The sequence below is a fragment of the Mustelus asterias genome, chromosome 18 (genome assembly GCF_964213995.1).
Source record: "Mustelus asterias chromosome 18, sMusAst1.hap1.1, whole genome shotgun sequence".
NCBI lineage: Eukaryota > Metazoa > Chordata > Chondrichthyes > Carcharhiniformes > Triakidae > Mustelus > Mustelus asterias.
In genome coordinates this window covers 55,290,832-55,435,010 of record NC_135818.1, presented here as the reverse complement: position 1 = coordinate 55,435,010, position 144,179 = coordinate 55,290,832, and the positions used below count along the sequence as shown (strand labels likewise).

At 46.4% G+C, this 144,179-nt stretch overlaps 2 protein-coding genes across 2 annotated transcripts; both read right to left on the bottom strand.

Moving 5' to 3' along the window:
- Positions 1-12,607: 12,607 nt before the first annotated feature.
- On the bottom strand, positions 12,608-28,899 carry LOC144506836 (transmembrane protein 179-like). The gene is made up of 4 exons (XM_078233192.1): positions 28,538-28,899; positions 26,831-26,968; positions 25,868-25,946; positions 12,608-13,692 (listed from the first exon to the last, which is right to left on the bottom strand). Exons 1-4 carry the CDS (start codon positions 28,837-28,839, stop codon positions 13,513-13,515), a joined length of 699 nt encoding a protein of 232 aa, XP_078089318.1. The 5' UTR covers positions 28,840-28,899; the 3' UTR covers positions 12,608-13,512.
- Positions 28,900-41,988: 13,089 nt separating this feature from the next.
- Positions 41,989-122,149, bottom strand: LOC144506761 (kinesin-like protein KIF28). Its single transcript, XM_078233118.1, has 22 exons — positions 122,096-122,149; positions 118,057-118,248; positions 117,359-117,565; positions 117,232-117,267; positions 115,204-115,425; positions 106,807-106,961; positions 106,484-106,595; positions 101,635-101,702; positions 98,372-98,514; positions 93,943-94,064; positions 93,079-93,169; positions 92,563-92,698; positions 90,894-91,017; positions 85,858-86,026; positions 83,006-83,118; positions 78,571-78,678; positions 76,225-76,370; positions 74,441-74,569; positions 68,688-68,822; positions 67,418-67,584; positions 62,028-62,185; positions 41,989-42,156 (listed from the first exon to the last, which is right to left on the bottom strand). The coding sequence occupies exons 1-22, from the start codon at positions 122,147-122,149 to the stop codon at positions 41,989-41,991; spliced, it is 2,955 nt and encodes a 984-aa protein (XP_078089244.1).
- Between the last annotated feature and the right edge of the window lie 22,030 nt (positions 122,150-144,179).

Here is a 144,179-nt window from a genome sequence, read left to right as displayed (position 1 = left end):
GTGCCTTGATGGTCGCATGAATCCACTAGCTCACAGGATGCCCAGGAAGCCACCAATCGCTGCAAAGCCTCCGGCTCTCAAGGTCTTGCTAATGTCATTTGGCTGGTAATTAATAAAGGTCATAACACATCTAAGAGAGTATCAGTGATGAGCTTGACACAATTCTCGGCAGCTAATTGGGACACACCACAGAAATTCCCCACTGACCCAAGGAAAGAACAGGAGGCATAGAGGTTGAAGGCACTGTGACCTTCAGAGAGCCTGACATAGTGTGGCCACCCATGCAGCTGGAGGCGATCTCTGGTCCTATCATCTGGAATACAGTGGTGACAGTGTCCCTAGAGAGGCAGAGCCTCCTTCGGCACTGCACCTTGGACATGTTGAGGTGGTTGGAGAGCTACCTGCATACTTTGGCTGCAGGGTAGTGGCATCTTCTGCGGGCCCTTCTGCCTTGAACCCCCAATAACCATAAGACCATAAAAAATAGGAGCAAAAGTAGGCCATTGGGCCCATCGAGTCTGCTCTGCAATGAGATCATGACTGATCTGATCTGATAATCCTCAACTCCACTTTCCAGCCTTATCCTCATAACTCTTGATTCCCTTACTGATTAAAGCTCCATCTGCCCTCCATCAGGTTGCACCCTGGGACACTGTCTTCGATAAACTGGCCTCCTCTCACTCTTGCCCATGTCTTCTTTGGAATTGGAGGTCCCATCAGCTGAGTATACAATTGCCATGGGTCGAAACACACTAGACATTGCCTCCTGCACCTTTGGATCATATTGGACCAGTTCAGCACCATTCAAGCCATGGACGCATACTTAAATGATTAAATGAATTACAGACAAGTAGCGAATGTCCAACAGCCCTGCTACTCATGTGTTATGAAGCAGGGAAAATGAGCCAAGCATCTTTATTTTCCAAAATGTAGCAATAAACTCAGAGCAAAGAATTTCAGGTCTGCTAAAATTCTCCAAAAATGTTGAAAAGACAATTAGTCCTAAAAAAAAAGACCAGCCATAGCATAGAATGAAACAAAAATCAAAAGGAAACCGCCCATAAATTTAACAAAGCCAAGTTCGCACCGACACTGATAGTGATTGTGCTCCAGGGGCCTTTAATCCCACACTTGGATGAGAAATGAATGAAAACGTGTTGGCTGTCCGGCCGTATTACCTACCGACAATGTAACATCACTGTCAATATGGCTTTTAAGGGCCTTAATTGGCCATTGTGTTGTTAGCAGCTGTGGTTTCGACTCAAGTGCGCCTGCCGATCTTAATATCACTCTCCTGCCATGATGACGTCAGGAGGTGCACTCAACGTCCTCTTGTACGATTTCGCATGAATTCAGGTCAGGCGTGCACCCACTTCCATCGTGTAAAATTCTGTCCCATGGTCCACTGCTGAACTTAAATCCTGAATGAATGGCTGCTGACAAATACCCTCTGGGCCACCTGCAATTGTCCTAGTCTCATTAACTAGGCTTGAATTGTATCCCTTTTTCTAATCGTTGTAAAATGAAGTTAAAATGGAATTAACATTTTTTTAAAATGTGGATTTTTCGCACCGTTCCACAGCTGAATAGAATCCCACCCAACATCGATCCTATTTGAATGGACTGGGGGGAGAGGAGGTTCACAGGAGGGATAGGTTAATTTTTTTTGCACCATCACTCCATGTTAGTTTATTTGCATTTGTGTTGGTAAAACTGTCCCATTGAATCAGAAAACTCAGTTTCCAAATTCTTTGCTCTGAATTTATAGCCACATTTTGGAAGATAAAGATGCTTGGCTCGTTTCCCCTGCTTTATAACACATGAGTTCCAGGGTTGTTGGACTTTTGCTACTTGTCTCTAATTCATTTAATCATTTAGGTGTGTGTCCATGCCTTAAATAGTGCTGAACTGGTCCAATATGATGTACCACTTCTAATACTGTTTTTTAATAAACCAAATGTACATTCCAACTATATACATTCCTACTATTGGACAAAATTGTGTGCCACGACCATGTGTTAATCTTGCTGGTTGTGAGGAAAAAATAGGGCATTTTAATCTAGAGCTATTTCACAGGATTGTTACAATGCAGAAGGAGGCCATTCGGCCCATTGTCTCTGCACCAGCTTGCTGAATAAGCTATTCACTGAGTGCCTTTCTCCCATCTTCTTTTCATAACCCTTCACATTGTTCCTCTCCAAATAGCATAGGTCTAATGGTGACCATGAAACCATTGTTGATTGTTGTGAAAATCCATCTCGGTTCACTAATGTCCTTGAGGGAAGGAAATCTGCCGTCCTTACGTGGTCTGGCCGACATGTGACTCCAGATTCACAGCAATGTGGTTGACTCTTAACTGCCTCCTCAAGGGCAATTGTGGATGGGCAATAAATGCTAGCCCAACCAGCACCATCCACTCATGAATGAATAGAAAAAAATATAACTTTTGGGAGAGATGTATTGTCAAAGCTTGTTCCTCCACAAGATCTCATTTTTGTAATTCATTCAAAGGTTGTGGGCTTCAGTGGCTGGGCCGGCATTCATTCCCCCATCCCTAATTGCCCTAGAGAAAGTGAGCTGCCTTCTTCCATCGATGCAGTCCCTGTTGTGCAGGTGCACCCACAATGTTGTTAGGGAGAGAGTTCCACAATTTTGACCCAGTGACAGTGAAGGAATGGCAATAATCTTCCAAGACAGGATGCTGAATGGCTTGGAGGAGAAGCTCCAGGTGGTGGTGTTCCCAGGTACCTGCTCCCTTTTCCTTCTGGATGGTAGTGGTTATGGGTTTGGAAGGTGTTGTCTGGGGAGCATTGGTGAGTTCCTGCAGTGCCGCTAGTAGATGGTACACACTGCTGCCATTGTGATGGAGGGATTGAATGTTTGTGCATGGGATGCCAATCAAGCAGGCTGCTTTGTCTTGGATGGTGTCAAGCTTCTTGAATGTTGTTGGAGCTGCACTTACCGGGCAAGTGGAGAGTATTCCATTACACTCCTGACTTGTGCTTTGTAGATTGTAGATCTATATATTCAATGCCCCCAAATGACCTGTTTACAAAAACATAGAATCCATACAGTGCAGAAGAAGGCCATTCAGCCCATCGAGTCTGCACCAATCACAATCCCACCCAGACCCTATCCCCAGAGCCCCACCCATTTATCCTAGCTAGTCCCCCTGACACTAAGAGGCAATTTAGGATGGCCAATCCACCTAACCTGCACATCTTTGGACTGTGGGAGGAAACCAGAGCACCCGGAGGAAACCCATGCAAACACAGGGAGAATGTGCAGACTTCACACGGACAGTGACCTAAGCCAGGAATCGAACCTGAGTCCCTAGTGCTGTGAGGCAGCAGTGCTAACCGCTGTGCCACCGTGCCACCCCCAAAACCATGTGTATATTTGTGCTTTAAAGAAGGGATCAAGTTTTACTCAGCTCATTAAGCTGTGTATTGTATATTCCCAATGTGTATTGTTCAATACACCATTGGGAATCATACTTACAATTTATCTCGATCTATGGTATCTTGTAGTACGGCTATATTTTCCACAATTAAACTCACTGGTTGCTTATAGATTTCCCAGTTCTCGCTGTGCTTACCCTATCAAAATGCTGACTGATTAGCATAGTGTCTATGGCTTTAGGCAATCTATTAGTACTTATTTCCATTGGTCATAGCAATGTTCCATCACCAGTCAGAGGGCTTCAGAAATTAAAAATTAACGTTCTTACTGAAAATATATTTTTCTGATATATATGCTGAAAGAAACCTTGTTAAAGAATCAATATGGAAAATTATTAATTTACTTGTAAATCCTCAGTCTGACCTTTCAGAACACGTATATTCCGCCCGGCAGCTGACAAAGAACATAACCTTTAGTGAAAAATAAATCCCGCGTTCTGTTGCTTTATTTACAAGACTTCACAGCAAACTAGCTGATCAGATCCATTCTTAAGGCATGTTGTGTACAAAGTCTCTTCAGTCGACCTCTGTATAATTGTTTTTAACAGGAAATTGAAGCACGAACGTCCCTTCATTAATGATGCCTGCTTAGACCTTTACACATATCAGACAAAATTAGGCAAATTTAATTTTACCTCCTGCACCTCTGTAACAGTAATCTAAAGTTGAAACTTTTTATTTAAAATTAAATATAATGCAAAAATTATACTAACAGTGTAAGCCGAACACTGAAACTAGATTCTGTGAGTTAAAAAGAAAGAAATTATTGGCAACTCAAATTTCCAAACCCATAGGTCATGCTATTATTTATCCTGACACCTCTCTCTGGTCGATTTTGAACTAGCCACTGATCCTTGTCTCATATCCCCACACCCTGTGGTGCAGTTTTCTGGAAAGATTATAAATTGTTACCTTTGGTCCACTGAAAATGATGGTAGGAAACCTATTTGTCTCTTCTTAATTGTCTAACTTTTGACCCGTTTATGAAAGATGGACTTGCCCCATGTGCCTTAAGTGACAGTAGTGACTTTCTGACTGTGGGCACTCTTCATCATTAAAGTTATACGCAACACATATTTTATTCTAAAATGGTCTCCATCATTACAAAAAAACAATTGACTATTTAGTCCAAACGTCTTTGTTGTTGTTGCAATTACACACAGCCTTGGTGAGGCCACACCTAGTGCAGTTTTGGTCTCCTTTTCTGAGGAAGGATGTTCTTGCTCTCGAGGGAGTGCAACAAAGGTTTACCAGGCTGATTCTGGGGATGGCGGGACTGATGTATGAGGAGAGATTGACTAGGTTAGGATTGTTTTCTCTGGAGTTCAGATGAATGAGGGGGGATCTCATAGAGACTTATAAAATTCTAACAGGACTAGACAGGGTAGATGCAGGGAGGATGTTCCCGATGGTGGGGGAGTCCAGAACTAGGGGCCACAGACTGAGGATTCAGGATAGACCATTTAGGACGAAAGTGAGGAGACATTTCTTCACCCAAAGAGTGGTGAGCTTGTGGAATTCATTAACACAGGAAGTAGTTGATGCCAAAACATTGAATGTATTGGATGCTGGATATAGCATTTGGGGCGAATGGGATCAAAGGTTATGGGGAGAAAGCGGATAAGACTATTGAGTTGGACAATCAGTCATGATCGTGATGGATGGCGGAGCAGGCTCGAAGGGCCAAATGGCCTTCCCCTGCTCCTATCTTCTATGTTTCTATGTTTTATAAGACTTTTCCCATGGAAAACGTGGATTTCAAGATGTGATGTATAGCCACTGTAAAGATTTCTCTGTATATGTTCATGTATCCAATGGACAGCATAGTTCAGTATTCTCAATTGCTGGGTTCATAAATGTGCACTACATTTAGAAAACGTTTATTAAGAGAATACAATAAATAATTTTATGCAGTTATATGCAACAATTGCCTTCGGTTATTTGCTCATGGCAACTTTTTCTAATATAAAGCCATTAGAAAACTCTAAGGAGGACACTTATAGCCAACCCCGGCATGTCTTTGGTGTAGGTGGCACACCAAATATGTTGGGTGGGTCGCCATTGAATTCCTGCCCACCCCGACCCTGTCTCCATTATCCAGGGGGGAGTGTGGGTGTACGCTGTCCACCCTTAAGCCTATTGAGGCACTTAACTGTCCAACTGAGTGGCAATTCAGGGCCTCAATCTGCCTGCTCTGCCATAACATGGGGGGCAACAGAAGGCAGATGAGCGAGGGGGGCCGTTTCTTCATTAAAGCTGGTGAAAGAGCAGAGAAGTAAGAGGCATTATTCCTTCGGGTGATGTCCCCTACAAAGTAGGGGGAACGCCCTCCTGGACATCATCCCTCTTTGTGTCTCCCCGCCTGGCCTCCTAAACCCGCAACCCCATGTATATTTTTGCATGTATATATTTTTTTATTTGTTAATGGGATGTGGGCATCACTGACGGGCCAGCATTTATATTGCCCATCCCTAACTGCCCTCCATTTCAACTAGATTCCGATCCTGCTTCAGTGAAGGGGGAGCAATTGGGGCCCACAGGGTGCCAGGGGCGGGGAATGAGGCCCCCTGTGCTTGGGCACTGCCCAAGGGGCAAAGTGCCAATACTCAGGGGGAACTTTGGCACTGCCCAATGGGCAGAGCCAAGGGGATGGGGCCTATTTGGGGGTGGGGCCTAGAGGGGGGGCCTGATGGGGCAGGGCCTAGGGGACGATCACTGTGTGTGCCACTCTGCCCAGGGATCGGTCGGGGAGGGAGCGAAGCCAGTGATCAGGCCGGGTTGGGAGAGGGGGAGGGGGTGTGGGGTGGGGGTGGTGGGCAGCAGAGGATGGGGGGAGGTCAGCCTGCTGGGGGTCGGAACTGCGGGGGTGGGTTAACTGTTGGTGGGGAAATCGGGGGTGGGGGCATGGGCTGGAGAGATCGGGGTGGGAGGTGGTGGTCCTGTGGGGGAGCATGTCGAGGCCGGCAATCGGGAGGCCAGCAATGGCCTCCTGAGCACTCTGCTGCTGACCTCTCCAGTGGTTTAGGCCCCCTCACCCCCCCCCCCCACTCCCCCCCCCCCCCCCCCCCCCCCACTCCCCCCCCCCCACCAACTGGCGTGAATCGCCTGTATTGCACAGAGTGCCATAAATTCATAAAAATCAGCCTGTGTTTTCCCGCTTGTTGAACACTTTGATTTTTTGGGGGGAAAATCACCCCCCTGGATCGACAGGCACAGCCTTACTTTCTGATAAAGCTATTAAAACAAAGGGTAATAGGGTTGTGGGTTTTATAAATAGGAGAATAAAGTACTTCGGGAGTTAAAAAATGATGTATTGGTGAGCTGCTGCAAAGCAATAGGACACAATAAGAAAACCATCAGCAGTTTTATGTGTCCCTAAAGAAAGAACAATAAAGAAATAAGATGCACAACTAAGATGATGCCATGGCTAGGGAATTCATTGGGAAGATATATCTTGCGATACTGTGACTATCTCCACTGGAGCACAGGAGATCATAAAGAGATTTACTCGAGACTCTTACAATTATAAAGAGTTTGGATAGCGTGAATAAGGAAAGGCCATTTTTATCAATCTGAAATTATTACCAGAACAGTTAACAAAGGATTTCTGTACAGAGGGTTGTTGGGAGCATGGGATGCTTTGCCACAGAATATAATTTAGGCAGAGGCTACTGCGTCTTGTAGGCACGATTGAATAATCGTTTGAAGCAGAGGAAAATACAAGCCCATGAATAAATAAAAGGGCAGAGTCTTTCAAGATGTGTACATTTTATGTTCCTTAGAAAACAAGCTCTAACACACATAATTTTGTACTGATAATATACCATTTTAGGCTCACTAACCCACCCTGTTGCTAAAATGGAGAGTACCACTTAGAACATAGAACATTACAGCGCAGTACAGGCCCTTCGGCCCTCGATGTTGCGCCGACCAGTGAAACCAATCTAAAGCCCATGCAATCAATTGTGCCTCCCATGTGAAAAAGGGTGCGTATGAATTGGTATTCTGTAACTTGATTTTGTGTCTCTGTGTGCCTTGTTTGAGAGCAGATGTCCACTCCATCTGACGAAGGATCAGGGCTCCGAAAGCTAATGGCATTTGCTACCAAATAAACCTGTTGGACTTTAACCTGGTGTTGTTAAAACTCATACTATGAATTAGAAGCAGGAGTAGGCCACTAGCCCTTAGAGCCTGCTGTGCCATTCAATAGGATTGTGGCTGATCTGATTTTAGCCTCAAATCCACATTCCCATGTATGCCCAATAACCTCCCCCCTCCCCCCCCCCCCTCCCCACCCACCTTGTTAAGCAAAAATCTATCTACTTCTGCCTTAAAGATATGCAAAGATTCTGGCCGGAACTTTCTAACTGTTCACGCCAGCGGGATCTTCTGGTCCCGACGACAACATCCCACCCCAAGCTTCACAGCAGTGAAAGGTGCATTCAACTGGAAAACCCGTTGACAATGGCAGGACCAGAAGATCCCACCGCCGTCCAATGGCAGGCCGTTTCCCGTCGCCGCAAAACATGCCGCGGTTTGCGTGGTAAATCCCACACTCTGTTTCCATCGCCTTTCCAAAAACTCATCGCCCTCTGTGAGAAAATATTTTTTCTCATTGCTGTTTTAAATGGACAACTCCTTATCAGTGGTCCCTCGTTCTAGATTCTCGGACAAGAGGAAACATCCTATCCACATCTACCCTGTTAAAACCCCTCAGTATCTTATATGTTTCAATCAAGTCACCTCTTACTCTTCTAAATTCCAATGGATACAAGCCTAGCCTGTCCAGCGTTTCCTCAAAAGACAACCTTCGCATTCCAGGTATTAATCCAGTAAACATTCTCTGAACTTCTTCGAACGCACTGACACCCTTCCATTAATAAGGAGACCAATACCTCACAGGATACTCCAGATGTGATCTCACCAATGCCCTGTATAACTGAAGCATAACCTCCCTACGTTACCCTTGTAATAAGAGATAAACTTCTATCTGTGCTTCCAATTACTTGCTGTATCTATATCGTAGTCTTTTATGATTCATGCACTAGAGCACCCAGATCTTACATCTCTGCAATCTCACATCATTTAGATAATATGCTTCTTTTACATTCTTTCTGCCATTATGGACAATTTCACATTTTCCCACATTATACTTCATTTGCCAGATCCTTGGCCACCCACCGAACCTACCTATATCCTTTTGTACACTCTTTATGTCCACTTCACAACATATATTCCTGTCTATCTTTATGTCATCAACAAATTTAGCGACCATACCTTCAGTCCGTATCATTTATATAAATTGTAGAGTTGAGGCTACAGCACTGATCCCTGTGGCACACCATTCGTTATATCTTTCCAAGCAAGAAATGACCCATTTTTGCCTACTCTCTATTTGCTGTTAACTAGCCAATCTTTTATCTATGCCAATATGTTACCTCCTACACCATGAGCTTTTACTTTCCACAATAACCTTTCATTTGGCACCTTATCAAACGCTTTCTGGAAATCTTAGTACAGTGCATCCACCAGTTCCCCTTTACCCACAGCATATGTTACCTCTTCAAAGAACTCCAATAAACTGATCAAACATGATTTCCCTTTCACAGAACCATGTTGGGATTACCTTGACTTTATCTATCTAAGTGCCATGTTATAATGTCTTATTAGCTTCTAACATTTTTCCTATGCCAGATGGTCTATAATTGCCTGCTTTCTGCCTCCATCCCTTTTTGAATAAAGGTGTTGCATTCACTATCTTCCAATCTAATGGAGCCTTCCCCAAATCTCGTGAATTTTGGGGGAAAAAAACACATCAACTATCTCGCTAGCCACTTCTTTTAAGACTCCAGGATAAAATTACAACAATTTGCTCAACACCACTTCCTCAATGATTGCAATTTTCTTGAGTTCCTCCCTCCCTTCTATTTCCTAACTTACAAATATTTCTGAGATGTTACTTGTATCCTCTATAGTGAATACCAATGCAAAATCCCAGTTCAATTCATCTGTCATCACCTTATTTTCCATTATAAATTCCCCATACTCACTTTCTAATGCTCTCTTGGTTAACTCCTTTCATTTTTAAATATCTGTAAAAACTTTTATGATGGGCGGAACTTTCTGGCCATTCACATCAGCAGGATCTTCTGCTCCCATGACGACGCACCCCAACCATGGGTTCCCCCGCGGTGAGGGGTGCATTCGACAGGAAAGCCGTTGACAATAACAGGACCAGAATATTCCGCCACTGGCCAATGGTGGGCTGTCTCCACCGCTGTGACACACGTGGCAGATTGCACAGAAAATCCCACTGTATCTTTTTATTTCTAACTAGCTTTCACTTGTACTCTAATTTTTCTCTGCTTATTAATCTTTTAGTCATTCTCTGGTTGTTTATATTTTGGCCAATTTTTTGACCTGCCACCAACTTTTGTGCAATTGTATATTATTTTTTAAGTCTGAAACTATTTTCAACTTTTTAGTTCAGCACAGATGGGGGAGGAGGGGATCCTCCCCTTAGAATTTCTCTCTCTCATTGGAATCCATCAATTCTGTGTATTCTGGAATATCCCTTTAAATGTCCCCCACTGCATCTCTATGGACCCATCCGTTTACCTAAGCTGCCAATTCACTTTAATTTTGCCTTTATGCCCTCATAATTGCCCTTATATAAGTTTAAAATATTAGTCTTAGACCCACTATTACACATGATAAAATTAAATATCTTTCCATTGGTGTTGCAGGCCTTTGAATACAAAAATAAAATGAAACTATATATTGCTTCTTAGTGTAGGGTGGCAGCTCACTGATGTGCAGGGAACAGTACACTAACTGATCCAAATAAGGTCTTGTGTTGAGAAGGAGGTGGTGAGCTTCACGTCCATTAGACTGCCATCTGGATGTTGCTCCACAGTTGGAGGACCAGTCCTAGAGCTGACACAGGTCTGAGATGGTATCTCCATGATGGCACTACCTGCATACCACGTTCCTTACTGAGGGCCAGACAACTACTACATCAGCAATACTTTAGCTGCACCAGATCCAATAGTCTTGAACATATCATGTCTTGGTTAATCCTAATATCCCAGAGTATGTAGCATTAACATCAATACTACACAGAAATACTCATCTGTGGTATTGTGCGCGAGACAGTTACTCCCGCAAGTAAATTTATGAATGAGGGTAACTGCTGCTAACATTCCAATTTTCCAAATATAAACCAGATGAATGGTGCAAAGAATGGCTTAGTTGCAATGAGCAAGTTACATTTCAGATTGTTTTTCATTAAGGGGAATATGGTGGCATTTGATTGACTTTATCGCATTGATTTTGCTTGAAAGTTCCCCTCCAAGCCAGTCACCATCCTGACTTGGAAATATTATCACCGTTCCTTCACTATCACTGAGCCAAAATGCTGGAACTCAATCCCTAACAGCACTGGGGTCACAGTCTGAGGATTTGGGGTAGACCATTTAGGACGGAGATGAGGAAACATTTCTTCGCCCAAAGAGTGGCGAGCCTGTGGAATTCATTACCACAGGAAGTAGTTGATGCCAAAACATTGAATGTATTCAAGAGGCGGCTGGATATAAACACCAGGGGCGAATGGGATTAAAGGTTGTGGAGAGAAAGCAGGATTAGGCTATTGAGTTGGACAATCAGCCATGATCGTGATAATTGGCGGAGCAGGCTCGAAGGGCCAAATGGCCTCCTCCTGCTCCTATCTTCTATGTTACTACTTGTGTGCATAAATCACATGGACTGCAGCGGTTCAAGAAAGCGGCTCACCATCACCTTCTCAAGGCTAACTAGGGATGGACAACAAATGCTCACCTAACCAGTGACACCCACAACCTATGGATGAGTAAAAACAAATTATTCCGCCCAGGCTCAGGGTATTTTGTAAAGTTGATTGCCAACCCTGCTGAATGATCATCATGGACATTTTGTTGGCTGATTTCCCACGTTGTACCTTCTATAAGCTTGAGGTTGTTAAAATCTATATCTTTGTCCTTTATCGCAGCAAGTCCCATTCGCCAATCACCTGTGCTTGCTGACCTACATCAACTCCTATAGATAAGCAACACCTCAATTTCATGATTCTCATCTTTTTTTCAAATTTCTCCATGGACTCATGCCTCCCTATTTCTGTAATCTCCTCCAGCCCCCGGACCACCAAGATGTCTACGCTCCGCTGCTTCTGGCCTGCTGAATGTAATGACCTCAATGATGCCCATGAGGTGGGCCTCTTGGAGTATGAACACCCTGAGGTAATGTCTGCCCAGTCAGGGAATCTCACCAGTATATATATTGAGGAGTGTCAGACCTACTGACACTTCAGACTCTGACTTTGTACCTGAAGCACTCTCAGGAGTGGAATTGAGTTTGTAACGAAAGGGAATCTGGTGAAAGGACGCCAGCCTCTGAGGAGTCATTTCACTGACAATCCCTGGTTTTAAGTGCTCCAACACTGGTGCCTATGGCCGGAATTTTACCGGCACGCCCGCCCCGCTCGCAGCACGGCATTCTCCGTTGGCCTCGGTGGGATTTTACCAGCCTCGGGTGGGTGAGCAGTAAAATTCCGCTATGTAGTCCTCAGCTGCCAAGATCCTAATCTCTGGAACTCCTGCTGCCTCTCCCCCCCACTCTTCCTGCCTATAAGACTCTGCTTGAAACCTACCTCGTTGATCAAGTTTTTGGTCCTCTAGCTTAATTTCTCATTGCATGCCTTGGTTTTGAATCCTGTGAAGTGCCATGGGACATTCTGTTTTGTTAAAGGTGTGATGTAAATACAAGCTGTATGGAAAAATAAAACCTCAGCTTTTCAGATGTTTGTGATGTAGATCTAGGATGAGCTGACAGCAAAGAGGAAGTGCTGATAAAATGGTATGGTGGTATAACATTCTGACATACCAAGCAACTCTGCCAGTAATCATAGCTCACAAGTTTACCCTTGTGATTCCCATATGGCAAATGTGTCATTTCTCCTACCTTTTGTAGACACAGGGGAAACATAAAGGGAGTGTGGCCAACTATATCCTGACTGTGGCAGTTAAAAAGAATAGTTTTTATTAAATAGCAGCAGAAATAAAAGTGTGCATTTGTTCCCACAAGGGGGGAAAATAAAACAACAGCACAGATGTAAACAAGCGTATGAATGAATTTAATTTTACACAGTTTTGAGCAAAGGACACCGTAATCAAGGTTAAAGAATTGACATTAATAACAAAGATCCTTTTTATGAGCAACATATGGCACAATAAAATCTGTCACTTTATACCACTAAGCTTCCAATAGCTGTTGTTCATTTTATTAGCACAAGAGAAGCTATTGATTTAAGGTAGAGCATTCAGTGCCGCAAGATAGCAGCTGCTCCTCGGAAACAATCATTATCATTTTCTAAACATTGCAGATGAGGTTTTCAAGTGCGAAGGCAATGCGTTCTGACACTAGAAAGAATATTCAGGTATCGCCGAGAGTTTAGCTCCAAACATCTTTGACATGTTGAACACGAAATTCACCAACCATTTGCGATGACAGTGGGTAATTTTGTTCATTTGCTTTCAGCACAATATCTTGCAGCAGTGGGAGTAAGCTGAACTTTGTGTGAATATAACTGGCTGGAACTTTTTATCCCTTCCATCGTTTAATACATTACTAAGTTTATTTTTTGGCACATGAAATCCAGTGTAGGCTATTTACTGTAAATCAGGATACATTTTTCTTCTGATCAACAACTTGAAGGTACAAACAGCTTATACTTTGACTTGGCAATGGAGCAGCCATTATCATTTGTGCTGTAACATTTTAGAAAATCGGTCCATTTTACAGGCTAACATTTATTAGGCACTGGAAGAACAATAGCATCCATCAAAAGACACAGTTATTATGATGCTACCTACCATTAAGATGGACAGTAAGGCTACAGAGTGGGTATCCTGTTTTACAGTAACTCTTCAGTGCCTTTACCTTGACAATATACATGTGGCATTGCTTTACTGATGGCAGTCGGAATCATCTCTTTCCACACTATATATTGCAACTGGCTTTAAATCAGCGCATTCTTCTCAACTTGCTCGAATGCTCTCTTGGATGATCTTGCGAGAAGCAATTCCTTCTCGTGGACCAGGCTGTCGAGAAGCTCCTTCTGCCTGTAGTTGTCATATACTTTCAGGAAGGCAAGAACGGTGATTGCCATCCAAGCAACCCATCCGGCCCATAGGCCAAACTGCGGATGAAATTCCCAGATGTTAAACAAGGTTTGCTAATTAGTAATGTCAGTGCCTGCATGCCATCATTTTCACTTTTGAGTATCATCGACAAAATGTCTTGTTAGCACACTGCAACACAAGGTCTACAAATCGTTAAGGACTGAGTTAACTGTGGCGGAAAAGGAGAATTTCATTGATACTATCCTGACTTAATTCAAACATTCGTTTTGAGTATTCTCACAATAGATTTATGCTAATTATCAAAAGATTTTATTCCTATAAAATCACATAGAATCCCTACAGTGCAGAGGAGGCCATTTGGCCCATCGAGTCTACATCGATCACAATCCCACCCAGGTCCTATTCCCGTAACCCCACATATTTGCCCTGCTAAGCCCCTTGACACTAGGGTCAATTTATCATGGCCAATCAACCTAACCTACACATCTTTGGACTGTGAGAGGAAACTGGAGCACCCGGAGGAAACCCACACCGACACGGGAAGAATGTGCAAACTCCACACAGACAGTGACTCGAGGCTGCCGGTCTCTGGCGCTGTGAGGCAGCAGTGCTAACCACTGTGCCACCATGCTGCCCAAACTGTGCCACCGTGCCACTCATCTTTTAGATCTAAACATATCTGCTAGAGACACACATTTCCATCACCATTGTAAGTATTCTGTTTGGTTGTGAACCAGTAATATCTGACTGCAGACTTTTAAGAAATGTAATTTTTGTAGGAAAAGATTGTTCACAAATATCAACAAATCTAATCTTGGTGGTGATGTAAGACAGGCAGATAGCTGAAAATTGGATGTAGTGTATAACAAGTGACTGATCTGATCTTGTCTGACACTATCACAAAGTCAACATTACCCCCAGGCTGTATAAATTCAACTTTAATTATTTGCTCCAATGGGGAATTCCTTGAAGCGGGTCTACTCCTGCGGCGTGACCTCACTGCAAGTGCAGTGGAAGCTCAGGTTACGTGTGTAACCTGGCCTTCTGCTGTCCTTTTTGACAGAGTACTCTGAAGAACCTCTTGTCCATCGGACCCTTTCAATGTACTTGTAGCTTCTCCCAAATTATTCTGCAATCGGGCAAGATTTCTAAAAGCTCCTGAAAACATTTCAGTTTTTTCGGTAAATGGCTCAGTTCTCAAGGCATCCTCGGGCTGAATTTTACTGACCTCTGGGAGGTGGGAATGGAGATTTGGGGGGGGGGGGGGCAGTGGAACATTAGCAAGGAAAACTGGGTGAGCTCCTTCATGCAGTCCAGCCTCTGGGGACGTTTCCCACATAGGCAGGCAACCATATAAAAATCCTAATAAAGGCCATTCGCAAGAGCTGTGGGTAGAGGGTGGTCAGCAGAATCAGAGGCTGCCTGGCCTAAGGAGAGAGAGGCAGGGGGAGGAAAGGCAGTTCCCTGCAGCCCTCAGAGGGATTCTTCCTCCGATCCGTACAACCTGGTGCTTCTGACCCCCCAACTTTTAATTTTTACATGCCAATCCGAGGGTGCCTCCATTTTGATGGGGACCATCAGGAGTGTGCCCACTATCCTTTATTGACAACAGGCTCACAAGCAGCCAATTGGGAGTTTGCCTGCAATAAAATCACTGAGCAGGCCCTGTTGCCAACAAGTGTGGGCTCAAGACCCATCTTTGACCCAATGTCAGGGTCCCAAAGGCTGGGGTCAGGGTTGGTGGGAAAATTTGCCAGAAGAGTTCATAATTCATATAACGTATGTTTTAATCTCACCTCTTCTGTTATTTATTTCCCATCATTGGTAAGATAGAAAGCAGCGATTCTATTTTATGTATGTAAAGCGCTGCTCAAACTTTACAGGAGCATCTGAGATTTACAAAGTCGTAACGCAACATATGACCTTGACTCAGATCATCTGTAATGTCTTTCCTTACGAAAGAAAAGTTGAACCTAAGCATCTGTTGGATTTTACTGCTGTACCCACTTTGGACATAAAATCTAAATGACGGTACTTTCATAGTAATAGCTTATATTGTTATCAGCCACCTGGCTATTCCGTTAAAGAGTGACTCACTTTACATTAGCCATTGATTAAGAAACAGCCAGTGGCTGCTACACTACGTTCCAGCCCCGGGTCCTTCTGTCCATCCAGCTGTCTGACGCGTCACCGATTTTATAATCTTCAGCCTGCTTTTAAATTTTAGTATTCATCAACAAAATAGAAAAGTGACATTAAAAGAAACGGGTTTTTTTTGTCTTAATTAAAAAGTGAGCGACGATCTGTAAGAATTATTATAAAGAATAAAGAACAAAAAAAATTACAGCATCGGAACAGGCCCTTCGGCCCTCCAAGCCTGCACTGACCATGCTGCCATCTGAGCTAAAACCCCCTACCCTTCCGGGGACTGTATCCTTCTATTCCCATAAAGATGCAATGTCAGGGTCATGAATTGTTCCACTGAAAAGCAAGCCAATTGTTGACTGGCAAACTTTGCTCACATCTGCCATCCAATTTCCAGGTGGCCTCCTTCACAGATAAAGTTCAATATATCACAGGTCACAATGAGAGCAAAACACTCACATATTACATGATCATTGAATACAAACACTAAAAAATATATTTGATACTTTTGATAAAGAAATGGTACTCCGCCCAATAAAGCACTAATTTTTAAAATTCATTCGAGGGACATAGGCGTCACTGGCTAGGCTAGCATTTATTGTCCATCCCTAGTTCCCTTAAGAAGGTGGTGGTGAGCTGCCTTCTTGAAATGTTAATACAACTGAGTGGCTTGCGAGGCCATTTCAGAGAGCAGTTGAGAGTCAACCATATTGCTGTGGCTCCAGACTAGGTACATCTTTCCCGAATGGATTTAAGTGAACCAGATGGGTTTTTCCTATAATCGACAATGGTTTCACAGTCAGCAGTAGATTCTTCATTCCAGATATTTTTTACTGAAATCAAATTCCACCATGTGCCATGGCAGGATTCGAACCCGGTTCCCCAGAACGTTAGCGGAGTCTTTGGATTGATAATAGTCTAGTGATAATACCATTAGGCCATTGCCTTCCCTAATCATGCTTTTTAAAGTAGTAATTTTAATTAATACAACACCTTCAGTGTAGAAACGTGTCCCAATGTACTTCACCAAAACATAGTTTAAAATCGATGTTCAACCAAAGAAAAAGGCAAATGATCGAAAGTTCAAAGACGTGGGTTTTAAGGACGTTCTTAAGGCAGAAGAAAGAGAGGCAAAGGTTTGAGGAGGGAATTCCAGCTCAAGGAGTCCATACAGCTAACGGCACAACACCAATAGTGGAGTGAAGACAGTGGAGCATGGACAAGAAAATAGAATTGGAGGTATAATGAGTTCTTAGAGCTGGTAAACTTAGAGTGCTCAGAAGGGGGGAGGCCAAAGACAGAGTTATTTTTTATCATTTATTTTTAATTATTTATTCTTTATTAGTGTCATAAGTAGGCTTATATTAACACTGCAATGAAGTTACTGTGAAAATCCCCTAGTCGCCACACTCCGGCGCCTGTTAGGGTACACTGAGGGAGGATTTAGCACGGCCAATGCACCCAACCAGCACATCTTTCGGACTGTGGATGGAAACTGGAGCACCCGGAGGAAACCCACGCAGACACGGGGAGAATGTACAGACTCCGCACAGGTAGTGAATCAAGCTGGGAATTGAACCCAGGTCCAGAGTCCTGTGAGGCAGCAGTGCTAACCATTGTGCCAAAAAAATGAAAAAAATGTAAAAACCGAAGTGAAAATCTTGAGACATTTTGGGATCGAAATCCAAATGTTAGTTCATCATCGTAGATGATACATGAATTTGTGTGAGTTAGGTTAAAGGCAGAAGAGGATGTGCTGAAGCTTATGAAGGATGTGAGAGAAGGGTGACCAAAAAAGAAAGTTTTGGAATAGTTGAGTCTGGAAGTGGCAAGGCATGATGAAGTTGCCTGCAGCAGATGTCCGCACCCTGGACATTCTCCCTTCCAACTTCTTCTGTCGGGAAAAAGATACAAAAGTCTGAGGTCATGTACCAAGAACTCACGACTCAAGAACAGCTTCTTCCCTGCTGCCATCAGACTTTTGAATGGACCTACTTCACACTAAATTGATTTTTCCTACACCCTAGCTATGACTGTAACACTACATTCTGCACTCTCTCCTTTCCTTCTGTATGTATGGTATGCTTTGTCTGTATAGCATGTAAGAAACAATACTTTTCACTGTACACTCATACATGTGACAAAAATAAATCAAATCAAATCAGATGGGCAAAGGCAAGCGATGTTGTGAAGGTGGATACAGTAATCTTGGAGAGATTACAGGGTTGGAAGTTCAGTTTTACAGTCAAATCAGATGCCAAGGTTGAGAATGATCTGGCTCAATGTGGGGAGAAAAATGGATGGTTGAATGGCTGAAGACACCAGGTGTAGCAAAGGTCCTGGGCGCTGTCAACATCATGGCTGTGGTACTTCTGCTTCAGAATTAGCTGCACTTCGAGGCACGCTGTTCCAGTGCAGCTACAACACTGGCATCTATCCAACAATGTGGAAAATTGCTCAAGTAAGTCCTGTCCATAAGAAGCAGGACAAATCCAATCAGGTCAGTGGCCGCCCCATCAGTTTACTCTCAATCATCAACAAAGGGATGGAAGATGTCATCAGCAATACATCAAACAGCACTTACTCAACAATAATCTGCTCAGTTTGCCTCTGACAAGGCCACTTTGTTCCAGATTTCATGACAGCCTTGGTCCAAACAGAAAGATTAATAAATGAGTGGGATTTTAGAGGTGAGGTGAGGATAACTGCCCTTTAACATTAAGGAAATTGAAGTTAATGGGAATCAGGTAAAACTCCCCACTGGTTGGATTTTGGGTTCGGACAGAGAGAGGACGTGTCCCCTTTTCCTCTTGTTCTGCCACTTTTCGTTCAGCTCACTTCCAACCCCATTACCCCTTGTGATGCCTTTCACTTATATTGTGGCTTGTTGTCTTCTTGACCCCTGAACATTTTCCATTTTTATTCACGTTAGTCTTTTTTTGTGCAGAGTGGTGGATGGGGGGGCGGGGATGTTTTTACGCTGGAAAGAGGAAAAGGAGGTTTCTTTTGTTCGAGAGGTAAGTGGGGGGAAGGAGAAGCTTGAAGAAGTAAAGAGGGGTTTGAGGCAGAAGGGCTTGTGTATTGCATTGGGTAGAATCCCAAAATATTCTGTAAATGCCTAGAGCGGTAGTGGTTAACAAGGAGGAGGTTCAAGCCCTTTGGGGACCGGGGGGTTATCCGTGTGTGAGAGAGCGCTGGGTATTGGGAGGGTGATGAGTGAGTACTTCTCTTTTGGATTTCCCTCAGGGATATGATTGAGCTGTATACTGGACCTGGCACAAAAAAATGATGATTGTGGTTGTTGGAGGCCAACCCACCTCAATCCCAGGGCGTCACTGCAGGGGTTCCTCAGAATAGAGTGTCTTAAGCTCAACCATCATCAGCTGTTCCATCAAATACCTACTGTTCATCATAAAGTCAGCAGGGGTGATGTTCACTGATAATTGCCCCATATTCTGTGCCATTCCCGACTCTGCAGATACTGAAGCAGTCCTTGTCTGGATGTAGCAAGATCCTGGTTAACATTCAGGCTTGAATTGATAACTGGAAATAACATTTGTGCTACACAAGTGCCAGGCAATGACCATGTCCAACAAGAGAGATTCCTACCATCTCTATTTGATGTTTAATGGCAATAATATATCTGAATCTCCCCCACCAATATCTTGGGGGTTACCATTGACTGGAAACCTAACTGGACCAACCAAATGGCTGCAAGAGCACATCACAAATGGGAATTCTGCTGAGTGACTCATTTCCTGATTCCCCAACACTTTCTACCTTCTATTATCTACTAGGAACAAGTCAGGGAAATGTTTGAATACTGTCTGATTGCCAGGGTAAGAGCAGCCCCAACAACACTCAGGAAGCTCAATACCATCCAGAACAAAGAACCCTACTTGAGTGACATCCAATCCATCACCTCAACCTTCACCCCTTCTACCAATGGTTCATATTGGCAACAGCGTGTACAATATACAAGATGTACTGCAGCAACTCAATAAAGTTCCCTCGACAGCATCTTCCAAACCCATGAACTCTATCACCCAGAAGAACAAGGACAGCAAGTGTATGGGAAGACCACCCCTTCCAAGTTGCACACTGTCCTGACTTGGAACTATATTCCCTTTAATTTGCTGGAATGGCCTCTCTAAAAGCACTGTGATTATACTTGCATGCCATGAACTGTAGAGGTTCAAGAAGGCTCACCATCACCTTCTCGAGAACAATTGGGGATGGGCAATAAATACTGATCTTTCCGATGACGCCCACACCCCATAAACAAGTATTAAAATAAATCTATGGCAAAGACGTATATTGTATGCCAAAGTCATCTGCTTCAGTGTTCCCAATATTTAATTGGATTAAATGTCAAAAGAGCAGTCTGGTAATACAGTCTGGTGAAGAGCAAGTGAGGTGGTAGGCAGGCAGAATTAGATGGCATCGGCATATGCAGGCAATCTGAGCCTATAGTTTCAGGTGATGTTGCCAAAGAGAAACATGTAGGTAAGGAACAGGATGGAGTTCAGGATAGATCCTCGTAGGACTCTAGGGATAAAGGTGCGGAGGTGGAAAGGAGAGTGACTGCTGGGGATACTTCAATTGGGATTGGATGGTAAGAGCAGAAGAGGCATTTTAGGTGTACGATGTGGTTGACCATGGCACTGGCTACTGTTCGGTTGTGATGGAGCAGGATGGTTAATGTACCACAGACACAGGCACAGAGAAAGTCACAGAACAGGTTTGTCAGCTGTCGTCCTCACTAACTTCTAAACATTAGACAGACTTTATTGTGCTGCAGATATGTTTAGTTTATTTTTTTTATGAACAGAACCCATTATGCGAAGGTTTTGGTCTTTTGGTGCAAAATTGAGCTGAGAAATGATATGTAGATGATGCAGAATTGGTGTAATAATGCTTCCTGTGTCCTTTTCCGATCTGGCTAAATTTTGCTTGATAACTCTCCTGTGAAGCGCTTTCGGACATTTTAATATTGCTGAAAGATGAGAAATGCCATCAAAGTTTTTTGTCTTGCACCCATCAGGCCAGAATTCGCAAGGAATCAAATTGTAAAAGGAACAGCAATTTGGACTGCAGGAGAAGAGAGTGCTGATTTTTTATACATAACTAGATTCAAATATTGCAAACCTCTAATCTATGTATCGGAAATATGGAAGGGGTAGGAAGTTAGGTGTCATTCCATTGAAGTTGAGTTTCTCATGGAAACCGACAAAGATGTTTGCCAGAGCTGGGCCTAGAGTAGATCCCATGGCAATACCATCCATTTGGGCATCTTGGTGTCATTAAAACTGAACTCAACTCAGCAAGTTCAGTGAATACAGATTCAGGTATTGGTGGTGCATCTGGACTGCCATGATATAATGACTCAATTCAAATGTCTGTGGCTTCCTTGATTGGTACATTGATGAATACTCTAGCAATGTTGGACAAACACATGTACATGACCTTGCTGTCAATGTGCAAATCCTGTATGGTCTTTGCAAAGGTGAAGGAATCCTACATGGTATATGTGGAAAACGTGTTCAGATTTGGTTGTTGCAACTTGCCCAATCATTTGAATAATTCATGTTGGGCAGAACCAGTCATAGATAACTTTTGTATGACTTGGGCAGCCCATACATATGTAGATGCAGTAAACTGTTAGGATGATAAATCCTGTCATATATATGGTACGGTACGGGTGGCATGGTAGCACAGTGGTTAGCACTGCTGCCTCACAGCTCCAGGGACCTGGGTTCGATTCCCGGCTTGGGTCACTGTCTGTGTGCAGTTTGCACCTTCTCCTCGTGTCTGCGTGGGTTTCCTCTGGGTGCTCCGGTTTCCTCCCACAGTCCAAAGATGTGCGGGTTAGGTTGATTGGCCAGGCTAAAATTGCCCCTTAGTGCCCTGAGATGCGTAAGCTAGAGGGATTAGTGGGTAAAATATGTAGGGTTATGGGAGTAGGGTCTGGGTGGGATTGTGGTCGGTGCAGACTCGATGGGCCGAATGGCCTCTTTCTGTACTGTAGGGTTTCTATGATTCTACCACCTGGTAGCGGGTTAATCTTGCACTAGTCCAACAAGCATTTTGTAACTTGCCTTTGAGCAGGACTGGTCATGCTGAGTGGCAGCTCCAATGATTATCAGTTTGGACCCATTATCAAGAATGATGCATTTTTTTTGACATAGTCGCACTTGTTAAGGATAGCTATTCTAGTCCCTTTGTCAGGTTTATGGATATGTATGTTTTGACTGGCCTTGAAGCCTCACAGCACTACCAGACATTTGCGTTTCATGTGAAAATCAGCCAAATTGTTCAGAATCTGTAGTGTGCGTGTGCTAGGATTCAGCACCTTCAGTGGACACTGGTTTGTGACGGGATAGCTGGTTATAGAGGAGTTCACATTCAGCAAGTGCCTCTTCCCATTTGATATGGGGATGAAGACACACCAAATTGAAGCCATTCATCAGAACAAAGCCCTCACTTTCAGAGAGTGCACGGTTAGAGACATTTGCTTGGCAGTGTCATGACTTGCGTTGCCAAACAGCTTTCGCTTAAGTGAGTTTATTGTTTTAATTTGATTTGATTTATTATTGACACGTGTATTGGGATGCAATGAAAAGTATTGTTTCTTGCGTGTTATATAGACAAAGCATACCCGTTCACAGAGTACATGGGGAGAAGGAAAGGAGGGAGTGCAGAATGTAATGTTACAGTCATAGCTAGGGTGTAGAGGAAGATCAGTTTAATATACGTGAGTGGCATGTTTCAAGCAGGTATTGTTTATGGCCATGTAATCTCTGAAAGCGAGGAGTTTGTTCTTGTGCATGGGTCAAAAAGGTTGTATCTAGTCTAAAATAGCTTGCATTCGTAAAGTGCCCTTAATGTTATAACACTCATAAGGTGCTTCACGGAACATTAACAACAAATGAAGAAGAAAAAGGGACAGGTTGCCAAAAGCTTGGTCAAAGTACTAAGTTTTAAAGAGTGTTTTAAACAGAGAGCGTGAGCTGTAGAAGCTTCGGGAAGATTCCAGGGCATAGGGCCTAGACAGCTGAGGGCGTGGCCACCAATGTTGGTGCAATGAAAATCAAAGTTGTGCAAGTGGCCAGAAATGGAGGGCAGAGAACACGGAGGTGCATTGGCCATGCTAAATTCTCCTCAGTGTACCCAAACAGGTGCCGGAGTGTGGCGACTAGGGGATTTTCACTGTAACTTCATTGCAGTGTTAATGTAAGCCTACTTGAGACACTAATAAATAAACTCAAACTTGGAGAAGTTAACAGGGATAGGGAGGGGTGAAGCCACAGAGGAATTTGAAAACAAGGATGAGAATTTTAAAATTTAAGTTTGACAGGGAGACAATGTTGGCCAATGTTGGGCAGCATGGTGGCACAGTGGTTAGAACTGCTGCCTCACAGCGCCAGGGACCCAGGTTCAATTCCAGCCTCGGGGGACTGTCTGTGTGGATTTTGCACTTCCTCCCCGTGTCTGCGTGGGTTTCCTCCAGGTGCTCCGGTTTCCTCCCGCAGTCCAAAGATGTGCAGGTTAGGTTGATTGGCCATGCTAAATTGACCCTAGTGTCAGGGGTGTTAGCAGGGTAAATGTGTGAGGTTACGGGAATAGGGCCTGGGTGGGATTGCAGTCAGTAGAAACTCGATGGGCCGAATGGCCTCCTTTCATACTGTGGGGATTCTATGAAATGGATAACCAGCTGTGATTCTTTTCGAAGGAATGACAAGGCAGATGAGGCAGATGGTGATCGGGCTGCCTTACTATCTAATCATGAATTGGCAACTTCCCTCAATAAAACAGAATCAAGTTCGAGAATCGAAGGCTGAAGTACCCCTCAAGGAAAGCGTTGCTTTTGGCGATAGTTTAGATCTGCCATCTGCTGATAAATCTGTTTTCATGAATGTGCCATGCACCATCCATATAATTTAATTATCAAACCCTTAATTCAACTGTTCCGACTCGCACCGTAATTGGGAAATCTCCATCAACGTTGTAAATAGCTTTAGGTAGCCGGTTTGCTATCCAATTTGAAATGTTGATTATGAATTGACTTCGCTGCTAACTTTAAAACAATTCAGTAAAGCAGAAGTTAGTGTTGGAATCCATATTTCCAAGAACGTAAATGTTGCTTTAACTGGAAGGATGTCGAATTATTTGGAAACTCTCCTGAGATTTTATTAAAAGGATTACAAGTTGGTATGTGAACAAGCTGCTTTTTCCAAGAAATGACATAACTTCAGTTGTTACCAGTAAGACACCTGGGGAGATATTTTGTTTACTCGAGTTATTCTTTTAAACTGCTGTTGCCAAGCTGTGGGCTCCTGCTGATTGGCTTAAAAACACCTAACCTAGGAAAAGTTGTGGTTGAACATTTTTTTAACTCAGTGTGCATCTTAGGAGAAAACTATGAAGGAAGATTGCTTCTCTCCCCTTCCCCCCACCACCACCGACCCCCCCCCCCAACACCCCCCTATATTGCCTGCAGTCCAGAATGGATGTTCACCTTCACCCAGAAAATTCTCACCTCAGAATAACTCGTGTGTATTTGAAAGCCTGTGGAGCTGTGACAAGCAAGAGTTAACAAAGCCAGCATTTCACCAAAGTTCCTTTGAAAAAGACTTCCAGACAACTGCTGTAACCAGCGCTCTGTCTTTGCATGTAGGAACTCAAGATCGACAGCGTGAAGACCTTTTCAAACTTTATTGTTTTTCATCAGGTGTTCCCTTACGCTAACCTCTGCAGGAACACTATTTGCCTTGTCCTTTGTTTTGTTTTTCGGTCGTGCAGTGAGATTTTAAAAGGAATATATCGTTACACTTCCAGATTATAAATGTGTTAACCAGTTTTACACCTTGCTGTAAAAAAAAAGTTTTATTTTACAATAAACTAATTATTCTGAGCTTTTTGAAAGAAACCTGGTTGTTATCTCTTTCATTCTGGGTCTAGTCGTAGCGAAGGTAAACAATTGGTCATTTTGCTGAGTGAATTAAACATTTGCACTTATGTTGTGAGCTGTAGAGTAATGAGGCTAGGGATTCTGCGCACTCCTCCATCCCGGTCATAACATTAGCACATACAAGAACCCAAGAGGGAGGAGCATGAGTAGACCATATAGCCTTGTGCCTGCTCCCATCTGACTATCACTTAGATCATATCTGAGTGGCCTCTCACTGGAACATAAACAGAATTTCAGCTGTAAGATTTGAACATATGTCGAGTCGAAAGATTAACAGAAGGTGACAGTGGTGTACGTCTGTACCGTGATACCAATTCATAGCAAACCAACAGCCAATTTTCATCATACCTGATCTTCTTTCTGCTGATGTTCACGGAATGACAGTTCAAGCTCTTTACGGAGATTTGTTTCCTAGTCAATCACTGTCAATTTTACTTGGTTCGAAATTAAAAATTTTGGCAATATTTTCCAAGTCAATGGAAAATAAAGGCTAGCATGGCGAAAAATTGGCTGCCAATTTGCTAAGAGCCCATGTTGTGCAGTGGGTATAAATGAATTTTACCTCCATATCCCTGATTGACACCCCAACAAGGTGCGGACAGCTTTAGGTTACGCTAAGTTGCATTGATTATATCTCGTCCTGGGCACACTGTCCACCAGATCTGCTCTGTTGGCCCTCAGTTAATGACAGTTGCACAGATGGAAGCCTTAATTGAAAAATGTTCCAGTATCTCTGTTATCCTAAAAGTAAAAGATCACCGTCTGTCTACAGAACAAGTTGCCAATGCTCTCAGCATCTGATAAAATGGGTAAGCTACATGAAAGGGAATGTATTCCAAAAATTGGTTTGCAAATGCAAGAATTCCAAGGATGCTAAGTTGAGGGTCATAACAGTATGGAATGACCTGTGGTCTTACACTTCAATCCTTTTTGAAATATTTACTTACTTAGCAGTAATTTATTTTAAAATGTCTGAATGGGAAATTAGATTAACAAATTGGTTGATCTTGACTGGTGCCAAAGTTTAAAATTAATGGGTCAAATCTTGCAATGTATCCTTTGTACAGTGTTCTTACTGATGCTACGATCTACAGGTGAACTTTCCAAAGGCTTACCTGGATAATTGCAAACTGGTCATAGAAAGAAGAATTATCCAAGTGTAGCTCCAGATCAATGTCCTGCAATTCTTCACAACTGCAGACAAAAAAAAACCTTATGTTATAGAAAGTTCAACAAGACCTTGCAACATTAACATTAGGAAGTCTGGTTTGGAAATGTTTTTCCATAGATTCATAGAATCCTGCAGTGCATAAGGAGGCCACTCAGCCCATCGAGTCTGCACCAACCACAAAGCCACCCAGGCCCTATCCCCATAACCCCGTGCATTGATCCTAGCTAGTCCCCCTGACACTAAGCGGCAATTTAGCATGGACAATGCACCTAACCCATACATCTTTGGACTGTGGGATGAAACCGGAGCACCCGGAGGAAACCCACGCAGACGCAGGGAGAATGTGCAAACTCCACATAGACAGTGACTCCAGCTGGGAATCGAATCTAGGTCCCTGGCGCTGTGAGGCACCATTGCTAACCACTGTGTCACCATGCTGCCCACAAAATCAAATCATTTCTGGCAGCGGTGGGATTCGAGACTGGAGCCTTAATCCAGCGCCTTAGTCCGCTCAGCCATGTTTTTGTTTGTTTTATTTTGTTTAGACAAGAGCATCATTGAATTAGATTTTGATATTAAATAGTAAGAAGTCTCACAACACCAGGTTAAAGTCCAACAAGTTTATTTGGAATCACAAGCTTTCGGATCGCTGCTCCTTCATCAGGTAAGCACTCACCTGATGAAGGAGCAGCGCTCCGAAAGCCCGTGATTTCAAATAAACCTGTTGGACTTCTTACTGTGCCCACCCCAGTCCAATGCTGGCATCTCCACATCATGGATATTAAATAGTGCTAACCATTCATAATAAACTCATATATCCATCTTGTTTTACTTTTCCTTGCTGATTGATTCTAGAAAGCGCACAACGGTTCTTTATAAAACAAGAGAAATTCCTAATATTTTGTACCTGTTAGGCATTCTTCCCTCCTCAGTGATCGCATCACACCACATGTTGAAGCCAACAGTGACCAGAGTGCTTGCTACGAAGATAAGGAAAACCACAAAGGTGCTGACCAGCAGGTTCAGGAATGTAGCGAAGAAAGTGCTAGAACAAACAGGTAGAGTGCAGGGTGGGGAGGCAGGAGGAAACACATCGGTAAGACAGTGAGATATCTGATAAACATTCTGCTAATAATGGACCCTGAGAATGTTGTGCTAGCGATAGTTATACTTACAATGACAGCAAGGCCAATGATGTTGATTAGCTCCATTCTAAAATAAAGCACCGACCTTTTACTCAGCAGGTTAATGATTTTTAAGTATTTTGCATTGAGAGTAAGATGGGTTACAATTGTGTTTCAATGGATTGTGATATTTAGCACTTACTGCATTACAGGCGACAGATTATTATTGTTTAGCATTCGGACTAGCTTTAAAATGTAAATGAAGGAATGCCCAACTGCTTCCTGAACACTGCCACATGTCAGTAGATAGCTGGCAGAAGCTGCATCAAGGTAGGTATGGGATTCTGTGGTTAAGGGCTTCAGTGGATATGAGATTTGTGGGTGAAGGCTTCAGTGGGTTAAGAGTATAGTAGGAATGGGTATATGCGGGTAAAGGGGTTCAGCAAGAAAGGTTTCAGTGGGCAAGGGGTTCAGTTGGAAAATATTTAGCGGAGAAGTGGTATGGTGAGGAAGGGGTACAGTGGGTTGGGACACAGAAGGAAAGGATTCATTGGGAAAGGTATTCGGGTAAGGATTCAGTCAGCCGGGGATACATTAGGTTAGGGGTGCAGTGACTATGACGTACAGTGCGTAATGGGTCCAGTGAGTAATGGGTCCAGTGAGCATGGTGTACAGTGAGTATGGTGTACAGTGGGTATGGTGTACGGTGGGTATGGTTTACAGTGCTTTGAAGGTTGAGTGGGCATGGAATTTGGAAGGTTTTTATGGGAAGGGTTCAGTGACTAACAGATTCAGTGGGTATTGGGTACATTTGGTAGAGTGTTCAGTATGTATTGGGTTCAGTGGGCATTGGGTACAATGGGTAGGGGTACAGTGGGCAGGAGACTCAGTGAGTATAGGGTACAGTTGGTGGGGGTACGTTGGATAGGGGGTACTGTGGATAAAGTGTTGAATGGGTAATGGACCCAGTAAATATTGAGTGCAGAGGGTAGGAGATACGGTTGGTAGGGGTTGCAATGGGTATGGGTTCTGTGAGTAGGGGATGCAAAGGGTATGGGTATGGGGGCAGAAGCTGCAATAGGTATGGGTACAATGAGTAGGGTCTGCAATGGGTATGGGTACAGTAGTTGGGGTTCAGTGGATAGGGGGTGCAGTGGGCAGGGAGGGGGTGCAGCGGGTCGGGGGTGCAGCAGGTAGGGAGGGGGTGCGGAGGGTAGGTAGTGCAGTGGGTAGGGAGGAGGGCAGTGGGCAGGGAGGGGGCAGTGGGCAGGGAGGGGGGCCAGTGGGCAGGGAGGGGGCAGTGGGTAGGGAGGGGGTGAAGTGGGTAGAGGGGTGAAGTGGGCAGGGAGGGGGCAGTGGGTAGGGGTTACAGTGGGTAGGGGTTACAGTGGGTAGGGGGTACAGTGGGCAGGGAGGGGGCAGTGGGTAGGGGGTACAGTGGGCACTGTAAGGGGGTTGGATGGAAATGCAGCGCACACACAGCCGCTTACTCATCGTGTCCTTTGCAGAGGTAGAAGAGGAGCCGCCACGCCTGGATCGCCGAGAAGAGGAGAGTGAAGAGCCCGATGAAGGTGGTGAACTGGCAGGCGGACTCTGGGCCCCATTCCTCCACCATGAAGCGCTGCTTCTCCACAGTGATGTTCTCATTCTGCCACATCCCCCGGGTGAAGAGCAGGCATTTCCCCTGGAAATCTGTGCCGTTCTCCGACAGCGGCACCACGGCGATGAAGCCGAAGAGAAACGCCAGGAAATACAGGATGCACTGAGCGAAGAGGAAATTATTCATCCCCATTTCTCACATTGAAGCAGCAAGCAGAGCCTGTGCCGCACGCCTGCGCTCATCGACCCACTCAAGCTGCTCACTGAGCCTGGGGGAGGCTCAGTCCATCTGAACTCAGACTGGCACACAGTCCATTACACACTTAACCAGATCCACCCCTTAACCAGAACCACCCCTTAACCAGATCCACCCCTTAACCAGATCCATCCCTTAGCCAGACCCATCCCTATGCCAGACCCATCCCTAAACCAAACCCATCCCTTAACCAGATCCATCCCTTAACCAGACCCATCCTAAACCAGACCCATCTCTTAACCAGATCCATCCCTTCACCAGATCCATCCCTTAACCAGATTCACCCCTTAACCAGATCCATCCCTTAACCGGATTTATCCCTTAACCAGATCCATCCCATTCTCACCCTCCAGCTCCTCACTTAACCAGATCCATCCCTTCACCAGATCCATCCCTTAACCAGATTCACCCCTTAACCAGATCCATCCCTTAACCGGATTTATCCCTTAACCAGATCCATCCTATTCTCACCCTCCAGCTCCTCACTTAACCAGATCCATCCCTTAACCAGATCCATCCCTTAACCAGATCCGTTCCTTAACCAGATCCATCCCATTCTCACCCTCCAGCTCCCTACTTAACCAGATCCATCCCTTAACCAGATCAGTCCCATTCCCACCCTCCATCCTCCTCACTTAACCAGATCAATCCCATTCCCATCCTCCAGCCCAACTCCCCACTTAACCATATCTGGGCAGCATGGTGGCAGAGTGGTTAGCACTGCTGCCTCACAGTGCCTGGGACTCGGGTTCGATTCCCAGCTTGGGTCACTGTTTGTGCGGAGTTTGCACATTCTCCTCGTGTCTGTTTGGGTTTCCTCCAGCTGCTCCGGTTTCCTCCCACAGCCTGAATGACGTGCTGGTTAGTTAGGTGCATTGACCCAAACAGGCGTCGGAATGTGGCGACAAGGGGAATTTCACAGTAACTTCATTGCAATGTAATGTAAGCCTTACTTGTGACGAACAAATAAACTTTAAAAAATAATCAATCCCATTCCCATCCCCCAGCCCAGCTCCCCACTTAACCAGTTCAGTCTTATTCTCATCCTCCAGCTCAGCTCCCCACTTACCCATAATATAAATGCAAAATACTGCGGATGCTGGAATCTGAAACAAAAATAGAAAAATGCTGGAAAATCTCAGCAGGTCTGACAGCATCTGTGGAGAGAGAGTAGAGCCAACGTTTCGTGTCGAGATGACCCTTCATCTGAGCATTTTTAAAATTCCAATTCAATCAAATCAAGTCCAATTCAGAGTCTCAACAAGTGAGACATTCCCGATCCAAACTGACAAGACAGGGCTCTCACCTCCTGTCTTGGGCTTGATCTACATGATCCAAACTGATTGGAGTAGGCATTGCACCTCCTCCAAGGCTTGATCTCATTTGCATCTTAGCCAAAAGGCCGAGATGCCGCTTTTAAAAATTGCTTCAAATGAAGCTAAAACGTAACCTAATGACTTAGCCAAGCACAGCATGTCAATACTACACTTGATCTTAGCCAAAAGGACGAGCATTTTTTTATTTCAAAAATATACTTTATTCATAAAATCTCTCAAATAAACCATTGCAAAACAACATATCCAAAAATTACAAACAGTGCAAAAAAAAAGTCATTTTTACAGTACAATACGATGCTTATTTACAGGACATTACATTCATTACATTTCAGTACTTGAAACTAGATACATACATCAGATTTTACTGTGTGCTGTTATTTTTCAGGTTGGCACACAGTTACGCAGGCCGAGGGTATTCTGCAGTTACCCGGCCCTCGGTCTGCCCCGGTTGAAAGCCTTTACATGGTGGCCTTTCCCCATGCGGCGGTTGCCCCGAGCTTGAGCACGTCCCTGAGCACGTAGTCCTGGACCTTGGAATGTGCCAGTCTGCAACACTCGGTCGAGGACAAATCTTTCAGCTGGAAGATCAGCAAGTTTCGGGCAGATCAAAGTGCATCCTTCACCGGGTTGATGGCCCTCCAGCAGCGGTTGATATTTGTCTCGGTGTGCGTCCCCGGAAACAGCCCGTAGAGCACAGAGTCCTGCATCACCGAGCTGCTCGGGACGAACCGCGACAAATACCACTGCATCTCACTCCAGACCTTCTTTGCAAAGGCACATTCCACAAGGAGGTGTGCGACCATCTCATCACCCCCGCAGCCACGTTGAGGGCAGCGTGCGGTGGTGTTGAGACCTCGAGCGTGCATAAAGGATCTGACGGGTAGTGCCCTTCTCACCACCAGCCAAGCCAGGTCTTGGTGCTTGTTTGTGAGTCCTGATGATGAGGCATTCTGCCAGATGACACTGACAGTCTGCTCAGGAAACCATCCGACAGGATCCTCCATCTCCTTTTCTCTCAGGGCCTCAAGAACATTACGTGCTGACCACTGCTTGATCGCCATGTGGTCAAAGGTGTTTCCGGAAAAATTTCCCCACGAAGGACAGGTGCTGCGGTACGATCCAACTACCCTGAACCCAATGCATCCCTACCCACAATACCTTCCTCACTTAACCATATCAATCCCATTCCCACCCTCCAGCCCACATTAAAGTGCAACTTGGATTAATCTTCATTTAAAAAAAACATGTATTAGTTTAGCCCTACATGTATTGGCACTTTTCTTCTCAACCCTCCTTCTGTGCTGTGGTCATGTATTATTTTAATCTGTGTGGGGAATTGTAAATCAGTTAATGCAGATGGATGCATCAGCCACTGTTTGTTGTTGTCCAATTAACCTGATTAATGTACCTGTGATATTGTGCTTTTATTTTTATGTTCTTAAGATAAAAGCAAAATACTGCGGATGCTGGAATCTGAAACAAGGACAGAAAATGCTGGAAAATCTCAGCAGGTCTGACAGCATCTGTGGAGAGAGAATAAAACTAATGTTTCCTGTTGAATTTTACTGTCCCGCCCGCCGTGAGAATTTAAGTTTTAAATTTATTTATTAATGTCACAAGTAGGCTTACATTAACACTGCAATGTTAAAATCCCCGAGTCGCCACACTCCGGTGCCTGTTCGGGTACACTGAGGAAGAATTTAGCATGGCCAATGCACCTAACCAGCACGTCTTTTGGACTGTGGGAGGAAACCGAAGCACCCGGAGGAAACCCACGCAGACACGGGGAGAACGTGCAGACTCCGCGCAGACTGTGACCCAAGCTGGGAATCGAACCCGGGTCCCTGGAGTTGTAAGGCAGCAGTGCTAACCACTGTGTGTAGCAATGGGGCACGGATCATGCAAAGGTCCATTGGCCTGAGGCAGGATTTTCCAGCCTTCGGGCGAGCGCAGTCAGAAAATCCCACCCTTCGAGTCTGGGTGACTCTTCGTCATTTTAATCTGGGTGGGGAATTGTAAATCAGTTAATGCAGATGGATACATCAGCCACTTCTTCTTGTTGTCCCTTAGCCTGCTTAATGTATCTGTGATATCGTGCTTTTATTTTTATATTCTTAAGTTAAAAGCAAAACACTGCTGAAGCTGGAATCTGAAACAAAAACGGAAAATGCTGGAAATTCTCAGCAGAGCTCTGAAAAAGAGTCACCCAGACTCGAAACATTGGCTCTATACCTGTTGGACTTTAACCTGGTGTTGTTAAAACTCTTACTGTGTTTACCCCAGTCCAACGCCGGCATCTCCACATCTATTCCCTCTGCACAGATGCTGTCAGACCTGCTGAGAATTTCCAGCATTTTCTGTTTTTGTATTTTTATATTTGTTCATTTGCTACTAAAATGTTATCCCTCCACTATCTCAATGCATTTCTGACCGGCCTCCGGTGTTCTACACTCTGCTGAACTTGAGATTATTCAAAATTCTGCTGCCTATGTCCTAACCTACAGCCAGTGCTGTTCACCCATCACCCCTGCGCTCACTGACCAACCTGTAGGTTCCTGATAAGCAACACTTGAATTTTAAAATTATCATCCTCATTTTCAAATCCACCCCCCTCTGGCTTTGCCCTGCCATTTCTCAGTCCCACAGCCCACAGGAGTCGATTAGCTCAGTTGGCTGCATAGCTGGTTTGTGGTATGGAGCAATGTCAACAGCGTGGGTTCAATTCCCGTATCGGCTGAACTTATTCATGAAGGTCCTGCCTTCTCAACCTTGCCTGAGGTGCAGTAATCCTCAGATTAAATCACCAACAGTCAGCTTTCCCCCTCAAAGGTGAGAACAGCCTATGGTCATAGAACAGAATAAAACCATAGAATACCTACAGTGCAGAAGGAGGCCATTTGGCCTATTGAGCCTGCACCAACAACAATCTCACCCAGGCCCTATCCCCGCAGCCCCACATATTTACTCTACTAATTCCCCGACACTCAGGAGCAATTTACCATGGCCAATCAACCTAACCCGCACATTTTTGGACTGTGGAGGAAACTGGTGCACCTGGGGGAAACCCACGCAGACATGGGGAGAACATGCAAACGCCACACAGTCACCCAGTCGGGAATCGAACCTGGGTCCCTGGCGCTGTGAGGCAGCAGTGCTAACCACTGTGCCACTGTGCCACCCAACACGTAGGCTCATAATCTGGTATTACGCTGAGTTTACCTTTACCCACAACCCTCTGAGTTATCTGCGCTCCTCAAACTCTGTCCTCTTGAGCGTCTCCTAAACTAATCATCGATTTTCATGCAATCACAGAAAGCATTTTGTACATATATTAAGAACAAGGTAGCTAGAGAAAGAGTTGGTCCACTCAAGGACAAAGGAGGGAAATTATATGTAGAACCAAAGGAAGTGGGTGCGATCCGTAATGAATACATTGCATTGGTATTCACAAAGGAGAGGGACACGTCGATGGATGGTGTCTCGGAGAGGTGTGTGAACCCTTTAGAACAAGTCATGATTATGAGGGAGGAAGTGTTAGGTGAAATAAAAAGCATTAAGTGGTCCAAGCGATTGGAGGATAGCCAATGTTGACCTGCTATTTAAGAAGGGTAGCAGGGATAACCTGGGTATTTACAGGCCTGTGAGCTTGACATCAGTGATAGTGAAATTGTTGGAAAAGATCTTAGGAATAGGATCTATACACATTTGGAACAGAATGGTCTTGTTAGTGACAGACAGCATGGTTTTGTATGAGGGAGGTCATGTCTCACTAATTTAATTGAGTTGTTTGAGGAGGTGACAAAAATGATTGACGCGAGGGAAGGGCTGTGGATGTTGTCTACATGGACTTTAGTAAAGCATTCGACAAGGTCCCTCGTGGCAGGCTGGTACAAAAGATTACATCTCATGGGATCAGGGGTGAACTTGCTGGATGGATTCAGAACTGGCTTGGCCATAGAAGACAAAGGGTAGCGTTGGAAGAATGTTTTTCTGAATGGAGGTCTGTAACTAGTGGTGTTCGACAGGGATCAGTGCTGGGACCTCTGTTATTTGTAATATATATAAATGACTTGGAAGAAATTGGCAGAGTTGTGGATAGTGATGAAGATTGTCAGAGAATGCAGCAGGATATAGATAGGCTGGAAAAATGGGCGGAGAAATGGCAGATGGAATTTAGTCCAGACAAATGCATGTTGGTAGACCAATTCAGGTGGGAGCTATAAAATAATTGGCAGAACCATCAGGAGCATAGACACACAGAGATCTAGGAGTACAGGTGGAAAAGGTGGTGAAGAAAGCATATGGAATGCTTGCCTTCATCAGATGGGGCATCGAGCATAAAAGTTGGTAAATTATGTTACAGTTGTATAAAACGTTGGTGAAGCTACATTTGGAATACTGTGTCCATTTCTGGTCACCAGACCAGCAGAAGGACGTGGAGGCTTTGAAGAGAGTACTGAAAAGATTTACCAGGTTGTTCCCTGGTATAGCATTAGCTATGAGGAGAGGGTGAATGAACTGGGATTGTTCTCCTTGGAAAGACAGAGGCTGAGGGTCGACCTGATAGAAGTTTATAAAATTATGAGAGGTATAGATAGGGTGAACAGTTGGAAGCATTTTCCCAGGGCAGAAATGACAATTACAAGGGGGCACAAGTTCAAGATAAGGGGGGAAAGGTTTATTGGGGATGTGCGGGGGAAGTTTTTTGCATAGAAGGTGGTGGGGGCCTGGAATCCATTGCCAAGTGAGGTGGTTGAGGCAGTTCCGTTAGCCACATTTAAGACTTATCTTGATAGGCATTTAAACAAACAGGGAATAGAGGGATATAAGTGGTTGGTCTAGATAGGACAACGTGATTGGTGCAGGCTTGGAGGGCCGAAAGGCCTGTTCCTGTGCTGTGCTGTTCCTTGTTCTTTGTGTAACACCTGCCCCTTTACCTCTGCCCTCATCACCATTCCAGACCCTAAATATTCCTTCCGGTTGAAGCAGCGATTCACTTGCACTTCTTTCAATTTAGTCTATTGTCTTCACTGCTCATCATGCAGCCTCCTCTACACTGGGGAGACTACATTAAATACCGGTGACCAACTATACAGAACACCTTCACTCAGTCTGTACGTATAACCCTGACCTTCCTGTTACCTGCCATTTCAATTCACCATCATGCTCACATGTTCGCATTGCCGTCCTTGGCCTGTTACAATGTTCCAGTGAAGTTTAATGCAAGCTGGAACAACAGCACCTCATCCTCCAGTTAGATACCTTACAGCCTTCTGGATTCAACATCAAGTTCAACAACTTCAGACCATGAATTTTGTCCTCCATTTTGAATTATTTTCCTCCAAGCGCCAGTCTGAATTTTGTTTTTCATGTCTTTGCTTTCAGACAGAGCTGACCTCTTCCTCTGCTATCAACACATTCTGCTATTTTGCTTTCAGACAGTTTATTCTGCTTTTATTCTGCTGTTAACACCTATTCTGAAGCAAAACATTCATCATTATGCTATCATTACCATTCCCTTTATCTTGTGTTCCATGACAGCATTACCCTCCAACCTACTTCTGATCTTCATTTTGCTCCACCTGCCCCTCTCACTTTCACTCATCGCATTTCTACCTCACCCCAGTTCTGAAGAATCATAGAATAGAATCATAGAATCCATACAGTGCAGAAGGAGGCCATTCGGCCCATCAAGTCTGCACCGACCACAATCCCACCCGGGCTCTATTTCCGTAACCCCACAAGAAGAGCCATAATGGACTGGAAACATTAACTCTCTTTCTCTCTCCACAGATGCTGTTAGACCCACTGAGTCTTTCCAGCATTTTCTGTATTTATTTCGGATTTCCAGCAACCGCAGTATTTTGCTTTTATTAATCATTCCACCATTGGTGGCTATACCTTCAACAGCCAAGGTTCTAAGTGCTGAAGTTCATTCCCAAAACCACTCTGATTCTCTGACTGTCTTTCCTCCTTTGAAATATTTCTTCAAATTTACCTCTTTAATCAAGCTTTTGAACATCTGCTCTGTTATCTCCTCATGTGGTTCAGTGTCAAATTGTGTTTCATAACGCTCCTATGAAGACCTTAGGATGTTTTATTATGTTGAAGGAGTTTTTGTTGCTCTATACAGAGGAGCAACCATATATAAAGAGTTGGGAGGGTCATTGATCAGTTCATGAATTTAGGGTGGAGGTGGATAAAGGTAACTTGGGGAAGTTGTCCTTCTCACTTCCTCCACTCTCTAATAGGTACAGTCATGATTTTATATTATGAAGTGAACCAATATACTTGCAAACCCAGAATAGTCATTGCACCATTAGGAACAATGAAAAGAAATATTGGTCTGACATATTCTCAAAGCTGTGCTAACCTCTATTCTCTGCAAAGGAAATTCTAAGTGGGGAGGCAGTGGCCTAGTGGTATTATCACTAGACTATTAATCCAGAAACACAACTAATGTTCTGGGGAACTGGGTTCGAATCCCACCATGGCAGATGGTGGAGTTTGAATTCATAGAATCCCAACAGTGCAGAAGGAGGCCATTTGGCTCATCGAGCCTGCACCAACAATAATCCCACCCAGACCCAATCCCCGTAACGACATGTATTTACTCTGCTAATCCATCTGACATCGAGGGACAATTCAATACAAAATATCTGGAATTAAGAATCTACTGATGACCATCATTGTCGATTGTCGGAAAAACCCATCTGGTTCACTAATGTCACTTAGGGAAGGAAAGCTGCCGTCCTTACCCAGTCTGGCCTACATATGATTCCAGAGCCACAGAAATGTGGTTGACTCTCAGCTGCCCTCTGAAATGGCCCAGCAAGCCAATCAGTTCAAGGGCAGTTGAAATACTCGTCAGCCAGCAATGCCCATGTCCCATGAATGAATAAAGATAAAGCAAATCAGTAGAAGCAAGATTTGCGAGATACGATCCTCAATGAACTTCAAAGTCTAGCTCTCACTCGGCAAAATAGAGCAACTCCGTCCATAGCAACAAGTACTGAACAAGTGTTCTCAACAACTACAACTTCATTCCAAATAGTATAACTAATGCAGGCCTGATGTTGGGAGCTTGGATATAGATTAAGGAAAGCAACCTTAAGTGAAGTGAAATCAGAAGATTAAAGATAGTTTTTCACCACGGGTGCCAATACCTTTTTCTTATGCTAATGGTAAAAAGGCAATTCCCATAAACAGATGTGTCTCCAACAAACCAAAACATACACTGCTCTACATGCTGAGAGTGGGATAGTGTACCACACAACTAATAATTATCCTGTATTGTCTAATGGAGGTTGTCTGGTTGCAAGCCTTAATATCATTTTCTCAGGTTCATAATTTGTTTTGAACCATAAATTACAAAGGGAATAATTAATGAATCACCCAAAGACTCTAGTTAAAAAAGCGTTTTTTTAAGAACAGGAATGAGAGAGATGAAATTGTTGGCAGATTTTAATGGTAACAATGTCCCTTTTAGTCAACACGTCAATCCAATTCCCTTCACAGAGTACTTGAAAATACAATGGACAGGACTTTCCCTTCCAGGACTACGTCCCGTGGTGGGAATGGGAACAGGGAGCGTTTTTCACCATGGAGGCCACTGGGAATTCATGCCGTATCACATGACCCCAGCCTCATCAGTGGGGCTTTCCCGACGTTTTTCGCGGCGGAGGTGGGCAGGGTGGCATGCTCCCCACCATGATGACCATATTTAAAAGGCATCCGGACAATAATGTCCCCGCCAGGAAATGGTCAAAGGAAGACACACAGCCCCACCAAGTGGAGCTCAGGAAGGATGTTCCATTTTCAGCTGATGGGAGGAGGGGGCCTAGCAGGCAAACAAACCCTGTATGAGAGCAAATCAGCAGGGAGGTCCATACCCAAGGCATCCAGCCGAGGACTGCTCTGCAATGCCGCAAGGAGGTGAACCATGTCACCAGCGAAGTGAACCCTCAGCTCCTCACATTCAGCTCGGTGAATGGTACAAGGGCACACTGGTCTCATTGGCACAGTGGTAAGGTGATGCTTCATAGCCCCTCTGCAGTCCATCCACTCTGCAGGTGGAAGTTCCACTGTGGCTCCCTCACTCTTCCACACATAAATCTCACACACTGTCTGGAAGGAGGGGTGGTGAATGGGGAGGGGGTGAGGGGGCAAAGCGACTTGAGGGCACCAGTAATTTTCTCACTTATCTTTCAAAATTCAGGATATTTTAGTTATTGCAAGATTCTATTAGTAGCAGTAAAGATTACTAATAATAGCAAAATTATTAGATTGGCTGGTATGTCTTATTTATCTTAACTAAGGAATTTCAGTTGGGATAAGCAGATCATTGATTGAAATAATAAATATAGAAGGACCGGCAGGATTAGACACATTAATTAAATTGAATCAGTAAGATAATTAATTAATCGCTATAAAGCTGGCAGGGCAGGTGATGCATGGCCACTGAATGTGGGAGCTTGTGAACACCTCTGAGTTCCAAGGCAAATACGACATCAGTAAGTGCCTGCTGCTGGAGGAACCTCAGTTCAGAAACTTTGAACTGGAGGCTGAGCTGCAGACACTGAAACACATCAGGGATGAAGGGGGGATGGGGGAAGTTACCTGGACACTTTGCTCCAGGAGGCAGTCACACCCCCTAGGATAGGGTCATCTAATTTGGTACAGTGGTTAGCATTGTTGCCTCACAGCACCAGGGACCCAGATTCAATTCCAGCCTCAGGAGACTCTGTACGGAGTCTGCACATTCTCCCCATGTCTGCGTGGGTTTACTCCGGGCACTCCGGTTTCCTCCCACACTTCAAAAGGTGTGCAGGTTGGGTTGATTGGCTATGCTAAATTACCCCTTCGTGTCAGGGGGATGAGCTGGGTAAATACATGGGGTTACGGGGATAGGGCCTGGGTCGGATTGTCGTCGGCGCAGGCTCGATGGGCCAAATGGCCTCCTTCTGCACTGTAGGGATTCTATGATTCGAATTTGGTGCATGATCAGGCACAGGGGGATGTGACTGAGAGTGAGGCAGGTTTGGAGATCGGGAATGTAGAAGTGGAGGAGCCTCAGTCCTTACAGTTCTGAGGTTCTTTCAGCCTGTACGGGCAAAAGCATGGGCTGTGGGATGGATGAATGACTGACCATGACATTGTGGTAGAGGAAGTCATTCAATGGGTGGAGTTAATAGGAATGAAATGTAGCAGAGGATGGTATAGTCTGGGAGATAGACACCATTCTCTGCAGGCAAGAGCCAAAGCCCAGAAGGCTATGTTGCCTGCCCGGTGCCAGGACAGCTCCTTACAGCTGGAGAGAAACCCACAGTGGAGGAGGGAGGATCAGTTGTCCATGTAGGTACCAATGAAATAGGTAGGACGAGAAAATTTTTTTTATTTGGAAACTATAAGCAGCTCGAGGCTAAATTAAAAGCAGAAGAGTAATGTGCACGAATTTTACGTTAAGTTTGAAAGCGATGCAATTCAATCAAAATTAGGGCCTTAAATCTAAATGAAGGAAGTTACAAAGATTTTGAGAGGCAAATTGGTTGTGATGGAATGGGAAACTACATTAAAAGGAAATGATGATGAAAGGTTGAACAGGTTGGGCATACTTATTGGAGCTTAGAAGAATGAGAGGTGACCTTATTGAAACATATAGGGAGCAATTCACCAATCCCGCCGCGCTAATTTTCCAGTGCAGCGGGGTGGGAGAATCTCGCGTCTGGGCACGTGCGGGATTCGCACATGCCGGATTTCCGCCGTCGTCAAAGCCACGCTGGAAACTGGCAGGAACACCAGGTAAATAATTTACATCTATTTTTAATGTTATTTCAATGTGATTAGTGGGCGTGGGAGTGAATTCTCTGGGCCCGCCAGCATCTCTCATCCCACCAAAGCATTTCACTTTAGTGGGGTTTACAATAGGTCCCCACGTTCGGGGAACTAGCAAGATGATTCCGCTGGAGTGAAGGGGGGCCAATCGGGGCCCCCCAGGGGGTCAGGCAGTTGGGGGGGGCGGTGCCCCCTGGGCATGGGCACCCTGGTGGTGCCAGCTTGGGCCCCCTGGCACTGCCCAAGGGACAAAGTGCCTATGCCCAGGGGGCACCTTGACACTGCCCACCAGGCATGGGGCAGTGTCCAGGGGGTGGGACCTGGTGGGGGTGGGGCCTGGTGGGGGGCAGGGCCTAGGGGGCAATCAGTGGGGGGGTCGAGAGTCTCATTGCCACTCTCGATGGATCGATGGTGGCAGGAGGGAGGCCAGCGATCGGTGGGGGGGAGGAGGGGGTTAGCCAGGGGGATGTCTGCCTGCGGCAGGGGGGGGGGGGGGGGCGGGGGGCGGGGGGGATCAGCCAGGGAGAGGGGGGGTCAGCTGGGGGATGAGGGGAGAGGAGCTGGGCCTGGGAATGGTCGGCGGAGTCGGGAGAATTTGGGGGAGCAGCACTGCGGGGGCTCTGGGCTAGCCAGCTAACAGGGAAACTGACAGTTTGGGGCCACTGCGCATACGCAGAGACACACTGGTTTCAGCCTCCCGGGTGGGAATAACCCCCTCCTCCTGAAATCTAATGATTTTGCATTGGACCTCTGCAGTGCACAGAGTGTGGGAGATTCAAACAGCGTGAATACTCCAGTTTTCCCGCAAATTAAACATTTAGAATTTTTTGGGGGAGAATCGCCCCCATAAGATCCTGCGGGGACTGGACAGATTGGATGCTGAGAGGGTATTACCCCTTGTGGGGCAAACTAGAACTTGGGAACGCAGGTTAACAATAAGGTATCTCCCACTTAAGACCAAGATGAGGAGAATTTTATTTTCTCTGTGAAATTGTCTTCCTCAGAGAGCAGTAGAGGTTAGGTGATTGAAAATATTCAAGGCCGTGTTAGATGAATTACTGATGGATGAGGAAGTCAAGGGTTATAGCGAGTAGTCAGATAGGTGGAGTTGAGGCCACAATCAGACCAGCCATAATCTGACTAAAGGCAGAGCAGGCTCAAGGAGCCAAATGGCCTACTCCTACTCTTAATGGAATGGAGTGCAATAAGAAAGCTGAACACAAGCTTGGAATTGGGTAAGTGGGAGAGTTTAAAGAGCTAATATTGTTTTCAAGTGTTGCTCTCAGAGGGGTTGTGGGAACTCTCTTCTTCAAAAGGCAGTGTGAACATTTTTATAGAAGAGTTAGATCGATTCCTGATCACCCAGGGAATGAAAGGTTATCAGGGTGGGCAGGAATGTGGGCTCGAGGTTACAATCAGATCAGCCATGATCTTATTGAATGGAGGAGCAGGCTCGAAGGGCTGAGTGGTTCCTAATTCGGATGTTGGTATGTTCATAATTTTTGTGTTCTGGTATTATCTACAGGTTACACTTCAATAATTCATCAAAATTATTTCTACAGCAACCAACCCAACCCCATGACTCAACCCTCAAGAAAGCATAAGAGCAGGAACATTGTTCCAGCCAGGTCACAAATCATCCCAAGGTGAACATATCACCATTCCTTCATCGGGCCTGGTTCGAATCCCTGCAATACCCAACCTTGAGACATCATGCTATGCGGTTCACTACCACTGTCTCGGAGCAATAACCCCTATCTTGGCAGCATCACCAGCATTCCAAGAAACAATAAAATAAAAACAGAATTATTACCAAAGCCTGGTAAACATGAGAGAAATGTCTTAGCTTTATTTTAATTATGTAACCGCTGACATGTAAACAATATGATTACAATTTCCGTTCTAAGTTTTTGGTTTAAGCCAATGCTGTTGCATCAATCTGCAGTTCTTTCTTTCTTCGAATAATTTTTGCTACATCGTTCTTCAGTCTGCCCACACAACTTTCCAATTCTTCTCCTAGTTCTTTGATCAGTTCACTCCTTTCATTGGCGAAATATCTGAGGCAATGAATACGTTCTTCATCCTGAAATGAATAGCAGAAGGGGCACTAAATTAGTAGGCATCACTAAAAGTTTAGCTTAGTTATAAAGGGGAATTTTAAAACTATGATTCAAAGGAACATGCAAAGCCTGAGTACTTGTTAAAATATGGGAAGAAATTACTGAGAGTCCGGATACCATGAACAAATGGCAGAGAATTAAATAAGCGCTGGTTGCTTAGATAAACTAAGCTTAAAGAAGACTATACTTGGGCAACACGATGGCACAGTGGTTAGCATTGCTGTCTCACTGCAGCAGGGACCCAGGTTCCCAGCTTGGGTCACTGTCTGTGTGGAGTCTGCACATTCTCCCCGTGTCTGTGTGGCTTCCTCCAGGTGCTCTGGTTTCCTCCCACAGTCCAAAAGACATGCTGGTTAGGTGCATTGGCCACACTAAAGTTTCCCTCAGTGTAGCCGAACAGGCGCTGGAGTGGGCGACCAGGGGATTTTCACTGCGGTGTTAATGTACGCCTTCTTGTGACACTAATAAATAAACTTTAAACATAAATAAGCGATTTAGTGTTTACTATTATAGTATGAAAATACATACAGAGTAACACGGCAGAAGATAACCAACTTTTATTTGAGGAGTTGCAACAAAAAACTGGAAATCTTTTCTGACAATTCATGTATTTGAATGTTTCCAATTTATTTTCTTGGAACTTCTCCAATCATCAATTTGCCTCATCTTACTGTTGGGATGATGGCCACATGACTTATTCCCAGAATATCACAAATGTCCCCTGTAGTAAGCTGCCAGGAGGCACAAAGCACTGACTGAGCATATTTCGCCCTCCAATTTACATTGTAGGAGTTAAAGACTTCACACAGTGTCTCCTTGCTCATCATAGCTGAATGATTTAAATTTGTGTCTTTCCTTCCTCTCGGGCACTAAATATTATCACTCTAACATTCAGTGCCATTATGCTGCCTGATTATTAGGATTTGTATTAATTTTAATGAAGTGGTGAAGCTTTAACCCTGTGCCTTTTGTGTGACCGTGTTGTGCACAAAATTGCTGCTGCGTTTGATGATGTAACTGAAGCCAATGAACTTTGGCAAGAGTAATTCATTGATTCGAAAGATTATGGCCAGGATAATCCAGCCCTGCCCACCCAGCCGATATTATGGTTCCCCGGTAAAATCCTGGCCTCTGAGGCTTTCTTGTGAGATGTAATAAGGCACAAAGTGGCTCTGGTTAGCTCAGCTGGCTAGAGAGATAGCGTGTAATGCAGAATAACGTCAACAGAATGGGATTCAATCCCCATTGAGCTCTGACTAAGGGTCATCGCGACACGAAACGTTGGCTCTATTCTCTCCCCGCAGATGCTGTCAGACCTGCTGAGATTTTCCAGCAGTTTCTGTCTTTGTTGGGGTTCAATCCCCGTTGGGTTGAGGTAGATTTGGGGTCTGCTTCATCGCTCTGTCCCATAGTGAAGTCACAGCATAAGCTGCGATTCAGTGACACTCAAATAATCGAGGATCTTACGGCACAAAACAGATGAAAGACTTTCTTTTTGCACTCTCCCAGGTTGGAGACACTGAGACCATTTTCGAATCATGATGACTGCCAAAGCTGAGATCAGAAAGACTGCAAACTTAGCCTTGGAAGGTGCTGACCTGCAGGGCACTCTGCATCACAAGCTGCGTTCAATGCCAGGCAATGATCATCTCCAACAAGAGAATCCAACCATTGCCCCTTGGCATTACCATTGCTCCCACTATCAATATCCTGAAGGTTACCATTGACCAGAAACGTAACTGGAGTAGCCATATGAACACTGTGACTACAAGAGCAGGCCAGAGGCTAGGATTCCTGTGGTGATTAACTCACCTTCTGACTCCCCAAAGCCTGTCCTCTATTTACTAGGTTCAAGTACAGAATGTGATGGAATGCTCCCCATTTTCCTGGATGAGTGCAGCTCCAATAACACTCAAAAAGCTCCAGAACTACCAGCGCCCTCAACTAGCACTACATCCACCACCTTAAAAGTTCACTCCCTCCACCAATGACACACAGTGGCAGCTCAGTTTATCATCTACAAAATGCACTGCAGCAGGTCACCAAGGCTCCTTCGACAGTACCTTGCAAACCCACGACCTCCTGCACCGAGAAGGACAAGATGTGGAGATGCCGGTGTTGGACTGGGGTGGGCACAGTAAGAAGTCTCACAACACCAGGTTAAATCCAACAACGTTACTTGGAATTATGAGCTTTCGGAGCACTGCTCCTTCATCACTTGATGCTCCGAAAGCTCGTGATTCCAAATAAACCTGTTGGACTTTAACCTGGTGTGAGACTTCTTACTGCAGAAGGACAAGGGCAGAAGATACCTGGGAACACCACCACCTGCAAGTTCCCCTCCAAGCCACTGACCATCCTGGGCTGCGGCAGTTCAAGAAGGCAGCTCACCATCACTTTCTCAAGGGCAATTAGGAATGGGCAATAAATGCTGGCCTAGCCAGCGACACATATATCCCTTGGAAGAATAAAAAAAAGTAAAACTGACGCAAACATTAAAAAAGTTTTACAAATTGACGAGAGAATCTTACAGAAGATGGGAGGTTTGAAAACTCTCCCCGTACCTTTAAATATTTAAAACTCTTCTGGTACAGTTTAATTCAGTTATGATTTGAAGAGGTAGAAATTATTCTGCTTGCGAGATTTTAACCTTTTTATCTTCAATAGTAAAAAAACAAATGGGATGAGCATTATTTCTAATTGCCAATGCCAAGGATTTACTTTCCCAAATTGTTTCCTCATCAGGTTTAATTGAGATCATGGGCCCGATTTTACCATTTTGATTCTAAGTGCTGAATCTGGGAGTGTTTCAGATCCGACTTTTAGACCTGTTCCCAGGCGCCCCCATACACACTCTGCCTGAAAATTAGCAGCGATTCTGAATCGCGCTGCAGAAACCTGTGGGCAGGGCGGAATGCACCCAAAACCCTGCTGCTCCGATTGAAGCCTTCAACTGCACAGTAAAAAAACATAGAAAAATGCTCCCCTGCCACATGGCTCCTGGGCCGGATAATGCCTCCCCCCCTCCCCCCCCCCCCCCCGCTCCCACAGACATTGCCCCACCCCTGCAACATAACTGTCCCCCTTATCCGCCCCACCCACCGGCTACCCAGACCAATCGTGGCCCCCTGCCCCCCTTCCCCCCCACCAATCACATGCAGAGTGGCAGCGGACCCCCCTGCCCCCCCCTACCAGAGAGCCATCTGACCCGTCTCCCTCCTCCTCTTCCCCCCCCCCCCCCCCCCAACCAGAGAGTCAGCCCATCGAGCCTGCATCAACAACAATCCCATCCAGGCTCTATCCTCGTAACCTCATGCATTTACCCTGATAATCCCCCTGACACTAAGGGACAATTGAGCATGGCCAATCAACCTAATCCGCACATCTTTGGAGTGTGGGAGGAAACCGGAGCACCCGGAGAAAACCCACGCAGGTGTGGGAGAACATTCAGGGCCCGATTTTACCAAAACTTCGCGCCCGTCTTCGGGCGCAAAATCGCGGTAAAGTTTGCATGCATTTAAATCGACTTAATGAACCACGCGCCCAACCCTACCGCCAAATCCCACTTTACCGTCTTCTGGCCCGATCCACGTCCGCGCTGTTACCGACCTGCAAACTAAAAGTCGTCGCTGCAGCTTCCGAAGAGCGGGGCCAGAGCCTCCAATGGCTCTCTGACCCAGGTCATCCTCTGGTCGGGGAGGGGGGGGGGGGGGAGAGGGGGTAGGGGGGTGGGGGTTGTGGGGAGAAGAGGGGCGGGACCCAGATCATCCTCTGGTCGGGGGGCGGGGTAGGGGGGTGGGGGGTGTGGGGAGGAGAAGAGGGGCGGGACCCAGATCATCCTCTGGTCGGGGGGGTGGGGGGGGAAGGTGGGAGGAGGGAGGGGGGGTGGGAGGAGGAGGGGGGGGCAGGACACAGATCATCCTATGGTCGGGGGGGGGGGTCCGCTGCCTGTCTGCGGCCGATCCCTCCTCCCGGAGTGGACGTGCGGCCATGCCATCCCACAAAACCTTCAGGATGAAGCGATTCCTCGCTAAGAAGATGAAACAGAACCAGCCGATTCCACAGTGGATCCGCATGAAAACCGGCTACAAGATCAGTACAAGTCCAAGAGGAGACACTGGAGAAGGACCAAGCTGGGCCTGTAAAGGGATACACCATCACTAGTACACTACCATAGAAATCATAGAAACACTACAGTGCAGAAGGAGGCCATTCGGCCCATCGAGTCTGCACCGACCACAATCCCACCCAGGCCCTACCCCCACATATTTTACGCGCTAATCCCTCTAACATACGCATCCCAGGACTCTAAGGGGCAATTTTTTTAACCTGGCCAATCAGCCTAACCCGCACATCTTTGGACTGTGGGAGGAAACCGGAGCACCCGGTGCAAGAGGGAGGGTTTTAAATTCATAGATAACTGGGAAATCTTCAAGTCAGGATGGCAACTGTACAGAAAGGATGGGTTGCAACTTAACTGGAAGGGAGCAAATATCCTGGCTGGGAGTTTTGCTAGAGTGTTTCGGCAGGATTTAAACTAGTGTGGCAGGGGGGTGGGGAACAAAACAGGAGGTCAGTAAATACTGAGGCTGGGGTTGAGCTGGGGGCCAGGGCAAGGCTATCTAAGAAGAGGAGCACTCTGGAGGAGGAGGACCTGACTGGGCCTGGAGGTCTGGAGTGCATCTGCTTCAATGCGAGGAGTGTAACGGGTAAAACAGACGAACTTAGGGCCTTAATGCTTATGCGGAATTTGGATGTGGTTGCGGTGACGGAAACTTGGTTAAAAGGACAGGACTGGCAGCTGAATATTCCGGGGTATAAGTGTTTTAGGCGAGACAGAGGAGGGGCTAAAAAAGGTGGGGGGAGTAGCGATATTAGTTAAGGAGCATATTACCGCGGTGCAGAGGGTAGACAACTTAGTGGGGTCATGTACTGAGTCGCTGTGGGTGGAACTCAGAAACAGGAAGGGTGCAGTCACTATGCTGGGGGTGTACTACAGACCACCCAACAGCCCACGGGAAGTGGAGGAAAGGATATGTCAGGAGATTCTGGATAGGTGCAGAAAACATAGGGTTGTTGTAGTGGGGGACTTTAATTTCCCTGGCACAGACTGGAAAGTGCTGAGGGCTGGGGGTCCGGACGGGGACGAATTTGTAAAATGCATACTGGAAGGTTCTTTGGAACAGTATGTAGATAGCCCGACTAGAGAGGGGGCTATACTGGACCTAGTTCTGGGAAATGAGCCCGGTCAGGTCGTCAAAGTTTCGGATGGGCAACATGTGGCAAATAGTGACCACAACTCTGTTAACTTTAGGATAGTAATGGACAAGGATGAGTGCTGTCCTACGGGCAGGGTGCTAAATTGGGGGAAGGCTGACTATAGCCGGATTAGGCAGGAATTGGTGGATGTTGATTGGGAGAGGATGTTCGAGGGTAAGTCCGCGTCTGGCATGTGGGAGTCTTTTAAGGAACTATTGATAAGGCTGCAGGATAGGCATGTGCCTGTAAAAAGGAAAGATAGGAAAGGTAGGATTCGAGAGCCGTGGATAACCAGGGAAATTGAGGATCTGATTAAAATGAAAAGGGAGGCTACGTTAAGTCCAGGCAACTGAAAACAGATGGAGCTCTGGAGGAATACAGAGAGAGTAGGAAAGATCTCAAACGGGGAGTTAGAAGGGCAAAAAGAGGTCACGAGATGTTCTTGGCAGGCAGGATTAAGGAGAGTCCTAAGGCATTCTATTCATACGTTAGGAACAAAAGAGTTGTCAGGGAGAAAATCGGACCTCTCAGGGACAAAGGAGGGGAATTATGCTTAGAACCCAAGGGAATAGGGGAGATCCTAAATGAATACTTTGCATCGGTATTCACGAAGGAGAGGGGCGTGTTAACCGGGAGTGTCTGGGAGGGAGGTGTTGACCCGTTAGAGAAAATCTCCATTACAAGAGAGGAAGTGTTAGGTTTTTTAGGGAACATTAAAACTGACAAAGCCCCAGGGCCTGATGGCATCTATCCTCGACTGCTCAGGGAGACGAGAGGTGAAATTGCTGGGCCTCTGACGGAAATCTTTGTCACTTCTTTGGACACGGGTGAGGTCCCTGAGGATTGGAGGATAGCGAATGTGGTCCCGTTGTTTAAGAAGGGTAGCAGGGATAACCCAGGAAATTATAGGCCGGTGAGCTTGACGTCCGTGGTGGGGAAGTTGTTGGAGAGGATTCTTAGAGACAGGATGTATGTGCATTTAGAACGAAACAATCTCATTAGTGACAGACAGCATGGTTTTGTAAGAGGGAGGTCGTGCCTTACAAATTTGGTGGAGTTTTTTGAGGAAGTGACAAAAACGGTTGATGAAGGAAGGGCCGTGGATGTCGTCTATATGGATTTCAGTAAGGCATTTGACAAAGTCCCACATGGCAGGTTGGTTAAGAAGGTTAAGGCTCATGGGATACAAGGAGAAGTGGCTAGATGGGTGGAGAACTGGCTTGGCCATAGGAGACAGAGGGTAGTGGTCGAAGGGTCTTTTTCCGGCTGGAGGTCTGTGACCAGTGGTGTTCCGCAGGGCTCTGTACTGGGACCTCTGCTATTTGTGATATATATAAATGATTTGGAAGAAGGTGTAACTGGTGTAATCAGCAAGTTTGCGGATGACACGAAGATGGCTGGACTTGCGGATAGCGAAGAGCATTGTCGGGCAATACAGCAGGATATAGATAGGCTGGAAAATTGGGCGGAGAGGTGGCAGATGGAGTTTAATCCGGATAAATGCGAAGTGATGCATTTTGGAAGGAATAATGTAGGGAGGAGTTATACAATAAATGGCAGAGTCATCAGGAGTATAGAAACACAGAGGGACCTAGGTGTGCAAGTCCACAAATCCTTGAAGGTGGCAACACAGGTGGAGAAGGTGGTGAAGAAGGCATATGGTATGCTTGCCTTTATAGGACGGGGTATAGAGTATAAAAGCTGGAGTCTGATGATGCAGCTGTATAGAACGCTGGTTAGGCCACATTTGGAGTACTGCGTCCAGTTCTGGTCGCCGCACTACCAGAAGGACGTGGAGGCATTGGAGAGAGTGCAGAGAAGGTTTACCAGGATGTTGCCTGGTATGGAGGGTCTTAGCTATGAGGAGAGATTGGGTAGACTGGGGTTGTTCTCCTTGGAAAGACGGAGAATGAGGGGAGATCTAATAGAGGTATACAAGATTATGAAGGGTATAGATAGGGTGAACAGTGGGAAGCTTTTTCCCAGGTCGGAGGTGACGATCACGAGGGGTCACGGGCTCAAGCTGAGAGGGGCGAGGTATAACTCAGACATCAGAGGGACGTTTTTTACACAGAGGGTGGTGGGGGCCTGGAATGCGCTGCCAAGTAGGGTGGTGGAGGCAGGCACGCTGACATCGTTTAAGACTTACCTGGATAGTCACATGAGCAGCCTGGGAATGGAGGGATACAAACGATTGGTCTAGTTGGACCAAGGAGCGGCACAGGCTTGGAGGGCCGAAGGGCCAGTTTCCTGTGCTGTACTGTTCTTTGTTCTTTGTTGTTCACCCGGAGGAAACCCACGCAGACACGAGGAGAATGTGCAAACTCCACACAGACAGTGACCCGAGCCGGGAATCAAACCCGGGACCCTGGAGCTGTGAAGCAGCAGTGCTAACCACTGTGCTACCGGCAACAGCCATCTCTCCTGCTCTCTTGCCCCTGCAGGGAAGAGTAATCTGTGGCTGGGAGTGACCCGAGGCAGGAGTTGAAACCGGGTCCCTGGTGTTGTGAGGCAGCAGTGCCAACCACTGTGCCACCAAGCTGCCTCGTTCTCAGTGGCGAACAAATGGCACTAACTGTTCACACAGACAGTTACCCAAGGCTTGAATTGAATCCGGGTCCCTGGCACTGTAAGGCAGCAATGTGCCACCATGCTATCCCAGTTCTTAGGTATTGAAGTAGAGGCAGAGAATAGCTGGTTATCTGACCAACAAAATCCTTACAGACGTGAAGGCATAAACTGTGAAATAAATATTGAATAATGGAAAAAGAAAGTGATTACAAGGAATGATGAACAAGACCTATATCAAAGTGCAGACCTGAAGATTAGTTGCTGCCCAGACTATTCCCTGGTATCTATCATTTTGAACAGGTATATTGTGGTTCATATTTTCTCTCTATTGTGCATGCATTTTTTTTTGGATGGCAGTGCAATATGAAGAATGTTTCATTTGCTTGAATATTCATGCATAAGATTTATGACTGTGCCACAGCCACTGCAGATTGAACAAGAAATGGTCCACAATTGATTGCCAGGTGATTTCACATCCAGGAGATGATATAAAAGAGTGTGTGGAATCCCAGATTAATTCCAATCATGAGGCAGCTCTGATACCTTATGCATGATGGAGCTACAATAGTGCTTTGAAAGTCTTTCACTCGAGCGTAATAAATTCTTCCAGATTTCCATTACGTTTTCTGTTTATGTATCTGTTCATTTTTTAAAAAAGGACACAATGCATGGAAACATAGTGTGCAGGTGAGATTTGGGGGGAGGGGGGTAGTCGCAGCCAATGTAGATGGACTGGTGAAATGGATAGCCTCGTGGCAAATGACATTTATTGCAGAGAAGAGTGAACTGATATATTTTGCAAGGAAAAGTAATGAGAGTCAATATAAACTAAATGGGAACATTTTAAATAGAGGGTGCAGGAATGGGGAGACCTGAGGAATCGCATAACAGGTGGCAGGACAGACTGATAAAACAGGGATCTTTGGCTTTACAAACATTGTAAAGAAATAAATATTGTATCAGAGGCATTCAGCCTCTGATCTTCGGGTAAGCGCTCTCCAAGGCGGCCTTCACAACACACAACAACGCAGAATCGCTGAGCAGAGACTGATAGCCAAGTTCCGCACACATGAGGATGGCCTCAACCGGGATCTTGGGTTCATGTCACACTATCTGTAACCCCCACGACTTGCCTGGGCTTGCAAAATCTCACCAACTGTCCTGGCTGGAGACAATACACATCTCTTTAACCTGTGCTTGGCCCTCTCTCCACTCACATTGTCTGTACCTTTAAGACTTGATTACCTGTAAAGACTTGCATTCCAACCATTATCTTGTAGACTGAGTTTGTGCCTATATATACGCCCTGTTTGTGAACACAACTCCTCACTCACCTGAAGAAGGAGTCTAAGACTCCGAAAGCTTGTGCTACCAAATAAACCTGTTGGACTTTAACTTGGTGTTGTGAGACTTCTTACTGCGCTTACAAATATTGTCAAAGAATACAAAAGTTATGAAGCTAAACATTTATGAGTTACATCTCAGCTACTGGGCAGGATTTTCCGTGTGCGCGTGTTTTGCAGCAGTGGAGATGGCCCGCCATTGGCTGTTGGTGAGATCTTCTGGTTCCGCTGCTATTGACTGGTGACACGGTGGCACAATGGTTTGCACTGCTGCCCCACAGCGCCAGGGACCCAGGTTCGATTTCAGCCTTGGGAGCCTTTGTGCATGCACGTTCTCCCCGTGTCTGCGTGGGTTTCCTCCCACACTCTAAAGATGTGCAGGTTAGATGGATTAGCCATGCTAAATTTCCCCTTAGTGTCCAAAGATGTGTGATAAGTGCATGGGGTACGGGGATAGGATAGGGGAAGGGCCTGGGTGGGAGTCTCTTTTGGAGAGTCAGTGCAGACTTGATGGACTGCATGGCCTCTTTCTGTACCGTAGGGATTGTATGGTTACCATTGTATACATCCCCCCCACCCCCAGCCGGTTCGCCATCAGCAGGGCCGGAGGAATCCTAATCTGCACATCCTTGGAGTGCAGGAGGAAACCCACGCAGACACAGGGAGAATGTGCAAACCCCACCTAGACAATCGCCCGAGGCTAGAATCAAATGCGGGTATAGAGCGCTGTGAGGCAGCAGTGCTAACCACTGTGCCACCATGCCTCTCCTGTTGTGGGGGGGGACTGAAGAAGCTGGGATTGTGTTCCTCAGTGACAGTGAAGATTAAAGGGGAGATTTAAGTAAAAGTGCTGAAAATGATGGGGATTTTGAAAGAGTACGTAGCGAGAAACAGTTACCGCTGGCAGGATAGTCACGAATCAGAGTACACAAATGTAAAGTGATTGACAAAAAAAGTCGGAGAAAAAGGAAATTTCTTTTCAACTCGGTGGAGTTTTATAATCCGGAATGGATCGTTTGAAAGAGTGCTGGAGGAAAATTCAATAGCAAAGGGGAGGCGATGGCCGAGTGATATTAGCACTAGATTATTAATCCAGAAATTCAGCTAATGTTCTGGGGATACGGGTTCGAATCCCGCCATGGCAAGTGGTGGAACTTGAATTCAAAAGAAAATATCTGGAATTAAGGATCCATTGATGACCATGAAACCATTGTCGATTGTTGGAAAAATCCATCTGGTTCACTATTGCCCTTTAGGGAAGAAAATCTGCCGTCTTTAGCTGGTCTGGCCTACATGTGACTCCAGAGCCACGGAGTCAGACCAATATCTATTTTGTAGTCATTGAAGTATGATAAGCAGTGTTCTTGACTTCCAGCTCCCAAGGGAGTATGGATCACAACAGCAGAACTTGCTGCATAGGCCAACTACCCTTGGGCAACTAGGGATGGACAATAAATGCTGGCCAGCCAGCGGCGCCCATGTCCCACGAATGAATAAAAAGTTTTTTAAAAATTGGACCTCTCCTTGAAAAGAAAATTACTGCAAGGTTATCGGGAAAGAGCGAGAGAGGAGGACTCATTGAGAGCTAGAATAGGCTGAATGTCTCCGACTGTTTCGTGTGATTCTATTGAAATTCAAATCTAAACGTGGTTACAACCAAGCATGCAAAATGAGGTGGCCCATTATAGAGCTAATGTTTGGCCTATTAAAAGAAGAAAGTTCAGCCCCACTGTTGACTTATGATATGAGCCTTGAAAAATCTGTAAATTCTCTGTGGTACACACGCTCAAAATTCTGAAAGGAAAACATTCACATTGAGATTAGTGAGTAATGGATTCTGATCTGATTAGGAATGAGGAGAGATTCCAGCAGCTTGCCCCTAAGCAATTCCCCCGTTGTGGATGTTAGGCAAACTAGCTTGTAATTAGCAAGCTGATGCCTTAGTTCAATTTGGAATATTTCCTCTCCTCCATATCTAAGATATTACAATATTTATGGAATTCTAAAACATTTCAAAGTAACAATAATTGATCCTTTAACTCCTTGAGAAATCACCAGCTGCAAGTAATTTGGCATTTAATTCTTCCACTTTCTGTAACAAAAATGTACTATGGATCATTTAGGTTAACTTTGCCTCAATTTTAAACTCTCGTCCTTTTGTTTAAACCCCTTCAATGGCCTCCCTCTCCCCATCTCTGAAATCTCCTGCAGTTCCACACCTCTCGGAGAATTGTTCTCCTCCATGCCTCTGGCCTCTTGTGCATCCCCCCACCCCACCCCACCCCGCCAATTTCTTTCGACCAACGTTTGGAGACTGTGCTTCAACCATTGTGGCCTAAGCTCTAGAAATTCCTGCCTAAATAACTCTGTCTCTCCACCATTCTCTTCCCCTTTAAACCGTGCTTTTTTTTTGCCAAGCTTTTAGTCACCTGCCTTAATATCTTTTGGCTCAATATCAAGTTTGTCTTGTCATGTTTCTGTAAAGCTCCTTGGGACGTTTTATGATGGTAAACACACTGGGCCGAAAGTGTCATCCCCAGCGGGAAAAGCGGTGAAAGTTCTGTCGGGTGTGTCGGCGCAATCCGAATCATTATTGTGGAGTTTGGAGAGATTCCCGTCAGCAAAGAGATGTGTGAGACTGAAAGACGCCGGCAAGACTGGCCGTGCAGAGATCAGGACGCCATTTTTAAAAGGTGCCCCGATAAATTGAAGGTGACCACACCTAACCTGCACATCTTTGGACTGTGGGAGGAAACCGGAGCACCCGGAGGAAACCCACGCAGACACAGGGAGAACATGCAGACATGCAAGCCTGGAATCGAACCCGGGTCCCTAGCGCTGTGAGGCTACAGTGCTAACCACTGTGCCACTCTTCTGCGAATTGAGTCTCTACTTGTCATTTTTTTCAAACACTTTCTTCAGTTTCCTTTACATAGATTCTATTCCTCAACTTAAGTTTCCTGGCATCCTTTAGCATCTTTCCAATCTCCTCATTAAACCACCGTTGTCTAGGTTTTTGCTATGTTTAACCTTTTTAAACAGAGATATTTCTTTTCCTTGTCCTTGTAATCCTTCAATACCATGTTTCATTGAGAATTCAATGCCAGTCGCCAGGTTCTTTGGCCTAGGGGTAAATTATGCATACGCTAAATAATTGGCTCACACTGAACAACTATTCCATCCTGACATTGCCTGATACTGTTTTGTATTTTACATATCTGGATAAATCCTAGTGCATGTAAGGTCACAGTGCCACAGGTAGAAGCATATTTCTTAATTATTTCCCGCTTGTCTACCACCAGTCAGATTAGTTTTGTGAGGAAGTGTGACCTGTTAATATTCAAAACAAATTTTAAAATCCTTCTTCCATATCCAGTATTCAAAAAGACATTGGAAACAATGCCATTTTTCTCAGTGGTATTCTTGTAATTCTGATATTTATTTTTCTCTAGCTAAGTGGCACACATGGGGAAGTAAATTATATCCTGTGGACATTTATTTCAATATAAATATCGGTTTGTACATTTGATGAATTTATTAGAAATAAATAAAAGATTTGGCACAGGGTTTATTGATATTCGATAGCAATCTCCTCTCCTTAGGGTACCCATCATTAGAAGCACAGTACATTGAAACAATGTGGAATGCATTGTTAATCAAAGATCATTCTATGAATTCGACTAGCAATCCAAAGACCCAGGGGAATGCTCTGGGGACCCGGGTTTGAATCCCACCATGGCAGATGGCAAAATTTGAATTCATTAAAAATCTGAAATTTTTTTTAAAAGTCAAATGGTGACCATAAGATATAGGAGCAGAATTAGGCCATTCGGCCCATTGAGTCTGTCCCACCATTCAATCATGGCTGATAAGTTTCTCAACCCTATTCTCTGACTTTTTCCCCATAACCTTGGATCCCCGTACCAATCAAGAACCTATCTATCTCTCTTCAATACACTCAATGAACTGGCCTCCACAGCCTTCTGTGGCAATAAATTCCATAGATTCACCGTCCTCTGGCTGAAGAAATTCCTCCTCATCTCAGTTCCAAAGGGTCCTCCCTGTAATCTGGGGCTGTGCCCTTTGATCCTAGTTTCTCCTACTAATGGAAACATCTTCCCCACATCCACTCTATCTAGGCCTCTCAGTATTCTGCAAGTTTTAATGAGTTCCCCCCTCATCCTTCTAAACTCCATTGAGTACAGACCCAGAGTCCTCAGACACTTCTCATACATCAAGCTTTTTATTCCCGGGATCATTCTCGTGAACCTCCTCTGGACCCTCTCCAAGGCCAGCACATCACTCCTTAGATACGGGAACCAAAATTGTCGCAATATTCGAAAAGTGATCTCACCAAAGCCTTATAAAGCCTCAGCAGTACTTCCCTGCTTGTAACCATTGTCAATTGTCATAAAAAACCCATCTGGTTCACTAATGTCCTTTAGGGAAGGAAATCTACTCTCCTTACCTGGTCTGGCCTACATGTGACTCCAGACCCACAGCAATGTGGTTGACGCTCAAATGCTCTGAAATGGAGGGCAGTTAGGGATGGGCAATAAATGCTGGCCCAACTAGCAACCCCCCCTAATCCCATGAATGAAAAAAACCCCTTGGATACGTTTTTGAATACAGCTAGCACAGTGGTTAGCACTGCTGCTTCACAGCGCCAGAGACCTGGGTTCGATTCCTGGCTTGGGTCACTGCCTGTGTGGAGTTTGCACATTCTCCTCGTGTCTGCATGGGTTTCCCCCGGGTGCTCCGGTTTCCTCCCACAGCCCAAAGATGTGCGGGTTAGGTTGATTGGCCATGCTAAAATTGCCCCTTAGTGTCCTAAGATGCGCAGGTTAGAGGGATTAGCGGGTAAATATGTAGGGATATGGGGGTAGGGCCTGGGTGGGATTATAGTGCAGACTCGACGGGCCAAATGGCTTCTTTCTGCACTGTAGGGTTTCTATGATTCTAGCTCAGTTCCTATTGGCAGATGAATTTGAAATAGCTTTATCCAGTACCTTAGCTAGATTAATCCTTGATTAAGGGGGTGAAAGGTTATCAGAGGTAGGCAGAAACGTGGAGTTGAAGTTGAGTCCAATCAGCCATGATCTTATTGAATAGCGGAGCAGGTTTAAGGGGCCGAATGGCCTACTCCTGCAACTAGTCGTATAAAGTGCCAACAGAAAACCACCCATAATTCAGTTCAATTGACACTGCATTGGTTTTGCCCTCCTTCAGACCAGAGCAACATAGGAAACATTATTAGGACAATAGAAAGTACAGGTGTTCTAACGTCACTAGGACTTTTTTCCCTGTACCCAATAATGATTTTATATTAATGAATGCAAACTAACCTAATGGAAAATAGACAGCTATTTCAGGTTTCCTACCTACATTACAAGTTAAGTCAGGATGAACAAAATTGGTGTTTATGGCATTTATCCTAGTTCTATTGAAAGTGGACTGTCTATTACTATAGGTTATCAGCAGCATTGCTGATTGGAATTAATCTTTCTGCCTCCAGCCCTGCTATAATTGTCCTACTCTCCCTTTCAGTGATTTCATTCCACTCACCTTCACTGACATATCGCCTCACTCCAAATAGAAACAATGGTAAACAGATTTTAAAATATCTGCATACACGTCTGTACGTGGCACAGATATTCAAACTACACATGCCCACAGCAGCGGGAGTAAGTTCTCATTATTTCAACCTGGGGACCTGGCCAGTTTGGTGGGAGTGGCTGGCTTTGGCCAACATAATTCTTAAAGCAGTGGAATAAAAAGAAACACAAAAACCCAATTAATGCTCGATGTGACTTAGATTTGCAGGTACATCGGGAGCGATCTTACCTTCTCGTCACACCGATCGATGGGTGGGGCGAGTCGGTAAGATCGCGCGACTGGCAAAAAATCAGGCTCCCATCTGGTTTCTCACCTCTCGCAATCTTAACGGGCCTGGCTTTCCGGCGAGCTTAGGCCTCGCCCTCCCTCCCCCTACTGGCGGGAAACAGATTGTGTATCATTTTTTCCACAAAGTGGTGTAAGATTGCAATTTCAAATTCACCCAACAAACCGATCTGAAGCTTTCCCGTTTTCACACTCGTTAGACATTTCGAATATATTTTTCATAAGATTGCCCCTATAATCTTTTGCACTGGCTTGGCCGTTTTCACACTAATTGGGTTGATAAAATCAACACAAACCAATGGGAACTCAAAGCAAACTATGGATTTCCTTCCAATCCAGTTTGTAATAGTTCAAATGCTAAATACTGAGGATCCTGGAAATCTGAAATACAAACAGAAAATGCTGGGTATACTCAGAAGACCTGCCAGCATTTGTGGAAAGGAAATCAATTAACAGGGACAATTGTAACTTCCAGGGACGGTTTGAGTTGTGTGAGAAATTACATCTAAAAAAAATTCAAACCCAACTCTTCCCCATCTCGAATCCACCGAGTTCCAGTGACTAGGGAGACGGGATAGGGGAGGGGAAGACTAATCCATATTTAACAGACTGGATTGGAGAGAGGGTGGGAGACTGATCCACACTCAGGAGTCTGGATTGGGGAGAGGGTGGGAGACTCATCCCCATTGAGGAGGCTGATCAGTTGGTAACAGCTTTGAAAGAAGTTACATGCCTCGATTTTTACTGTTTTTAACATTTGACTGATTTTCCCAGGCTCCAGGAAACCTGGCAGGTAAAACGAGACAAGTCAAGCCAGATCCTGAAGGCCTTTACAAGATTGCTAATGGGCAGCAGTTCTTCTCCCTGATTGAACAAACATATCTGCTTCCCTTTCCAGGATAATCAACCATGCCCGTACCTCTATGATCTCCAGTTTCCCCCCGATATTTCCCAGTGATCTTGCCCCACCTCCATGCTCTGTCCTCTCAGTGACCTCTCCAGTGACCATGAGAATCCTCCAACCATCCTCCAGCCCCATTGCACTCTCCCAACCAAAATCTCAGCGCCCAATCACAATCACCCTCTAACCATGATCTCCCTATCAGCAACAGTCGTTTCTACACCAAATATTCCTCCCCCTGCCCCAATCTACTCATCCATTACAACCTGCTCCCAACTGTGCTGTATGCCCACCCTCAACAACAGCCTATGCCCCAAACCAGGGACCCCCCTAACTGTGATCAACCCCAAACCAGGGACCCCCCCTAACTGTGATCAACCCCAAACCAGGGACCCCTCTAACTGTGATCAACCCCAAACCAGGGACTGCCCTAACTGTGATCAACCCCAAACCAGGGGGACCCCCCCTAACTGTGATCAACCCCAAACCAGGGACCCCCCGCAACCGTGATCAACTAAACATTAATTAGTAGGCAACTAATAGAGTAAATTGGAGACGTATTTCCCATTAACTTCATAACACAACTGAAAGGCCACCCCACATTTATGTATTCATAGAATCATAGAATCCCTACAGTGCAAAAGGAGGCCATTTGGCCCATCAAGTTTGCACTGACCACAATCCCACCCAGGCCCTATCCCCTTAACCCCATCTATTTACCCTGCTAGTCCCTCTGACACTAAGCGACAATTTAGCATGGCCAATCAACCTAACCTGCACATCTTTGGACTGTGAGAGGAAACTGGAGCATCTCGAGGAAACCCACGCGGACACGGGGAGAATGTGCAAACTCCACACAGACAGACAGTGACCTGAGGCTAGAATTAAGACAGTACTGGACCAAGCTAGGGTCCCAGGCTAGCCATACGGACCCCCGCCGAGTATGGCAAGGTCTGCAAGGCATAACAAGCTACAAGATGAAGGCACGTAAAATCATTAGCTCCAATGCTCCCCCCCACCGATGCGCTCAATGCATTCTATGCCTGTTTTGAGCAAGAGGTCAGCAAGAGCATGCCCTCCACCCCAGAAACGTGTATCCAAGGTAACGATTGTAAGCGTCAGAGCAGCCTTCTTGAAGGTCAACCTACGGAAAGCGACTGGCCCGGATGAGGTACCCGGACGAACACTCCGATCCTGTGTGGACCAGCTGGCAGGGGCATTCGCGGACATCTTCAGACTCTCTACAACAATCTGAGGTCCTCATCTGTTTCAAGAAGACGACCATCATTCCAGTACCAAAGGGAAACCAGGCACTGAAGTGCTTTGAAAGGTTAGTCATGGCACAAATCAATTCCGGCTTCCCAGATTGCCTGGATCCACTACAGTTCACCTACTGCCGCAACAGGACCACTGCAGGTGTCATTTCCCTGGCCCTGCACTCAACCCTGGAACACCTAGATAACAAAGACACCTATGTCAGACTCCTATTTATCAACTACAGCTCAGCCTTCAACACCATTATTCCGATGAAACTCATCTCCAAACTACGTGACCTGGGGCTCAGTTTCTCCCTCTGTGACGGGATCCTCAATTTCCTAACCCACAGACCGCAATCGGTAAGGATAGGCAACAACACCTCCTCCATGCTCATCCTTAACACCGGTGCCCCACAAGACTGTGTCCTCTGCCCCTTACTATACTCCTTATACACCTATGACTGTGTGGCCAAATTCCCCCCCAACTCGATTTTCAAGTTTGTTATGACACCACTGTAGTGGGTCGGATCTCAAACAATGACGAGACTGAGTAGAGGAACGAGATAGAGAATCTGGTGAACTGGTGTGACGACAATAATCTCTCCCTCAATGTCAACAGAATGAAGGAGATTGTCATCGACTTCAGGAAGCGTAGTGTCAACATCAATGGGGACAAAGTAGAAATGGTCGAGAGCTTCAGGTTTTTAGGTGTCCAGATCACCAACAACCTGTTAAGGTCCCTCCATGCAGACACTATAGTTAAGGAAGCCCACCAATTCCTCTACTTTCTCAGAAGACAAAGGAAATTTGGCATGTCCGCTATGACTCTCACCAACTTTGACAGATGCCCCATAGAAAGCATTCTTTCTGGTTGTATCACAGCATGGTATGGCTCCCACCCTGTCCAAGACTGTAAGAAACTACAATGGGTCATAAACGAATACCAGTTCATCACTCAAACCAGCCTCCCATCCATTGACTGTCTCCATTTCCCGCTGCCTCGAAAAAGCAGCCAGCATAATTAAGGACCCCACGCACCATGGACATTCTCTCTTCCACCTTCTTCTGTTGGGAAAATGATACAAAAGTCTGAGGACACGTACCAACCGACCCAAGAACAGCTTCTTCCCTGCTGCCTTCCCTTTTAAATGGACTTACCTGGCATTAAGTTGATCTTTCTCTACACCCTAGCTATCACTGTAACATTACATTCTGCATTCCCTCCTTTCCTTCCCAATGTACGGTTTGCTTTGTCTGTATAACGCGCAAGAAACAATACATTTCACTGTATACTAAAACACATGATAATAAATCAAATCAAATGTAGCTCATATTAACCTGAATATTAGAATATAAGATAGATATTGTAAATTGTTTTATCTTTCTGACCTTGTATAATAAAGTTTATTTTTGTTTGTTTAAAACTAGTGAAATCTGTGGCTTTATTCACGGAGCAAGCGTCTTCAGTCTCAAACTTTGTCTACTTTAAACAAAATGTTATTGGCTGCTAACCAGATCTTATCAATAACTTGGGGTCTGGTCATGAATCACAACGATCGTAAATAACCTTTCAAATAAAATTATTCATTTTGGGATTATTGCAAGTTTAGGGGCACATTTATTCATTCTAAGATTCAAACTGAAATATTGACAATGTTACATGATACAGAATTGCATTGTGCATTACTTACTGAGTGCTAACCACTGTCAAATGCTGCTTATTTGCACCCTGTTATTCTTTATCTTTTTTTTAGAATCCTACAGTGCAGAAGGAGGCCATTCAGCCCATCGAGTCTGCACCGACCACAATTCCACGCAGGCCCTAGCCCCATAACCCCATGCATTTACCCTGGCCCCTGACACTAAGGGGCAATTTCAGCATGACCAATCCACCTAACCCGCACATCTTTGGAGTGTTGGAGGAAATCAGTGCACCCGAAGGAAACCCATGCAGACACGGGGAGAACGTGCAGACTCCACACAGACAGTGATCCAAGCCGGGAATCGAACACAGGCCCCTGGCGCTGTGAGAGACATGATGTGGAGATGCCGGCGTTGGACTGGGGTAAACACAGTAACAGTTTTAATAACACCAGGTTAAAGTCCAACAGGTTTATTTGGTAGCAAATACCATTAGCTTTCGGAGCGCTGCTCCTTCGTCAGATGGAGTGGAAATCTGCTCTCAAACAGGGCACAGAGACACAAAATCAAGTTACAGAATACTGATTAGAATGCAAATCTCTACAGCCAACCAGTTCTTAAAGATACAGACAATGTGAGTGGAGGAGGGAGCATTAAGCACAGGTTAAAGAGATGTGTATTGTCTCCAGACAGGACAGCCAGCAAGTCCAGGAGGCAAGCTGTGGGGGTTACTGATAGTACACTGATGGTATTTGCTACCAAATAAACCTGTTGGACTTTAACCTGGTGTTGTTAAAACTGTTGCTGTGAGAGGCAGCAGTGCTAACCACTGTGCCGTTATTATTTTGTTTCATATGCAAGTTAAAAGGATTCAAAGCCATTTGTGTATTTACTGTATTCCGTTGTTGGGCCATCAAAAACCAGGGAGAGTAAAAAGCAGGTAAAAAGGTAACTTTCCTCACCAGTGGCCTGACCTCCTTCAATTGGATAAGTCTCCCTCTCACTCCAATCATGTTGAAGTAAAATGTCTTGAGCGCTTTGGCAAACTCGGCATCCCAGCTGGGAAACGGAGACTTTTGACCGGATCGATCGTCGGTGGATTTCACTGGATCGCCATTTCCTGGTGAAAAGGTCGGGGGTTAAGTCTGCGGACAATGAATGAGGGGTGAAACATGCAATGTGCGGCGCAATAATATCTGGAGCTACCGTGATTTGAGGATGAGCTTCTCAACTTTGCCAATTTCTTTTGCATCCTGATGTTCTCATTTTGTAAGGTTCGGTTCGAATCTCTGACGTTTTCTGTCTCTTCTTCCAAGATTTTGAGCTGCTCAGACAGGTTGAATTTATGCTCTTCGGGATCCTGGAGTTTAGACCAGCAAAGTGTGTGAAATACAGAAAGTTGTTCAAAGTAATTTGCGTCTGTCTAAAAGAAGCCACTCTTTCACCAGCAGGCAATATGTGTCTAATTGCGGAATAAGTGCAATAACTCAACATCACTTCCTGCAGCTCAACAGAATGGTTATAAATGGTCCATCTGCTCGAACATTGATGGAAATAAATATACATCAACTGCATTCTTAAACCTCTCTAATGCCAGATGATCTTGTAAGGAACAGATTTAGCATACCAGTGGCACAGGTGTCCATGGATTCCTGTAGCGCAAATCCAACAGCACGCAACCATCACTTGCCAGAGGGACATTAGCAAAGTCTGTTTCCATTTCTTGGCAACCTTCTGCAAAACACACTTTGGTCACATTTCTAGTTCCGTACAAGTTTATTTCTCTCCTGCTTTTGAGTATTTGACTGGATCCGCATTGCGCAAATAAAACCAACATTGAAAACTTCGACCTGCTTTGAAAATATCTCTCTCTACAATTGTCCCAGAATGGATCTGATCCAGCCGTAGAAATATTGTGGCTACAAGAATGGGAATCCTACAATAAGTAACACCACCACCCCCCCACCCCACCCACCCACCCCCAGCTCCCTTAAGCCTGTCCACCATCTACAAGGTACAAGTCATTAGTGTGATGGAATACCCTCCATTTGCCTGGGTAAGTGCAACTCCAAAAACTCTCAAGAAGCACGACACCATCCAGGACAAACCAACCCATTTGACTGACACCCCATCCACCACCTTCAACATCCATTCCCTCCACCGACGCACAATGGTACCAATGCACACAATTTACAAAATGCATTGCAGCCACTCACCAAGGCTACGTGGCCAGCACCTTCCAAACCCACAGCCACTACCACCTAAAAGGTCAAGGCCACTCATCATCCTGACTTGGAAATATATCACCATTCCTTCACTGTCGCTGGGTCAAAATCCTGGAACTCCCCCCCTCCAAACAGCACTCTGGGTGTACCTACACAACATGGATTGCCGGAGTTCAAGAAGTCAGCTCACTACCATCTTCTGAAGAGCATTTAGGGATTAAATGCTGGCCTAGTCAGTGATGCCCACACCCCATGAAAGAATCATTTTAAAAAATGGAGAGGAGAAGAGAAGGAGTGAAGGAAAGAAGGGGAGAGAAGATGAGAGAGAGCAAAAAGAAGGTGGGGATGGAGAAGAAATAGAGTTGTGGAGGAGGTGGGAATGGAGAGGGAAGAGAACCAGAAAGAGAAGAAACATTTCAGTTCCAAGTCATGATGGTATGTGGCATGGAGGGGGAAATTGCAAGTGGTGGCATTTCCTGCTCTTGTCCTTCTAGGTGATAGAGGTCATGGATTTGGAAGGCACTGTTGAAGTAGCCTTGCTGAGTTGCTGCAGTGCATTTTGTAAATGGTACGCACTGCTGCCATTGTATGTTGATGGTGGACGGAGTGAATGTTGAAGGAGGTAGGACAGGAGAGAGAAGAGGGAAGGGAGGGGATGTAGAAAGAGAGAAGAGTGGAAATTTTATTCAACTTCTTGCAGGTTAGGGAATATGCTATGTGGGGGAATTACAATGTACAGATGCTAAAGCAATATTCAAAAGGAAATTGGGTGACATGGTGGCACAGTGGTTAGCATTGCTGCGTCACAGTGCCAAGGACCCGGGTTTGATTCTGGCCTTAGGTCACTGTCTGTGTGGAGTTTGCATGTTCTCCCCATGTCTGCATGGGTTTCCTCCAGGTGTAGTTTCCTCCCACACTCCAAAGATGTGCAGATTAAGCGGGGCCATGCTAAATTGCCCTTTTGTGTCCAAAGATGAACAGGTTAGGTGGATTAGCCATGGTAAATGTATGGGGTTTCAGGGATAGGGCGGAGGAGAAGGCCTGGGTGGGATACTCTTTCAGAAAATCAGTGCAGATTCAATGAGCCGATTAGCCTCTTTCTGCACTGTAGGGATTTTATGGTTGTATGGATAAATAATTGAAGTCAAACAATTTTTGGGGGTTATCAGAAGCCCCTATGAGAAGAATGTGATCAAAGATCCAGTACTGGCATGATGGGCCAAATGGCCTCCTTCAATGTTGTATCATTCTATGACACTGTGACAGGTGAGGCAGCCATTAATGAGGCTCTCGGTGAGATGACAAAGGAAATGTAAATTTTGAGGAGGCAGCAACAGAAAAATTCAGTGCGTTAAAAACTGCTCCTCCGACCAATATGACTGAGGTCTGTTTAGAATGGGAATCAATCATTCACAGTATCAACTCCCAAGCCCAGCTGGTACTGAAGGTTTGTGCTTTAAAGCTATAGAATGAACATTTCTATTGATGAAACTGAACATGGGAATTTTCAATGTCTTTTTAGATGGAATGGTGCATTCCAGTCAACATTCTGATATATTATGGTCAGATTCGACTTTTGTCACTGCTTCAGGCATCATTTTGCTACCTGGAGGACAGCTAGGTACCGTGTTCCCAGATTTCTATTACTGCTGCTCTTGAGTTAGCCCATGTGCATTAGAGTCATAGAGACATAGAGGCTTGCAGCATGGAAACAGGCCCTTTGGCCCAACTTGTCCATACCGCCCAGTTTTTAACCATTAACCCAGTCCCAATTGCCCTTGTTTGTATACCAATCTTACCCAAGTAACTGTCTAAATGCTTTTTAAAATGACAAAATTGTACCCGCCTCGACTACTACCTCTGGCAACTTGTTCCAGATACTCAAACCTCTGAAAAAAATGCCCCTCTGGACCCTCTTGTATCTCTCCCCTTTCACCTTAAACCTAGGCCCCCTAGTTTTAGACTCCCCTACCATTGGGAAAAGATGTTGACTATCTACCTTATCTATGCCCCTCATTATTTTATAGACCTCTATATGATCACCTCTAAGCCTTCAGCGCTCCAGGGAAAAAAGTCCCAGTCTATCCAGCCTCTCCTTATAAATCAAACCATCAAGTCCTGGTAGCATCCTAGTAATTTTTTTCTGCACTCTTTCTAGCTTAATAATATCCTTTCTATAACAGAGTGACCAGAACTGTACACAGTGTGGTCTTACCAATGTGTTGTACAACTTCAACAAGACATCCCAACTCCTATATTCAATGTTCTGACCAATGAAACCAAGCATGCCGAATGCCTTCTTCACCACCCTGTCCACTTGTGACTCCACTTTCAAAGAGCTATGAACCTGTACCTCTAGATCTCTTTGTTCTATAACTCTCTCCAATGCCCTACCATTGATTGAGTAAGTCATGCCCTGGTTCGATCTACTAAAATGCATCACCTCGCAGTTACCTAAATTAAACTCTATCTGTCATTCATCAGCCCACTGGCCCAATTGATCAAGATCCCGTTGCAATCCAAGATAACCTTCTTCACTGTCCACTATGCCACCAATCTTGGTGTCATCTGCAAACTTACTAACCATGCCTCCTAAATTGCCATCCAAATCATTAATATCAATGACAAATAACAGTGGACCCAGCACCGATCCCTGAATCACACCGCTGGTCACAGGCCTCCAGTTTGAAAAACAACCCTCTACAACCACCCTCTGGCTTCTGTCAAGACAATTTTGTATCCAATTGGTTACCTCACCCTGGATCCCGTGAGATTTAACCTTATGCAACAACCTACCATGCGGTAACCTTGTTAAAAGGGACCTGCAATTTCCTCCCTAGCCTCCCACAGCGTCCTGGGATACACTTCATGAGGTCTCGGGAATTTATCTACATTGATGCGCTTTAAGACTTCCAGTACTTCCTTCTCTGTAATATGTACACTCCTCAAAATATCACTACTTATTTCCCCAAGTTTCCTAACATCCATGTCTTTCTCAACAGTAAATACTGATGAGAAATATTCATTTAGGATCGCACCCATCTTTTGTGGATCTGTATATGATGACCTTGTTGATCCTTAAGAGGCTCTATTCTTTCCCTAGTTACTCTTTTGCCCTTAATATATATTTGTAGAAGCTCTTAGGGTTTTCTTTTGACTTCCCTGCCAAAGAAATATGGTGTCCCCTTTTTTCCCCCCTGATTTCTCTCTTAACTCTACTCCGACACCCTCTATACTCTTCAAGGGACCCACTTGATCCCAGCTGCCTATGCATGTCATATGCCTCCTTTTTTTTGATCAGGGCCTCAATATGCTGAGTCATCCAGGATTCCCTACTTCTACCAACCTTGCCTTTCACTCTAAAAAGAATGTGCTTACTCTGAACCCTGATTTACACACTTTTGAAAGCCTCCCACTTACCAGATGTCCCTTTGCCTGCCAACAGACTCCCATAATCAACTTTTGAAAGTTCCTGTCTTGGCCTTGCCCCAATTTAGAATTTTAACTTTTGGGCCAGCCCTATCATTCTCCTCAGCTATCTTAAAATTAATGGAATTATGGTCACTGTTCCCAAAGTGATCTCTCACCAACACTTCTGTCACCTGCCCTTCCTTATTTCCCAAGAGGAGGTCAAGTTTTGCCCCCTCTCTAGTCGGGCCATCCACATACTGAATGAGAAATTCCTCCTGAATACACTCAACAAATTTCTCTCCATCCAAGCCCATAATGCTATGACTGTCCCAGTTAATGTTGGGAAACTTAAAGTCGCTTACTATTATCACCCTATTTTTCTTGGAGTTTTTCTTGTAATCTCCTTACATATTTGTTCCTCAATTTCCCGCTTGACTATTTGGGAACCTTGGAGTAAGCCTTCTTCCAGCTTTTCCATCTCATCTTCAAGTCAACACCTACCCTGTATTTGGTACCTTTTCCTCTTGGTGGTGCTAAGATTGAGAACTCACAATGAAAGAAACTAGAGCAATGGACTTGACTGGAGCTCTAACATACTCCCTCGCTATACCCACCAGAATGTGGTAGCTTTAAGAATTACAGAATAATGCACACATTTTTTAAAATTTCAGATTTTCCTCATTGCCTGTAACCCATTGGAATCCCACTTCACCCACCTTGCAGACCCCACAGTTCCAATACTACGGCATGTGTTTTCAGATAGTTGAGGAAATCTGTGGTGACACGTTGAATTGTGAAGCACATTGTGTAGTCCAACAGAAGATTAGCGTGATTCCACACGGCAGGGGTACAGAACATTACAGGAAGGCCATACATCATAAACCTACACAGACGAGAAGCTATTTGTGAACAAAATCATCGTAAGTTTGAGAAATAACAATGCAAAACTCTCAATGATGTTAAGGTAGGAAAATTTATACTGAATATTTTAAATATGGAAATAAAGTGCTGGTAACCAATAATAAGTTAACATCTAATATATCAATTATAAATAAGACCAGTAACTCATTACAGGACAAAATCAACAAGGTTAGTAACAATGTGAAAGATATTTAAGATATCCGGAACTTTTATTGATTAACTGGGGAAGTCATTCTATTTGGAACTATTGTACATTCATGTTGAGTTTGCAATGTCTATTGGTGGCCAAACCTAAAGAACGTTTGCATGAAAACAATCAGAGGGGAAACAATGACAGGATTTCATGAAAGAGGGAACAGGTTTTCAATTTTAACGCAATCTCTAGACGGCCAAGGGAAAACTTACAAAAAGCTAGTGCCTAATTTTGAACTGCTAAGTTGTACAAGACATTGGTAAGGCCAATGGAATACTGAGTACAGTGCTGGTCACCTATTAATAGAAAGGATATTATTAAACTAGAAAGAGTGCAGAAAAGATTTACTAGGATGCTACTGGCACTTGATGGTTTGAGTTATAAGGAGAGGCTGGATAGACTGGGACTTTTTTCCCTGAAGTGTAGGAGGCTTAGGGGTGATCTTATAGAGGTCCATGAAATAATGAGGGGCATAGATCAGCTAGATGGTCAACATCATTTCCCAAAGGTAGGGGAGTCTAAAACTAGAGGGCATAAGTTTAAGGTGAGAGGGGAGCGATACAAAAGAATCCAGAGGGGCAATTTTTTCACACAGAGTGTCTGGAAAGAGCTGCCAGAGGTAGTAGTATAGGCAGATACAATTTTGTCATTTAAAAAGCATTTAGATAATTACATGGGCAAGATGAGTATAGAAGGATATGGGCCAAGTGGGACTAACATAATGATAAATACTGGGCAGCATGGACAAGTTGGGCCGAGGGGCCTGTTTCCATGCTGTCAATCTCTATGACTCTACTTGGATTGAGACCTCAGGTGTTTGAACCCCTTTGTGCACCGCCTCGTGGACAGAGATGAAAGCTGAGATTTCTCACCCAATTTGAACTCCTCTGCCGCTGTGCCCTCGGATCCACTTCACTCCTAAACACAGACTAATCTGCATTTGGAAGTCCATGCGTTTTCCCAACAGATCACCAGGATCAACAATGACAGACTCCTCTCCCAATGGGCTAAACAAGGAATATACGCATGTCAAATTCATTGCCTTTTCTTCTATAAATGCAATTTCTCTCAAGTGCTTTTCAAGTTTTACCAGTAGAAGGGGATGGGGTGACTTGTAAGAGCGTTTTGATCCAAATTTTACTTTGAAATCCTGGCTAAAGGAGAATTCTTCTGAAGTCTGTAATGTAGCAACAAACATCTCCAAGTATAAATGGTCATTTCTGACTCCAACAATTAATTGCCCAAAAGTGTAGGGCGCTAAATTGCGAGAAATATAAAAGAGACACAAGAGGCAGAACTTTCCGGCCATATTTGTCCCAAAGCCAGAAAGTCCCGCCTGAGATCAACAGATCTTTGCATGGTCCGCCTCTGCCCGATATGATTCACGTGGCGGGAGGGATGGGAAAATTCTTGCCAAGAATCGTTAGTGCATAGAATTCTATATAAAGCACAGCACGGAAATGGACTATTTAGCCCAATAGGCCTTAGCTGGTGTTCATGCTTCACAGGAACGCACCCCCCCCCCCCCCCTCCCCCCCACCCCCCATCCCATCTGCCTCTACAGGTAATACTATCAACATAATCTTTATTAAATTGCTGCTGATGTCTTGCGTTAATTCCTTTTACCTGAAACTCTTGCACAATGACTCTCTCATGATTTCGTTCAACATATTCCATAACCTTACATTTTCTGTTTTTCCTCAGGTCTTGCAGGAATACATGCTTGGGTAAATTTTGCAATCCTTATACTGCTGACGGGGTCTCACGTGCAGCTAGTACAAAACCTGGAGTTTCTGATCCGTGTTGTTTGCATGGAAAGTCTTGTTGGTGCCACAGATTCTGGCATCATTTACCATTCTGTGTCCAATAAATACCTTTCAGCTCATGTAGAACTTTAGGCTCATTTCAGTGCAAGAAAGGGCACAATTTAAACTCACACACTTACAAAGGGCAGAATTCTGCACTCGAATGGGAATGCCAGCTTCTAGCTCTCCAGTTACAAAGCCGAGTTTTCTATCCAGATTTTCTGGCACACTGTACATGGAAAATCTGGAGGTGTGATTATTGCCATGACGTTGGGAGGGTGGGGCAGGGCCAGAGATGGGGGAGTCTCTCTACACGGCACCCCGATCTGCATTAAAACAAAACTCCCCCCAGCCCATGGATATGGGGAACTCCTCCACCACCAGCTGGGTCAATCCTCACCCCCACAAGCACCACAAATAAGGGGAAACCACCCCCCTTCAACAGAGCTCTCCAGAGGGCTCATCCCAGCACAGGCCCCATGACTCTGCTAGGGTGCCAGGGGCAGTGCCAGGGCACTGCCCGCATATATATCCATCCCCCGGGAGCTACACCTACCTTTGCGCCCCTGGTGGGTTCCACTCGGCTGCTTCACATTTTTAAATACTTGTCATAAACCTCGCCGACCTGACTTCACATCGGGCACGAGTTCTTTATCTGGGGGTAATGTATGGCAGGAAAGCCCTTTAAGTGTATGTTAATTTATTAAAATGAATTCAAATCAGGGTGGGACCCTTATATCACAGGCAAGGGGCAGGAAAAAAAAAAATCAGAGAACGAAATCTCGCCATCAAGATGCAGGGCGGCACAGTGGCACAGTGGTTACCACTGCTGCCTCAGTGCCAGGGACCCATGTTTGATTCCGGCCTCGGGTCACTGTCTGTGTGGAGTTTGCACATTCTCCCTGTGTCTGCGTGGGTTTCCTCCGGGTGCTCCGGTTTCCTCCCACAGTCCAAAGGTGTGTGGGTTAGGTGCATTGGCCATGCTAAATTGTCCTTTCGTGTCAGGGGGAAGAGCAGAGTAAATATGTGGGTTACTGGGATAGCACCTGGGTGGGATTGTTTCGGTGCAGGCTTGATGGGTCAAATGGCCTCCTTCTGTACTGTCGGGATTCTATGAGATTTCCTTTCCCGGGCTTTGCGGGATTTTCCACTGGCTTTGCTATTTTTGTCTGTGGTGAATGTTGGCAGAATATCTTCCCCAAAGACTTGAAATCAGGTCCACAACTGAGTAACCAGTACTGCTGAAGGTCCACTCTGACTGAGGGGAACTCATCATGCCCCATACAATCTACCCAGGCTGATTTGTGGCAAGCAGAGCTACATTACTGAATAAAATTAACTGTGTTCAATTTTCTCAGATTTCTTTTCTTGTTGCAGCTCAATACCAGAAACAAAGATGGAATGTAAAAGTGAGAACATGAGATCAAGGAGAAAGTTCAAAAGTCAAACAGAGTTTCCAGTTACTCTTACATAGCCCATGAGCATTTAGGAAGGTTTCAAGATCTACAGTCTCCTATCAAGTTAATGGTTGTTTTAGCAGGAGTAAACATTTCACTGTGTGATAGCATGACCACATTATCCATTACAACTTCTACAGCTACAGCAATAAATATTTATATTTTAATAGTGTTCTTGTGTAACCCTGTTCTCCAGTTTATTTTTGAAATCAAAGTTAGTCCCAAAGGCTGTCAAAACAAGACAGAATTAAAGTTGTATTTATGGGGAAAATAAGTCAGAACATGACAAAATATTTACCCTTTAGAGGAAGAAATGTCAGTGAAACCTTCATGGGATAAAATATTTCTTGGTTCCAGTACAATGCCATTTTATCTTTTTTAAGTCTATGGACAGCACGGTAGCACAGTGGTTAGCACCGCTGTCTCACAGCACCAGGGACCCAGGTTCGATTCCCGGCTTGGGTCACTGTGTGTGTGGAGTCTGCAGATTCTCCCTGCGTCTGCATGGGTTTCCTCCGGGTGATCCGGTTTCCTCCCACAGTACGAAAGTCATGCTGGTTAGGTGCATTGGCCAGGCTAAATTCTCATTCAGGTGTACCCGAACAGGCGCCGGAGTGTGGCAACTGGGGAATTTTCACAGTAACTTCATTGTAGTGTTAATGTGAGTCTAAATAAACTTAAACATACCAGTCACTGGAAGATGTGGTTATTTTTATTTATTATTTCTATTTAAGAACATTTTAGAAATTGGTTTCCGGGATGTTGGCGTCGCTGGCTGGCCAGCATTTATTGCCCAACCCTAGTTGCCCTCGGTGGCGAGTTGCCTTCTTGAACCGCTGCAGTCCTTGAAGTGCAAACACATCCACAGTGCTGTTAGGAGGGACTTCCAGGATTTTGCCCCAGTTACAGTGAAAGAATAGCGATATAATTCCAAGTCAGGATGTGAAAGGAGTAGCAATCAACTGAGCCACTTTGTCCTGGATGGTGTTGAGCTTCTCAAGCATTGTTGGAGCTGCGCTCATTCAGGCAAGTGGGGAGTATTCCATCACACTCCTGACTTGTGCCTTGTAGTTGGTGGACAGGCTTTGGGAGATCAGGAGGTGAGTTACTCACCACAGGATTCTGAGCCTTTGACCTGTTATGCCAACTGTCTGTGGTAATCTATGGCTGCATATAAATCCCATCGATGGGCAGAGTGAGCCAGCAAAATCACGTGAGAACCGAAAAATCAGGATCACGCCCGATTTCTCGGCTCTCGCGATTTTGAGAGCCGGATTTCTGGCGAGGTCAGCTGCTCGCTGGAAATGGGCGAGAGGCTGAATAATTTATTTAAATGTATTTAAATTTGAATTTCCATGCGCTCAATCGTCCGTCCGGGCCATTTGCCTTTATGGCCTCGCCGGGAGAGGTTCTCTCCGGCAAGGAAAACATCTGCTCCCCATGGATGGGGAACACAGCCATGTTGCCATCATCGGTGGAACCAGAGGCCATTGAGACTCCCTGGGAGGGCAAGGGGGCTGCCCCTTGGGCAGTGTCAGCCTAGCAGTGCCAGCCTGGCACCTTGGCAGTGCCATCTGGCACCCTGACACTGCCAGCCTGGTAGCTGGGTGATGCCCAGCAGGCAGGGCCTATGGGGGGGGGCGGGGCATGCCCGATCATGGTGGGGGGGCAGGGGGTGGGGGGGGCGGTCCACTGCACACTCTGCAACAAGATTGGACCAGGGGGGGTTGAGGGGGGGGTGCTCCCACACTGCAGTTGCAATCGAAGGGGCACCCAATTTGTCTGGGCGTGGCAGAGGCTAGATGCGATCAGCCATGGGCCCCTGCGATTTATTATTGTCACATGTATTAGTATTCAGGACTAAGTACATAAGAAAGGGCATGAAAACACATCCAAAAATCAGATCAGGAACTCTCCCATTTTTCACACTAGCTGGACACTTGGAATCAATATCATAAAATTGCGCTCCATATGTATCTTCCCTTGGCACTGTAGGGTATTCATATTTGGTTGCCTGAGAATGGCAGTAATGAGGTAATATGACCAGAATTGTAACCCCTTCATCCCTAGAAATGGGCTGGCAGGAAGATTGTGGAAAATCAGGTGGCACGGCAGGGGTGCTGTGCTACCCACTTACCTGCCTCCATTGGAATTTTACCAGCCTGGGAGGGTGGTGTGGGGCTGGTGCGGGTGGGGGAGGGCTGGAATGGAGATGGGTGTTCATACGGAGGTCTTTAAATGCCCGATTAATCACCACTTGAGAGCCACCTCCTGACACAACTGGTATTTTACCAGTAGTGAGGGAGGCCCGTGCCATGTGACGAGGCTGCCAGTTAATCCCAGTGAACCCTAACTAGGGATGGGGAGGGGGGTTTCTGTTTGGGCACCCATCTTTTAAGGATAAGTTGTAAAGGTTGGGCTTGTTTGCAATAGAGGCTAAGAGTGAGGGGTGACTTGATTGAAGTATCTGAGATTCTGAATGTATTGACAAGGTGGATGTTGAAAGAATGCTTCCTTTTGAGGATGGGTCCAGAACTAGAGGGCATCGTTTTTAAAATTAGGGGTTGCCCTTTTAGGGCAGCGACGAGGAGAATCTTTTTTCTCTCAAAGGGTTGTGAGACTTTGGAACTCCCTGCCCCTGAAGGCGGTGGAAGTGGAGTCATTGAATATTTTTAAGTCAAAGATAGATAGACTCCCTTGCCTAACAAGAATCTATGATGTGGAGATGCCGGCGTTGGACTGGGGTAAACAAACCTGTTGGACTTTAACCTGGTTTTGTTAAAACTCTTACTGTAACAAGAATCTGGACAGACAAATCATACCGTTCATAGAAAAGATAGGGGAGAAGGAAAGGAGAGGGTGAAGGACAGAGTGTTACAGTCATAGCTAGGGTGTAGAGAAAGATCAACTTAAAAAAACGTATGTCCATTCATAAGTGTCATGGCAGCAGGGAAGAAGCTACTCTTGGGTCAGTTGGTACGTAACCTCAGACTTTGGTACCTTTTTCCCGACGGAAGAAGGTGGAAGAGAGAATGTCCGGAGTGCGTGGGGTTCTTAATTATGCTGGCTGCTTTGCCGAGGCAATGAGAAGTGTAGACAGAGTCGATGGATGGGGGTTGATTTGCATGATGGATTGGGCTACATTCACAACTTTTTCTAGTTTCTTTTCCATGATTACTGTTCCACAAGACACTATCAGAAAGAGATAACTTCCCAACCTTCAGTGTCAGAAAGGCTAATCATTTAGCAACAGGAACTTGTAACTTACGCTAATCATTCTAACAATTATTCAAAAAACATTGGTATTATTTACGTAACTCACTTTAAAAGTGTTGGCATTTTATAGCAGTGTTTGGGACTTACTTTCCACTTGATGTACATGGGAGCAATCTGATCTGGATAACAGCTTCTACTTTCCCTCGATAGTTAATAACATCCACCTGGTCTTCATAAGCTATGCAATACGCCAAAGTTTCCAACCACACATGGGCACTGCAACATAGTTACACTGGTTCAGATTGATAGGGAGATGGCACAAGTAACCATTTTACTGATGAATGACTTTGTCACCTGTGATAATCTTACCGAGGCCAGGCATTCGTCACCATCACCCTTTCTTTACACTGCGCTCAAATACCGTTCAGCAGCGACAGAGTGCAGGTCAGCACCGAGCCCTCTGACTGCCGGCCTGAGTGGAGTCAACTGGTTTTAAATGCCTCGCTGCTCTTTCCCTACTGGGCGAACCTCCATTCACCTAACTGGGAGATCGTATTCTATGAGGCCCATGGGGAGATCTGTTGACAATCCCCCTTGGCCATCGTAATATCATTTTTGAACATTTAAACAGCAAAATTAATCTACTTAGCACGGTGGCACAGTGATCAGCGCTGCCGCCTCACAGTGCCAGGGACCCGGGTTCAATTCCTGGATTGGGTCACTGTCTATGCGGAGTCTGCATGTTCTCCCCGTGTCTGCATTGGTTTCCTCCGGGTGCTCCGGTTTCCTTCCATAGTGCAAAAGATGTGCTGGTTAGGTGCATTGGCCATGCTACATTCTCCCTCAGTGTACCCGAACAGGCGCTGGAGTGTAGCGACTAGGGGATTTTCACAGTGACTTCATTGCAGTGTTAATGTAAGCCTACTTGTGACACTAATAAATAAACTTAAACCCTATTTTTGGTGTTACCACTTTAAAAAGGAAAAACGTCCCGCGTGCACTCTTGCTATGAGGGTACTGGTAAATAGTCTCCTTCCCTTGTAAAGGCATATGAAATGAAGACCACTGCACTTTAACGTTTCAATCAGCTCTGGAACATGGTTAGCGGTCCCTTGCCTCAAAACCGATGTGACAGGTGAGACTACACAGCTCTGGGCTGGTTAAATCAATCTGCACTCTGGCTTCTTTTGCATCCTCCATTTTAATTGTTTCATCATTGGCATCTTGCTGTTGGCCACCTATGGCCTTTGGAATTCTCTTCTCTGTTACTCTATCCTCCTTAAAGATATTCCTTGAAACTTACTGATTCGGTTACCTGTCCCAATATCTCCCTCTGTGACTCAATGTGAAATTGCATTTAGTAATGCTTCTGCATTGTTAAAGGTGCTACATAAATGCAAGGTGTTGTTGGCATTCTAACTAATTGGGCCTAAGTACATTCCAGAAGTCCTTGTTATCTGCTAGAGCCAACCATATGGGTGGCGCGGTGGGACAGTGGTTAGCACTGCTGCCTCACAGCCCCAAGGACCTAGGTTCAATTCCAGCCTTGGATAAATGTCTGTTTTGGAGTTTGCATGTTCTCCCTGTGACTGCGCGAATTTCCTCCGGTTGCTCCGGTTTCCTCCCACAGTCCAAAGATATGCGGGTTAGATTGATCGGCCATGATAAATTGCCCCTTAGTGTCCAAAGATGTATAGGTTAGATGGATTAGCCATTGGTAAGTGTGTGGGGTTATGGTGATGGGGCAAGGGGCTGGGTAGGATAATCTGTTAGAGAGTTGGTGCAGACTCGAATGCCAAATGGCTGTGGGGACATTCTGCGCTGTAGGGATTCCGCGAATATGATACAAATTGAACCAATACTGAGGCACAATATTACATGTGCAATAATCAGTAAGAAGCTTAATGAAAAGATAACATGATGAATTTTACCTCCCAAGATGCAGAATCTCAACAGGATCCCAGAATGGATCTTGTTCCATCTTATTATGTACTGTTCCATTCTCTAGAAAGCGCTGGTAAATGCCTTCAATTAAAAGCTTTCGATCAGTGAACTTGTCTCGTGGCCAGATCTCGACCTTGAAATAAACAAATAGCCGTTTTGTTTCTCAGTCACAGAAATAAATGACCGTGAGGATCTATTGGTTTGGCCAAGTGTGGCATGTGAAAAATGAACAAGCTTGTACAAGTCCAGAAAACTAAATACAAAACAAATAGAAGCCAGGTTCAAACTTGATTAGCCGACTGCCTTCCCTGAAGGACATTAATGAATCAGTCGGCTCTTTCCAACAATCTGACAGCATATCATGATTTTCTTTTTCCTGCGTCAGACCACAAATGATCAAATGTATTGAATTTCATTTTATAACTTATCATGGTACAACGTGACCTTCTGACCTCTGGGTAGCTAATCCATACTTTAGCCTGTTTACTAATGCACCCATATATAAGTAATGTGCAGTAGGAGTGTTCCACTGTGACATCTTACTTAAAACTCATGTGGCCAGCTCTTGATCTTAAGAGCTTTGTCTGGCTGAGTTGCGGTGCATTGCTACAGCGAAAAAAAAAAAATCAATGTCTAAGTTACTCTGAACTTCTAAACCAGCATTTGGCTCAATGTTGAATTGGCAGAGGCCTGAAGAGCTTTCAGAGAAAAGCAAAAGAAAACACATACACATTCACCCTTGCTGGGTAATGCAGTAAATTATCTGGCATTATTATTCTTACTGAGGGAGCAGACAGATAGAACAAATATTTAAATCAACTTGGCTGACTCCTTTTCCTACTAACTCAGGAGCAGCGCTCTGAGTGACACAGTCGCTGGCATGATACTCACATCACATGTCCCTGCCACAATATCGACTATACAGCGGTTATACTGCCAGGATCCCATGATAGATATGGTAAAAGACTTGTGTGGTGAACCATAGATGGTTACCACTATGGGTACTGAACCATACTTGGTTATCACTATGGGTACTTGTACATATGTTACTCTTGTTACTGTTGGGGTTAGGGTTGGGGTGTTCCACCTGTTGGTATTGTTCTGTGGTACACTCCGGTTGGCTCCGCCTTCCTATAGGAGTATAAAGGTCACTGCACTTCCTAGTGACCCTTTAGTCTGGGATTGTATTGTTAAGCAGTATGCTCCATTCTTGTTGCTAATAAAAGCCTTTATTTCCCGGGTACGATCCAGCCTCCCGAGTGAATTAATCGCGCATCAACTTGTATGAAACAGGTATTTTTTAAGATTAAAGATTAAAGCAAAAAGAGGTGCAGGTTTTTAATTGGTTGCTTTTCACAAATCTTTTTTTTCCCCCAATTTGTCTCCAGACAGTTGACAATGCTGGGAGGAGTGATGGACTAGTGGTATGATCACTTGACAATTAATCCAGAAACTCAGCTAATGTTCTGGGGACACGGGTTTGAATCCTGCCATGGCAGATGGTGGAAATTGAATTCAATAAAAAAATATCTAGAATTAAGGATCTACTGATGAACACGAAACCATTGTCGGAAAAACCTATCTAATGTTCTTTAGGGAAAGAAATCTGCCGTCCTTACCTAGTCTGATCTACATGTGACACCAGAGCCATAGAAATGTGGTTGACTCTCAATTGCCAATGGGCAACTAGGGTTGGGCAATAAATGCTGGCCAGCCAGTGACACTCATGTCCCAAGAATGAATTTTAAAATGCTGGCAAGACTACATTTGTTGTCCATCCCTAATTTCCCTGAGAAGATGGCATCTGCCTTTTACAACTATGTGGCTTGTCAGGGGACATTAGAGTTAACCTGGTCATCTGAAACTGCACCGAGTGAAGAATGGACCAGGCCCCGCATCGGCTTACACACATATTTTAGTTGGAACATTATTTAATATTCAACGAATCTCAATACATTTTTAAGAAATAACAGGTGAGATTCTCCGGCCTCCCCTCAGTGTTTTTTCTCGGTAGCATGGCGTTCGCGAGTGGTGGGATCCTCTGGTACCACTGTTGTCAATGGGATTTCCCATTGAAGCCACCCTACATCTTCGGGAAACCCACGGCAGAGGGTGCACTGCCGACAGGACCAGAGAATCTCATTAGAATGAACGGCTGGAGAATTCCGGCCAATGTTTTACTAATTTAATGCTGTTCAAGTCACACATCAGGAAAATATATTATTTGAATCTTCCAATTACATTAATGTGAACCAATTAGATTTGAAATTCTATCTGAACAGTGAATAATTTAACATAGCTTATACATAACAGCTGCTGTCGACGTTGCTTACCTGTTTTGTCTGTTCGTTTGTTACTTTTACAATAATTTCTTTTTCCAATTCTTCCCCCCTGGCATTTGTCGATGTCAAGTTTTTCACCTCAACCTCGAAAGTGACCCCCTTTTGGAAAGACAAAAATGCATGATTATTTTGCTACTGCACTCACGAGAAAATTTACGTTTCTTTGCACCATTTTAAACCTTTCATTGCAAGATTGCAAATTGGGAAAGTTAGCTGTCCCCAGCCTCAGTGCACACATCTCTCTAATTAACCGCAGAAAGCCTCGCAAGACGACATGGATAGAATCGCTGGTGAATTTACCTCCCTCCCTTGTGGCAACTGGCTCTTCTGGGCTTGTGGCCATTACTTTACTGTCTCAATCTCAAAGCATCCCACAGAATGTTACAGTCAATGAATTACTTCTAAGTGTTTCACTTAGGAAAGATACCAGCCAATTTACACACAGAAAGGTACTCAAACAGCAAAGGGATACTCTGTGGCATGTTGGTTGAAGATAATTATTGTCCCTGGATTCCAGGAGAAGGTTCCTGTTCCTCAGAGTGTCATGGGATCCATCACATCCATCCAAGGGGATAGATTCAGTGGGCAGGATTTTATGACTTTGCACGGGTGAGGCTCATATAATCGCGCCCAAGGCCAACAGAGAATTCTGTTCTCTGATTCCGGGGCGGGCGGGGTGGTAGAATTCTGGCCAGTGTTCTTTCTCACTCTGACAGCACAGCACTCATGGCTAGACTCAATTATGCGCTCGGGCTCTGGAGTTGTACTTGAATCCACAATTTCCGACTCAGTGCTACCAGCTGAACCAAGTTTCGACAGAGCAAAACTTGCTACATCGAGAAACACACAGACTTACACACAGCACTGGCCACACCATTCACCATATTGGATAATTTGGAGGTAATATTAACCTCCAAAAATGAGGGGCTTAGGGTCGAGTGAGATGTAAAATATTTAAAACACTCAAAACCTGCCCCCAGCCTGTCCAATTCCAGGTTTATCCGAAGCAGGACAAGGGGACAACCTGTGGATGGCCATTTAGAAATTAGAATAAGGCTAGCAGCCTCACATTTAACTGTCTTATAGTGGGGCTTAATACTGATCGACTGGCTTTCTGTGGCAGCGCAAAGGACAGTAAGAAGTCTCACAACACCAGGTTAAAGTCCAATAGGTTTATTTGGCAGCACTAGCTTTTGGAGCCCCAAGCCCCTTCTTCAGGTGAGTGAGGACTCGTGTTCACAAACAGGACATATAAAGACACAAACTCAATTTACAAGATAATGGGTGGAATGCGAGTCTTTACAGGTAATCAAGTCTTAAAGGTACAGACAATGTGAGTGGAGAGAGGGTTAAGCACAGGTTAAAGAGATGTGCATTGTTTCCAGCCAGGACAGTTAGTGAGATTTTGCAAGCCTAGGCAAGTCGTGGGGGTTACAGATAGTGTGACATGAACCCAAAATCCCAGTTGAGGTCGTCCTCATGTGTGCGGAACCTGGCTATCAGTCTCTGCTCCGCGACTCTGTGCTGTCGTGTGTCGTGAAGGCCGCCTTGGAGAACGCTTACCCGAAGATCAGAGGCTGAATGCCCATGACTGCTGAAGTGTTCCCTAACAGGAAGACAACACTCCTGCTTGGTGATTGATGAATGGCGTTCATTCATTCGCTGTCATAGCATCTGCATGGTCTCCCCAATGTACCATGCCTCGGGACACCCTTTCCTGCAGCGTATCAGGTAGACAACGTTGGCCGAGTTGCAAGAGTATGTACCGTGTACCTGGTGGATGGTGTTCTCACGTGAGATGATGGCATCCGTGTCGATGATCCAGCACGTCTTGCAGAGATAACACCGTTCAACCATCACCAGGCAGGAGTGTTCCCTTCCAATCGGGGAACACTTCAGCGGTCACGGGCATTCAGCCTCTGAAATTCGGATAAACATTCTCCAAGGCGGCCTTCACGATACACGACAACGCAGAATCGCGGAGCAGAGACTGATAGCCAAGTTCCACACAGATGAGGACGACCTCAACCGGGATCTTGGGTTCATGTCACACTGTCTGTAACCCCCACGACTTGCCTGGGCTTGCAAAATCTCACTAACTGTCCTGGCTGGAGACAATACACATCTCTTCAACCTGTGTTTAACCCTCTCTTCACTCACATTGTCTGTACCTTTAAGACTTGATTACCTGTAAAGACTCGCATTCCACCCATTATCTTGTAAATTGAGTTTGTGTCTTTATATGCCCTGTTTGTGAACACAAGTCCTCACTCACCTGAAGAAGGGGCTTGGGGCTCCGAAAGCTAGTGCTGCCAAATAAACTTGTTGGACTTTAACCTGGTGTTGTGAGACTTCCTACTGTGCTTACCCCAGTCCAACGTCGGCATCTCCACAACATCGCAGCTCAAAGGTAGCAGGGAATATCCCAGGGAAGAGGCATAGTGCTTTTACAGCACTGCTTGTGGGCCAGGGGAAGTAGAGGTGCTTCTCCCCAAGTCACTCAGCCTCCCTGTTTCCACAGGATTGAATCCTCACCCATACCTTCCTGCATCCAAAGACCACACCCCTCCACCCCCAGAGCAGGGATCCAACACTTCCCCTCCCATAGATATCCATGGGCAGGATGATTCTGCCCTGTGACAATTTTTATTTAAAATTGCTCTTTCACTCACACTGGAGGCAGAATCACACTGACAATCTTCTTTTATATACTATACGAGGAGAATATGATTTGCAAACAAAGGTGGCACAGTGCCTAGCACTGCTGCCTCACAGTGCCAGGGACCAGGGTTCGATTCCCAGCTTGGGTCACTGTCTGTGCGGAGTTTGCCCGTTCTTCCTGTGTCTGCGTGGGTTTCCTCCGGGTGCTCCGGTTTCCTCCCACAGTGAAAAGATGTGCAGATTAGGTAGATTGGCCACGGTAAATTGCCCCTTAGTAGCAAGGGGACTAGCTAGGGTAAACGTATGGGGTTATGGGGATAGGACCTGGGTGGGATTGTGGTCGTGCGGACTCAATGGGCCGAATGGCCTCCTCTGCACTGTAGCGATTCTATGACCTAACGTAGCTCAGGTGTGCAGTAAGAAAATATTCATTTCCAAAGGCAAAGGTGCATTATTTCATTGTAATTTTGCCCCAGTCTGGGTAATAAAATGAAACATCGAACAGCCCAGATCACTGATCACAGTAACAAAGTACCGTGCACAAGAACTATTTTGGTACAATACTACCTTAATGACTTTTCTTTCCTGCAGCTCTAAAGTTTAAATAATCCCATGTTCTCTATTTTCCACTTGTTTTTTTTCATAGCTCGTTCACATGCTTACTGACAACTGTTTTTATCTCTTGACACAGTTGCGAATCAGAAATCCCTGTGCCCTACCTTTCATCCCAATAGCAGCTACAGGCTCCTTAGCTAGGGGGAGGCAAAGGCCTAGTGGTATTATCGCTGGACTATTAATCCAGAAACTCAGCTAATGCCCTGGGGACCCAAGTTCAAATCCCGCCACGGCAGATGGTGAAATTTGAATTCAATAAAAAATATCTGGAATTAAGACGACCACAAAACCATTGTCGATTGTCGGAAAGCCCCATCTGGTTCACTGATGCCCTTTAGGGAAGAAAAGCTGCCGTCCTTATCCGGTCTGTCCCACATGTGACTCCAGAGCCACAGCCATGTGGTTGACTCTCAACTGCACTAGGGTAACTAGGGATGGGCAATAAATGCTGGCCAGCCAGCGACACCCATGTCCGACGAATGAATGAAAAGAAAAGCTGAAGCTGCAGCCCGCTCCGGAATGTTCTCCGCCCCGTTGGAAGGCAGGCGATAAATCAGACTGACTCCCAAACAGGGGAATCTGTCGACATAAATATGCTCGAACATATAAAAAAAAGTTGCACCTTTTAGCATCTTCTCAGCCTTCTGCATCCTCATCTACATTCCCTTTGTCCCATTCCACTCCCACCCTCCCAATCTCTGCTGATTCTCTTTCCCCTCAGCTCTGACAAATGGTCATCTGGACTCTAAACATTGGCTCGATTCTCTCCCCGCAGATGCTGTCAGACCTGCTGAGATTTTCCAGCATTTTCTGTTCTAGAAAACGTTGGGTTGTCAAAACTACCACCCCTGTGAGAATCAAGGCCTATTACGATATTACATTATAATGCTAGAAAATATCATTAACAAAGAGAAAGAGCGTGTAATTAGCTTTATAAAATGACTGATCACAGTGACAAAATATCGTGCACAAGAACTCCTCTGTAACATATCATTAATTGTACCTTCCCCACCCATTCTATTGTGGGCTGCAGAACTGAGCTCTGTCGGGCAGCCCAACAGATTTCATTGCTGAGGCAGGATTATAAAAGCAAGGTGTTAACCACAGCCACAAGGATGGCCAAATCATCACAGGAAATGAGAAAACATACCTTGTCAAGTTCTTCACTTATTTGGTTCACTTGAGCCACCATAGGCATGATGGCTATGAAATCGTGAAAAATTCCGGCTAAATTGGGATTTTCCTTCTGTGTTTCACCGGCTCCTGAAAAATACAAGAAAGAAAATTGATGTCAAGAGATAAAAACAGTCTTGAGTAACTATGTGAACTAGCTATGAAAAAGAACAGGTGGAAAATAGAGAACCTGGGCGAATTTATACTTTGGAGCTGAGGGAAAGAAAAGGAATGAATGCAGTGTTATAGCGAAGTAATTTTGAACTAAATTGGTTGCTCAATATTGCATTTTATTACCCAGACTGGGGCAAAATTACAAAGAAATAATACACTTTTGTCTTTGAAATTGCATAATTTCTTAGTCCACACCTGAGCAATGTTGGGTCCTTTGTTATAAAGCATATTCTCCTCAGACAAGATCTTTAAAGAAGGTTGTCAGTGCGATTCTACCTCCAGTGTGAGTTCAAGAGCAATCTTAAATAAAAATTGGCACGGGATAGAACCATCCAGCCCACGACATTTATAGAACCTCTACAGTACAAAAGGAAGCCACTCATCATCCTGACTTGGAAATGTATCACCGTTCCTTCGCAGTCGCTGGGTCAAAATCCTGCAATTCCCTCCCTAACAGCATTGTGGGTCAACCCACAGCACATGGAATGCAACGATTCAAGAAGGCAGCTCACCACCACCTTCTCAAGGGCAATAAATGCTGGCCAGCCAGCGATGCCCACTTCCCACGAATGACTAAATCATTCGGCTCATCGAGTCTACACCCACTCTCTGACAGAGTATCTCACCCAGGCCCTCTTCCCCCAACCTTCTCCATAACTCCACATGTTTACCATGACTAATCCATCTAACCTACACATCCTGGGACACTAAGGGGCAATTTAGCATGGCCAATCCACATAACTTGCACAACTCAGTGTGGGAGGAAACCCACGCAGACACGGGGAGAACGTGCAGACTCCGCACAGACAGTGACCCGAAGCCGGAATTGAACCCGAGTCCCTGGTGCTGAGAGGCAGCAGTGCTAACCACTGTGCCAGCGTGCTGCCCATGATATTTAGCTGGTAGCTGTGTAGTGAATGTACATAGCTACTCAGATTCAGGTATGGCATTTTCCACTTTTCACTCAGTAATTTCTTTCCGATGGCATGTCACATTTTCATAATCGTTTTAAATCAGGGATGAGATCCTTCAGCTTGTGCAGTAAAATAACAATTACAATATTGTGTAAAAAGACTTTTAAAAAAAAAGGAAATTAAAATTTACTAGAACAACTGGTATAAATGATAATGGAGGAGGTTCTGAGGAAGTGAAGCTCAGTTTTAGCGACAAGCATGAGATCATTGAGCCACATTGAGCAGGGAGGTTAATCCTTAATCAATACTCCATTAGCGGATCTTGGGCACAACTAGTGCCAGGCCGGGAATTAGAAGATAAAATGGACAGGGCAGCACGGTGACACAGTGGTTAGCACTGCTGCCTCACAGTGCCAGGGACCCGGGTTCAATTCCAGCTTTGGGTCACTGTCTGTGTGGAGTTTGCACGTTCTCCCCGTGTCTGCGTGGGTTTCCTCTGGGTGCTCCAGTTTCCTCCCACAGTCCAAAGATGTGTGTGTTAGATGGATTGGCCATGGTAAATTGACCCTCATGTTAGGGGGAATTAGCAGGGTAAATAAAGATTACAGGGATAGGGCCTGGGTGGGATTATGGTCAGGACAGACTCGATGGCCGAATGGCATCCTTCTGTACTGCAGGGATTCTATGATTTCCACTCCCGATCACAACCCAGTGACCCCCAAGTTTTAAGAAGATCTACTTCTGGAAGCAGATTGGCATTGTGGACATCCAGCAATACTATCTAACCCCATATCGAGGCCATTCTTCTTCATTAGGGCTGCTTTGGTTATGTTAAAATAAGCCTCCCATAATCTACATAGGGCCTCATTTGACATTCCAGAACAGAACTGATTGGAAACCACACCATCCTCTCTGGCGTTACAGCAGAAGGTGTTCTAAACAAAAGGAAGATTTTGTGGGGCTTGGAGAAGTAGGCGTTTTGGGCCACTCCAGACTATCAAGTGGCCATTTGCACTGGCACTAATAATCCCAAACCTGTGAAGTGAAAGATTGCAACTTTTCCAGAATAATTCTCTCACAAAACTTCTAAGTATCATAACAGTGAGAATAGTGGAGTGATCTGTGCCAGTCTCTCAAGCGGGCACTGGAAGACCCCCTCCCTCACCCCACAGATATCAGGAACCCCCCCTCATCGGTGGCATGTAGAATCATAGAATCCTACAGTGCAGAAAGAGGCCATTCAGCCCATCGGGTCTGCACCAACCACAATCCCACCCAGGCCCTATCCTCATATCCCCACGTCCCCACATATTTTACCCACTAATCCCTCTAACCTATGCATCCTGGGACACTAAGGGGCAATTTAGAATGGCCAATCAACCTAACCCGCACATCTTTGGACTGTGGGAGGAAACCAGAGCACCCGGTGGAAACCCACGCAGACACAGGGAGAATGTGCAAACTCCACACAGACAGTGACCCAAGCCAGGATTCGAACCCGGGTCCCTGAAGCTGTGAAGCAGCAGTGCTAACCACTGTGCTACCGTGCCACCCCACCTCCCCTCGATACAGTTCGCTGGCATCCAGGTGCGCCCGATGGATCCCCCTGCCCAACCCTAACATCCCCCCCCCCATCAAAACTGCCTTCACGATCCACCCCTGCACGATCTCCCTGGCAGATCCGCCGCTGCATAGAATCCCTCCACCCACATCATGGACCCCACTCCCTCGGCACACTAACTAGCACCACCAGGCTGTCCAGTGGCCACTGCCAGGCACCGTTGGTGTGTCAGTTGGGAACGGCCAGTGTGCCAGGTGGGCACTGCCTGACCGCGCAGCCATACTCCTGACCACCAGGGGGCTTCAGTTGTCTCCAAACCCCCCAGCATGACCATTGCGCCAGGTCTCCACTAATGGAGAGCAGTAGTGGTTCTCGCCATTTTTGGGCTGCGCCCAAAGGCCGGCGAATTCCGTGCGCTGGGATTTGAATGGGTTATGCATATTTAAATGCTATTTTAAATATGTTAATCGGGCTCACGCCCTCCGGTCAGAGCCATGAAGAAGGGGCCGGCGAGAATCGCAAACTGTTTGGCGCTGCGTGCGAAACAGGCTTTTAGGCTCACACGCTATCCTCTGGGATTGGCGCAATCTATTAATGGTGCGGTGAGGTCGGAGAATCACCCCCATGGTAACTTCAGAAGGCCGCACTTGCTTCCTTTCACAGTTAACACGTGCAATTTCAATCTCTGGCAGTGGTCAGATGCTCTCATTAAATGGATATCTCGAGGCTGTTGGAGATACTTTTACTTGAATTTTATATAAGGGAAATAAAAAGCAAATAAAGAACTGGTGCTATTTGATTGCGATAAAACAAATACACCTGTAGATCTTAACCAGATGGTTATTATTTTTTGTTTGACCTGTCATGAAGACGACCAGGATTGTACAGATAGAGTTTTGCTTCTACTCCGAAGCACTGGCAATATGTGAATAGATAAGACCAAACACAGTTAGACATCAGATGAAACATACCTAGTTTCGTCTGTTCAAATCCTTCGATAGATGCCAATTCGGAAGCAAAAGATTCATAGCTGTATTTGTGAATTTTATCTCTGCCACTTCGTTCATGTGGGAAACCCACGTATAAGTAGAAGGAACAAGACCCAAATATAACTCTGTCCTGTTGAGGCAGAAAGCAGCTATCACTGTCATCATTTATGTACAAAAACATCACAGGACAGTGCAGGTCTTTGAGATCTGTACGAGACCATAGAATCTCTACCGTACAGAAGGAAGCCATTCGGCCCATCGAGCCTGCACCGACCACAATCCCACCCATGCCCTATCCCTGTAACCCCACGTATTTACCTTGCTTTTCCCCCTTACATTAAGCGGGAAGTTTAGCATGGCCAATCAAGTTTTAAAGTTTATTTATTAGTGTCACAAGTAGACTCAAATTAACACTGCAATGAAGTTACTGTGAAAATCCCCTAGTCGCCACACTCCGGCGCCTGTTCGGGTACACTGAGGGAGAATTTAGCACGGCCAATGCACTTAATCAGCATGTCTCTTCGGACTGTGGGAGGAAACCGGAGCACCCGGAGGAAACCCATGCAGACATGGGGAGAACGTGCAGACTCCGCACAGACAGTGACCCAGGCCAGAATTGAATCTGCGTCCCTGGTGCTGAGGCAGCAGTGCTAACCACTGTGCCACTCACAAGCTTCAATTTATTGTGTAACTTTTAAAAAGCAAGCATTTGTATCAATCAAGCTCTCAATGTGTTTAGGAATATTTCCTTATATTCAGCATTCCATATCGGAGATTATTAAACAGCTATTAGAAAGTAATTCCCTGAAGACTGAAGTTAAAGTTTGAGGTGACATTTCTGATGAACGATTGCACATTTTCTTGGAGCATCGAATTAACCAAGTACCACGTAGCTTTCTTAAATTACAGTAAAGGCAGTCGTCACTATAACCGTGTCTAGTTAGTATTGAAGTCCTGTTCCTAAGACTGCAAAAGTAACAGGGAGTCAGAAAGTTAGGTGTTCACATTCCACTCCAGATACTGAAACAGAAAACTCTCGGCTATCACTCCAGTGCAGCACTGAGGGAGTGTAGCACTGTCACAGTGTCATTTCTCAGATGATATGTTAAATCAAGGTACTGGGGGGGGGGGGGGAAGGGGTTTCATTGGCTTCATTCGTCAATGGCAGGAATCCCGATTGCCCACAAGATCAGGTGTTGGGGTGAAAATTGGGGTTCCCAACAAGATGAGGGCTATCGGCATTCACCCGACTTGCCCCCCCAGCCCCAAGCAGTTCCTGCCTATAGCGGGCAGTAACCAGATTAATATGCAAGTCTGCTAATTGTAATACAATTAGCGGGTTTCATGGCTCATTCGCCGGCCCCCTGCCATGCACCCAATCCCCCATTGGGAACTTCCCCCGGCGAGCTTTGGTGTTGGTTCACCAACATGGACCTGGTGTGCAGGGCCCCTACGTCACAGGGAAGCACCACCAGCCCCTCGGCTCCTTCCCCCCTCGGCTCCTTCCCCCCTCGGCCACCACCCCTCAGACCCCCCTCAACACTTTCCCCCCTTAGATCCCAACAGCCCCCTACCCCCTTAGCCCTTCATTCAGGCCCACCTTCAGGCCATGTGCCTTGGCAGTTCACTGGTCACCTGGTCACCTGGCAGGCTTTTAAATCGCTGCAGCACTCCATTCTGCAGCAGAGGTTTCCCTGCCAGAAGTTGCAGGTGTGAGCAGATTCCTTTGAAGTCCTCTAACAGTGAGAGATGTCAATTTCACTGGGGGTGACCCGTCCATAGCTGTTCACTCAGCTTTTATTTGACATGGCTGAGCCTTCCTAGAGTTTTGAAACCCTCTCTATTGAATTGAAAACCTCTGATCTCTTTCAACTTCATGGTACAGTGCTTTGAAATAGGCTTCCATTGACAGCTTAATGGATTTCTACTCAGCCTCCAGTGAGCTTGGTTTATGTACATTTCCCTTCAGGCTTGAATGCATCTCAATGGTTCTATGGTTCAAGTACTTCTATTGTTCCTAACTAAGACTTTACTAAGACTCTGGGTGGAATTTTCCAGCCATGCTCGTCCCAAACGAGAAAATCCCACCCGAGTTCAACGGACCTTTGCATGGTATGCCCCCCCCCCCTCCCACCCCCGCCCACTACGATACCCATGGTAGGTGGGATGGGAAAATTTCCTCCTCTAAGCCTGATTGCAAGTTGTGCATTTTCAAAGGGAATAAGTGGTCTGCAAAAGAGGAAGTGAAATCCTTTATTCCCTTTGGCTAAAGACTGGTGTCGGTGCTGCTTGGGACCTCAAGCGGAGGTCACGACCTCAGGCAGAGCCGTAATGGATCATCCAATTAGCACTTCCGGCTGAAGATGACTGCAAATGCTTCACCGTTATCATTTGCACTGATATGCTGGGCTCCCTATTACTGAGGATGGGAACATTTGTCAAGCCTCTTATTAGTTGTTTAATTGTCCACCATCATTCACAACTGATCCATTGGTTGTGGGATCACTCAGCTCTGTCTACCACACGTTGCTTATGCTGTTTGGCATGCAAGTAGTCCTGTGTTGTAGGTGTTACTCCTAGCGTGCTCTCCTGCATTCTTGAATCCCTGGCTTGGTGGTAATGGTAGAGTGGGGGACATGCCAGGCCATGAGGTTACAGATTGTGGTTGAATGCAATTCTGTTGCTGTTGATGGTCCACAGCACCTCACGGATGTGGTTTTGAGTTGCTAGATCTATTGAAGTCTTTCCCACTTAGCATGGTGGTAGTGCCACACAACACGATGAATGATACCCTCAATGTGAAGGCAGGACTTTGTCTCTACAAAGAATGTGTGGCAGTCACCAATACTATCTTGGACAGATGCATCTGCCACAGGTACATTGGTAAGGAAGAGGTCAAGCAAGCTTTTTCCTCTTGTTGGTTTCCCCACCACTTGCCAAATCCCAGTCCAGCAATTATGTCCTTTAGGGCTAAGCCAGCTCGGTCAGTTGTGGTGCTACCGAGCCACTCTAGGGGATGGTCATTGAAATCCCCCACCCAGAGTATATTCAGCACTCTTGCTACCCTCAGTGCTTCCTCCAAATGGTGGTGTTCAACATGGAGGAGTACTCATTCTTCAGCTGAGGGGGGATGGTAGGTGGCAATCAGCAGGAGGTTTTCTTGCCCACGCTTTACCTGATTGCATGAGGCTTCATGCCCAGAGTTGATGTTCAGGACTCTCAGAGCAATTCCCTCCTGACTGCATACCACTGTGCCATCGCCTCTGCTGGGTGTGTCCTGGTGGTGAGACAGAACACACCCAAGGATGGTGATGGTGACGGTGTAATTCTATGTCAGGCTATTGTCTGACTAGTCTGTGAGACAGCTCTCCCAATTTTGGCAGAAGTCCTCAGTTATTAGTAAGGAGGACTTTGCAGGGTGGACAGAGCTGGGTTTGCCATTACTAAAACTTGGTAAATAGGTTCAAAATGTGAGTTTGAGAACAGAAAGGATCAGTTGGACAGGAAAAATGATAAAGAGCTGAGAACAGTGAGTAAACAAAAGGAATTTGCTGAACATAATTAAAAACAGAAAGAAAGTCTGTTTTCTCCCATCGTAGAATCATAGAATCCCACAGTGCAGAAGGAGGCCATTTGGCCCATCGGGTCTGCACCGACCACAATCCCACCCAGGCCCTATCCTCTTAACCCCATGCATTTATCCTAGCTAGTCCCACTGGCACTGAGAGGCAATTTAGCCTGGACTATCCACCTAACCCGCACATCTTTGGATTGCGGGAGGAAACCGGAGCACCCGGAGGAAACCCACACAGACACAGGGAGAATGTGCAGACTCCACACGGACAGTGACCCGAGCCGGGAATTGAACCCGGGTCCCCGGCCCTGTGAGGCAGCAGTGCTTACCCACTGTGCCACCGTGCCACCCTGTTCCTCCTTAAGAGGAAATTGACTTGTAAGAAATGTTACGGAGGGAAGCATCCATGAAAAGAAGAGGTTGAGGAAGAAAAAAAGATATCAATAACTGGATGGCTTGAAAATTGAAGGAAGTTATTGGCAAATTTTTAAAAACTGGCATGAAATGGGGAGACAATGGAAAGATGAGTATGAACCAAGAACCTGCCTTCAAATGGCACACACATGATGATGATTATATAGTCAAGTTACATCTTTAAAGTTTTACAAATAGTTATCACAGGTAGAAATTCACACAAATGAAGTTATGCTTACAAGATGGTAGAGCTGATATTTTGTTAGAAGAGCTATTCCATTGACTGTAATCTTGGCCTTGTTTACGGGCTCGAGTAATACTTTGTCACCACAAACAGTAATCATGGCGTGCTTGTCCAGAATCCTAAAAATGCAAGGCAAACCCAGTCAGCGCTCAGTATTTACTAATCTTCCATTTTATTGCTGTTTACCTCATTAATACATCATCTTCAAATTTTCCTTATGGATGTCTGCACTTTATCTTTCAAAGTTGGCATCACAGCCCTGGCAACATGGACAAAGAGCGGAATACCAGAAGATTATTTCACCCTTGGCTGCACTTGCCAATCTCCGGGCACCTTGTAGCAGATTGATATCAGCCGAGCTCAAAAAGAGGGTTGGATGTCTGTGAACCCTGGACATGATATTGTGTGTATGGTGGGAAAGGAGGCACAGTTGGAAAGTGAAAGGATCAATAAATAAATGACAAAAAGGATCCATCGCAAATCAAATATTCCAGTTACTTAATCAATTGCTTTGATGCTGAAGCAGCTTTGGAGGGGGCTTACCATTGGACAACAGCAAAGTCTGCCCGAATCAGGCAGAAGGTCTGCTGCCCAAGCAAAGCAGTGCCCTCATAATGTAGAATCATGGAATCAGAGAACCCCTACAGCGCTGAAGGAGACCATTCAGCCCATCGAGTCTGCACCTACCACAATTCCACCAGGCCCTATTCCCGTAACCCCATATATTTACCCTGCTAATCCCCTGACACTAGGGTTAATTTAGCATGGCCAATCAACCTAACCCGCACATCTTTGGACAGTGGGGGGAAACCGGAGCACCCGGAGGAAACCCATGCGGACACAGGGAGAACATGCAAACTCCACACAGACAGTGACCCGAAGCTGGAATTGAACCTGTGTCCCTGACGCTGTGAGGCAGCATTGCTAACCACTGTGCCACCATACCTGATTGTAATCCCAATGGCTATATCAGCAACATGGCGCAGACTCTGCCCATGTGTACTGGGACTGAGCACACTGACTGCTGCTGGTCACTCAGAAAAAGGCCTTGGGCTCACCTTTCCACTTCTCAGGACCTACCAGCTGTAAAGGACAAAGAAAAGTACAGCACAGGGACAGGCCCTTCAGCCCTCCAAGCCTGTGCCAAACTAAAGAAAAAACCTTCTGCCCTTAGTGCGACTTAGATCAACTTAGTGTGAGGTTGATCTTTCTCTACATCTCAGCTATGACTGTTACACTACATTCTGCACTCTTTCCTTTCCTTCTCTATGAACAGCATGCCTTGTCTGTATAATGTGCAAGGAACAATACTTTTCACTGTATACTAATACACGTGACAATAATAAATCAAATCAAAATATATACCTTAAAATGGAACATCAGTAAAATGGGGAAATAAGAATACTGGTCCAAGCTGTATTTGCTATTGGATTCAGAATCTGGCCATTTGGTTAAGAGATAGTTAGTTGCCTTATGAACCCAATTGACATTAATACAAGACCATTACAGACCACTATTCGTTCTTCCCTGTTTTTTTTCCTTCTGGGAATTGCACCCCACAAGCTTAAATTTAAGCTCAAGTAACAGACTGCTTACCTGCACCAAAGTTTTCCTCGTTACACATGTCAACACTGGGAATGAATTCATTCCAAGGTTTCACTTACCCCAGTCCTTTCAAAACAATGTCCTGCTCTGAAACAACGGTTCGTCCAATTGCAGAGGTTCCTGAAATATTTAAATAAGTTTTTGGCTTCACCAACCAGTCGTCGTAATTAAAGAACACAAACTCATCCTCGCTACCTGCTTGGCACACAGCAAGAAGTCAGCTGATTCTATTGCAGATGAGAGTCAGGACCTCAGTAAATGCTATCAGCCACAGGGAATGCATGCAGACATCTCCCTGAATGCCGAGTACTTCATAAGGTTAAAGTAAATGCAATTCTGTCCCCTTTTGTTTTAACTCTTCCATGCATGAATCAGTGGCGAGTGCTTCAGAACAGCAGTAAATACTTCAACAGTCAGATCGAACAGATTGGGTCTTTTCACACTTTAACAAGCTTGTCTCTCTGTCACAGCAGCAATACACTATAAATGCATAAGATGATTAAAAGTCTCGATCAGTGTTACCCTCGCACCATTAGTCATGCATAACGGAGATGTTCTCAAAGCTTTCCCCCTACCCTGATGAATAAAGTATCGAACCACCCCAGACAGTTGGGGATCTTCATTAACATTCAGGAAATAGGGAAACTCTGTCACCATTTTCTCTTCCTAAAAAAAATAAAAATGATTGGTTACGGTTCCATTCTCTCATTTCTTTATGGATTAAAGGGCAAAATCTCATTGCTGTTTAAATAGGAGATTCATTCAAAATCAATATTCGCAGATGTAAAGCAATCTTAATTGCTTGTACTTAACGTTTTTTAATTACATTGCTCGTGCTTGTTTTCCACCAGAATAACGTGCTCACGTGGGCGTCAGCTCCGGTGAAAACAGATTTGATATTTATTTCGTTTTCGTGCTACATTGGCCTGAAAGAATTTTTTAAACGGATCAATTCTGCCTCACTTCAAGAGCTGTAAATTCTTATGCCTGCGCTCTTTTGAAAATCACATGCCGATAAAAGACGGGAAGCGCCATATGAAATGAGCTGTAAACTCCCAAGGAAGAAAAAAAGAGTTGTAGCTCTTAATGCATGTAAACAGGATAGTGCACTCCTGATTTTGGAACCCTACATCTAATAACTGCTGTAGTGATTTACCACTAGAACATATCTGTACAATAGATGGAGGGGGTTGGTTAGCTCAGTTGGCTGGACGCCTGGTTTGTGATGCAGAGCGATGCGTGGGTTCAATTCCCATACTGGCTGAGGTTATTCATGAACAAGCCTCTACCTTCACAACCTTGCCCCTCATCTGAGGTGTGGTGATCCTTAGGTTAAAATCACCACGAGTTAGTCCATGGCCATTTAGGACTATGGCAAAGACTATGGCCCAGTACTTTACCTTTATAATAGCTAGTAAGATACATACATGAATGATTACCTTTGTAATACTGCTGTATCGCTGCTCCCATTCTCTCTTTGCTTCTTCTAGTTTCTGCTGCCATGATTTCTGCATCTCTTTCAACTGCTGTTCATTATCCACAATTAGTCCTTTAAGCATCTCTGTATTGAATGACACATGTTAGTTTTCCAATCATGAGTTTCAGATTAAGATCACAAGTTATAACTAGGGCTCCACTTTCATAGCGGGCAATCTTACCGGCTTGTCACGCTGGTCGATCGGCGTGGTGAGCTGGTAAGATTGCGAGAGAGGCAAAAAGTCATGTTCACACCGGGTTTCTCGCTTCTCTCGATCTTACCAGCGCTGAATTGCCGGAGTAATCAGCTCAGGCGCGAGGCCGATTATAATATTCATGTGCTAATTTTAATGTTATTCGTGAGTCTGGGACACAATCGTCCAGGCCCCCTGCGTGGTGGGGGGCAGGGGTAAACAGTGTCCCTTGGGGGTGAACAGGAGCAGCGATCAGCCGAGGGGAATGGGAGGGCGGTGAACCAGAGCAGCGATCATCTGGGGGGCTGGGGGGTGGGGGAAACCTCATATTCCCAGTGTACTGTGTACACTTTACACAGTGCACTGGGATATCATGCGTAATGGTTCCATCTAACAGTCAGCAGCTGGTTTCCTGGCAAGAATAGACTCCCCCTACTGGCGTGAATCACACTTTGCCTCTCGCCGAAAAAACGGGTCTGAAACTTTCCCGTTTTCACACTCATTCAGCACTTAGAATTATTTTGATAAGATCAACCCCATAGTTTTTCATACATGTGGCATCACACCTGCAAAGAATTTAAGTTACTTCAGAAATTAAAGAAAGCAATTTGATTTCCAGAATTGAAGGTTTAGTGAATTTAAGAAAGTCAAAATCTGAAATGTGTCAATCCCAGAAATACAGAGGAATTGTAATGAATTCTCAGCTGGCTTATGAAGTGGGGGAAAAAACACTCATGTAGTATATAGTATTTTTCCTCAACTATAATGCAATTGAAAACATCCCTCATCCAACAGCAATTAACCTCAAATCTGTACACAATGAATAGGGGCAAAGATGTCATAGACTCTGAAAATAGGCGCAGGGATCAGAATGGATGCTGAAACCCAGATCCGTGCCTTCGGATACAGGTAGCATGCAGACCTCATTTAAATAAGTGGTTCATGCAGTCTAAACTAAGCACGGTGCTGAGTGGTACATGCCTGAGCAGGGAGTACAAAATCATGAGAGGCTCACTCAAGCTGTAAAGTTGGCATGCATTATGACTGGAGCACGTGCTAGAAGTCATTCTAGACATGACTCTGACATGAGAAAGACACATGAATGAAACAACTTCCCAAAAAGCTGACTCCAACATTTTTCAGGCCTTGGTGCAAGAGGCGGTGAAGAGGAGAGGTGCGATCTACCAATAAAAGCAAATTAAATGTATTCTGCTCTCCTTTTCATACAGAACCTCAGTGACCTCCCTTATACAACAGAGGACAGTGAACTGGAAATGTTATGAGCTCCAGCCTTGAAGGAGCCAGATGCCAAAAAGATTCGTGGCCACAGTCACCTACACAGCCACTCGCAATGCCGTCCCCACCCTTCTCTGAAGCTACAGATCAGCCTCCATCAAATGGCAAGTTTCGGTGGTGACCTCCTTAATGCAGTGGATACATCACACACTCTGCCTCTCACTGAAATAAGTAAATTGTTCCATGAAAACCCGGAGTGGATTTGGATTCTTCCTGGGAGCCCTTCTCCCTGTCGTTCATCTCCTCCCTCGTCAAGCAGCTTGTCCTCCTCCGTATTGCCTGTGCCAAAGCTCCTTATCTTCCTCTGCGTTGCCTATGCTGATATTCCCTGCCCTCCTCTGTGTCGCCTGTGCCAATGCTCTCTATCGTCCTATCCGTAACCTGTGCTGATGCTCTATGTCAGGGAGCAGGCCAAGGGGAAATAGGGATACCTTTGGGAGCAGGTGGTATGAAGTCAGAACCACACATCACGCCACCTCCTGTAGACCTTAGCAACTTCAACTACCAGTACAAACCACGAATCATTAACACAATTAACTCAGTCACAACGAGTAGAAATTAATCAGCAAAACGTGAAAACAATTGATAAGCCCTTTAAATAGCACAGGTGGAGATCCTACTGCTAAACTCACATTCAGTGCAAGGTTAAGTGGCGGCACTAGCTGGAGTGATTATCTTTTGAACGGTGGAGTAAGTGACCTGAAACAACTGCATCCATTCTGGTGTTCCCCCACTCACACTTTCGGAGAGTCTGTCAAAATAGCCAGAATCTTGGCTGGGATCCATTTATAGGAGCCCCAAACAGGAGTACGGTCCTGGTGGAATATAGGGTTCAAAGTGATCGGGTGGCAGTATTGAGGGTTTCTGGACCCAAATCCTCCAACATTCAAAGTAAACTAGTCACAATTCAGTGAATTGCAACAAAGAAAACACCCAAAGCAGGTGTTTCGTCACTGGCACACATCACTGAAGTGAAATGGTGCAGATTAGACCTTCTGAATATTAAATTCTTCAGCACTCTTCAGAGTCTGCGGGTAACCCAATGTCAATCACAATGCTGTGGGGTAAAATGTCACTGGGGTCTGAGTCACATCATCAGACCTTGACTTTTAAATCTCACAAGCTGTTCAAATCACGCTTGTTAGATTAGCACAGGGTTCAAGTGTAGCCTGCCAAGCTGTCTATGTGTTAACACCTTGCATACCCCATTCTCATGGGGTTAAGTTTTTGCATGTAAAGCGGATGAGCAGCACTTTACGAACTCTGTCCATCTGCTTTGCTGTGGCCTTTATTTGCCATTTGGCTCGGAGTTCCATATCGAAGGCTTGGTGGCTATTTCCCCACTCTTTTATTGTAGCACCTTGCATGTGTCATTAAGAATTTAGTCTTGTTTCCACTCCATCTGTCTTGCATTCAATTAAGGAATCTACAAATGCATTGACGCAATAACATATTAAAAATATGGAGTCAAATACATTAACATATACATGTGTGTAGTCTAATGCATGTGCTCACATGCAAAAAAACCAATAGAATTTAGTACGTTACCTGCAAAATGGGGTTGCAAGAACAGCAGTTCTTAATGTAATACCATCTAATCTTGCTCAATATTGAACCTGCCACAGTATTGATGCATAAAGGTTGATTAATTAAATTGGATTGAAATCCACCAAGGATTTATGTTTGTCCTGGCGTTGTGCAAGGTGTCAGTTTTGGATCAGTGGTACACGCTTTCATCATCAGAAGGTTGTGAATCTAAGCCCCTCACCAGAGGCTTGCACACACAATCTTGGTGACATTCGAGAGTTTGAGAGAATGCCACATTGCCAAGTTGTAAGTGGGACGTTAAACTGAGGCTCCTTTCCAATGAACGTAAAAGATCCCAAGTTATTATTTAAGGGGGTTTAGTGGAATTGGGGTCTTGTGGCGCAGTGAGTAGTATTTCTGCCTCTAGGCCAGAAGCCGTGAGTTCAAATCCCACTCTGGGAATTGGCAACCAAAAAGGCTGCATTCATAACACAGCCAGGTCGAGTCTCAACTTGGAAATCTTTCCAATACTGCCTATGGCAGGTAGTAGGAGTGGAAGAGTTTCCAGGTTAGCCAGAACCTGAAGAAAGCAACAGCAGTATCTTGCCAAACATACCATGGATCAATACATGGAAGTCCATGGTCACTAATCTTAGGGTACGGTACCTAAAGAGGGAGAGAGAGTGGAATTGGCGTGATTGACATTACATATCGCAACCAGCATCAATAAAACAGATTATTTCATTATTTGGGGGGGGTCACAGTGTGCACAAATTAGCTACCCAATTTCCCAATATTGAAACAGAGATCACAGTTCGAAAGTACTTAAATTGGCTGTGAATCACTTTGGGCATCGCAAGGTTGTGACAGGTGCTATTTAAATGCAACATCTTTGATTTATAGTGCCTTATGCACCTTCAGCAGAAAGGAAGAATGAAGCAAAACACATACATTTTTCATGAAATAGATAACGAATGGTATTTCATATCAGGTGCACCAAAGTTAAGCAAATACAATACGCAAGCCTCATTCAGCAGTAATAAGTCTGTCCAGGCAATAATTAATCCTAAACTATGTTCTGAATGCTGGGCATGTTTTCTACTTGAATTGTTGACAAAAGCTGAGAATCATTCTGAACTGACAAAATTAATGACGGTAATAGCAAAACAAGGGCAGTAGTGAGTATTGAATCATTTCACTATGTAAAATACCTGTAATCCTTTGAGTCAGCCCAGCAGGTATAAAGACATTACTGACTTACCATTACTTACCATTTCACTGGAATATCGGACGCCATAATACTGTATTTTTAATAAACTTTCAAATATCTCCACGGTAGGTGTTCAACCAACATGCAGCAAGGTAATAAACCAACCTTGCTCATCAGTGCAGATATCGCCTGCTTTCTCCAGCTCAGCAATTCTTGCCTGCAGCCTAGTATTATCCGCTTTCAGATCTATGAGAAGTTGTTCGGTTAGGCTTTCATTAATCACTGCTCTGTTCTGGATATTCTTAGCTCTATAAGGATGCAAAATAATGCACATGATGTGTGTGTCATTAGGCGTGCCCATGTGTCATTATAGTGCATAACTGTATTACACTACGCGACCACAGGTTATTTTAAAATCTCCAAAGTGTCTTTATTCAGCAGGTGATATTGTTGCACGTAATGTGGGCGTCAGAGGAGGATTTTGCAGTGTGACTTGGACCATTCTGATTTGGAACCCAAGCAGGTGAAGATGGAAAGCTGAGGCTCTTTGTGCTTTTAATAAGTTATGCCAGTTAATAAATGATGAGTTTAATATATTTTAGTACTTCTTGACATAGGCTTTGGCACCACCATAAATAATTTCTTGACTCCCAACCCCCACCCACCCCCCTAGTCTCCCAGTTAGGCAAACTGGGGAGGATACAGACTGCAGCCTAGATATTTGCCTTGAAATCTCGATCTTGTTATGGTTAATGCTTAATGTGTGTGTTAGTGAGAGTTACTTTCCACATGGGAAATATGAACATTGGTTTGCAGCATCTTGAGGGATGAGTCTCGTCATTGCACTGCTGAACATTATTTCACCCCTGGTTAGCAGGTTAGAGTGGTTGTCAGCTCACGTACTGGAGAATTCAACCATACAATTACAATGCCAATACTGCAATCAATGTTCACAGTAAAATAAGATTTAAATAAATTTTCCCAATGTTAGAAACTAATATGAAAACAAAAGAATATTGAATATATACTTTGTGTCCAATACCATCGGTAAAGAGAACAGATCACTTCAAGTTTTCAATATAGACCCTAAATTAGACCTGGGAACTTGAGGATAAGCAGACTGTTCTACAAGACAGAATGAAAGATGAAACAAAGGGGAAACTCAGTAAGAATCATGACTCAGGTATATTCATTCATATTTGGGTCTGCACAGTGGCACAGTGGTTAGCACTGCTGCCTCACAGCTCCAAGTACCTGGGTCCGATTCCCAGCTGGGGTCACTGTCTGTGTGGAGTTTGCACATTCTCCCTGTGTCTGCGTGGGCTTCCTCCTGGTGCTCCGGTTTCCTCCCACAGTCCAAAGATGTGCGGGTTAGGTTGATTGGCCATGCTAAATTGCCCCTTAGTGTTAAGGGATTAACGGGGTAAATATGAGGGATTGCAGGAATAGGGCTTGGGGTGGGATTGCGGTTGGTGCAGACTCTATAGGCTGAATGGCCTCTTTCTGCACTGCAGGGATTCAATGAAAGCAACAGATCATGTTTGATCAAATAATGGAGCAAATGCAAAACTTTACAAATTATAACCTTTGTGGTCAAAATAATATGATAATGCATATGGTGTGGATAGCAATCTGTTTGCACCAGATTTTTATGAATAGAGTTGTATACATTAAGATACCAGCATAGGAGGGAAGATTGGCCTGGCCTGGTGCAACCTAGATGTAGCACCAGCATCATTCCTTTCCACCCTACACACTCTCATGGGAAAGGCAAAACCACAGAGAAAACCCTTAGGCCTCTGAAGGAAAGAAATATGGGGTATTTACCTCAGATGCCCGGAGCTGATCAAACAAACATCTGATCAATATGACAATGTGGCATATTAAAGTTAAAGTTTATTTATTACTCACTTAGATTAACACTACAATGAAGTTACTGTGAAAATCCCCCTAGTCGCCACACTCTGGCGCCTGTTCAGGTACACTGAGGGAGAATTTAGCATGGCCAATGCATCTAACCAGCACGTGTTCCAGACTGTGGGAGGAAACCTACGCAGACAAGGGGAGAACGTGCAAGCTCTACACAGACAGTGACCCAAGCTGGGAATCGAACCCAGGCCCTTGGAGCTGCGAGGCAGCAGTGCTAACCACTGTGCCACCGTGCCGCCCATACTAACCACTGAAGCACTTACTTTTTATATGTAAAGATTTGCTACTTGCAGGAACTCCCTAATCGGAATGCTTGCAGCTAAACCATACTCACTGTACGTGATAGCAGATATTGATGACTGTCTGTAAAAAGAAGAATTTCCTGATACCTAAACCATTTCTATGTTTTGTAACAAGTCCTGTTTTCCTCCCTAAACTATCCAGTTCAAGTAGATCAGCTACATGGACAGACCAACGTTTCCATTATTTCAAAAACCTCACCCATATCTCCCTGAAATTTATGCTCATCGAACATTAAAAAGTCTCTGCGCACCAAGCTTATCTTGATGGCTGTTAAGCTTGGCCGTACCAATGAAGAGGCTGTCGTCCAGACCATTTCTGGGTCTGTTATATCCCCCATTATGTGAAAGAGCATTATTCCAAATGAGATTTGACAAAAGCTTTCGACAAACAATGGACTGCACTTTTAGTTTCATATTTTATTGTCCTGGCAATGCATCTTAATGCCCTCACCACCATCTCCCAACTGTTAACGGATCTTCAACTGATTATGTGCTGGAACTCCTGGGCCCTTATCCTGCATGGTGTTTACATGTTTGGAGCTTTCCTACCCAAGTGCATCGTGCTGCATGTGAATGTTCATGTATATTTATCAGGCATAGGTTGTAGGAGATGCAATAGAATCATAGAAACCCTACAGTGCAGAATGAGGCCATTCAGCCCATCGAGTCTGCATTGACAACAATCCCTATCCCCGTAGTCCCACATATTTAGCCTGCTAATCCCTCTAACCTACACATCCCGGGACACTAAGGGGCAATTGAACATGGCCAATGCATCCAACCTGCACATCTTTGGACTGTGGGAGGAAACCGGAGTACCCAGAGGAAACCCCACGCAGACACGCGGAGAATGTGCAAACTCCACACATCCAAGCTGGGAATCAAACCCAGGTTCCTGGAGCTGTGAGGCCGCAGTACTAACCACTGTGCCATAGGCCTATCATTTCCTGGTCATACCCATAAATTTCTGCACCTCATTCGCAGACCAACGTAAATTTCCCCCAATTTCTTCATCCAGAACATTCATAAAGATAGAAAAGGGCAATGTGTGTGAACTTCGCCAATAAGTGGGCCCCTCACACCTTCTCTTTGCAGCGAAGGACAGATAGGGAGGGTGAAAATGCTACACATTCCTCTCAATATTTAGCTTTGTTGTTGAGCTGGAGGGAAGGATTAGGAATAAACAACCCCCTTTACCTTTCCGCAAATCGTAATGTTGACATGGTCCCATCATAATAGATGTCTGCTGGGCTGATCGTTGTAACCTGGGAATAGTTATTTAGTAAATGATCAGAATGCCATCGCGAATGATTATTAATTAAACATAGCTTTATTCATTTCAAAATTTGAACAAGAAATACCCATAAAAATTCATTCAGCTACCCCGCTTTTCCCATGAGTTAAAAACAGTCTCTTACATTAAAATACTACAAGGGTCTGATGTGAAAATTAATTTAATTCTTAGCACAATCCTAAATATGCACATTGTTAAAGAAAAGAAGAAAACAAGGCATTCATTATTCCATTCATTCAGAGGGTAGCTCAGGGATTTAATTTCTTTCAGGTGATGTGGGCATCACAGGCAAGGCCAGCATTTGTTGTTCATCCCCTATTGCCCATGAACTGAATGGCTTGTTAGGCCATATAGGACAGTTAAGAAATTGCTGTGGGCCTGGAGTCACATGTAGGCCAGACCAGGCAAGGACACGAGACTTCCTTCCCCAAAGCACGTCAGTGAACCAGGTAGGGTTCTTTTTAAATGACAATTGACAATAGTTTTATCGTTAGCATTACTGAGACCAGGTTTCAATTTCTGATTTCCTTTTGAATTTAAATTTTGCCAGTTGGTGGAATTGGGCAAGAGACTGGAGGTTAGGATCGCATCCAAGGACATCTTGTGGATCCTGGAGCAGAGGCACATCAGGGCACGTGGTGGTTGACCACTTTATTGACTCTGTATAAGAGAATCATAGAATCCCTACAGTGCGGAAGGAGGCCATTCAGCCCATCAAGTCTGCACCGACCACAATCCCACCCAGGTCCTATTCCCGTAACCCCACATATTTACTCTGCTGATCTCCTGACACTAGGATCAATTTAGCATGGCCAATCAACCTAACGTAACCTAACTTAACCTCGGAAAGGACTCTCGGAGCATGCAAAAAGAACCTCCAACCCGGGAAACGACTGTTACAGAAGGAGGGCCCCGAGCTCGGAGCTCAGAGAAGATATATCCAGATCAAGTGATTGAAGCCTGACCAGCTCCCTCGGGAATACCGAGATCTTAGTAGTGAGTCTGAGTCATCTCTGTACTATAGTCTCAGAAATCTAAAGGTGGCATCATGGCACAGAGGTTAGCACTGCTGCCTCACAGCACCAGGGACCCGAGTTCGATTCCCGACTTCGAGTCACTGTCTGTGTGGAGTTTGCACATTCTCGCCGTGTCTGTGTGGGTTTCCTCCGGGTGCTCCGATTTCCTCCCACACTCCAAAGATGTGTAGGGTAGGTGGATTGGCCATCTAAATTGCCACTTCATGTCTCAGGATGTGTGGATTAGGGAGATTATTAGCAGGGTAAATACATGGGTTTACAGGGAATAGGGCCTGGATAGGATGCTCTGTTGGAGAGTTGGTGCAGACTCGCTGGGCCGAATGGCCTCCTTCTGCACTGTAGGGTTTCTATGAAATCGCAATCGTGCTAGCTCTTCTGAATAAAGCAGAGTTGTACAAAATGTAGGTATCTTTATGATGTCTACCTCAGCCGATGAAGCAGGATGTTTGTCAACAAGGTGGGGGTGAGTGAGTCAGAGGCTGCCCCGCCAGCGTTACATCATGGAACTCACCACTTGAAAATTGTTACTGTAAATCCTGCACTATAAGGCAGAGAAAGCCACCGCCAAAGCTGCCTCTCCCACCCGCCATTGGCCTTTGCTGATTTCTGGGAAAATTCAACCCTGGGCGTCTGGATTGCTAGTCTAGTGACATAACATCGCACCTCCATCTTTCTTCCCCAAGTAAAGAAGTCTCACAACACCGGGTTAAAGTCCAAGGGGTTTATTTGGGATCACGAGCTTTCTGAGTGCTGTTCCTTCATCAGATGAGTGGTCCACTTACCTGATGAAGGAGCAGCGCTCCGAAAGCTTGTGATTCAAAATAAACCTGTTAGACTTTAACCTGGTGTTGTGAGACTTCTTACTGTACCCACCCCCCACCCCCCCACCCGGCATCTCCACATCATTTTCTCACCAAGGCAGTCTCCCCAAAATCATTATATAACAATAAAACCCCACAGCAAAGGCAATGCAAGGCACAACAATAAGATAGCTGCACTAACGTTGAAGACTGATTGTTTCAATTCTTTCCTGTCCAGAATCCTGATGTTTCAGTGAAATGGGTTGGAGTATTTGTACTCCAGCATTTCAGAGAGGTGTTCTGCAGTTTGGGGAAATTGTCCATCGATAGAGAACTCTGCGCTGTGCAGTTCAGTTTCTGTCCAGCAAGGCAACGCATAGGGCAAGGGATTTTTGCCCCTGATTTTAATTTTCAAGGAAGTCCCAGGCTGGCGAACATGGAGTAGAAAATCCTTCACCTTTAGTGGATGGGATTGAACTCGTCCAAGATCAAAATCATTAAGTCTCTGTGGAGGGGCATGAAGCGATAGCAGACGCTTTATTGTTTCGGAAGGGAGAAGAATCACGCTCACGTTTGCCATCATGTCAGACACAAGTGCCACAATGATCCATTTCAGTGTGAGCTACATCTCTACATGTGTTTTGAACCAAATGGGGAATGTTGTCAGCCACTTCTCACGAGGATGCTATCCTTTCAATATTTACTAAAGCATAAACCAATTTCATGACTGCAAAACCTATAAGATCAGCTACGTGAGATCAGATCCTATTTAAAATCATAGCCCTTGAAATTATAAAGTATGGTAATAGGTATAAAAGCTTTATGCATTTGAAATTCCTCTTTCCTGCTATTGTAGGGATGCATTAATCCATTTATCTTGAAAGGTTAATGCTAATGCTAAAATAGCCATAAAAGGAATTTGAAATGAATGCATTAAATGTTCATACCTCCCAATCCGCATCATAATTTTATGGCCATAATTTTTTGAAATAGCAATTTCAACCCGTTGTCATTTATTTGGAGGTTAGCTGCTCACTTTTCACTGTCTAATGGATTGCTAAACATTTTTACTCACTTCAATATTTACTGGAACATACTGGAAGCATAGCATTTACGTTCTGTGTTTTGTTCTTGTGTCCCTCTTTCATAGAACATGCAACAACTATCTGGTGTTTTTTTTTTCATTTTCTCAATGTGCAAACCGAAACGGTGAGATGCAGTAATCCCACTCGAGCTCTCCTGGTTTCTTGTGGTGAGTTTAGTGGGCGAAAAACTGGCAGAACCCCTGAAGAAAAATAGCCCAAACCAACGAAAATTTCCATTTACGCCATTTCACCAGAGGATCTGCTGACTTCCTATTATGGCAGAACAGTGGCACAGTGGTTAGCACTGCTGCCTCATAGCGCCAGGGACCCGGGTTCGATTCCCGGCTTGGGTGACTGTCTGTGCGGAGTGTGCACATTCTCCCAGTGTCTGCATGGGTTTCCTCCGGGTGCTCCGGTTTCCTCGTAGTCTGAAAGATTTGCTGGTGAGGCTCATTGACCATGCTAAATTCTCCCTCAGTGTACCCAAACAGGCGCCAGAGTGTGGCAACTAGGGGATTTTCACAGTAACTTCATTGCATTGTTCATCTGAGCCTACTTGTGACACTAATAAATAAACTTTAAAACGTTATTACCATCACAAATTGAGGCTATGAAAACCCCCGTGGGAGTGGCAGTCCTGTAAACTGCTTGAGTACAACAATCAAGCCTGCTTCAGCTATTATTTGATGTCCACACAAGGTAGCTGTTTGTCAGCCAGCACTAGATAGCAGTCAAGAATTAATTTTCCAATTTTTATGGCTAGTTACAGCTCATAACCACTGCTGCAACATAGAACAGCCAATGAAGGACAGAGTGGCCACATTGCTAGTCGGTACAGCTCAAGTGTCACACTCAGTGCCTGGGGAGCTCTCAAAATCTTATCAGCAATTTTCTTCCTCAGATGGTTAGATGAACTATGCTGCATGGTTTACAGATTTGGTACCTCGTGGAACCCACTAACATTGCAGTCATGATAATGGTCACCAACGGGTCTTAACTCTAAGCGTTTGCAATTGAAATCTTCTTCACAAGTTGAATAAACTGGTTAACTTATTACTCCTCACATTCTGAATATGCAACAGATATGGGCAGAAGCACCAAGTAGCCTGTGAGCGTGATGCACTGATAAATGGATTTATTACATAATAATTCAATAGAATTCGTTTTAGAACCATAGAACCATAGTTACAACACAAAAGGAGGCCATTTGGTCCATCTTGTCCATGCCAGCCTGAGGACACCCAGGTGTCCTTTCTAATCCCATCTTCCTGCTTCCAGTCTACAGCCCTGTAGCTTACAGCACTTACTGTGCGGATCCAGGAACTTTTAAAAAGAGTTTAGGGTCTCTGCCTCCACCCACCAACTCAGGCAGCGAATTCCAGACACTCACCACTCTTTGCATGAATTAGTTCTTCCTCACGTTCCTTCTATACCTTCTGCTACTTATTTAGAACCTGTGTCCCCAGGTTCTCCACCAAGGGAAACAATTTTATCCTGTTCACTCTATCCCTTCGTCTCATAATTTTATACACCTCTGTCAAGTCACCCCTCAGCCTTCTTTGTTCCAAGGAAAATAGCCCCAACCTATCCTCGTAGCTACACTTTTCTAGCCCTGGATAATAACTAGACAGCAGGCGTCAGGTGTTACAAAATGCATTAGTCACTGAGCTTGCACTGGAGTTGGAAATATTTATATACTAACCGGCCTTTGCCATAATTTCACCCAAGTGCAGTTAGACTTTGAAAAGTTGAAAGAGTTAAAGATTTTTTTTGACCTTCCAGAGTTGAGAAAAGTTACTGGACAACATCAATCAAGTCACCAAAACTCACCATAATGGTCTTGCTGTTCCCTCCTAGCGCAGTGCTAAGCAATCTAGTAAGGACTGAGTTACGGTATGGAACGTACTGAACCCTCCTGCCCACAGCCTTGTCCGATAGGGAGCTGCACAATATATAATGAACAGTCAGCACTTTCTCACTTTAACAACAGGTACATAAAGACATCAAAGCTTGGTCTCAGTGATTTGGTTTCGTATGAAGAATTGCCAGTGCAGGAACCAGCATAAATATTAAAACTGCTGGCTGGACTCCAGATGCAATATCGGTTTCATTTATTTTTTTTTTGAAGAAAGGTCAGATTGGGTTAAGCTCACCTAATAACATTTCCAAGAGTTGTTAGACTGAGATTGATTGCGCGTGCTTCATTGAATCTGTCAGAAGCAACTCCCGCACTGTGTTGCCTTTCACTGCCAGCCAAATCCACCAGGTTAATCTCCGAATGCTTCATCATGAATTGGTCTGTAACCACCTGTTATGAATACTAAACTGTTATTTATTTCTTTATCGAGCTATTATCAAGGTAACTCGCCAGATTGAGCGACATCCAACAGACACACCAAGAATTGTGGGCACAAAATACTGAAAGACAAGATGAAAAATGGTAAAGGCAAGATGAAAATACAGACATGGTGAGAGCCACATTGCAATGGTCAATGTCAAGGTGGAAATAGGGAACATTCGTCTCACTTTGCTCAGAAAAGGTTTATGTCACTATTTCCACAACTGTTCAACAGGTGAATTTCTGGTTAATATTTTTTTCCACATACGGCAGGGTGGCACAGTGGTTAGTACTTCTGCCGCACAGCTCCAGGGACCTGGGTTCGATTCCCGGCTTGGGTCACTGCCTGTGTGCACATTCTCCCCGTGTCTGCGTGGGTTTCCTCCAGGTGCTCCGGTTTCCTCCCAATGTCCAAATATGTGCGGGTTAGGTTGATTGGCCATGCTAAATTGCCCTTTAGTGTCCCAGGATGTGTCGGTTAGAGGGATTAGCCGGGGTAAATGTTTGGGGTTGTGGGGATAGGGCCTGGGGTGGGATTGTTGTTGGTGCAGACTCGATGGACCAAATGGCCTCCTTCTGCACTGTAGGGATTCTGTGTTCTATACATTATTTTGTCGAATTTGAACTGTCTGATAGAATTAGAAAGAGCAACAGACTGTGCTTCAGAGCTGTAAAAAAGGCCCTGTGACTGCCTTATTCACTGATCCTGAGAAAATATATTGCTTTTCAATAATACCCCAGCATTGACTGACAAGATTCTAATTTAACCTGGATATGGAATAAATTATGAACATGAAAAATCCTTGCAGTTGACAATCAATACAGTTAGACATAAATAATGGAGTCAATAGCGGATAATTCACTTGCTTTGTGGCACAGGACAACAACGTCTTGGCTCTAGACAGCTAAGGCCACTAACCTGATGGACAACCAACACAGAGGAATAAATCAGGGCTATTAACTATTGAAGGACCAGGCCGTGCTATTGTTTATACCACCTGTGGGGACTGATTATATTTTGAAGTACATCTTGCCGATGGTGGGAAGGCCAACAACACGAGCAAGACACATGACCAGATTCCATGGTCAAGCCTTTCTATAGGCAAAATCTTACCAAAGAATGGCAGAGTGTGGGTTCTGCTGCGAAAAACACAGTGCATCCCGCCTATGGTCCTGGTGTGTTTTCGGGCCTATTATGCCTCATCAGCAATTATTTTTATGTCTACCAGTTCACACTGCTCCAGTAGCATGTTCTCTCTGGGGGGCGGGCGGGGGCACGGGGGACGGGCGGGGGCACGGGGGACGGGCGGGGGCACGGGGGACGGGCGGGGGCACGGGGGACGGGCAGGGGCACGGGGGACGAGAGGGGGCACGGGGGACGTGAGGGGGCACGGGGGACGTGAGGGGGCACGGGGGACGTGAGGGGGCACGGGGGACGTGAGGGGGCACAGGGGACGAGAGGGGGCACCGGGTACCTGAGGGGGCACCGGGGGCGTGAGGGGGCACCGTGGGCGTGAGGGGGCACCGGGGGCGTGAGGGGGCACCGGGGGCGTGAGGGGGCACCGGGGGTGTGAGGGGGCACCGGGGGCGTGAGGGGGCACGGGGCATGAGGGGGCACAGGGGGCTTGAGGGGGCACAGGGGGCTTGAGGGGGCACGGGGGCGTGAGGGGGCACGGGGGCGTGAGGGGGCACGGGGGGCGTGAGGGGGCACGGGGGCGTGAGGGGGCACGGGGGCATGAGGGGGCACGGGAGGCATGAGGGGGTACGGGGGTGTGAGGGGGCACGGGTGGCGTGAGGGGGCACGGGGGCGTGAGGGGGCACGGGGGGCTTGAGGGGGCACGGGGGCGTGAGGGGGCACGGCGGGCGTGAGGGGGCACGGCGGGCGTGAGGGGGCACAGGGGGCGTGAGGGGGCACGGGGGGCATGAGGGGGCACGGGGGGTGTGAGGGGGCACGGGGGCGTGAGGGGGCACGGGGGCGTGAGGGGGCACGGGGGCGTGAGGGGGCACGGGGGCGTGAGGGGGCACGGGGGGCGTGAGGGGGCACGGGGGGCGTGAGGGGGCACGGGGGGGCGTGAGGGGGCACGGGGGGCGTGAGGGAGTACGGGGGCGTGAGGGGGCACGGGGGCGTGAGGGGGCACAGAGGGCGTGAGGGGGCACGGGGGGCGTGAGGGGGCACGGGGGGGCGTGAGGGGCCAGGGGGGGCGTGAGGAGGCACCGGGGGCGTGAGGGGGCACCGGGGGCGTGAGGGGGCACTGGGGGCGTGAGGGGGCACCGGGGGCGTGAGGGGGCACCGGGGGCATGAGGGGGCACTGGGGGCGTGAGGGGGCACGGCGGGCGTGAGGGGGCACGGCGGGCGTGAGAGGGCACCGGGGCGAAAGGGGGCACCGGGGGCGTGTGGGGGCACCGGGGGCGTGTGGGGGCACCGGGGGCTTGAGGGGGCACCGTGGGCGTGAGGGGGCACCGGGGGCGTGAGGGGGCACCGTGGGCGTGAGGGGGCACGGCGGGCGTGAGGGGGCACCGGGGGCGTGAGGGGGCACCGGGGGCGTGAGGGGGCACCGGGGGCGTGAGGGGGCACCGGGGGCCTGAGGGGGCACCGGGGGCGTGAGGGGGCACCGGGGGCGTGAGGGGGCATGGCGGGCGTGAGGGGGCACGGCGGGCGTGAGGAGGCACGGCGGGCGTGAGGGGGCACGGCGGGCGTGAGGGGGCACGGCGGGCGTGAGGAGGCACGGCGGGCGTGAGGGGGCACGGCGGGCGTGAGGGGGCACGGAGGGGGTCGTGAGGGGGGCACGGGGGGGTCATGAGGGGGCACGGGGGGGGCGTGAGGGGGCACGGAGGGGCGTGAGGGGGCACGTGGGGGCGTGAGGGGCACGGGGGGCATGAGGGGCACGGGGCGGGCGTGTGGGGGCATGGCGGGCGTGAGGGGGCACGGCGGGCGTGAGGGGGCACAGGGGGCGTGAGGGGGCACGGGGGGCATGAGGGGGCACGGGGGGTGGGAGGGGGCACGGGGGCGTGAGGGGGCACGGGGGCGTGAGGGGGCACGGGGGCGTGAGGGGGCACGGGGGCGTGAGGGGGCACGGGGGGCGTGAGGGGGCACGGGGGGCGTGAGGGGGCACGGGGGGGCGTGAGGGGGCACGGGGGGCGTGAGGGAGTACGGGGGCGTGAGGGGGCACGGGGGCGTGAGGGGGCACAGAGGGCGTGAGGGGGCACGGGGGGCGTGAGGGGGCACGGGGGGGCGTGAGGGGCCAGGGGGGGCGTGAGGAGGCACCGGGGGCGTGAGGGGGCACCGGGGGCGTGAGGGGGCACTGGGGGCGTGAGGGGGCACCGAGGGCGTGAGGGGGCACCGGGGGCATGAGGGGGCACTGGGGGCGTGAGGGGGCACCGGGGGCGTGAGGGGGCACGGCGGGCGTGAGAGGGCACCGGGGGCGAAAGGGGGCACCGGGGGCGTGTGGGGGCACCGGGGGCGTGTGGGGGCACCGGGGGCTTGAGGGGGCACCGTGGGCGTGAGGGGGCACCGGGGGCGTGAGGGGGCACCGTGGGCGTGAGGGGGCACGGCGGGCGTGAGGGGGCACCGGGGGCGTGAGGGGGCACCGGGGGCGTGAGGGGGCACCGGGGGCCTGAGGGGGCACCGGGGGCCTGAGGGGGCACCGGGGGCGTGAGGGGGCACCGGGGGCGTGAGGGGGCATGGCGGGCGTGAGGGGGCACGGCGGGCGTGAGGAGGCACGGCGGGCGTGAGGGGGCACGGCGGGCGTGAGGGGGCACGGCGGGCGTGAGGAGGCACGGCGGGCGTGAGGGGGCACGGCGGGCGTGAGGGGGCACGGAGGGGGTCGTGAGGGGGGCACGGGGGGGTCATGAGGGGGCACGGGGGGGGCGTGAGGGGGCACGGAGGGGCGTGAGGGGGCACGTGGGGGCGTGAGGGGCACGGGGGGCATGAGGGGCACGGGGCGGGCGTGTGGGGGCATGGCGGGCGTGAGGGGGCACGGCGGGCGTGAGGGGGCACGGCGGGCGTGAGGGGGCACGGAGGGCGTGAGGGGGCACGGGGGCGTGAGTGGACACGGGGGCGTGAGGGGGCACGGGGGCGTGAGGGGGCACGGGGGCGTGAGGGGGCACGGCGGCGTGAGGGGGCACGGGGGGCGTGAGGGGGCACGGGGGCGTGAGGGGGTACGGGGGCGTGAGGGGGCACGGGTGGCGTGAGGGGGCACGGGGGCGTGAGGGGGCACGGGGGGCTTGAGGGGGCAGGGGGCATGAGGGGGCACGGCGGGCCTGAGGGGGCACGGGGGCGTGAGGGGGCACGGGGGCGTGAGGGGGCACGGGGGCGTGAGGGGGCACGGGGGGCGTGAGGGGGCACGGGGGGCGTGAGGGGGCACGGGGGGCGTGAGGGGCTACGGGGGCGTGAGGGGGCACGGGTGGCGTGAGGGGGCACGGGGGCGTGAGGGGGCACAGGGGGCTTGAGGGGGCACGGGGGCGTGAGGGGGCACGGGGGCGTGAGGGGGCACGGGGGCGTGAGGGGGCACAGGGGGCGTGAGGGGGTACGGGGGCGTGAGGGGGCACGGGGGGCTTGAGGGGGCAGGGGGCGTGAGGGGGCACGGCGGGCGTGAGGGGGCACGGGGGCGTGAGGGGGCACGGGGGCGTGAGGGGGCACGGGGGCGTGAGGGGGCACGGGGGGCGTGAGGGGGCACGGGGGGCGTGAGGGGGCACGGGGGGCGTGAGGGGGCACGGGGGGCGTGAGGGGCTACGGGGGCGTGAGGGGGCACGGGTGGCGTGAGGGGGCACGGGGGCGTGAGGGGGCACAGGGGGCTTGAGGGGGCACGGGGGCGTGAGGGGGCACGGGGGGCGTGAGGGGGCACGGGGGCCGTGAGGGGGCACGGGGGCGTGAGGGGGCACGGGGGCGTGAGGGGGCACGGGGGGCTTGAGGGGGCACGGGGGGCTTGAGGGGGCACGGGGTCGTGAGGGGGCACGGGCGGCGTGAGGGGGCACGGGGGCGTGAGGGGGCACGGGGGCGTGAGGGGGCACGGGGGGCGTGAGGGGGCACGGGGGCGAGAGGGGGCACGGGGGCGTGAGGGGGCACGGGGGCTTGAGGGGGCACGGGGGCGTGAGGGGGCACGGGGGGCGTGAGGGGGCACGGGGTGTGAGGGGGCACGGGGGGCGTGAGGGGGCACGGGGGTTCTGAGAGGGCACGGGGGACATGAGGGGGCACGGGGGACATGAGGGGGCACGGGGGACATGAGGGGGCACGGGGGACATGAGGGGGCACGGGGGACATGAGGGGGCACGGGGGACATGAGGGGGCACGGGGGACATGAGGGGGCACGGGGGACATGAGGGGGCACGGGGGACATGAGGGGGCACGGGGGACATGAGGGGGCACGGGGGACATGAGGGGGCACGGGGGACATGAGGGGGCACGGGGGACATGAGGGGGCACGGGGGACATGAGGGGGCATGGGGGACATGAGGGGGCACGGGGGACATGAGGGGGCACGGGGGACATGAGGGGGCACGGGGACATGAGGGGGCACGGGGGACATGAGGGAGCACGCGGGACATGAGGGGGCACGCGGGACATGAGGGGGCACGCGGGACATGAGGGGGCACGGGGGACATGAGGGGGCACGGGCGACATGAGGGGGCACGGGCGACATGAGGGGGCACGGGCGACATGAGGGGGCACGGGGGACATGAGGGGGCACGGGGGTCATGAGGGGGCACGGGGGGCATGAGGGGGCACAGGAGGTATGGGGGGCACGGGGGTTATGGGGGGCACGGGGGTTATGGGGGGCACGGGGGTATGGGGGGCACGGGGGTATGGGGGGCACGGGGATATGAGGGGGCACGGGGGTTATGAGGGGGCACGGGGGTTATGAGGGGGCACGGGGGTTATGAGGGGGCACGGGGGTTATGAGGGGGCACGGGGGTTATGAGGGGGCACGTGGGTTTTGAGGGGGCACGAGGGTTATGAGGGGGCACGGGGGTTATGAGGGGGCACGGGGGTTATGAGGGGGCACGGGGGTTATGAGGGGGCACGGAGGTTATGAGGGGGCACGGAGGTTATGAGGGGGCACGGAGGTTATGAGGGGGCACGGGGTTATGAGGGGGCATGGGGGTTATGAGGGGGCATGGGGGTTTTGAGGGGGCACGGGGGATATAGGGGGCATGGGAGGAGCAGATGGCCTGATGAGGCATGGCGGGTGTGTGAGGGTTAACATTATAGAAGAAATGTTGTTCCTAACATATGAGGAGGTTGATTGGATTATGATTTTTGTGGGCTTAGGCGGCACGGTAGCACAGTGGTTAGCACTGCTGCCTCACAACACCAGGGATCTGGGTTCGATTCCCGGCTTGGGTCACTGTCAGTGTGGAATTTGCACATTCGCCCTGTATCTGCATGGGTTTCCTCTGGGTGCTCCGGTTCCCTCCCACAATCCGAAAGGCGTGTTGTCAGGTGCATTTCCCCATGCTAAATTTTCTTTCAGTGCATTCGAACAGGCGGCAGAGTGTGGTGACTGGGGGATTTTCACAATAACTTCATTACAGTGTTAATGTAAACCTACTAATGACACAAATAAATAAATTACAAACGTTAAAACTTATTTGTCGATGAAAAATTGTAAAGAGAAGCCAACTTAGGGAGATTATCATTTGGAACTGTCAGCAGTTTAAGGATTACAAACAGTTAAAAACCATTCACAGCTTTGAATATTTTACATTGTAATTAAAACCATACAATAAAAAGTGCTCATTATATTTCACTGTGCATTCTTTACTGCCCCTGATAAAATATGGTGTGATGTGCATTACTGAGTTGATAAGAAATTGACTATTTTGAAATGAGAGTTTCACATTTACTTACCCTGGAGATCTAGTATAATAGAAAATCCGATAAAGATTTATACATATTGCCAAATGCATCAAGAAAATTCAGTATGCAAAGGATTTCCATTCTCCATCCACATCGAAGAATGTAGAGCATGCCTTGACTATAGCTGCTGGTTTTCAGATTTTGACAGCTTCACACAGTGAGTTGTTAAAACTTGAAGTAGTCTTGCTATCACGATCGCTTGCATCTTCCTTTTCCAGTCACTGGACACTCATAACACTTTTATTAATGGCCATCAGATGCAAGCTGAACTCCCACCTCTTCCTCTCAAATTTCACTTCATTTTCTTTCATCTCCAACGATGGGTTCTTTAATATGGGTATAAGGGGACGATAGATCTGGATCATTCCTCAAAATGTTCCACTTTAGTTCTAAAGACATATAGGGCAGGATTTTCTGGCCACGCTCGCCTCAAAACCAGAGAATCCTGCCCCAGGTCAATGGACCTTTCCATCATCCACCCCTCACCCACTACAATTCCCACGGCGGGCAGAACGGGAAAATTCACCCCATAGATTATAAAGAAAGATTCTGGGCTACCAGCCTCCCATCCATTGACTCTGTCTACACTTTCCGCTGCCTCAGAAAAGCAGCCAGCATAATTAAGGACCCCATGCACCCCCGGACATTCTCTCTCCTACCTTCTTCCGTCAGGAAAAAGATACAAAAGTCTGAGATCATGTACCAACTGGGTCAAGAATAGCTTCTTATCTGCTGCCATCACACTTTTGAATGGACTTACCTCGCATTAAGTTGATCTTTCTCTACACCCTAGCTATGACTGTAACACTACATTCTGCACTCTCTTGTTTCCTTCTCTATGAACAGTATGCTTTGTCTGTAAGCACGCAAGAAACAATACTTTTCACTTTATGCTAATACATGTAACAATAATAAATCACATCACATGGGCTGGTAAGGATCATTCAAAACTCTTGCTCTTGATTGCTATTCAGCAAACCTTTTTGGAATATGAATCATAGAATCCGTACAGTACAGAAGGAGGCCATTTGGCCCATCGAGTTTGCACCAACCACAAACTCACCCAAATCTATTCCCGTAACCCCTCATATTTACCCTGTTAATCCCTCTGACACTAGGGTCAATTTAGCATAGCCAATCAACCTAACCTGCATATCTTTGGATTGTGGGAGGAAACCGGAGCACCCGGAGGAAACCCATGCAGACACGGGGAGAACGTGCAAACTCCACACAGACAGTGGCCCAAGCCAGGTATCGAACCCGGGTCCTTGGCACTGTGAGGCAGCAGTGCTAACCACTGTGCCACCAGGCTTGTCCCCATGTTCCTCACTAGTTCAATGGGCTTGCAACTTGTACCTGTTGAAAATGGACGCTGATCACCATGTGGGATCTGCTGCTGGTGGTGTTCCAGTTAGTTGACGCGACACTTCTGTTCCGAATTCCTTGATCCAGCAACACCTCAAGTTGCTTAAAAGTGCTACATGGCACAGACTTGAGGCACTCAACATAAAATCCATGTCTACCTTCCCGAACACGGAGGCCATTAGGTTTTCGACCCTTTGACAGGAGGTCTTGAACCTTTAAAACCAAAATCTGTAATGATTAACGTGGACAGAAGAATCGATCGAGCTACAATACATAAAAGACATTTGCAAATGCTAGGCAGCAACTTGTGCCCTATCATCTGAAGTAATCCAATGCTGATTCATTCAAATTTCTGTTGGTATGAGGAAATAATAACAACTGAGAGACTTGATTGGTTTTTGTTTTGTTCGAACTTTGCAGATTATGCAACAACATGGTAGAAGTGCTGACACAGGGTAAATCACAGAATCCTTGCAGTGCAAAAGGTGGCCCTTTGGCCCATCAAGACTGCACTGACTCTCTCTGACAGAGTATCTTACCCAAGCCCTTTCCCCCACCTTATCAAGGTACTCAAGACCACAAGAAACTACAAAAGGTCGTGAATGTAATCCAATGCATCACGCAAACCAGTCTCCCATCCATTGACTCTGTCTACACTTCCGGCTGTCGCGGCAAAGCAGCCAACATAATTAAGGACCCCACGCACCCCGGACATTCTCTCTTCCACCTTCTTCTGTCGGGAAAAAGATACAAAAGTCTGAGGTCACGTACCAACCGACTGAAGAACAGCTTCTTCCCTGCTGCCATCACACTTCTGAATGGGCCTACCTTGCATTAAATTGATCTTTCTCTACACCCTAGCTATGACTGTAACACTACACTCTGCACTCTCTTATTTCCTTCTCAATGAATGGCATGTTTTGTCTGTATAGCGCGCAAGAAACAATACTTTTCACTGTATACTGTGACAATAATAAATCAAATCATAAATCAAATCAAATCCACATAAATCCACACATTTACCATGGCTAATCCATCTAACCTAGACAGGCTTGGACTCTAGGGGTAATTTAGCATGGCCAGTCTACCTAACCAACTGAGGGAGGAAACCGGGGCACCCGGAGGAAACCCACATAGACACATAGAAATCATAGAAACCCTACAGTACAGAAAGAGGCCATTCGGCCCATCGAGTCTGCACCGACCACAATCCCACCCAGACCCTACTCCCATATCCCTACATATTTTACTCACTAATCCCTTTAACCTACGCATCTCAGTTCACTAAGGGGCAATTTTAACATGGCCAATCAACCTAACCCGCACATCTTTGGACTGTGGGAGGAAACCAGAGCACCCGGAGGAAACCCACGCAGACATGAGGAGAATGTGCAAACTCCACACAGACAGTGACCCAAGCCGGGAATTGAACCCAGGTCCCTGGAGCTGTGAAGCAGCAGTGCTAACCACTGTGCTACCATGCCGCCAAGACATGGGGAGAACGTGCAAGCTCCACACAGGCCGGAATTGAACCTGGGTCCTTGGCACTATGGGGCTGCAGTGCTAACCACTATGCCACCGTGCCGCCCCTTTCCAGGATTTGAAATGTTAAGAGTAGATACAAGAATAAACTGAAGAGATTTAGAACAGAGGGAAAGTCAGATAAATTCATTTGCACAGAGTTGCAATGGCCTCTTCCCATTTTGTTTACTGAATTTTCACAATTACCCATGTCAACGATCAACTTTTGTCTATTAAAACTCATGAACAGCACATAAGAACTAGGAGAAGGCCCCTCGAGCCTGCTCTGCCATTTAATAAGATCTTGGCTGATCTTTTTGTGGACTCAGCTCCACTTACCCATCTGCTCATCACAACCCTTAATTCCTTTACTGTTCAAAAATCTATCTATCTTTGCCTTCAAAACATTCAACGAGACAGCCTCAATTATTTCTTCGTCACCATAAATCAGTTTGCTCCTTCCAGTTGAGTTTTGTATAGTGCAGTATTTATACATACCTGTTCATTGTAGATCTCAAACATGCTAAAATAAACCTACAAAAGACAATTGAAAAATCAATTTAGATTGCCACAATGAATTTTAAATAAAATCGTATTTACTGTGTATGTGATGACTACTTCTTACATAATACTGCCTGTCCTTGTTCTGATGCTGCTTAATTTCCTGGAAGAGTTCTTCACAAATCATGGGAACAAGACCCTTGTTTCGCCCATATCCTGTCATCAGATAGCTCTTCCCGGATCCAGTTAGTCCATATGAAAAAAGGCTTGCATTGTACCCCTTCCAGGCATTCTCCAGGACAGCTCTTCCAAGGTCATTAAAGACCCTTTCCTTTGAATAATTGACATAAATAAAAGCCTTTTATTTTTCACCTCCCACTGCATTCTAAATCATTCTTATTTAGCTCAAGATAATGCTTTCACTTATAATACTATAAAAATGTGTAAAATTTTAGATAACGTTTGGCGCTTAATTGCACATCAGCAATTATAAAAATCATATATAATTATAATACCAGAAAACAATTGCATTCCTGTGCCTAAATAAAAGCAAAATACTGCGGATACTGGAAATCTGAAATACAAACTGAAAACACTGGAAAAACTCAGCAGGTCTGGCAGCATCTGAGGAGGGAGAAACAGAGTTACTGACCCTTCTGTGGAGCTGTAAATGGGTCAATGATCTCGACACTGCAACTGTGTGTCTCTCTCTATCCACAGATGCGGCCGGAACTGCTGTGTTTATCCAGCATTTATAGGGTTAGGATGAGGATTTTATTGCATTCCTGTACCTTCGTCTTAAGAGAGGCTTATCTGACTGACCTGGTCGATGTATCTGCTGTGAGGTCCATCAGGCAGATAAACTCCTTGGTCATTCTCAATATATCCATCAGTTGACCAATAGCAATGATCAAAGGTAAAGGTCCTTTTGTGGCTCGGGTCTTTGGGATCCACAATGGTACAATTGTTGCCAGCCATAGAGATGATGCATTTACTTCGCATTGCTTTTTCTCTCTTACAAAATCATGTACAGGAAAGAACACATATCGATTAATTTAAAGACATTAGTCCTGAAAATCTACAGGATGCTATCTTGATCATGCCCACCGTTGGCATCCAGTGCTGATCGCATTAGCTTTTGTGGAGACATTTGGAGGGCATCTAACTTCCATAAGGTAGGCGGGTGAAAGTGTCACTGCACATGCATCCTTTGTGCCATCTATTAGTTGTCTGCTTTTGAGAGGAGGTTGCCTCTCCTCATCGATCATACACAACCTTCTATTAACCCCATCAACCAATTAAAGGGAAAACAGGGTATTCTTCGGCAGTCTATTCCAACCCGGCTCTCCATGTGAGAATCATCACTAGAAGGCCAACACATTGCACTTGGTCTATCAAATGAGCTGAAGAAGCAGGTGCCCCCGCACTATGGAATTACTGTGCTTCAGACCTTTAAACTCATCTTTCTCACCCTCCCCGATGACATTTCCCTTTTAAGAATTAAGAGCTATGTCTTACCATGAGTTAAGAGAAAAACCTATCACAACAAGGCAGGCGGCAAAATTCTTTAAAGAACAGAGACCTATAACTCCCACTGGAGAATGGAGACCTGTAACTCCCACTGGAGAATGGAGACCTGTAACTCCCACTGGAGAATGGAGACCTATAACTCCCACTGGAGAATGGAGACCTGTAACTCCCACTGGAGAATGGAGACCTATAACTCCCACTGGAGAATGGAGACCTGTAACTCCCACTGGAGAATGGAGACCTGTAACTCCCACTGGAGAATGGAGACCTATAACTCCCACTGGAGAATGGAGACCTGTAACTCCCACTGGAGAATGGAGACCTGTAACTCCCACTGGAGAATGGAGACCTGTAACTCCCACTGGAGAATGGAGACCTGTAACTCCCACTGGAGAATGGAGACCTGTAACTCCCACTGGAGTTACAGTCCGCTCTGCCACCCCACTGAGAGTCCTTGGCTTCATTAAACAAATGAACGTTTTATTGACATAAACAGGTAGATTACGCAACTGACAATTAAGAATTTTGTTTATGTGTTCAAGAAGCTCCGTGTTCAATTCCACTCTGGTGGATTCGCCGTCACGTTTCTGAACTCTAGCTGGCTGTTATTATGTACTGTACGGAGGAGTGGAAAATGCTGAGGCAATTCCATTCTGTAAACACAGTCGTAATTTGCCCCATGCTCTTCTACAATTTTGACTCCGAATTGAGATGTTTTTTCTGCACACGGCAGTACATTTTTCTTTTCACATTCACACCGAGTCTATAGACATTGGGAATTACTTTCCAGCATTATGTTGTCAGTGGGGTGCCTCGGCTATTAGCTTCTCTCCTCACAGAGTTAGGTGCATCCTTCATATTTTTCCCCATTTATTGTCAGAGCAGCATGCATCACAGAATCTCCCGCAGGCAAGGCCCCCTGCAGGAAGCATGAAATTGGAAAATGACCCCTGTCATCTGAATCGGTTTGGATCAACTACTGGCATCAAAAACAGATTGATTGGCCATCATTTCAATGCAGTCGGTGGTATCTCGCTCCGAACAAAATGGCTGCTACTTTTATTGATAATAAGTTACCGAACGTCAAAATAGTTCTGCAAGGAAAGTATTATGTAAACAGAAAATGGTTCTTTCTCTTTCCTGGGAATTGCCAACACACAGTCTGTAGACGGGAGTAAATTTATCACTTCCGCAAATAACATGAGTAATGACTTATAGAGTCATGGTCACAGAGTCATAGAGGTTTACAGCGTGGAAATAGGCCCCTCGGCCCAACTTGTCCATGTTGCCTTTTTTGTTTAACTACTAAGTTAGTCCCAATTGCCCGCATTTGGCCCTTATCCCTCTATACCCATCTTACCCACATAACTGTCTAAACGCTTTATGAAAGACAAAATTATAGCCGCCTCTACTACTACCTCTGGCAGCTTGTTCCAGACACTCACCACCCTCCACGTGAAAAAATTGCCCCTCTGGACACTTTTGTATCTCTCCCCTCTCACCTTAAACCTATGCCCTCTAGTTTTAGACCTCGCCTGCCTTTGGGAAAATTTGTTGACTACCTAGCTGATCTATGCACCTCATTATTTTATAGACCTCCATAAGATCACTCCTAAGCCTCCTACGCTCCACACATTTAAATTCTGATCATGCATCATCTCATCTTAACTGGCAACACTCAACAATTCTTCTGCCGTCCACATCAAGAGAGAAGTTCATCTTTTTATCTTAGTCAAGAACTCATTTAAAATTTTCCAATACCAGCCTGTAAAATTAGATGATAGTTATTTACCCAATTAATGGATCCCCAAGGAAATCTTTAAAGAATAAAAGGAACCCAAACTTTCCAGTCCTCTCCTGGACCTGATCCTCTGGACATCAGGCTTCCTTGGGCAGCTTTCCCTGCGAGATTGGCACCATGGGTGGATGGCTGCCGGTTAAAATGTGGTCAGGGTCTGAATGACATCATCAGACCTCGACCTTTGAATCTGTGAGGACCAGCCTGCCTGGGGTGAGGGTCTCACACGCTGTCTGAAAGGTACCTTTCAAAATGGCATGGGATGTCTGAGCAGTGTTCCTCCACAGTGTGCCACACTGCTGATCTGTTACCCTCCTCTGCAAGCTACATTCTCGTGGGGCACAGGGTAAGTAAATGTGCCAGCTCAGCCAATGTGCCAACTCAGGAAAAGAGTTATTTGAGGATCAAACCCAGAACTATGATGGTGGATATCTGGGCAGCAGTGACCCCTGTGCTCCAATATGTTTTGTTGACTTGGACAAACTAAAGTTTAAAGTTTATTTATTAGCTACAATTAGGCTAACATTAACACTGCAATTAAGTTATGGTGAAAATCCCCTAGTTGTCACACACTCCAACGCCTGTTCGGGTACACTGAGGGGGAATTTAGCATGGCCAAGGCATCTAACTAGCACATCTTTCGGACTGTGGGAGGAAACCGGAGCACTCGGAGGAAACCCACACAGACACGGGGAGAATGTGCAGACTCCACACAGACAGTGACCCAAGCCGGGAATCGAACCCGGGTCCCTGGCGCTGTGAGGCAGCAGTGCTAACCACTGTGCCATCATGCCACCCCAGCAGGCACTGGAGAAGTACCACCGGCAGTGCCATCACGAGATTCTTCAAAGCTGGTGACAAGACAGATGGTGTAGCATCCTCTCCCAAGCCAACTTGCCTGGCGCCCAGGCCCTAATACTCAAAATGGACTCCATTGGCTGGGGCACCTCGCCCCGAAGCAACTGCTCTACTCAGGACCCGGTCAAGGCTGGAAGCAGAAATGCTTTAACAACGTCCTCAAAACATTCCTGAAGACGTCAAACCAACCCATGGGAGATCCTGGCTTGTGACTGACCACAATGGAGAAGTTCATTCGGGAAGGCACTAAACACATTGAGAGACTTTGTTGGGAACATGCTGAGGCGAAGCTGAGGCATATGAGGGAGCACACAAACCTCCAAATAACCCTTCTACCCAACCCTTCAAGCACCACCTGCCCCAGATGTGGTAGAATCTGCAAATCATGCACTGGATTTAACAACCATCCCAGAACACAACAAACTAGACTGGAAGCAAATCACCCTCGATCCCAGGGAACTGCCTCAAAGAGACGGTAACCAAACTCGGGGTTATAATTTACTTATAATGACATTCCAACACTCAAATAATTTAAAATGACATACCGTGGCTTGTGAATGTGTTTTGAAATTGTTTATTTCAATCCTATCTCTGGAAATAAATAATAGATTCCCACAGACAGGTTTCACGGTGGGAATTCACTGACATTTTAAATATTGAAATGGATAATCTTACCTGATTGAAAGGGCGTACACGAACAGCAACTTTCAGGCTATTTGCATTCAGCATTATGAGGTTTCTCAAGTTAAGCAGAGTAAAGCTGTCTGATAAAATAAAACTTGGTAACGTAAGCAGTGAAAATTATACTGTGAGATAGTTCATCTACTTTACGCACTGCCAGTTGTCCCTCGCTGATCCCTTGTGGTGTTTTATATGCTGCCGTACAAAGAAGTTGACCTTTATGTAAAGGTGTTCAAGTGCTGAATGTACTATGTCAATGGCATATCCGGAGCTGAAAGGTACCCAGCCAAACCTCGGTATTGGCCACATCAGTAACCGAAGAGGTGCATTGGAGAAAGTACTGAATTATTCTGTGAAAGGCATATTCATTTTTAATGCCTATTCACCAAACTTGGGGAGCCAAAACACTCACTGGATCAAGAGAACAAAACAAAAAAAATTAACAAATAGTTAAGTACAAAATTCTTACATTTTCATTTTGGGTTTTTCATATATGAAAGTATGTAGGATTTGAAATTTTAAGTAAGAGATTCAATTATTTAAAAGTCATCAATTTTACAGTACTCATTATTAATTTAATCAACTGTCACGTACATGTGACAAGTGTATTGAGATTATATTGGAATTCTTGCCGGCTCTGTATAATGTTATGCTAAGCGAGCAAGGAATGTAATTGTTAAGGTTTTCAAACAACTTCACTTCCATCATTTTCTTTAAACTTCCAAACTCCATCTTAGAGGTTGCCAGCTTCCATTCTTGGATCCAACTGGCTTTTTATTGCAACGTTAATATAACATTAACCAGTGTTAAAGGAAATGCCTCTATGTTACATTCCCAATCTGATAAATCATCAGGGCATAACTGCCCGTACTAATTATTTTTTTGTTGCACAAACTTTCATATTCTGTTACCTCAATGTTTTACTCTGGTACTAATGTAGGCCACACATTTGTCTAAGTGCTGGGCGGTCTTAAAACTGGGAGTTTCAGATCCGTCTTTTGGGGGTGTTTTTAGGCACCCCCCCCCCCCCCCCCCCCACTCCCCCCGCCATACACACTCTGCTGCAAAAATATCAGCGAGCCTGTTGCTCGCTGCAGAAGCCTGTGGGCGGGGCTTAATGCGCCTGAAAGCCTGCAGAGGGAGGTAGTGCGCATGTGCAAGCCTCTGATGCTGTACGTGTGCAGTAGCAGTAGCAGGGGTCTGACAGACAAAGAGAGAGCTGTCAGGCCCCTGCTGGTGCAGGCAGCCTGAAGCAGCTCCCTCTCCCTGCAATCGCGGGGGCCCGCAGTCCGAGATACAGCCCCCCCCCCAACACCCCCACCACCCAGACCGATCGCGGACCCCCTCCCTCCCCCACCGATCGCAGCCCCTCTGCCCTCCCCCGACCAATCGCTGCAGAGTGGCAGGGTACCCCCCCCCCCCCCTCCCTCCCTCCTTCCCTCTCCCCACCGATCACTGCAGAGTGGCAGCGGGTCCCCTTCCCCATTTGCCCTGCACCTAACTGGCCCCTCCCCTCATTAGCCCTGCCCCACTGCCCCCTCCTCCCATTAGCCCCGCTCCCTGGCTCTGCCCGGTGGGCATTGCCCAGGTGCCAGGGTGACACTGCCAGTCTGGCACTGCCTAAGGGGCATTCCCCTCTTGCCCTCAGCCTCCCCTGGGTGCCTCAATGGCCTCTGGTTCCCTTGGCAAGGCCAAGTTGACTGCTCCCCATTCATGGGGAGCATGTCTATATCCTGCCGGCGAGAACCTTTCCCGGCAAGGCCATAAAGACAGGCGAGGCTGGACGATCGAGTGCCGGGCTCCCTAATGACATGTAAATGCTTTTTAAAATAAATTTCAATAAATTAACCTGCCTCTCGCCCATTTCCAGCGAGAGCCTGACCGTGCCGGAAATCCAGTGCTCGTAAAATGGTGCCAGTCGTGAAAACCAGCGCCAATTGTGCTAATCCCTTTATGCCCCACTGTGCCGAAAACGGGCACAACGCGATGGTCAAATCACCCCCTTTGAGTACAAAGTGGTTTAGCAATGTCCCACAATAAAACCTTAACCCCATCAAACAAAACTATTGACTTTTCTTTCATCATTGTAGCACTTCTCCTCGGCAACTGTGCATTATCAGCACATCCCAACCACATTGATGGAATTCAATATATTGATAACAAGTGAAAACAAAAGGGAGGGAGATACTGAATTGATGGTTGCCTGGATCGTGCTTGGAAAACAGGCGGTTGATGTTTGACACATAACTTGTGACCCATTTGCCCAACTGAGAAGGCCAGTCTTTCAATAGTCACCCAAAAAGAACAGTGAGTTGTTTCGATATGCTAATCGGGGTCCTTTGCTTAGTATGCCACCGACTGGTTATGGCCATCCCCTGACCCATTGTCCATCCTGATTTGGGGCAGCAAGTCCAGAAACAGTGCCTGCAGCACTTGCACACCAAGTGTCCTCCCATCTCCAGAACAGGGTGGTTCCTTGCATATGCCCTCGCCCACTCTGGCCTGCAGCTGGCCACCAGTGTGGGAATCCCGTGCCTCACACTGCAGTCCCACCGGGGGAACTTTCAGGATGGAAATGTGTTCAATCATCACAACCGGCTGTGGATATCTGGACGATGAGGTTTACTTTGGCTGGAGGCGGGGGTGGAGGGTGGAAGGGGGAGGGGGAATGGTGAGGTTGGAGAAACCCTACTTGCAATCGTTGGGGTGCCTAGGAAGATGCAATTTCCTTGACACTTGATCTCAAGCCAACAGCTGACCTGCAGAGTGGCAGCGGGTCCCCTTCCCCATTAGCCCTGCACCCAACTGGCCCCTCCCCTCATTAGCCCTGCCCCACTGCCCCCTGCCTGCACCAGCAACCTAAAGCTGGGTGTCTCAGCCTTGTATTTGGAAGTGTGGGGAGCTGATGATGCTCAGGGTTAACTCCTGAGGGCCACTTAATCTCACCCGCATGAAGCTCAGGATACAAACTCCTTCAGAAGGAAGCAGTGCCAATAGGCACCCTGCTTAGTCAGGCTGGAGAATACAGAGAGCTTATGGGTGTAGTCCCTCTATACTTTAGTTTACAGGATTGCTAATCCTCAGGAGAACCCAGACTTGCAGCAGCTGCCCTCCACTTTAGACTCATAGAATCATAGAATCCCGACAGTGCAGAAGGAGGCAATTCGGCCCATCAAGTCTACACCGACCACAATTCCACCCAGGCCCTATTCCCCGTAATCCCTCATATTTACCCTGCTAATCCCCCTGACACAAGGGTCAATTTAGCGTAGGCAATCAACCTAACCTGTACATCTTTGGACCATGGGAGGAAACCGGAGCACCCGGAGGAAACCCACGCAGACACGGGGAGAAAATGCAGACTACACATGGATAGTGTCCCAAGGCCGGAATTGAACCGGGGTAACAACTGTGCCACCATTCTGCCCCTTCAATGATTCAATGATTGGACTAGGGTAAACACAGTAACTGATCAGCACTTCCTCTGTGACTGTTTACTCAAACAGATCCTGCTTACTGTATAAAACAGAGACAAGGACTCGTGCTTCTTTTTGTCATCAAAAGTGGAGGTACCATCATGCGTTCTTTTTTTAAATGTGCAGATCTGGTTTGACTGTTGTCACAGTAAGAGTTTTAACAACACCAGGTTAAAGTCCAACAGGTTTATTTACTTTATGGACTTTAACCTGGTGTTGTTAAAACTCTTACTGTGTTTACCCTAGTCCAACGCTGGCATCTCCACATCTTGACTGTTGTCATCAGAGGTTGCTGGCCACATTAACTGGAGCCCATTGTGGAGGACCCCTTGTGGCTTCCCCATAAGCCCAACATGGCTATTTCCAAGGGCTGAAATGGTTGCTACGAGAGGACACAGGTTTAAGGTGCTGGGGGGTAGGTACAGAGGAGATGTCAGGGGTAAGTTTTTCACTCAGAGGGTGGTGGGTGAGTGGAATCGGCTGACATCGGTGGTGGTGGAGGCAAACTCGTTGGGGTCTTTTAAGAGACTTCTGGATGAGTACATGGGATTTAATGGGATTGAGGGCTATAGATAGGCCTAGAGGTGGGGATGTGATCGGCGCAACTTGTGGGCCGAAGGGCCTGTTTGTGCTGTGGCTTTCTATGTTCTATGTTCTATGGCAGCAAGAGGGAATGGGCTCAGAACATGCTAAATGCTTTTATAACTTTGTAATTCCCCTATGCGGTCAGGAGAAGCAAGAATTGTCCTCCCGGGGCCCCTCTCAGATTTCCCCTCCTCTCCCTTGACTCACCTGAGGAAGCCCCCCTGCAGTGTAATGGGTTAATAGAATAGATAAGCTACTGATTGACGTTGACTATGACATATCTGTGACGTCAGCAGTCACGAGCTAGAGAGTCTGTACAGTGCTCAGGGAAGATGTACCTACTGATCGATCCACCTTGCATAGGGTACATAGGGTAAAACAACACGACATGAATCAAGTTACAGTCTCTCTTTATCAAATACATGGCCCAGTGTGTCCATGAAACTAGGCCATCTATGGCAACTACACACTGCTCCTGCCAACAGGGTTCAGGGCAGGATGAGCAAACATTCTGTTGCTTGTAAGATTATCCCATAATTTTGCTGATTGTTCCGCGTCCTGTTTTTTTTGTCTTGCTGGAACATCAGTTGTCTGACATTTCTTCAGTTTTGATTGGCCTGGAGCCTCCTCTTGCCAGAGCCAATCGATCTTTATGATTTGCCCAGTTGCACTGTGATGCACTATCAATACCCAGAGCCGGAATCTGGAACAACAGGCTTTTATTAACTACAAATGTGAACTAACTCTTACAGTAACTCTAACCAAGGGACCGGATCAGAATGAGGCGAAGGGGAGGAGCAGCCACCTTTATACCCCAGTGAACAGGGGAGGAGCCTCAGGCAGCACCGGTAGGGGTGTGTCCAGTCATCAGGACATAACAACAGGGGGTTTACCACACACTGCACTACTGCTTTGGCCACAAGGTGGTGTCGGAGCACTCCTTCCCCCACCCCTCCCCCCCTATCCCCCCACCACCCTGTTCCCACTCCCCCCAAGAGAGCAGTCCAACTTGAAGACAGAACATTTGAATTCATTGTTTTATTGAGTGGATTTTACCCCCCCATCACTCTCCAGCCACCCCCCAGTCCTCCGCTCTCAAGAGCCTCTCCAACTCTTACAGGCCTTCCCTCGCTGTCAGCAGCACCCCCCGCCCCCCCATTCTCATCAGCCCCTCAGCTCTCACCAGTTCTCCCCTCTCACAGTATATTTTCATTGTGTGAGCGTTGTGAGCCGTTACAATCGAAACTCTGTGGAGTGGTTGCACTCACTCAGCTCTCCAAAATGAAGGTTGATGACAGCTGTGTACTCAGACCCTGAACAGGCCGCATTGACAATCCGTGATAATCCTCAGCACAGCGCTCAGCAGACCATGGCTAGGATGTGACCCTGTAGGCAATAAATATGCATTAGATGTGCAGCTAATCCATAATTAGTTGTAAACAAACACTTCACTTCTCTTATCAAAAGAATTGTTACAGTTGCAGCACATGGCAAATTAGACAAAGGAAAAGCTCAAAGCTTGAGGAGATTAGGGATGCGAATAATAGACCTTCAATCCTCTGTATAGTTTGAGGACAATTGCCTTTGCTTCCACAGTAGACAGTATAACATAGACAACAATAAGACTTGCTGGGACAGACTTTGTTCCTGAGGTCTGAAGAGGGCGGCACGGTGGCTTCACAGCGCCAGGGACGTGGGTTCAATTCCCGGCCTGGATCACTGTCTGTGTGGAGTCTGCACATTCTCCCCATTTCCTCCGGGTGCTCCGGTTTCCTCCCACAGTTCAAAGATGTGCAGGTTAGGTTGATTGGTCATGCTAAATTGCCCCTTAGTGTCCCGGGATGCGTAGGTTGGAGGGATTTTCAGGGTAAATGTGTGGGGTTGTGGTGATAGGGCCAGGGGTGGGATTGTTTTCAGAACAGCCTTGATGGGCCGAATGGCCTCCTCCTGCACTGGAGGGTTTCTATGAATGTCAGAGGGTCAGTTGCAGTATCCTCTTATACAGAATTGTAAAGCACACAGCTAGACCAACTGCTCTAGTTTTCACACAATTCATCTCCAAATGCCTGCGGTACAGTGGTTAGCATTGCTGCCTCACAAACCCAGGGACCTGGGTTCAATTCCAGCCTTAGGTGATAGGTTGGATTGATTGCTCATGCTAAATTGCTCCTTAATGTCAGGGAGATTGGTAGGGTGGATGCGCGGGGTTACGGGGATAGGGTCTTGGTGCAGGCTCAGTGGTCCGAATGGCCTCCTTTTGCACTGTAGGGATTCTATGATTCTATAAACATGCATTCAAAAAAGTGCTAAAGAATATGAACTGGCTAGAAAACAGAGTTAACACTTACAACTAGGAATACAAAGTCAGATTTTGCTGAAAATGACACCACACCCTCTTAAATTTAACTAATTTGAGGAACATAAGCACGCACGCACACACGCACGCAGACACACACACGCATGCATACACGCACGCAGACACACACACGCATGCACACACACACACACACGCACACACGCATGCAGACACACACACGCATGCACACACACACGCACGCAGACACACACACGCATGCACGCACACACACACAAACGCACGCACACACGTGCACGCACACACGTGCACACACACATGCGCACGCATACACGTGCACACACACACGCACACACGTGCACACACACATGCGCACGCACACACGCACACACACACGCACACACGCGCATGCACACACGTGCACACACACGCACGCACACACGTGCACGCATACACACGCACGCACACGCGCATGCTGATGACGATGTGACGTGTGCATGTGTAATATCAATTTTCATTTCATTGACTGATCAAATATATATTTAACTGCTTTAAAAAGACTTTTTAAACCAATAAAGACATTGACTTAAGATGACTGCCACAGGTCACCTGACATGTCTGGGATTACAAATTGGCCAGTTTCTGGGAATTTCCAACGTGGATTACATTTGGTACATGCCAAGGCAAACCTCGTATGGAATTTCACATCTGCTGGTGTCAAGAATTATTTAAAAGCTGAACTGAAAGTTGCAACTGGCACTCACCATTTGCATTTCTATAAAGCTCCCTTTCAGGCAGGAACAGAACGTCTATCGGGACAATGACTACACAGAAGGTGCTGAGATGTCCCTCCTAGTTCATCATAGGGAAGAATGGTCTATTCAGAAGTGATGGCTAAGACATTAAGGAAATTAATCACCAAGGGCATAACACAATAGCCAAAGTCTGTCCATACATGAGCTAATCAATTACCTTCTGTTGAATACCCAACTCATTATGGGTCATGTGGCCAGAATAACCAATTTGAAATATTGTTTATTAAAGCACCCAGATTGCTCTTGGCAGTCAAGAAGAAAGATTCTGCAAATGGAGCAGTAACAACATCTCTCTCCCTGCCCTCGAGTCCAGAGCCCTCTCTCAGTTACATTGTGGAATCTATCATACAGATGGAGAATTCCACCAAGAGGAATCTCAGGTTCTAATAGCAGCACCTTTTAGAAAAGTGGCTTAAGCAAGACTATCACCAGAAACTTTACAGTTTACACCAGCCACAACCACACAGCAACGCCAAGACAACCTTAAAAAAAAACTGCCTCAACCACAAAAAAGGCAAAGGGCTCTATATTTTAACCTTTTATCATTGAATCTTAATTTGGTCAAAAGTTAAGTGCATGCGTGTATGCATTGTGAAAATGAGGATGTGGATTTACCTTCTTCAGTATTTTGATATCTTTACCTGGGTGGAGTTGTGACCAATGATGGAGAAGGAAAGAAAGACCGAGTCCTGACACGTGTCCCCACCAGTCGTAACACCTAATCATGAAGCTTTTGTTAGGAAAAGTCAACAAGAAAAGCGCGTGCACATCCATAAACCTGTATCCTTCCCATTGCTGCTACTGGGCCAACATTCACAGGGTGAGCTGCATTTACACCTACAAATGGTCAGAAGAACTCATTTGGAATCTTATACGGTGACTACCGAGTTCTCCGAATAACAACAACATTATATGTACAATTCTAAAATGACTTCCTTCAACTTTACAAACGCAAGCCTCCACAATCTTTACTTCAACCATTTAATACATAGTCTTCTGCTGTTAACCATCTCTCATTTATTCCATATTGCTGCAGGAGACAGAGCCAAAGACTGGCCACCACAGAAAGTATCCCCACCATTTAAAACCCACACAACATATAAAGAGAAGGACAAAGTGAGGCATTCTGCACTTGAGGTGAGAAATGGTGAGGCTGGAAGAATATTGCCAGTGGCAGGATCGTCACCATAGAATCATAGAATCCCTGCAGTGCAGAAGGAGGCCATTCGGCCCATCAGGTCTGCACCAACCACAATCTCACCCAGGCCCTATCCCCATTAGAGTGTGAGCGTGTGGAATTCATTACCACAGGAAGTAGTTGATGCCAAAACATTGAATGTATTCAAGAGGTGACTTGGTATAGCACTTGGGGTGAATGGGATCAAAGGGAGAAGGCAGGATTAGGTATTGAGTTGGACGGATCAGCCATGATTGCAATGAATGGCGGAGCAGGCTCGACGGGCCAAATAGCCTCCTCCTGCTCTTATCTTTTATGTTTCTATGTTTCTATAACCCTATGCATGTATTCTAGCCAGTCCCCCTGACACTAAGGGGCAATTTAGCATGGCCAATCCACCTAACCCACCCATTTTAGGACTGTGGGGGGAAACTGGAGCCCCCGGAGGAAACCCACGCAGACAGGGGGAGAATGTGCAAACTCCACACAGACAGTGACCCAAGCCGGGAATCGAACCCGGTCCCTGGTGCTGTGAGGCAGCAGTGATAACCGTCCCCTCCGTAAAACCCCAGCATTTCCTGTAAAGCGCCAAACACCCCAGCCACTGGGGCTAAAGTTCACCCACTTTTAGCTCTGAGCCTCCTTTCCTACAAGATGCAGCAACAGCAAAGGTGAAGCAAATTAGGAGGAAAAAGATGATAACGTGAGGAAGAGAAGAATCTGCAATCTCTCCAAACTCCATCTCTCCAGTCTCTGTAAACTCTCTCTCTCAAAAGCTCCACTAAGTGCGGGAGCGAGCGGGAAAAAAGTTGTTCTACCCGACGGCCAGAATGGTGGATTTTCACACAGTTTGTCTGTTTCCAGCTGCATTAAATATGCACACACAAGAAATAAACTGGATTGAGAGCGGGTGGCTTCTGATTCACCCACTCCACAGTGAGCTCACTATCTCCTCACCTGATATTTAAGTGGACCCATGCACCGCTTTTTCAATGTCTGCAGCACAGCACCGCCCCAGGTGAGAGACGGCCCCAACAGGGAAGAGGACAACTGGGCCCAAATTTAGTGACACTCTCTGGAACACCTGCTGGACGCAGACCTTGCCCACCACCATGTCCTCAGCCCCTGTGATGGCCGGAGGGAGGTCCAGCAACCTCCACTCTGGCTCGGCAGGCAATGGCAGCGACGGTCAGTGCCAACGCAGTACAGAAATGATCAGCAACTCAGTGCAGAAAAAGAATGAATGACCTAATCAGTGGAACCAGGGTAAGTCAATCAATTTACCATTTTGTGAGTGCTTTGTCCTGTTTTAAAGTCATCTGCCAAGGACTAATAATCTCTCCTTTCTTTCATTGGCATCTTTGGAAAGCGCCCAAGGGCAGCCACAAGCCAGGCCCTCAGCCTCAGCCCCAACGATGCTTCAGACTAGGAACTAGAGGAAAGAACCACAGAAGACCCATCATAGATCTGATTCTCTTGCATTGCAGACACGCACATCTCAGTGGGACTTAGTTCTAGAGCAGCCTGTTTAGCACAGCACACAATTAGGTGGAGGCAGGGACATCGAGGTAGCTGGCATTTGGATGGTTGCTGGAGGTCAGGAATCTGCAGGGTCCAAGTCAGATGACGAGACTCCGGACTTGGTCCTAAACCAACTGCTGGAATTGTAGCAACAATCACAAGAACATCAGGAAAAATTGTCAGCTGATTTCCTCAGATTACAACATAGGAGAGAGGAATCTGACCACCTCTCTTCATCTCCTCCACTCCCCCCGTCTCCTCCACTCCCCCCGTCTCCTCCACTCCCCCCGTCTCCTCCACTCCCCCCGTCTCCTCCACTCTCCCCGTCTCCTCCACTCTCCCCCGTCTCCTCCACTCTCCCCGTCTCCTCCACTCTCCCCCGTCTCCTCCACTCTCCTCCGTCTCCCCCACTCTCCCCGTCTCCTCCACTCTCCTCCGTCTCCCCCACTCTCCCCGTCTCCTCCACTCTCCCCCGTCTCCTCCACTCTCCCCGTCTCCTCCACTCTCCCCCGTCTCCTCCACTCTCCCCGTCTCCTCCACTCTCCCCCGTCTCCTCCACTCTCCCCCGTCTCCTCCACTCTCCCCGTCTCCTCCACTCTCCCCCGTCTCCTCCACTCTCCCCGTCTCCTCCACTCTCCCCGTCTCCTCCACTCTCCTCCGTCTCCTCCACTCTCCCCGTCTCCTCCACTCTCCCCGTCTCCTCCACTCTCCCCGTCTCCTCCACTCTCCTCCATCTCCTCCACTCTCCCCCGTCTCCTCCACTCTCCCCGTCTCCTCCACTCTCCCCCGTCTCCTCCACTCTCCCCCGTCTCCTCCACTCTCCCCGTCTCCTCCACTCTCCCCCGTCTCCTTCACTCTCCCCCATCTCCTCCACTCTCCCCGTCTCCTCCACTCTCCCCGTCTCCTCCACTCTCCCCGTCTCCTCCACTCTCCCCGTCTCCTCCACTCTCCCCGTCTCCTCCACTCTCCCCGTCTCCTCCACTCTCCCCGTCTCCTCCACTCTCCCCGTCTCCTCCACTCTCCCCGTCTCCTCCACTCTCCCCGTCTCCTCCACTCTCCCCCGTCTCCTCCACTCTCCCCGTCTCCTCCACTCTCCCCGTCTCCTCCACTCTTTCTGTCCTCTCCACTTTCTCTTCTCTCTCCACTCTCTTCAGTCTCTCCTATCTGCTCTCTCCACTCTCTCTGCCCTCTCTGACCTCTCTCAACTCTTCACTCTCTCCATCCTCGCCACTCTCTTCTCTCTCTACTCTCTCCAGTTTCTCCAGTCTCTTCACTCTCTCTGTCCCTGTGGTTTCTCCAGACTCTTCAGACTTTGGGACCCCTCTCTTTCCTGCATCAGCTGATCGTGACCATTATATATAAGCACATTCTGAAGTAGCCTGAGTAGACTCGGAGAATGGAGCCTGGAATCCGCGGCTCGTTGTGCCATTAGGAGTGCACAGGGAGACCTCACTGGGGGAAATCTGTTTTCCAGCTGAAGGTATTTCCTGTGCCCTTTCTGCCATGCTGATGTGCTGTAAATATTCATGAAATTCATCCTCTAGTGTCTCAAATGCAATCTTCCCTACCTGAATATCAACGATCGCTACCATAACAACCAGGAAGATTGCTCTCAATGTAAATAAATGGAGTCAGTCAGTACAAGCTGACTTTCTGATATCCAGCATTCACTACAATGAAAATACTGATGCAACTTGTAACCTTCAAGTCACTGAAATGTTCCAAATAATCCAACATACATTTGTACCTATCTATAAAGAATAGACATGAGATAAGAGACAAATGCGCTTTCTATTTATCCCATCTGTTCAGAATGGCACTCGGCTGCCGTGGAGTTTGTAAAGTTCACAGTCGGCCACTGACAGTTACAAGTAGATAAATGTCAACTAAACATCTAAAATGGACGAGGGAGTTCACGAAATGCCAATGCACTTAACCAGCACGTCTTTCGGACTGTGGGAGGAAACTGGAGCACCCGGAGGAAACCCACACAGACACGGGGAGAACGTGCAGACTCTGCACAGACAGTGGCCCAAGCCGGGAATCGAACCTGGATCCCTAGCACTGTGAGGCAGCAGTGCTAACCACTGTGCCACCGCAGCAGAATGCATTACAAAATATTGTATATATGAAAATTACCCTGGAATACTTGCAACACTATCCATGGTGGATGAACAAAGGCTGATAATGTGCCAATACCGCTTAAAACATTTTTGGAGGTAGCGGGAATTTAAAATGTTGGTACGAATGGATTATCAGATTAGCCGCAAGTAAGTGACTGTATTTATTTAAATTTTTATTTAGCTGAATTTTGAAGTAACAGAAAATATTTTGACCTGTTCTTAATAATTAGTTTATATGATTCTTTGTACTAAATCACTAAAACCTTAACATTAATCTTTATAGCAAGTTACATTAGCTTCTGATAAATAGTCTCTTCTAATATTATGGGTTATTGGATATCATTTACTTTAACATGGGCACAGTTAGGAAATGTGACCCTTTTACCATAGTGAAACACATTTTAAGTTTATTTATTACTGTCACAAGTAGGCTTGCATTAACACTGCAATGAAGTTACTGTGAAAATCCTCTTGTCGCCACACTCTGGCATCTGTTTGGGTACAGTGAGGGAGAATTTAGCACGGCCAATGCACCTAACCAGCACATCTTTCAGATTGTGGGAAGAAACCGGAGCATCCGGAGGGAACCCACGCAGACACGGGGAGAACATGTAAACTCCACACAGACAATGACCCAAGCCGGGAATCGAACCCAGCTCCTTGGCACTGTGAGGCATCAGTGCTAACCACTCTGCCACTGTGTCACCCCACTTTATATCCATGATGTATTTGGTACGCATATTTTAGACAGTATTTTACCTGTGGGAAAAATAATTTTGTGATAGGCCCGAATGTTACTCAGTCAGTGGCACTGGAAATTCAGGGGTGATCAAGCCAGCTTCTGCATGGTTAGGAAGCCCTGACCCGGTTTTTCGGCCATTGGCCTGTTAAGTGGCTCAGGTCATGACTTCTGTCCCCATCTGGGAGGAAGTGATGTCTCTGAGAGCTGCCGGCTAATCAGATGGCTGGCAACTGTCCAGTTCCAGGGGCACTGGGAGCGGTGGCCATTGCTGGAACCGCGACCAGTCTCCCAAGAGGATTGTCACTGGGGGTGGTACATGGGGGTAAGTGGAGGGGGAGGGCAATAATCCGGTGGCCTTGAGATTGAGGGAGCAAGCCAGGACTACGATCACCTTTGAGAGGGGCACAGGGAGGTGCCTCCCCAGCCCACCGTCAAGATTGCCAGCATCAGATTCCAGCAAAGGCAGATAGGCAATGATTCCATGCACTATGCTCCCTGCTTTTACCCTATCAATCCCCCAACAGACCAGCGGGAGAGGGGTGGGGAGGGGGGGAGTAAAACTCTGTCAACAGAATCCTGTTGTGAAACTTCCTTCTCAAATCTCTATGGATAACTTGGAGGAAACCCACACAGACACAGGGAGAACATGCAAACTCTGCAGACAATTCCCCAAGCCGGGAATTGAATTCGGGTCTCTGGCGCTGTGAGGCATCAGCACTAACCACTGTAATTTCCTACTTTGTTATTTACAAGCTTTGTAAACAGAATGGCTGCACGTGGATTTATAAACTGTTGCAAGTCAAAGCCAAACATGACTTTCTTTGCCACATGTCACCCATTAGTTATGTCCCTGCTCCTTTATAATTGTCAATAATTACAAAGCAACTGTTTCCGTTTTTTTTCTCGCCTTGGATTATTTCAGCTGATATCATTCTAATCAATAAGCCCCATTGCCTAATACCTTCAAATGTTTACCTTTGCTTTTAGATCTCGATAAGTTTTCAGCAACATGTGCAAGAAATAAGTACTAAACCCTGTCTGATACTTGTTACAAACTCTTGCACCTTCTTCATATCTTCATCAGATCTCATTTTAAAATTGAGATAATAAGCGTATTTATTTTACAATACATTAACAAGCAGGCAAGAACCAGGCACATAATTGCCAGAATTGAATCGGGGCAGGCGAGGCACATAGAATGTTGGCCTCGGGCGGGCAAGGCAGTAAAATATAGTTATATAATTAGTGTAGAAAACCATTCATCTAAATCCTTAAATAAACAGTGTAAAAAAAAATCTGCTATGGAAGCTGGTTGTCTTTTTGGTTATTCATTTTACGGGATGTGGACGTTTTTGACGAGACCAGCATTTATTGCAAATCCCCAGTTGTCCTCCAGAAGGTGGTCATCAGCTGCCTTCTTGAACTGCTGCAAACCCTGAGATGTAGGTACACCGACAGTGCCACTGGAGAGGGAATTCCCGGATTTTGACCCAATGACAGTGAAGGAATGGCGACATATTTCCAAGTCAGGACGGTGAGTAACTTGCAGGGGAACCTCCAGGTGGTGGTGTTCCCAGGTATCTGCTGCTCTTGTCCTCTAGATGGCAGTGGTTGTCAGTTTGGAAGGTGCTAACTGAGGAAGCTTGGTGAGTTCTTGCAGTGTATCTTGTAGATGGAACACAAAAATGCCACTGTTCGTCGGTGGTGGAGGGATTGAATGTTTGTGGAAGGGGTGGCAAAAAAGTTTTATCCTGGACGGTGCCAAACTTCTTAACTATTCTTCGAGCAGTACCCATCCAGGCAAGTGAAGAGTATTCCATCACACTCCTGACTTCTGCCTTGTAGATGGTGGACAGGCTTTGGGGGGGTCAGGAAGTAAGTTACTCGCTGCACAATTCCTAGCCTTTGACCTGCTCTGTTAGCCACAGTATTTATATGGCTAGTCCAGTTCAGTTTCTGGTCAATGGTAATACCCAGGATGTTGAGAGTGAGGATTCAGTGATGGTAATGTCATTGGATGTCAAGGGTCGATGGTTAGATCCTTTCTTGTTGGAGATGGTCATTGCCTGACACTTGTGGAGGCGGGGTGGGGGGGGGGGGGGGGGAGGGTGAATGTTACTTGCCACATTTCAGACCAAGCGAGGATAATGTCCAGATCTTGCTGTATTTGGACATGGACTGTTTCAGTGTCTGAGAAGTCGTGAATGATACTGAACATTGTGCAGTCATTTGTGAACACCTCCACTTCAAACCTTATGATGGAAATAAGGTCATTGAGAAGCAGCTGAAGATGGTTGGGTCAATGACACTACCCTGAGGAACTCCTGCAGTGATGTCCTGGAGCTGAGATGATTGACATCCAATTACCACAACTATCCTTCTTTGTGTTAGGACAAAGAACAAAGAAAAGTATGGCACAGGAACAGGCCCTTTGGCCCTCCAAGCCTGTGCCGATCATGATGCCCTAACTAAATTTTTTTTTAAACCATCTGCCCTTACTCAGACCGTATCCCTCTATTCCCTCCCTATTCATGTATCCATCCAGATGCCTCTTAAAGGTTGCTAATGTGCCTGCTTCCACCATCTCCTCTGGCAGCGCATTCCAGGTACCCACAACTCTCTGCATATAAAACGTCCCCCACACATCTCCCTTAAACTTTCCCCTCTCACCTTGAACCTGTGCCCCCTTGTGATTGACACTTCCACCCTGGGAAAAAGCCTCTGACTATCCACCCTGTCTATGACTCTCATAATTTTGTATCAGGTCTCCCCTCAGCCTCCGTCTTTCCAGTGAAAGCAATCCTAGTTTATTCAATCTTTATTCATAGCCAACACCCTCAAGACCAGGCAACATCCTGGTGAACCTTCTTTGCACTCTCTCCTAAGCTTCCACGTCCTTCTGGTAGTGCAATACTCCAAATGCAGCCTAACTAAGGTTTTGTAACATGATTTGCCAACTTTTGTACTCAATATCCCATCCGATGAAGGCAAGCATGCCATATGCCTTCTTAATCACCGTTGCCATCTCTGTTGCCATTTATAGGGAACTGTGGATCTGCACACCCAGAGCCCTCTGTATATTAATGTTACTTAGGATTTTGCCATTTAGGGATAATTCACACCTAAATTTAATCCTCCAAAATGCATCACCTCGCGTTTAGTTAGGTCTGATTCTTACACTCATCCGAAGAGCCACACAAGATAAACATCAATTGTTGTTCCCGTTGCTGTTGGTTTATCTTGTATAGCTGTCCTGATGCATTCAAGACAAAAAAACTTCAATAGCCAGTCTATTTTTTCAGCAGTTCTCAAGTCCTGTAGGACCAAACAGCGTAAGTTAAAAATAGACAGAATTTTAAACTAATCCATTGCGAATAATAATTTAATACGCACGAAGGTATGAATTCATCATTGCTCTGCACATTTTACTGATAAATGTAGGCAACAACAGTAACCAATTTATCACTTCTATGAGTTATTGTTAGTGTTGTTGAAGTAGTGGCAGTGTATTACCAAGCCAGGATAGTTTGTGATTTGAATGGGCGTGCAGAGGTGGTGATTGTTCCTCTGCATTTGCTGCTATTGGCCTTTTATTTGATTTGATTTGATTTATTATTGTCACATGTATACAGTGAAAAGTATTGTTTCTTGCGCGCTGCACAGACAAAGCATACCGTACACAGAGAAGGAAAGGAGAGAGTGGAGAATGTAGTGTTGCATGGCAGAGATGCTGTGCAGGAAGCCTTGGCAAATCGTTGCTGTGCATCTTGTAGATGGTACGCACTGCAGCCACACTGTGCCTCTGATGAAGGGAGCAAATGTTAGCAGATGCCCATCGAGCAGGCTGCTTCTTCTTGGATGCGACCAAAGTTTAACAATATATCGTTAAAACTGCCCCACAATCTGTCACATTGTGGTATTTGGACTGTTCTAAATTATTTTTGCAGTGTGACGTTTTCAGTTTGTCTTTGTGTGTGAAGAGAGCTGGGTGAAGATGTGCAACCCTCCAAGGTCAGGCAGCTTTCCATTATTTATTGTTTAGGCTCACACCAAAAACAGTTGTTATTTGTAGCAACCCATCTGGTCCTATGGAATTATAACTTCGCAAAATATCGATGCCTCTTGGACAGAAGGGATGACTAACAATAACCTCCAACCTGCAGTTCAATACCCAATACCGTGTTCCCAAAATGTTGCTCAGTTGCCACTATAAGTACATTTGATACCTTTAACTGTACACATTTTGACATTCCAGTATTAACAACATGAAGAATATATGCACAGATCGGCTTACAAAAATGACTGACATCAGACACAAAATGCTATATGACTGAGAATAAACTTTGGCATTTCTTCTCACTGGGATAATCAATTAAGAAATGCGTTCGTTTCAAATGCTGTCTGCTACAATGTTTGCAAAATTATTTATCCTTTGTTTTTTAAGATTGCCGGTCCTTGCTGCTGTCCTTCAGGAATTTGAAAGGATGCCTTTTAAAATGAAACTCTGTGCCGAAGTTGTGTACAGCCGCAGTTCCGTGATCCCTTCTCCACCATCTGCCCCACTGCGGGGTAAATGGGTTTCTTTACAGATGGATCTTCTGTACAACGCTGCGGCAGGAACATATGTCTTATTTTAAAGCTGGTAACACTACATGCTATTCTTTTTAAATATCCTGTCCAATTAATCATCCCCCGTGTTCAGTTATTGAGCCTCTCTCCTTTGGCATTGATTTAATGGTCATAATGGGTACTATTAATTTAAATGACAGATGGAAAATTGTCATTAATACTGCTTTATTCATTTTTGCATTCTATTAAAATAAAACACATATAGATATTAAAGGCCAGCTGGATCAACCGGTCAGCAGCACTCATTGTGCTACAGACATTAATCAAAGCATTGTACTGTTAATAGAACATGTTTTCTATAGATGATTTTTTTTCATCAAGGAATAAATACAAAGAGTGCCAAATTCGTCAGTAAATAGTAAGCAGCAATATGCGCCCAATCGTAGCCCTTCATCCGCACTAATTAACATCCTCCTATACTTCAGTGTACATTTCCACCGCTTCACCTCAGCTTGATAAAACTTTGGTTCAGATTAATTTCATTGATGCTGCCTATAGCGCCAGCTTGTGGCGGCTATCTTAATGGCATGTAAAAACTGCACCTCGCAGAGCAGCTTATTAGCACAAATGTTTCAGAATGCAGAGGATATCAAAGTCACCTGTGATCTCTATATAATATATATTAAGAAGTCTCACAACACCAGGTTAAAGTCCAACAGGTTTAACACACTCACCTGATGAAGGAGCAGCGCTCCAGAAGCTCGTGATTCCAAATAAACATAGAAACATAGAAAAAGTACAGCACAAAACAGGCCCTTTGGCCCCACAGAGCGGCACGGTAGCACAGTGGTTAGCACTGCTGCTTCACAGCTCCAGGGACCTGGGTTCGATTCCCGGCTTGGGTCACTGTCTGTGTGGAGTTTGCACATTCTCCTCGTGTCTGTGTGGGTTTCCTCCGGTTTCCTCCCACAGTCCAAAGATGTGCAGGTTAGGTTGATTGGCCATGCTAAAATTGCCCTTTAGTGTCCTGAGGTTAGAGGGATTAGTGGGTAAATATGTAGGGATATGGGGGTAGGGCCTGGGTGGGATTGTGGTCGGTGCAGACTCGATGGGCCGAATGGCCTCTTTCTGTACTGTAGGGTTTCTATGATTCTATGAAGTTGTGCCGAACATATCCCTACCTTCTAGGCCTACCTATGACCCTCCATCCTATTAAGTCCCATGTACTCATCCAGGAGTCTCTTAAAAGACCCTATTGAGTTTGCCTCCACCACCACTGGCGGCAGCCGATTCCACTCACCCACCACCCTCTGTGTGAAAAACTTCCCCCTAACATTTCCCCTGTACTTACCCCCCAGCACCTTAAACCTGTGTCCTCTCGTAGCAGCCATTTCCACCCTGGGAAAAAACCTCTGTGAGTCCACCCGATCTATGCCTCTCAACACCTTATATACCTCTATTAGGTCTCCTCTCATCCTACATCTCTCCAAGGAGAAAAGATCGAGCTCCCTCAGCCTATCCTCATAAGGCATGCCACTCAATCCAGGCAACATCCTTGTAAATCTCCTCTGCACCTTTTCAATCTTTTCCACATCCTTCCTGTAATGAGGCGACCAGAACTGAGCACAGTACTCCAAGTGGGGTCTGACGAGGGTCTTATATAGCTGCATCTTTATCCCCGGACTCCTAAACTCAATCCCTTGATTGATAAAGGCCAGCACACCATACGCCTTCTTAACCACCTCCTCCACCTGCGGGGCCGATTTTAGAGTCCTATGGACCCGGACCCCAAGATCCTCCTGATCCTCTACAGTACTAAGAGTCTTTCCCTTTATATTGTGCTCCTTCATCCCATTTGACCTGCCAAAATGGACCACTACGCATTTATCTGGGTTGAAGTCCATCTGCCACTTCTCCGCCCAGTCTTGCATCCTATCTATGACTCTCTATAACTTCTGACATCCCTCCAGACTATCCACAACCCCACCAACCTTCGTGTCATCGGCAAACTTACCAACCCATCCCTCCACTGCCTCATCCAGGTCATTTATGAAAATGACAAACAGCAAGGGTCCCAGAACAGATCCCTGGGGCACACCACTGGTGACCGACCTCCATTTAGAAAAAGACCCATCTATATCCACTCTCTGCCTCCTTTGGGCAAGCCAGTTCTGGATCTGGAACCTGTTGGACTTTAACCTGGTGTTGTGAGACTTCTTACTGTGCCCACCCCAGTCCAACACCGGCATCTCCGCATTATAGTATATATGTGAAGTGATGTTAAAAAAGTTAAAGTTAAAATTTATTTATTAGTCACAAGTAAGGTTTACATTAACACTGCAATGACGTTACTATGAAATTCCCATGAAATTCCCCTAGTTGCCACACTCCGCTGCCTGTTCGGGTACACCGAGGGAGAATTTAGCATGGCCAATGCACCCAACCAGCACGTCTTTCAGACCGTGGGAAGAAACCAGAGCACCCGGAGGAAACCCACGCAGACACGGGGAGAACATGGAAACTCCATACAGACAGTGACCCAAGCCAGGATTCGAACCCAGGTCCCTGGCGCTGAGAGGCAGTAGTGCTAACCACTGTGCCACTGTGTATAATATTAAAACATAAATAGTCAAAATTGAGACCTTTACTATCGTTTGAAGTTTCTAAGAATCGTTTACAGTGACATTTATTTCATCACTTTGCCTTGGTATGGAGTTTGCACGTTCTCTCCGTGTCTGCGTGGGTTTCCTTCGGGTGCTCCCACAGTCCAAAGATATGCGGGTTAGGTTGATTGGCCATGTTACATTGCCCCTTAGTGTCATGGAGACTAGCAGGGTAAATATGTGGGGTTAAGGGAATAAGGCCTGGGTGGGATTGTTGTTAGCGTAGACTTGATGGGCCGAATGGCCTCCTTCTGCACTGTAGGGATTCTATGATTCTGTGATTCTTCTATGAACACATATTCTCTCTTGGTCTGCTACACAGTGCTAACCTTCGAGACTAATTCTTAGCCAAAGTGAAGTCTCGCTTTGATTTCACATTTTAAATGTTTGTTTATGAAGCTTCTTTCTACCCACGAGATATTGTTTCAAAATGGAGAAAACAGAACAAGGAAATCGATCTTCTTAGAAAAGCACAATGTGAGAAACTGAGAGCTGTTGCTATAGTGTTAGTGATCGTGGGTTAACCCTATCTTCACCAATCAGTTAATACTGTAGCTTCAGCAAAGCGTCTCCTCCTTGGAACACAGGAGGCTGGAGGAGTGATGTGATTGAGATGTACAAATTATGAGGGGCCTGGATAGAGTGGATGCGAAGGGCCTATTCACCTTAGCAGACTGGTCAGCAACTAGGGGGCATAGACTCAAAATGACTGGCAGAAGGATTAGAGGGGAGATGAGGGATTTATTTTTCACCTGGGGTGGCACAGTGATTAGCACTGCTGCCTTACAGTGCTAGGGACCCGGGTTCAATTCCAGCCTCGGGTCACTGTCTGTGTGGAGTTTGCACTTTCTCCCCATGTCTGCGTGGGTTTTCCCCGGGTGCTCTGGTTTCCTCCCACAGTCCAAAGATGTGCGGGTTAGGTTGATTGGCCATGCTAAATTAGCCCTAGTGCCAGGTGTGGGGTTATGAGGATAGGACCTGGGTGGTATTGTGGTTGGTATAGACTCAATGGACCAAATGGCCTCCTCCTGTACTGTAGGGATTCTATGACCTGGAATATTGTCGGGGGCTGGAACTCACTGACTGAAAGGTTAGTAGAGACAGAAAACACGACTCATTTAAAAGGTGTGTCTGGATGTGTACCTGAAGTGACGAAACCTGCAGGTCTACAGACCAAATGCTGGAAAGTGGGATTAGGCCCTGTTATATATGAGGTCTAATTAAGAACTATAAAGAGACCACGAAGTAAGTAGGTGTAAAACGAACAGGTACGGTTTATTCAACGTCATGTCAGTTGCACAGACAGTACAAGATTTTTTTAAATTCATTCATGGGACATGGGCGCGCTGGCTGGCCAGCATTTATTGCCCATCCCTGGTTGCCCAAGGGCAGTTGAGAGTCAACCACATTGCTGTTGGATCTAGAGTCAAATGTAGGCCAGACCGGGTAAGGACGGCAGATTTCCTTCCCTAAAGGACATTAGTGAACCAGATGGGTTTTTCTGACAATTGACAATGGTTTCATGGTCATCAGATTCATAATTCCAGATATTTTTTATTGAATTAAAAGACTGGCCTAGCAAGCTCCACCCAGGGTCGAGCTTGTACCCCGGGTCACCCATTCTCTTAAAGGCGCATACACCCAACTACATACAGAACAGGCGGGTGGTTTGTTTTACGGCTGTTACAGTGACAATGGGCCATTGTGGCCTCTTTCTGTGCAGTAAACCTCCTATGATCCCATGATTCAAATGACAGCAGCTGTAATATCAGCGTCAGGGCCTAACAAAGTGAAGCAGACTGCCCCCTACAGTACATTAACCGATGCTAAATTTAAGTGGTGTAAATCTAGATTTATGGCTTGATCTCCCTCTGGAGAAAAACAGAATGAGCTTCAGTGCAGACTGTGCCGTAACTTTATTAACTGCATTACACAGTGACAGTACTTACACTTGTACTCTCAGTGTATTACTGCCTTTAAAGCAGCAGTACAGGCATGATTAAAGTAGCAATATACGGACACAGTAATAGGAGTAGGCCATTCAGCCCCTTGAGCCACCATTCACTAATATCATGGTTTATGAATGGCACAGT

Excerpts from the sequence above, each read along its gene's own strand:
- LOC144506836 (XM_078233192.1), bottom strand. The coding sequence starts at position 28,839 with ATGGGGATGAATAATTTCCTCTTCGCTCAGTGCATCCTGTATTTCCTG. Across the intron at positions 25,947-26,830 it reads GAGGGAAGAATGCCTAACAG|TTGTGAAGAATTGCAGGACA; the intron begins GTACAAAATATT and ends TTTTGTCTGCAG. Across the intron at positions 13,693-25,867 it reads ACCAGTTTGCAATTATCCAG|TTTGGCCTATGGGCCGGATG; the intron begins GTAAGCCTTTGG and ends TTTCATCCGCAG.
- LOC144506761 (XM_078233118.1), bottom strand. The coding sequence starts at position 122,149 with ATGCTGAATGCAAATAGCCTGAAAGTTGCTGTTCGTGTACGCCCTTTC. Across the intron at positions 117,268-117,358 it reads ACAAGGACAGGCAGTATTAT|GTTTATTTTAGCATGTTTGA; the intron begins GTAAGAAGTAGT and ends TGTCTTTTGTAG. Across the intron at positions 74,570-76,224 it reads GAGATTCTGCATCTTGGGAG|TGCCCATGTGTGGTTGGAAA; the intron begins GTAAAATTCATC and ends ACTATGTTGCAG.